Genomic DNA, 144,179 nt, shown 5'->3' with positions numbered 1-144,179 from the left:
CCAAAAGACTCAATATCCTCACCTGTCTGGCATAAGTAGTATTGACTATGGGGAAAATCTTTAAGCATTACTATACACTAACTTCATACCATTTAAACAGTGGAAAAAGTATCAAAAAAACAATAACAAGTTTGCTTGAACCCAGCACGAATCCCATGTGCTTTAATGTCTGAAGCCACTTAGCCACCTCAGTATTCTTTCCGACACAGGGCTTGATCGAAAGATAATGCAGTGATGAGAACAATATGTTCCTGTGGCTTACTCCGCCACGAACCATGGAACTCCACCTCAGAGTCTCTTTGACTCAATGTTTCCAATGTTGTCTCTCTTCCCCCTTCCTTGCTTTCATTTTTCTTCTCCACATAAGTGCCAAAATGGTATTCGCTTTTCTTTTGATATGGAGTCATCTTACATAAAATGATACATTTTTGTGGTCCTGAGAGCATTAAAGACGAATCCGATGAAATATTCATAAAGGCTAAGGCTGGTTCCTATATGTTCAAGTTAAGCATGGATTCTGACAAGAGGTAAGAGAACATCAAAAGTGTCACCGAAACAGGTTGGGGAGGGAGAGTGCGTACTAACATTTGGATTTGATATGTGTAAACAGCAAAACAAAGGCTTATGACAATCTCCTTTTCCCCCCCATTGTTTCAATCTGACAGGGGGCAAATTCAGTGCTTTAATTCAAGTCAGTCTCCTAAACCCTTCAGCTCATTGACTTTGATGCCCGTTGCAGGCGATCTCACACTCTGCCTTTCCGGAAGGAGCTGCTGACACCTGCGGCTACTCATGGGTCACAGAGAAGTCCTCCGTGCCGTAGATGAAACCGAATAGGAGATGACGTTTTGCAGCAGCCTCACAGACTTCACTGGGGCCGCAAAAACATCCAGCTGCGGGGCCCTTTGATACCCTCTCTCCCTTCCCATCTCTTTGACGAAGAAGTCAGAGGACTGGTGTTAGCCTAATCAACCAACTCACAGTATAGGGACTGCCCAATCCCTTCCCAACCATAATGCAGCATCACTGCACATCAAGAGGCCCTGCACAAGTGATTACACTAGGGAGAGTAGGGTTGGGTGAGATTTTTCTGTCTCTGATGTCAATGAAGTAAATTGCAACCAAGTAAAGATTTATTTTTTATGATTGCATCAACAAGGCTGAGTCTTGTTCACTATTCTCATAAAAATGTAAATGCCATTTTCCACTGCAACATTATCAGTCTGACTGAAGTATTTTCCAATTTTGCCCACTGGGTATTGATGGCCAAATCTTTCGGTTTGGAAAATGCCGAAAAGAGCTGGCTAAAGAAGCTGCCCTGTTTCCTCATTGCAAGAGGATATGCACTGTGTCAAGTTCCTGTGCCTGGTTTGTCAGTACACTCACACCCTAACCAATACTTCCCATTAGGGTCTCGGGCAGCCTTTCAACACAGGTACAGCACTGTGCAGATCTAGTAAATAGGGCTCCCAAAACCACGCTCAAATATCACCCTTGTGGATCATTATCCCGAAGACTAGACACATTCCACAGTTTTCTGTTTCAGAATGACAGCAACGCTAACTGCTCCGAGACCTCAGCCGTGACCCTTTCCGTCAAATCGCGCATTTCCTGGTCCCCAGAGAACGAGATCGAGTGCCTCACAGCTTTACTCCCTCGAGGACTGGAGGTGAAGTAAACAGAACAGCCTGCTCCAGTTTGGACACCTACACCGGAGCTGGCTACTGAATGTGTGTTTTGGAGCTATCCTTGGACCATATGGACAGCTGGGAGACAAAGTGGGTTAACGAACTAACCGCTGTTGCAGATCTAGCTGGGAGAAAGGGAGTAGTGATGAAGTGGTTTAAGTCCTTTGGAAAAGGACTTAAACCAAAACTTTCTGTGTAACTAAAACACATTATAAAACTCTGAAAAAACTCTTATTCCTCACAGTGTGCAGAGTAGTGACATTTTCCCTCCAAAAACAAGCTACAAAACCTTTGAAGTTGTTTTATCACCAGGGAGGTAAATTAAGTTTAGGTTGTGGATCAAAGCTGATGAAAATGTCAGAGTATGATGCAAAACATGACTGCTTTGACACCATACATATGGAAACTCTATACCAGTATATTTTAAAGATAGAAATACATAATTGTGGATCCCAACCTCTATCGCAAGAACCCCACATGGATGTAGAATGTATTTTGTGTAAATATTTGAACTCGCAGAAGCACCCTGCACCGATTCGAGTGCAAAAACCTGCCGTCCGATGGGCAGGGGCTGACCATTCAATATTGCGGTTCTCTTAAAGGGTGCCACAGGCTCAATCAGCTTAGGCTTATCTGTAAGTAATATAACACTGATTTCCTATGGTGCAATAACATTAAATCGGCCCAGATTCTCACAAACATGTACCGCTTGTAAAATAAAGAGCTGATATGGGTCATTCAATGTTTCCGTTGGGTTCAAAGACACCAAATTGACTATATTTTGTGTAACAGGCAGTGTTGCGAATATGGATGACAGCCAAGAACCAACAGAGCCAGAGAAAGAGGAACAAAACAAATGTGGCTCAGGGGAAGGAGAGGGAAACCCCTCAATCAGGCCGCACCTCTGGTCCACGTGCCCAAGAAAACAAAACGGCTGCGTATGGCCAAGAGGCCGAGCACGGACAGAATCTACCTTATGTTTACACAGGTGGGCTTACACTCAATAGCCATACATCTGGCAGAGGGAAGCCCAGTCTGGTAAGAGAAAGATACGAGACTAAAAAGAGGAGGGAATGAGGGAAAGGGATGGAGGAGAGGTGATAAAGGATCCTCAGTCCTCCCTGTTATGTTGGGACAGGCATAGGCTAAAAAATGAAAGGAGAAGCTGCCAGATATCGGGGGTTCATGGTAAATTGTAAAAACACTGACGGATCAGGGTTGAGGTTGATAAGCTCAAATTCTCTTCCTGAACTTTCTATGATAGAATCAGAATGTCTCTCCCATTTGGTAATGGTTTTTGCCCATCCCCAAGTGGGACAGGCATTAAGGTCAACAAGAGATGAGTCACTTAACCGTAGAACTCAGGGCAATCAGGTGCATGAAAATGCAGAACATTTTCAAGCCGGACCAGATATCTTCCTCACTTTTATCATTCACAAAAGCCCTGCCTCCTTGTCTGTCAGTCTCTAGCAATTATTTATTTTCAGTCCTTCCCTGTCCTCATCAAAAGTTGTATGACTCAACTCAGCAATCACATGTGACTGATGTAAGACATATGCTGTTTAAACTGCCTGAACCTAAGCTTGTGTGGAATTCTCATTTTAAATTCAGTGGTGGAGACCAAATTCTGCAGGCTAAACACTGCCCTCTGAACAAAAACTGGTTGAATCAACATTGTTTCCACGCCATTTCAACAACAACAAAAATGCAATGGGGTGACATTGAATCAATGTGGAAAACTGATTGGATTTGAAAAAGTCATCAAAAGTTTTTTCCATACAACTTTTTACCTAAATCGAATGACATGGAGATATGTTTTGTTGATTTCAAGTTGAATAAACGTTAGTTGACAACTCAACCAAATGTAAACCAAAACTAGACATTGAAATGACATCTGTGCCCAGTGGGTAGCTTTTTGGGGGGGCGTCAAAACCTCAGTCACGTCCTTCTGTGTGAGCGTGTGTGCATTGGCTAAGGGGAAAAGGCTGTGTGACACTAAGATCCTGGCATGTGTTGGAGTGTGAGAAAGAGTAGTCTCTACAAGGAAAGGAACCACAAAGGAGAAGAACCTCCTGTAATTCAGCCTGTCAGGCTGCCATTGTGGTCTCCAATTATATGGGGGAGAGATTGTGGTCTCCAATTATATGGGGGAGAGATCCGTTCACATGGTCAATTACCAGATTCTCCCCTCTGTCATTTTTCACTGTCATCCTCCAACAGCAACAATAAGAACATAATAAGTATGAATTACAAGAACAATATATGCCATCCACCTGGGCTTTCCATTTTCTGTACTTTCCAATGAAAGAGTCATGTTGCTGTTGTATAGTTAACTCTGCGAAAAGGGTTGCCCTAAATGATCTAGATTTAACGAGCATAATACAATCAATCCATACTGTAGTCAAAAATATTTTTTTTCGAGACACCCAATGTAGGTGAACACATGAACATCATTTGAAGATAGAGTACTCATAATCAGAAAGGTCTTTTAACGGACCTCCGAACACCACACGAAAGCCATTTATTTGATTTGTAATGTCAGTGTCTTGATGAGGAAGTACTTATACCTGGGGGCAGAGAGCATATGAATTCACACAAAAGAGAGAGGGTGTTTGGGTTAACACTGTTTCTAATTAGCAGGTGGTTAGCCATGTTGCTCGGAGGAGTCTGTGATATTGATATCCTGTCTGATCATAAGCTTGTTATTGAAACATACACATAACAGTAACATGGCTTATGTGATTTGATTTTAGAATCAGTGTTGATTTTGTGGTAGTTCTATCATATGATCCTCTGGGCTTGTGATCGAGTCTGGAATGGTATTTGTTTATGTCATGGTGTCACGCCCTGACCTGAGAGAGATGTTTTGTTTCTCTATTTTGGTTAGGTCAGAGTGTGATTTGGGTGGGCTTTCGAGATTTGTAGTTCTTTGTTCTATTCTATGGTTTCTATTTCTATGTTGTCAGGTTCTAGATTTGTATTTCTATGTTGGATTTTGTTTGGGATGATCTCCAATTTGAGGCAGCTGGTCCTCGTTGTCTCTAATTGGAGATCATACTTAAGTAGGGGATTTTGCTACCTGGGTTTGTGGGAGATTGGTTTTGAGTTAGTGTATATTTCAACTCTGCGTCACGGTTTGTTGTTTTTGTTCATTCAGTTTATTGTGTATGTATTGCATAGTTTCACAGTGAAAATAAAATGTGGAACGACACACACGCTGCACTTTGGTCCGCTCCTTCCTACGACAACCGTGACACATGGGGTATAGTCCATAGCAAAATAACTTAAAAAGTTATCTAATAGCCATTATTCAACCAAAACGGATGTAAATGTCAACAAAGTATAAATTGTTACTGCATGCAATGACCTTTAAAACAAGGTAACAATAAATTGTATGTGAAGACTATGCCTTATGAAGTTAAAGGTAGACACAGCAGCATAACAGTTGGGCATCATCCTGCTTATTTACCAACAACTGAATTCTAATCTGCCAAGACTGCCAGTTTTGGCTGTTCATAGTTGTCACGTCCTGACCAGTAAAAGGGGTTATTTGTTATTGTAGTTTGGTCAGGACGTGGCAGGGAGTATTTGTTTTATGTGGTTCGGGCTGGTTGTGTTAGTAGTTGGGTGTTTGATTTATTATTCCGGGTTTTGGACACTGTTCTATGTTAATGTATTCTGTTTTGTGCTTGTCACCTGCCAGAACTTTTAGTGTCGTTTCAGTTAATTGTATACGTGTTTATTTTGTTTCTCCTTCTTATATATTAAAAAGAGAAGATGAGTATACAGTTCCCTGTTGCGTCTTGGTCCTCCACACACGACAATCGTTACAATAGTATACACTGTACATGAGACATGCCCACATTAGAAAGTGCCAATATACCCAGTGGACAAAACTGGTTGCAATGACATTATTATGACATCATGGTCAGGTTTTATACTGGCTGTATATAGAAGTTTTGTTAATATCTTTTAAGCAATCAGAAAAATACTTCTTTATCTAGTCTGGTTATCTGACCAGATAACAACCAAAATATGTTTTTCTCATGACGTCTTGATCGAATAATTAAAAAGATGTTACCAAGTTGGAACAAAGACCAGTTGATTGTAATCTGGTTATACAACGTCTTCTCAACCAGAAAACCAGTTTACCTTGCTGTATACGATGATGCTGAATATTGCTGAATTTAACACAAATATGATATCGTAAGAGCTGTCCAAAAAATGTCAATTTCACTCCCAGATCTTTTTCTGAACAGTATGTGAGCACACAACAGATTCAAAACAATCAAAACCAATGTATGCCACTTCCAAATCCCAAAAATCACTAATATCCATGTGAAATCTTTTCACTTCTTTCACCAAATTAATTCCCATGGATCATGTTATGCTTGTAATGCGCAATGATTTTCTACAATTCCTGCAGCGTGACTGTGGACAGGGCAAAACTCTGTGGTCAACTCAGAATAAGTCTAATTGAGCACAGAATGCTGTCCAAATGGTATGTCTCCTTTTGTCTCTACACATAAACCCTAGAAGGCCTCCCCAAACTCTACTCCTCATATCTGGCAAACTCACAGCAAAGCATCAATCTTTCAGAAAGAACGGGTTTCACACTCAATCATTCTCTGACACACACACACACACACACACACACACACACACACACACACACACACACACACACACACACACACACACACACACACACACACACACACACACACACACAACCAGTATTGAGCAGCCCCGTAAACACACACAGAAACACACAAACAGACATTTACTTTTTTCAGATCCTGGCTCAACTCAGTAGCCCATTTAAAAGATTGACTGTGCATGGGGGGTGAGGCGGTTTGTGGAGGTGAGATGAGGACAGGGTAGGAGAATGACCCAGATATGGTTCAGTACACTGTTTGAAGCTATAGCTCAATGTATCTCAACTGGAGTTTCCTCCTTCTCTTCGGAGGATAACCACATTGTGAAATTCTTAAAGTTTTCACATTCCTGTAAAAAAGGTGTGTTGATTACGTTTCCTGAGACCTGTTTCGCTAAGTTGGCTCTGAGTGAAACACTCATGCTTCGTTTCGCCTCAGCATTAGATGATCCTGCCAGCGTACAAGATATGTTATAAAGAAAACTAAGAGTCCGGTGCACAGATCCTCAATCGGAAATAACTAATTGTTGGAAATTGTACCAGATGTAAGATCAGATTTTGAATCAGATCTAGTGGCAATACATTTCTGTTGTATCTTTTGAAGTGCCATTAACAATGATTGAATAACGACTGAGGTTTTAAGAAATCTCCAGGATCAGTAGGAGAGCAACCAGAGGGCCTGGGAGGAGATCAGTAGTTGGCAGTCAAGTCGAGACCCACATCTGTTGCACAGCACAAAGTTTGATGGAAAATACCCGCAGCTATAGCGCTAAGGCTAAATGCTATACCAGGAGCGCCTAACGTTTAAGGCCATGGATCAATTCCCAAACCTAACTTTTATCGCACAGCCAGAGTGACGAACTGTAGTGTTGCCTAAACTGCTTCCCCAGCCTCTCTCTTTGAAGTGGAGTGTGTGCTTGTGGTGAAGGATTAAAGGATACGACTGTCTCAACAGATTGTTCGAGTTTAACTAAAAAGTTACTATGTGACAAGAATCTAACGTCATGAATGCATTTGGAATTTCACGACCTTACTGGTATATCGCCAAGACTGCTCTGCTGTCGCTTCCATTTGGAGTCTGGAAAAATCTTTCAATATCAGAATAGGAACACTAGAACAACCACTGATATCGAACTGGTGGTCCAGTGAAAATTGTTCCTCAGTTGCAGGATATATGGTGACTCACTGTGTAGTGTGTGGAATTGTGGCTTTTCATCTGTGTGTTTCTCTACCCAGACCCAGAGGAAAGGGTTAGGGTCAGAAGTAGAAGGTGACATCATTCTTTGATATCAATCAATGGACTGGCATGCCAATGCCCTTCTGATAAATCCATGGGGGACACCAACAAGAGAGCAAACTGGCACAGTGGAAGGAGGCACAATCAAGCTACCCAGGGCCCAGGAAACAAATAGCATGTGGCCAGAAAACCATGAAGCCAGATAACTCAATTTGATAATTAGAGCATGAATGTGCCCAAGCCCTCAGACTCCATTGGAAGTAAACTGTGTGCCTTGACCCTGTAAGGTCGAGACAGTGCTCATTTTCCCAATTTCTCTGTCCGGTATATATGAAAGCCCTCAATGCCTTCCCCAAGTTACGTCCTATGAACAGTACCATGGCTGATAAAAGGAAGAGGGGAGACTTGGCTCTGGCGGGGAGGCTGACCACACTTCTGTCAGTGTTTGCTCGGGCCCCCGTTTCACTTTTCTTGTCCGCATGGAAGAGCCTGTGACAGGGGAGCCTCTGTTCTCACTCTGAAAATAGACCCAGAACTTCCACTTCTTTTCTTGTCCTGTCCCGTCATTCCGGGGGCCTCTAATTGTTTCCCTCTCAATGGCTGTCCGCCTCAGTGCCCGTGCCACGGCATGGCTCTCCACCAAACTGAGCAGAGAGAGATGCTTATGATCAAATAATACGCAATAACAATGCAACATCTTTGCAGGATGCAACATTTTTTTTGCTGTAATATTTTACTTCATATCATTTCTGTTCTCTTTCATTGACAGTTGTGATTTCAATTGTGATCAAAGTAATTAAGTGTTATCTAACCATGCCAAACCATGTAGGTAATTGTGGTGTAAATACAGTACATGTTAATAAATAAATAACTCACCTGAAACATAATTTGGTAAATTATTTGCTGTAAGTAAAGACAAGCAATTTCAGAAGATTTAAAATGATATATATATCATTCATGAATAGATGGTTGGTAGATCTAGATGGCTGGGAAGGTAGGAGGGCTATGGTGCACCATGGTCAAAGGGGGAGAGCAGCCTTGGGCCTGGCAAGTAGCACAATGTCTGGTGGATTTCCCGTCCCCTCCATCTGTGGATTTTCTGTAGTAGGACTCAAGAGAAGAAGTTTGAGCTCCATTGACCAACAAAGTTGACCAACAAACAGGGCTCCGGGCAGCCGAGCGGAAATGGAGGGAAACTAGCCTCCCTGCGGACCTGGCAACTTTTCACTCCCTCCTCGCTACATTTTCTTCCTCTGTTTCTGCTGCTAAAGCTACTTTCTACCACTCTAAATTCCAAGCAAGTGCCTCTAAGCCTAGGAATCTCTTTGCCACCTTCGCCTCTCTCCTGAATCCTCCTCCCCTCCAACCTCCTCCCTCTCTGCTGATGACTTCGTCAACCATTTTGAAAAGAAGGTCAACGACATCCTATCCTCGTTTGTTAAGACAAACGACACCGCTGGTCCTGCTCACATTGCCCTACCCCATGCTTTGACCTCTTTCTCACCTCTCTCTCCAGATGAAATCCTGCGACTTGTGACGGCCGGCCGCCTAACTACGTGCCCGCTTGACCCTATCCCCTCCTCTCTTCTCCAGACCATTTCCGGAGACCCTCTCCCTTACATCACCTCGCTCATCAACTCATCCTTGACCGCTGGCTACTTCCCTTCCGTCTTCAAGAGAGCGAGAGTAGAACCCCTTCTCAAAAAACCTACACTCGATCCCTCCGATGTCAACAACTACAGACCAGTATCCCTTCTTTCTTTTCTCTCCAAAACACTTGAGCGTGCCGTCCTTGGCCAGCTCTCTTGCTATCTCTCTCAGAATGACCTTCTTGATCCAAATCAGTCAGGTTTCAAGACTAGTCATTCAACTGAGACTGCTATTCTCTGTGTCACGGAGGCTCTCTGCACTGCTAAAGCTAACTCTCGCTCCTCTGCTCTCATTCTTCTAGACCTATCTGCTGCCTTTGATACTATGAACCATCAGATCCTCCTCTCCACCCTCTCCGAGTTGGGCATCTCCGGCGCGGCTCACTCTTGGATTGCGTCCTACCTGACAGGTCGCTCCTACCAGGTGGCGTGGTGAGAATCCGTCTCCGCACCACGTGCTCTCACCACTGGTGTCCCCCAGGGCTCAGTTCTAGGCCCTCTCCTATTCTCGCTATCCACCAAGTCACTTGCCTCTGTCATATTCTAACATGGTCTCTCCTATCATTGCTACGCAGACGACACACAATTCAACTTCTCCTTTCCCCCTTCTGATAACCAGGTGGCGAATCGCATCTCTGCATGTCTGGCAGACATATCAGTGTGGATGACGGATCACCACCTCAAGCTGAACCTCGGCAAGACGGAGCTGCTCTTCCTCCCGGGGAAGGACTGCCCGTTCCACGATCTCGCCATCACGGTTGACAACTCCATTGTGTCCTCCTCCCAGCCTTGGCGTGACCCTGGACAACACCCTGTCGTTCTCCGCTAACATCAAGGTGGTGACCCGATCCTGTCAGTTCATGCTCTACAACATTCGTCGAGTACGACCCTGCCTTACACAGGAAGCGGCGCAGGTCCTAATCCAGGCACTTGTCATCTCCCGTCTGGATTACTGCAACTCGCTGTTGGCGGGGCTCCCTGCCTGTGCCATTAAACCCCTACAACTCATCCAGAACGCCACAGCCCATCTGGTGTTCAACCTTCCCAAGTTCTCTCACTTCACCCCACTCCTCCGCACACTCCACTGGCTTCCAGTTGAAGCTCGCATCTGCTACAAGACCATGGTGCTTGCCTACGGAGCTGTGAGGGGAACGGCACCTCCGTACCTTCGGGCTCTGATCAGTCCCTACACCCAAACAAGGGCACTGCGTTCATCCACCTCTGGCCTGCTGGCCCCCCTACCTCTGCGGAAGCACAGTTCCCACTCAGCCCAGTCAAAACTGTTCGCTGCTCTGGCACCCCAATGGTGGAACAAGCTCCCTCACGATGCCAGGACAGCAGAGTCAATCACCACCTTCCGGAGACACCTGAAACCCCACCTCCTTAAGGAATACCTGGGATAGGATAAAGTAATCATTCTAACCCCCCCCCCAAAAAAAGATATAGATGTACTATTGTAAAGTGGTTGTTCAACTGGATATCATAAGGTGAATGCACCAATTTGTAAGTCGCACTATAATAAGAGCATCTGCTAAATGACTTAAATGTAAATGTAAAGTGTTGGTCGAATGTGGTAGAAGTAATTCCCTCCATTCACCTCATCAAATAGCACCAGGCACTGCATTGGCATTCAGTCAAAATATGTAGCTGTGTCCACTTGAACTCAGAGGTACAGGAGAGGAAGATTGTGCATTGTCTGGTCAAAAAATGTTGTCTGTGTTGTGCCACTGAGTAAAAGTACATCCACTTGACGGGACCTGTGAGTAGGCGAGTTGGCCTCAGTCCCATGGGAGGCGGCAGGCAAACATGACGGGCTTCTAAGTACTCGGAGCTTGTGTAAGGTTCATCCCCCAGACCTCAAACATTAAGGACAGAGAGAGAGTGTGTGGTGAAGTCTGAAGATGAGGACAAGGAGAAATGGGAAACTATTTGGAATGTACCGAGAAACCCAGACACATTCTAACATCACTTTATCTGTAGGATCTGTAACTAAGTTATGATTACTTCACTGGCGTCGTACAATAATGTATTGAACAGTATGTACTCATCTGAACAGAACTGTGCTTTTTCTTCTATTATACATTGTTAACATTTCATCGAGACAATGTACTGAGGTGCACTGCTGCATTATCTTTCTTATTGTTAAAATATAGCCCAGTGGATTGGAGGCCAAAAACAAACAAAAAAAAACATCAAATGAAACCGTCAAGAGGCAAAATAAACACGGCCTTATTGTTAATGTTTTTTTTTTAATATAAATATCAAATATAGGTACATTACTATTCTAACGCAACAGCACTTCATAAGTCTCCATAAACTTTGTTGAAATCTGAGAACCAGTTATCAATAATGTCTCTACGTGGTTTGATCTTTATCCGCAGAATCAATCCTATAAAGCCAAACATCGATATTTAGAGGAGACACAAACACAATGTCTAAAAGACATATCAAGCTGTTTGACTTCAGTCGAAAGCACCCTCATTCCAGATAATTTTTTGAGATTATACCTCTTGTGATTTACACCTGTAGAACACAGCACTGCAAAAAGCTGGATGCAATGTTACAACAGCCAAACTAACAATTGCACACGATCAACATAATTTGATCAAACATTACCATTTCCCGTGGCCACCGTAACTTGTCCTGAACTTGAATCATCGCAATGATTTCCTTATTTTCTGCTCTTAATTTGTTTACATTTTAATTTTGGTCATTTGGGGATTTATATTTTAGTCTGTACTATGTAATATAATTTTGAAATATGAATAAATAAAAAAAATACAAAAAAAGAATCACTATGTCATGGTTAGTCCACCAGACACCACAGGCGGCCCGAAGATGGATTCCCTCAGAGTGACGTACATCCAGCTCTTCCCCATCAACATCTCCAACCAATCAGATTAACCAACAAATCAGAAGAAGGGAGTGATGCCAGCCAGGTCATTTGGAGAGGGAATGTGCCATCACACCTCCAAGTCTTCTCCCAGCCACTGGGTGGACATGCTTCAAGGGACAATTTTATGGCTCTGATTTCTCATATCCGTCCCTGTCGTTTCCCAAATGGTGGCTCGGGACCCACTGTTCATATTGGGTTAATACTTGGTCTTGGCTACAGAAAAGTGGTTTGATGTTTTGGAAGGTCACAGGAACATTTTAAAAACCTAAAATGTAGGTTTGTAACACACAAAAAGTCTGACTGAAACTTTACTTGTTTCTAAATCCTTATACATTCCTCATTGCAAGTTTTATCTCGTTCTTCTCTGGTGCATTGGTATGCACAAACCACAGGAAAAAAATTGTATGTATGTATATGTATGTGTATATGTATGCATGTTTATGTATATATATGTAGGTATGTGTATGTATGTACAGTGAGGGAAAAAGTATTTGATCCCCTGCTGATTTTGTACGTTTGCCCACTGACAAAGAAATTATCAGTCTATAATTTTAATGGTAGGTTTATTTGAACAGTGAGAGACAGAATAACAACAACAAAAAAATCCAGAAAAACACATGTCAAAAACGTTATAAAGTGATTTGCATTTTAATGAGGGAAATAAGTACTTGACCCCCTCTCAATCAGAAAGATTGCTGGCTCCCAGGTGTCTTTTATACAGGTAACGAGCGGAGATTAGGAGCACACTCTTAAAGGGAGTGCTCCTAATCTCAGTTTGTTACCTGTATAAAAGACACCTGTCCACAGAAGCAATCAATCAATCAGATTCCAAACTCTCCACCATGGCCAAGACCAAAGAGCTCTCCAAGGATGTCAGGGACAAGATTGTAGACCTACACAAGGCTGGAATGGGCTACAAGACCATCGCCAAGCAGCTTGGTGAGAAGGTGACAACAGTTGGTGCGATTATTCGCAAATGGAAAGAAACACAAAAAAACTGTCAATCTCCCTCGGCCTGGGGCTCCATGCAAGATCTCACCTCATGGAGTTGCAATGATCATGAGAACGTTGAGGAATTAGCCCAGAACTACATGGGAGGATCTTGTCAATGATCTCAAGGCAGATGGGACCATAGTCACCAAGAAAACAATTGATAACACACTACGCCGTGAACGACTGAAATCCTGCAGTGCCCGCAAGGTCCCCCTGCTCAAGAAAGCACATATATATGCCAGTCTGAAGTTTGCAAAAACATCTGAATGATTCAGAGGATAACTGGGTGAAAGTGTTGTGGTCAGATGAGACCAAAATGGAGCTCTTTGGTATCAACTCAACTCACCGTGTTTGGAGGAGGAGGAATGCTGCCTATGACCCCAAGAACACAATCCCCACCATCAAACATGGAGGTGGAAACATTATGCTTTAGGGGTGTTTTTCTGCTTAGGGGACAGGACAACTTCAGCGCATCAAAGGGATGATGGACAGGGCCATGTATCATCAAATCTTGGGTGAGAACCTCCTTCCCTCAGCCAGGGCATTGAAAATGGGTTATGGATGGGTATACCAGCATGACAATGACCCAAAACACACGGCCAAGGCAACAAAGGAGTGACTCAAGAAGAAGCACATTAAGGTCCTGGAGTGGCCTAGCCAGTCTCCAGACCTTAATCCCATAGAAAATCTGTGGAGAGAACTGAAGGTTAGAGTTGCCAAATGTCAGCCTCGAAACCTTAATGACTTGGAGAAGATCTGCAAAGAGGAGTGGGACAAAATCCCTCCTGAGATGTGTGCAAACCTGGTGGCCAACTACAAGAAACATCTGACCTCTGTGATTGCCAACAAGGGTTTTGCCACCAAGTCATGTTTTGCAGAGGGGTCAAATACTTATTTCCCTCATTAAAAGGCAAATAATTTCATAACATTTTTGACATGCGTTTTTCTGGATTTTTTGTTGTTATTCTGTCTCTCACTGTTCAAATAAACCTACCATTAAAATTATAGACTGATAATTTCTTTGTCAGTTTAATTGAATTCAGAAGTTTACACACACTTAGGTTGGAGTCATTAAAACTTGTTTTTCAACCACTCCACACATTTCTTGTTAACAAACTCTAGTTTTGCCAAGTTGGTTAGGACATCTACATTGTACATGACACAAGTCATTTTCCAACAATTGTTTACAGACAGATTATTTCACTTTTAATTCACTGTATCACAATTCCAGTGGATCAGAAGTTTACTTACACTAAGTTGACTGTGCTTTTAAACAGCTTGGAAAATTGCAGAAAATTAATTGGAGGTGTACCTGTGGATGTATTTCAAGGCCTACCTTCAAACTCAGTGCCTCTTTGCTTGACATCATGGGAAAATCAAAAGAAATTAGCCAAGAACTCAGAAAACAATTGTAGACCTCCACAAGTCTGGTTCATCCTTGGGAGCAATTACCAAACGCCTGAGGTACCACCATGGTACCACGCAGGCGTCATACCGCTCAGGATGGAGACGCGTACTGTACTTTGGTGCGAGAAGTGCAAATCAATCCCAGAACAACAGCAATTGACCTTGTTTTACTGTGGATATAGATACTTTCGTACCTGTTTCCTCCAGCATCTTCACAAGTCCTATATCGACATAACCTGAAAGGCTGCTCAGCAAGGAAGAAGCCACTGCTCCAAAACCGGCATTAAAATGCCAGACTACGGTTTGCAACTGCACATGGGGACAAAGATTGTACTTTTTGGAGAAATGTCCTCTGATCTGATGAAACATAAATAGAACTGTTTGGCCATAATGACCATCGTTATGCTTGGATGCTTTGGTGGTGGTAAATTGGAGATTTGAGATTTGTTAAAGGGATATTGAAGATGGAAGGCTATCACCCTACTTTACAATGCCATGCCATACCCTGTGGACAGAGCTTAATTGAAGCCAATTTCACCCTACAACAGGACAATGACCCAAAGCACCCAACTCCAAACTATGCAAGAACTATTTAGGGAAGAAGCAGTCAGCTGGAATTCTGTCTATAATGGAGTGTCCAGCAATGTCACCAGATCTCAACCCTATTGAGTTGTTTTGGGAGCAGCTTGATAAGAAGTGCCCATCAAGCCAATCCAATTTGGGGAGGTCCTTCAGGAAGCATGGGTTGAAATCTATTCAGATTACCTCAAAATTGACAATTACAATGACAATATTCTGCAAGGCTGTAGTTGCTGTAAATAGAGGATTCTTTGACGAAAGCAAAGTTTGAAGGACACAATTATTATTTAAATTAAAAATCATTATTTATGATCTTGTCAATGTCTTGACTATATTTCCTATTAATTTTGCAACTCATTTCTAAGTGACCCCAAACTTTTGAATGGTAGTGTATATTATTACCCCAAAAATATATGGGGGATTGGAAATGATGCAGACAATTACAATGATGGAAGTAACAATCTATCCGCAATAGTAAAGCTGATCCACCACCTAATTTAAAAATAATAATATAAATAAAACACTAAATAAAAAAAGTAAAAAAATGAATAGAATGAAACACAATTACTCGATATCCCAATGAGTCCCACCGCAATGACAGCGCTATTTGTACTTCTAACCTCTTTCAAACATTATGTGTTTGAGTTACATACTGTGTCTATTTATTTAACCATTAGTCAGTGTGATTAACGGGGGAAGAGCTAGAGTGGTGTTTGTTACACAAGAGTTTGTCACGTCTGTCTGAAGATGAAGGAGACCAAGGCGCAGTGTGTGTATCGTTCCACATTTTATTATAACTGTGAAACTATGCAAGACATATAAATAAACAAAAGAACAAACCATGACGAAGAGGTGCAACATACACTTACTCAAAATAATCTCCCACAAACCCTAGTGGGAAAAACAACAATTTAAATATGATCCCCAATTAGACATAACGATGACCAGCTGCCTCTAATTGGAGATCATCCCCCCAAAAAACATAGAAATACACAAACTAGAATCCCACATATAAATACATAAACTAGACAAAACCCCCAACATAGAAAAAAGAAACGAGAACCAACATAGACATAAAATAACTAGACAAAACCCCTGTCACACCCTGACCTTCTCTACCATAGAGAATAAAAGCTTTCTATGGTCAGGACATGATGGAGTTGTTAGAAGGTAAGTGGTTCTTCTACATAGATCATAGGAAATCCAAGGAGATAGTGTCTATAATACTGTAATAAGCTCACATAGTTGCTGTCACAAAGTCCACACAGTTGTCACTGACTAGTTGGATATTCATTTCCCACTGAGCAAACAATTTCTGTACTTACAGCATTCAGGTTTTTTCTTTGGCGAATCTTTTTTTTCTTGACATTTGTCAATAACAGTCATGAATGCAACTGTTTATGTCCAACAATGTTGTGTTTTACTTGCACCCCTGGTTGTCCTAAAAATAAAACTGCAAAACACGTCATTGTGAGGCTAAAAGAGCTGGATATGCAGATAAATGAAAGTCAGATAAAAATATATATTTTTAAATATTATAATAATTAAATTATGTTTTTTGTTGGGGTCTCGGGACTTATAGGGTTAATGACCCTCAACTAACTGTTAACATTAACATTTCTGCAGAAAAGTCAATGTCCCCTGGAAAGTTCCCTTTCTTACACACTTGATTTTGTCAAGAGTAGACTTGTGTTGTTTGGAGTGTTCAATCAGTCATAGAAAACAAACAGAGACAATCCTTCTCCTCAGACTCCTTTATCGGTTCATGACTGTAGAGGTCCTCATCCTTATCATAAACAAAACATTTTTACCCTATTGGCGAGCCGCAGTAGGGTGTAACCCCCTTTAATGGCAGTTCAGAGGTTCACCAGGACGGATGGACCGAACGTGATTGGTAGAGGTCAATGTTGCCATTCGATTAAGTGGGGGCATGGATGAGCAGGCCACAGATATGTTGTCCAGAGCTTGCTGGCAGTTATGACCGTCTCTGGCATCGACACCGTATCAGTCTTAATTGGATTCTGCATTCTTTCATGCTGCTCATGCCAAATTATGACCCTGGGAAAGTTTGCATCAGTGTCACACAAAATCTATAACTGTCGATGCACCATATATGCGTGGTCATACGATTATCGACAGCATGAACATCATCGTTACATTTAATGCAATAGTCTGCATTGCAAACTTTTGCTTTTACAATTACTTCTGTGATTCAAATGGTGAAAGGGGCTCTGATGGAAGAGAAAAAGCACTTCACTGAGCAGTTGCAACCATTCTGATTGCAGCTCCATTCAGAAAAAGCTATTACCGCAAGAGCACAGAGGACCTCTACGGACAGAAAGACAGAATACATCTAAATGCTGAGTGTATGTTTCAAAGAAAACAACCAGTTCAGTCACTTTACATTTACCAGCAGAATGAATTAAAATATGGGACACTGACCAGCAGTGGTCTAAAATGCTGAATAATTCTGGGAGAGGGATACTTTGATATACAGTGAGAGGAAAAAGTATTTGATCCCCTGCTGATTTTGTACGTTTGCCCACTGACAAAGAAATGATCAGTCTATAATTTTAATGGTAGGTTTATTTGAACAGTGAGACAGAATAACAACAAAAAAATCCAGAAAACCTCATGTCAAAAATGTTATAAATTGATTTGCATTTTAATGAGGGAAATAAGTATTTGACCCTCTGCAAAACATGACTTAGTACTTGGTGGCAAAACCCTTGCTGGCAATCACAAAGGTCAGACGTTTCTTGTAGTTGGCCACCAGGTTTACACACATCTCAGGAGGGATTTTGTCCCACTCGTCTTTGCAGATCTTCTCCAAGTCATTAAGGTTTCGAGACTGACGTTTGGCAACTCGAACCTTCAGCTCCCTCTACAGATTTTCTATGGAATTAAGGTCTGGAGACTGGCTAGGCCACTCCAGGACCTTAAATGATCAAGTCATCATCAAGCTTCAAGTGGTATTTATGTATTCATTTGTGACACTATCCTTGATATGATCCTGCTATTGTTTCATGCACCTGTATATATCCATCCAATGTTATGATTTGTTATAAGGGATATTATACAGGAACTATTATTAACTTCTTGAGGCTACCTGGGACGTTAGCGTGCCCCCCGTGGCGCACCCTATCAACAGCAGGTGCATTTCAAGAGCGGCAAATTTGAAACCAAATAAATGTACAAATTCACATTTCTCAAACATACAACTAACTTACAGCCTTTGAAAGATAAACATCTTCTTAATCTAACCACGTTTACCGATTTCAAAAAGGTTTTACGGGGAAAGCATAAAGTTAGGTTATGTTAGGAGAGTACATTGACAATAGCTGTGTGCAATGCATTGTCGATTCAAAGACATGCGTCACCAAAACCATACAATCAGCTAAAATTATGCACTAACCTTTTACAATCTCCATCAGATGACACTCCTAGGACATTATGTTAGACAATGCATGCATTTTTAGTTCTATCAAGTTCATATTTATATCTAAAAACAGTGTTTTACTATGGCGTTGATGTTCAGGAAATCGTTTCCCTCCAATACCGGCAGTCAAGTCATGACAACAAAATAATTAATTAATATTAGAAAACATTGCTAAAATATTATATTGTCATTCAAAGAATTATAGATTTACATCTCTTGAACGCAATGGACTTGTCAGATTTAAAATTAACCTTACTGGGGAATCACACTTTGCAATAATCTGAGCACTGCGCCAGAAAAATACGCATCGCGATACAGACTAACCGCCATGTTGGAGGAATCTAAAATACTATATAAATAATCCATTACCTTTGATTCTCTTCATCAGATGTCACTTCCAAAGAGTCCCAGGTCCATAACGAATGTAGTTTTGTTCAAAAAAGCTCATCATTTATGTCGAAAAACCTCCGTGTTGTAGCGCATGATCTCAGCCAGCCGGACTTCACTTCACTTCAAGAACGGAAAAAATATATTTCCGTTCGTTCAAACATGTCAAACGTTGTATCGCATAAATCATTAGGGCCTTTTTTAACCAGAACATGAATAAAATTCAAGGCGGACCATTGGGTTTTCTTTTAAAACGTTTCGGAATGAGAGTACCCACCATCAAATTGCGCGCCAGGTGTCTAATGGACCATCACGTTCCATGGCTCTTATTCGGTCAGATCTCACTGTAGAACACTCAAAACACTTTGTAAAGGCTGGGGACATCTTGTGGAAGCAATAGGAAGTGCCAGAATATTCCTCAGCCCCTTTGTTTTTCAATGGCATAGGCTCAAAGTCAATTCAACACATCAGGTATCCACTTCCTGTCAGAATCTGTCTCAGGGTTTTGCCTGCCAAATGAGTTCTGTTATACTCACAGACACCATTCAAACAGTTTTTGAAACTTTAGGGTGTTTTCTATCCATATATAATAAGTATATGCATATTGTAGTTACTGGGTAGGTGTAGGAGGCAGTTAAAAATGGGCACATATTTTTTAAAAAAATTCTCAATACTGCCCCCTATACCCTAACAGGTTAAATAAATAATTTACATTGAAATACAAATAGAGATGTAGTAGTCTCAGAGTTAACTATCCAAGGTCAGTTTTGCGTTTCACCTCCTGATGATTATGATGACTGACCGTGTTAGAATAAAAAAACAAAGCTTAATCATGCTCTCTCTCTATCCATCTGTCTCTCGTCTGCAGGTATGTTTTGATGTGAGAGAGGAAGCCAGATCCGTCATCGCCACCTCACCCGCTCTTAAACTTCTTATGGATACATGGGACGGTAGCGTCCCACCTGGCCAACATCCGGTGAAATGGCTGAGCGCCAAATTCAAATTAAATTACTATAAATATTAAACTTTGATGAAATCACAAGTGCAATACATCAAAATAAAGCAACATTTAACATTTACATTTAAGTCATTTAGCAGACGCTCTTATCCAGAGCGACTTACAAATTGGTGCATTCACCTTATGATATCCAGTGGAACAACCACTTTACAATTGTGCATCTAAATCTTTTAGGGGGGGGGTTAGAAGGATTACTTCATCCTATCCCAGGTATTCCTTAAAGAGGTGGGGTTTCAGGTGTCTCCGGAAGGTGGTGATTGACTCCGCTGTCCTGGCGTCGTGAGGGAGCTTGTTCCACCATTGGGGTGCCAGAGCAGCGAACAGTTTTGACTGGGCTGAGCGGGAACTGTGCTTCCTCAGAGGTAGGGAGACGAGCAGGCCAGAGGTGGATGAACGCAGTGCCCTTGTTTGGGTGTAGGGCCTGATCAGAGCCTGAAGGTACGGAGGTGCCGTTCCCCTCACAGCTCCGTAGGCAAGCACCATGGACTTGTAGCGGATGCGAGCTTCAACTGGAAGCCAGTGGAGAGAGCGGAGGAGCGGGTTGATGTGAGAGAACTTGGGAAGGTTGAACACCAGACGGGCTGCGGCGTTCTGGATGAGTTGTAGGGGTTTAATGGCACAGGCAGGGAGCCCAGCCAACAGCGAGTTGCAGTAATCCAGACGGGAGATGACAAGTGCCTGGACTAGGACCTGCGCCGCTGTCACGGTTGTTGTCGGTGAAGGAGGACCAAAACGTAGCAGGTATGTGCAGGCTCATCTTGACTTTTATTAACTATCAAAATGAACACCAAAATAACAAACAGAAATACGATCGACAAAAAAACAGTCTGGTAAGGCACAAGGCTAAACACAGAACAATCTCCCACAAAATACAAGACAAACACACCCAACTAATATAGGACTTCCAATCAAAGGCAACACCAAACAGCTGCCTTCAATTGGAAGTCCAACCCCAATTAACTCAACATAGAACCACACACACTAGACTAAACATAGAAATACATGAAAACCAAACAGTGCCCAAAAACCCCGGAATACTTATTCAAACACCCTTTTAACAAACACACCACCCTGAACCACATAAAACAAAAACCCTCTGCCACGTCCTGACCAAACTACAATACTAATTAACCCTTATACTGGCCAGGACGTGACAGCCGCTTCCTGTGTCAGGCAGGGTCGTACTCTGTGAATGTTGTAGAGCATGAACCTACAGGATCGGGTCACCGCCTTGATGTTAGTGGAGAACGACAGGGTGTTGTCCAGGGTCCCGCCAAGGTTCTTAGCACTCTGGGAGGAGGACACAAGGGAGTTGTCAACCGTGATGGTGAGATCATGGAACGGGCAGTCCTTCCCCGGGAGGAAGAGCAGCTCCGTCTTGCCGAGGTTCAGCTTGAGGTGGTGATCCGTCATCCACACTGATATGTCTGCCAGACATGCAGAGATGCGATTCGCCACCTGGTTATCAGAAGGGGGAAAGGAGAAGATTAATTGTGTGTCGTCTGCGTAGCAATGATAGGAGAGACCATGTGAGGATATGACAGAGCCAAGTGACTTGGTGTATAGTGAGAATAGGAGAGGGCCTAGAACAGAGCCCTGGGGGACACCAGTGGTGAGAGCACGTGGTGCGGAGACAGATTCTCGCCACGCCACCTGGTAGGAGCGACCTGTCAGGTAGGACGCAATCCAAGCGTGGGCCGCGCCGGAGATGCCCAGCTCGGAGAGGGTGGAGAGGAGGATCTGATGGTTCACAGTATAAAAGGCAGCAGATAGGTCTAGAAGGATGAGAGCAGAGGAGCGAGAGTTAGCTTTAGCAGTGCGGAGAGCCTCCATGACACAGAGAAGAGTAGTCTCAGTTGAATGCCCAGTCTTGAAACCTGACTGATTAGGATCAAGAAGGTCATTCTGAGAGAGATAGCAGGAGAGCTGGCCAAGGACGGCACGTTCAAGAGTTTTGGAGAGAAAAGAAAGAAGGGATACTGGTCTGTAGTTGTTGACATCGGAGGGATCGAGTGTAGGTTTTTTCAGAAGGGGTGCAACTCTCGCTCTCTTGAAGACGGAAGGGACGTAGCCAGCGGTCAAGGAGGAGTTGATGAGCGAGGTGAGGTAGGGGAGAAGGTCTCCGGAAACGGTCTGGAGAAGAGAGGAGGGGATAGGGTCAAGTGGGCAATTTGTTGGGCAGCCGGCCGTCACAAGACGCAAGATTTCATCTGGAGAGAGAGGGGAGAAATAGGTCAAAGCACAGGGTAGGGCAGTGTGAGCAGGACCAGCGGTGTCGTTTGACTTAGCAAACGAGGATCGGATGTCATCAACCTTCTTTTCAAAATGGTTGACTAAGTCATCCGCAGAGAGGGAGGAGGGGGGGAGGAGGATTCAGGAGGGAGGAGAAGGTAGCAAAGAGCTTCCTAGGGTTAGAGGCAGATGCTTGGAATTTAGAGTGGTAGAAAGTGGCTTTAGCAGCAGAGACAGAAGAGGAAAATGTAGAGAGGAGGGAGTGAAAGGATGCCAGGTCCGCAGGGAGGTGAGTTTTCCTCCATTTCCGCTCGGCTGCCCGGAGCCCTGTTCTGTGAGCTCGCAGGGAGTCGTCGAGCCACGGAGCAGGAGGGGAGGACCGAGCCGGCCTGGAGGATAGGGTACAGAGAAAATCAAAGGATGCAGAAAGGGAGGAGAGGAGGGTTGAGGAGGCAGAATCAGGAGATAGGTTGGAGAAGGTTTGAGCAGAGGGAAGAGATGATAGGATGGAAGAGGAGAGAGTTGCGGGAGAGAGAGAGCGAAGGTTGGGACGGCGCAATACCATCCGAGTAGGGGCAGAGTGAGAGGTGTTGGATGAGAGCGAGAGGGAAAAGGATACAAGGTAGTGGTCGGAGACTTGGAGGGGAGTTGCAATGAGATTAGTGGAAGAACAGCATCTAGTAAAGATGAGGTCAAGCATATTGCCTGCCTTGTGAGTAGGGGGGAAGGTGAGAGGGTGAGGTCAAAAGAGGAGAGGAGTGGAAAGAAGGAGGCAGAGAGGAATGAGTCAAAGGTAGACGTGGGGAGGTTAAAGTCACCCAGAACTGTGAGAGGTGAGCCATCCTCAGGAAAGGAACTTATCAAGGCGTCAAGCTCATTGATGAACTCTCCAAGGGAACCTGGAGGGCGATAAATGATAAGGATGTTAAGCTTGAAAGGGCTGGTAACTGTGACAGCATGGAATTCAAATGAGGAAATAGACAGATAGGTCAGGGGAGAAAGAAAGAATGTCCACTTGGGAGAGATGAGGATTCCAGTGCCACCACCCCGCTGGCTCGATGTTCTAGGGGTATGCGAGAACACGTGGGCAGACGAGGAGAGAGCAGTAGGAGTAGCAGTGTTATCTGTGGTAATCCATGTTTCCGTCAGCGCCAGGAAGTCTAGGGACTGGAGGGTAGCATAGGCTGAGATGAACTCAGCCTTGTTGGCCGCAGACCGGCAGTTCCAGAGGCTGCCGGAGACCTGGAACTCCACGTGGGTCGTGCGCGCTGGGACCACCAGGTTAGAGTGGCAGCGGCCACGCGGTGTGGAGCGTTTGTATGGCCTGTGCAGAGGGGAGAGAACAGGGATAGACAGACACATAGTTGACAAGCTACAGAAGAGGCTACGCTAATGCAAAGGAGATTGGAATGACAAGTGGACTACACGTCTCAAATGTTCAGAAAGTTAAGCTTACGTTGCGAAAATCTTATTGACTAAAATGACGAAAATGCTAGCTAACTAACACTAACACTACACTAATCTAGTCGTTCCGTTGTAATGTAATAGTTTCTACAGTGCTGCTAGTCGGTAGAGGTTGGCTATTATACAAAAGCAACTTTGTAGCTAGCTAACATAACACTAATCAAGACGTTCCTTTGTAATGTATTTAGTTTCTACAATGCTGCTCGTCGGTAATAGTTGGCTAGGTATGGAACAATGGCGTCGCGGGGGACGGAAATAGCTGGCTAGCTAACCTCGATAATTACTAAACTACACAATTATCAAGCTATGACAAAGACAACTATGTAGCTAGCTAGCTAACACTGCACTAGTCAAATCGTTCCGTTGTAATGTATTAGTATCTACAGCGCTGCTAGTCGGTAACAGTTGGCTAGCTAGCAAACCCACTAGCTAGCAGTGGGTTTGATAACTAGGTGTGTTGACTAAGTCTGGAGTCTGGACAAGGCGTCGCGTCGCGGCTGGTTAGCTAACCTCGATAATTACTCTAAACTACACAATTATCTTAGATACAAAGACAGCAAAGACAACTATGTAGCTAGCTAACTAACACTAACACTACACTAATCAAGTCGTTCCGTTGTAATGTAATAGTTTCTACAGTGCTGCTAGTCGGTAGAGGTTGGCTAGCTAGCAGTGTTGACTAGCTAGCAGCTAGCAGTGTTGACTACGTTAGGAGGACGAAAAAATAGCTAGCCACGATAATTACTCTAATTACTCTAAACTACACAATTATCTTTGATAGCTAAGAAAAATTGCTCAGATCAAACAAACCAAACCGTTGTAATGTAAAGAAGTGTAATATTACCTGTGGAGTGAAGCGAAGTGCGACTGCTCGCTCCGGACCGGAAGCTCAACTTGTTGTTAATCCAGCGAAGGTGTTTTCAAAAAGGTTTTACGGCCAAAGGAAACTATGCAATTATCTGAGGACAGCGTCCAGCACACAAATGCATAACAAATATTTTTCAACCAGGGAGTTGTGACACGAAAGTCAGAAATAGCGATATAATATATGCCTTACCTTTGAAGATCTTCTTCTGTTGGCACTCAAATGTCCCAGTTACGTTACAAACGGTCCATTTGTTCGATAAAGTGCTTCTTTATATCCATAAAAACTCAGTTTAGCTGGTGAGCTTCAGTCAATAATCCACTCGGTTTCCCTCCTTCAAAATGAATCCCAAAAGTTACCAATAATCTTATCCAAACAAGTCAATCAACATTTATAATCAATCCTTAGGTACCCTAATACACAAATAAACAATACAATTTAAGACGGAGAATCGTTATTGTCTTTACCGGAGATAAACATAAAGAACGCGCTCTGTCGGCCATGCGCTTTGAAACACTAAAGCCAAAATGGGAGCCACTTAGAAAAACTACAACTTGTCCCTCATTTCTCCAAAAACCAGCCTGAAACTCTTTCTAAAGATTGCTGACATCTAGTGGAAGCCCTAGGAACTGCAATCGGGGACAACTTTGCCCTATTATAAAAGTGCCAGGCATTGAAATCAGTGGTATGCTGAATATTTTTTTTTTATGGTTTGTCCTCGGGGTTTCGCCTGCCATTTCAGTTCTGTTGTACTCACAGACATTATTTTAACAGTTTTAGAAACTTTTGAGTGTTTTCTATAAAAATCTACCAATATGCATATCCTAGCTTCTGGGCCTGAGTAGCAGGCAGTTTACTTTGGGCACGCTTTTCATCCGGACGTCAAAATACCGTCCCCTATCCCAAAGAAGTTAAGGTAACCTTCAGGCCGACTGGGAGCACAAGGCAGGTTAGAAGACACCGCTAGAGACAATATGTAATTGTGATGAACTGAGAGAATATTAGGGTAGCACTGTAATTCATTAATCATATGCTGTCTTCCCTTGTCCTTTGTTTTACCTCTTTCCTTTTCTGTCTTCTACACCTCTCTCCCCACCTCTTTCTTCCTCATTTTTTGAATAATGCACACCATATGTTCACTGAAGTACAGATTGAATTTGTATTTATAATATAATATTACTTTAATAATATTTATAATACATACATTTATAGCACATGGATAATCAATAAAGCGTTTCACATTCTCCACTGGTTGAAATTAAGTATCTCATTGGAATACTACAGCTATCCTGTGTCCTCAGATTAATGCAGATGAAGGGAGTTAGATATGCATAGGAAGTGTAGTGTACTGTTTTTTATTTGTATATATGAATTACAAATCAGCCTTTACTTAAATCATGTTTCTAGTCTATTGCATAGTTAGAATGTGTAATCATTGATGTCCCAGGAGTAGGGGTGTATAATTGTAATACATACATGCAGACATAGCATCATTCAAAGAACGGAGTTTGATACACCTGATATTGGATATGACTGAAAAGAATGTCTCACAGCGATTCATACCTGAACCGCACCTTTATTTTCCAAGGAAGAGTACATGATCATTGAATATATTCAATGTACAGGCTACAATGTGGGGATCTCATGCATGGTAATAACTACAGTACATGTGTATATAGGACTTGCATCCTTGGCACAATAAAGTTATTCTTTTCTACTCTATCCATAGGCTTCATTAAATGCCATTCAGACTTGAAGTTGATACAACAACTATGAAAGCTGAGGTTCATAGATTGGTATGAATATTAGTTCAGAACCTAACATTTTAGGGTCCATACACAGATCGGCTACATACTGTAGCTAGCTACACATCCATAGGCATACAGTTATTTTTATCCTCCACTACACAATAAGAAAGTAAATAGTTAGCTAGCTATGTTACTTCAGCTGCATTGCAAGGCAAGCTTACACAATTGTACATTCAATTTGCAGTAAATGCTTTAGCTCGCTAGATTATTTACATCCACTGTTTCACAAGATGACATAGCTGAGGTTCATAGATAAGATCTGAACTAATGTTCATACCAAAAGTTTTACGGTCCATACACAGATTGGCTACGTACAGTAGCTGGCTACACATCCATAGGCATACAGTTATTTTTATCCTCCACTACACAATAAGCAAATAAATAGTTAGTTAGCTATGTTACTTCAGCTGATTCCTAACATCCACTGTTCCACAAGTCAACAGCCTGGTTTGCTGCTTTTCTCAGGAGTCCCTAAAACATTAAACAACACAAATTACAAATTCATACTCATGTCATAACACTAGCTAGCTAGCTGGCTAATGTTAGCTAGTCAGCTAACTTGCTACATAGCAAGTTTCGTAAAATAACTTAATGACAAAATATCCACAATCATTTGTCTCTACATTAACTAACATATTCCTCTCAATTGTAAATGTTTTGCTTGACTCGTTATGACCTTATAATTACTTACATTTGCTTCCACAGTAATTTTCTGTCAGCCATCTTTGCTGAAGAAAGTCACCAGGGACAGGTGGCTGGCATAAAATTCGTCATTGGAACCACTCGATTTGATTGGTCATGTAAAAACCTTCGGACCCAAATGCATAATGAGTGCTCTAACTGAGTGCCCCTTGCGGTGGTCTGGAGCAATGAAGCCATGACGCAGGGTACCACTAAGTCCATCGGTGTAAACTCTCAACTTTTAAAGGAGGAACCACTGTACATCATGATCGAAAAACAGATGCTTAAAAAATATAATTTAATACTTATTAGATATTTATATCTTATCATTCCAGAGCACACCTGTTTGCTCTTGACATTTACGTGCTATGAGATATTCAAGACTTTCTGGACACACATGCATCATTGGAATCAATAATAACGATCCAAAAAGCAGTGTGATGGTTTTACAACATTGAAATGAAATTGATTAGAAAATCCCTAATATTGCAACTGTGGCAATAACTCATGTTGAAGCAACCCGCTAAACTGTTGCATTTCAAACTTGTCTCAAAATGCAATATTTGGCTTCTTCAGAATGCCTCCCTAAAATGTTGCCACCACATTTTCCTGAGAATCATATCCAAAGCAGCCCATGAAAAAGTCTCAAATCAGTCTCACGGTGGAAGGTGAAAACTATGAGAACAGTAAATACAATTCCACGTCACTCCTTATCTGTTTTGATGTCTGAAGCCAAGGTTAACTACCTAGAGTGATTTTGTTTTACAACAGATGTTTGTTGGAGCTGCCAAATGTTTCCCAGGTGCCCCGAACAAATGCTATGAAAAATAACAAGTGATGACAAAGAAATGACGTCTGAAGTTTGTTCAAGGACAGCTCTCACGAACATTAGAGCTGAGAAGCCCATTTATGAACAACACTGTAGAATACACCGACACTAAATCATTGCTTACACATGATTTGTCAAAACATCCAAGTAAAAAAAAGCAATATGATTAAAAACTACTTTCACATTTAACTTAATTTCAGCAGACACCTGTTGCCTGCGTGTGTGCTTGTTTGTGTGTGACAGAGTGAGAGAGAGGAAGAGAAAGGTCCCAACCATTTCCCATTTTGGACTTCCAATCTGAAATCAGTTCTGATGAGCACTACAACGTTAATGATCTTGAGACCTTAAAGAACTCGTCATTGACTGGTTTCCCTCCCACCACTGGCCATGCCAGAGAGGTCAGCCAACTGTCCTCAGTGTTCACACAGGGCTTCATTAAGCCCCCTCCACCGTGACCATGACCATCCTGTGCGCCTATGCGTGTATGAGTGTTTGTTCTCTGCCCTTTCACTCCCTTCCCTCAGGGCCCATCTGATTTTGTTTGTCCTGTCCTGGGACCCAGCTGTAAGGGAAAGGGACACACACACACACACCATAAATCGATCCCGCTCCTGTCCTCCTCAAGGCAAGAGCCTCCCCTCCTTTGGGCCTCTCCCTGTCGAAACCTCTCAAAAAGATGCTTCCCACACACACCCTGGTTGCTTCGAGGGGACGAGGCGTTGATCAGGAAGTGCCTCTGTGGCTGAACTGGAGGAGAACCCATGGTATGGAGAGAAAAGGAGGGAAGCTGCCAATAGCGAGGGGAGTGACCCAGTTGAAGGCCTCCACCTGTAGCTCATGGCAAGGCCATCCCACACAGCTGTACAGGCCCCTGCCCCAGCCAGCAACCCTGGATCATTAAAGCAAAGCCTTCCTCCACTACGGGGGAGAGCTTCAAGTGTGTGTGAAAGCCATTATAGAGAGAAGGGGCATATCTCTGGGTCTTTTGATGCAGGAGTGAAAGCACTCGTAGGGCTTGCATGTGTGACTCCCACCCGAGGCCTTAGGTTTGACATTTACAGTACCGCTAAGACACACAAAGTCTACTTCCAGGGCACGGTTTCACCGTTTCCCCCCTGTCCCCCAGAGGGATTCTGGGATGTTTCAGGACCACTCAGACGTATAAATGTCCTCCCACAAGAAAGGGGTTATAAATTATATCCGTATCGGAGAGCCATCACAATATATCAGGAGTTGCTTTCAACTCATCTCCCAGACTCAATGTTTTCTTTTGGGGAAACAGACAGCTCCTCATAAACAAAGCCGACAGCTGACATTCAGATGCACTCGGACAAAGTGGAGAGCTGAGGAGAGGGGACAAACTTAATCATTTTGGTATCATTGCAATGTACTGTGGTCATTGTGTGAATTCCCAGTGTCCTTAATATGTAAAATAATATATACAGTACCAGTCAAAAGTTTGGACACACCTACTCATTCCAAGGTTTTTCTATATTTTTGCTATTTTCCACATTGTGGAATAATAGTGAAGACATCAAAACTATGAAATAACACATTATGACGAGAACAGCTCAAATAAGCAAAGAGAAACAACAGTCCATCATTACTTTAAGACATGAAGGTCAGTCAATTCGGAAAATTTCAAGAACTTTGAAAGTTTCTTCAAATGCAGTTGCAAAAACCATCAAGCACTATGATACTTGCTCTCATGAGGACCGCCACAGGAAAGGAAGACCCAGAGTTACCTCTGCCGCATAGGATAAGTTCATTAGAGTTACCAGCCTCAGAAATTGCAATCCAAATAAATGCTTCAGAGTTCAAGTAACAGACACATCTCAACATCAACTGTTCAGAGAAGACTGCGTGAATCAGGCCTTCATGGTCAAATTGCTGGAAAGAAACCACTACTAAAGGACACCAATAAGAAGAAGAGGATTGGGCTAAGAAACACGAGTAATGGGCATTAGACCGGTGGAAATATGTCCTTTGGTCTGATTAGTCCAAATTTTAAATGTTTGGTTCCAACCGCTGTGTCTTTGTGAGACGCAGAGTAGGTAAACGGATGATCTCCTCATGTGTGGTTCCCATCGTGAAGCATGGAGGAGGAGGTGTGATGGTGTGGGGGTGCTTTGCTGGTGACACTGTCAGTGATTTATTTTGCATTCAAGGCACACTTAACCAGCATGGCTACAACAGCATTCTGCAGTGATACGCCATCCCATCTAGTTTGAGTTAAGTGGGACTATCATTTTTTTTTCAACAGGACAATGACCCAACACACCTCCAGGTTGTGTAAGGGCTATTTGACCAAGAAGGAGAGTGATGGAGTGCTGCATCAGATGACCTGGCCTCCACAATCACTCGACCTCAACCAAATTGAGATGGTTTTGGATAAGTTGGACCACAGAGTGAATGAAAAGCAGCCAACAAGTGCTTAGCATATGTGGGAACTCCTTTAAGACTGTTGGAAAGCATTCCAGGTGAAGCTGATTGAGAGAATGCCAAGAGTATGCAAAGCTGTCATCAAGGCAAAGGGTGGCTACTTTGATGAATCTAAAATATGATTACTACATGATGTGTTCACTATTATTCTACAATTTAGAAAATAATAAAGAAAAACCCTTGAATGAGTAGGTGTGTCCAAACTTTTGACTGGTACTGTATATATAATAATATATTGTAATATTTGCAGATGCTTTTTCTTCTGTTTTCCTGTCTCAGTCGAGTTTGTTGCACCCATGTCTGGCCTGCCAAAACTGTAAACAAAGGCCTGCTCTGTGCTTTCAACTAAAAGCAAAGGGTCTCTCACATTGCAGACAGGGTGTTCCTGTAAACTACAAGAAGGCGGCAGCGAGAATTAAAGTTTCATCTCTTTTTTTATCTAGTGCAACATCAGACAATTTCAATCTTTTTACTGGAAGCAGCTGCTTGGGCTAATTGAGGATGACTACAGGGTGGATTCTATTGTGATTTTAATGCTTTCATTCATTTGCTCATCATCTCTTCCTCTCCTGGAAATCCTGAGGATATATATTCCATGGAGATGTCAGGCAAATGATCTTCTCAGGGCCGGTAAGAGTCTTCCACACAGTGACTCACAGAGAGCGGGAGAGAATGGAAGGCCGGTAGAGTGGACGGTCCCTGGGCTGCAATCTAATTGCCTCCAGCTTCCAGCCACTGGAGCCAGCAGTGTTAAAGCTCAAAGCCATCACTGCAAATTTTTGGAATCGCCATGCACTCATTCACATACTCTCAGAGACCCAAGGAATAACAGAGTGTGAAACAATGAAATATGAGATTAGCACTCCATGTTGTCAAAAACAATAAGCAAAACAATACCTTATAAAGCCAATTCAGTGTCAGTTTCTTGGGATACCTTTACAGAGTCTAACAAAACATGACAAGGTAGGATTTCTATTGCAAATGACTTCAACATATTCCCTTATTCTTATCACTATAATCCTTTGCTGATTGATTGGGGTCCTTATCTATATTTTTAAGTTCATCAAAAGTAACCTGATACAACAATATCAGTATCAGGTGAATTTTTTATTCAGTTCTTGGGAAAATCCTGTTTTGGGGAATTCCTGTTTAATTCACACCAGACCCTTTCCTGATGCTCTCACTGCTTCCCCCAAAATCTCCAATCACCCCAAGTCTGTGATCCATTCCTTCAAGTGGCCAATCATGTCCAACAACAACACCGAATGCGAAAAGCCAACACCCTCTGGAGCCGTGCCATTCAGATTATTTGCCTGAGATCTATTGACTGGAACACATTAAAAGTCATTTGATGTTTTTTTGTAATTGTTATTACCGTTTGGGTTTCATTGTTTTGGCTTCTTTTGCTGTAAGGTCTAACACTGATCTTGACAGCAAATATATCTGGTTGCTCAATGCATTGATGTCCATCAATAGTATGACCAAGCCTGTTAGTTTCAGCTGTTAGGATAATACCCTAATGACTCCTTGTGTTGTTCTCTACACTTATGAACCGAAACATATGAATGTCCATCTTTCACAGCCTCATGCAGTGCTACACCAGTTTTTGTTCCTCGAAAGGCTGAACTTTTTCTCTTGCTGTATCGTATTATTAGGTTACGAAAGCAGAGCGACGTGAGAAAGAGGTGAAGCCAGTCCATAGCACTTATACTGAACAAAAATATAAACGCAACATGCAAAACATTTGAAAGGTTTTACTGAGTTAAAAGTTCATAATGTCTAATGAAATCAGTCAATTGAATTAAATTCATTAGTTCCTAATTTATGGATTTCACATGACTAGGCAGGGGTGCAGCCATGGGTGGACCTTGGAGGGCATAGGCTCACCCACTTGGCAGCCAGGGGTGCCAGGCCAAGCCAATCAGAATGGGTTTTACCCCACAAAAGGGCTTTCTTAAAAGACATACATATTCTGTTTATATGTTTTGTTCAGTGTGTATCATAATGGTGAATAAGCAGTACATATTGAGTTACCGAGCACACGGGTCATACTAACTTAGCGGAGATTGAGAACCATAACAATGGCACAAAGCCCTTTGTCTATGGCTAAGACACAGAGTTGCATGGGCGCCGGATCAAAACAACTCATTTTTATTTTCACAGCTTCTTTCAAAACATAGCGGGCGGAAGCCCAAAAGCTCTGAAGTTATTACTCATGTGTGCTACTCAAATGAGGCATAAACTCTTCAAAACGGATCGCTGTATACTTGTCTCCCTCTGTAAATAGAGCCGACACAGCCCTGCAGGTGCCAAGACAATACTGACGTTGCATTAGAAAAGGTCAAGTATGGGAGCTTTCAAAACATTCAATGTAGGACCTATGGTGTCTCCCAAGGACTCTTTTGAGACTTAGCCAATTCCTCATCACTTTCATGGTATACTAGTGATACCGTTGATGTCACCTACCGCAGGGGAAAATCTGCACATTTGGATGTCTAGGGGCATACAATTATTTTGCTCGACCAAAAAAGAACACAAAGACTAAGAATGTAAACCATGTCCCTTCAATAAATACATTTTCAGTAAAATTACCTCTCAAAGATAGCTATCCAGGGTTGACAGGTCACACACAAAATGTCCCAGTCCAATGGCTACTCATACTCTAACTAGCCAGGAAAAGAGTTCAACTGTGTCCGAAATTGTAGTGGCAACCCGTAGTTGAATCTGAGATATTGCCTAGAACACCTGCACTCACTCACAGCTTGTTCTGGAGCTCTGAGAGAAGGAAAGAGTCTTTGAAAGGAATGTTAATGGTGTGCCCCTGTGACATTGCATTGGCACTACACAGCCTCCATCAAATCAGTTATAGAATTTTAGCAGTTTGACAATATCTCTCAATGTTAGCCTTGCTGCCTACATGCAACATACAGACATGCTACTGTATGGTAATGGTTGAACCTGAGCCATCTCCACGTGGGACCTACGGAAAATGACTAGGCAGGGGGCACAGAAGGCCGTGCCTAGGTCTGATGCAACCTGCAAAAGTCACTGCTCCTGGCAACATCTGTTTAAGCTCCACCACTTGGATGTCTTGTTGGGGTGGATTTGAAGGTCCGCCGGGCTCAGAATATCCCCTTGCTTATAAATGGTCGGTGGAAAAGACTGCCTTGAGACAACACCAAGGTCGGTAATTATCTGTTATTGTGTGCAGCTGTCTGGATAACCTAGCCTAGCGTTTGCTCAAGAAAAGACACGGGCAAGGGGAAATATAACCTTGTGCAAACTTTTGGCAAACATTCTGTATGTCAAGAAACGTTTCCCCTTTGAATCATGTGTTTATTTTCAACAAGTCATCATTTTTAGGAACTAAATACACCCTACATATGCTGAATAGAATATATTGAACATTGTGTGTCACCTTGCTTTATTTTCATATTTTATTAATTGCCCAGCAAAACAGATGGCTATTAGAGGGCCAGCGTATGTAGAATACAATATGAAAAACATACTCCCTAGACAGTTGGATATAAGACATATTGCTACAGTACAATGCAGCGTTGTCTGGATCTTTACTGCTAGGCTACACACGTCAATAGGAGATGGATGACTCGTGGTAACACAGTCCAGACAGAGCTGCTGAGAGGATAAATCAGACAAGGTTTACAGCCCAAATGAGTTGAGCCTCGTTAAAAAAGTCCTGGCAAAACAAAAAACATTCACCTACGTAAATTTAGAAGCATAATAATAAAAAAAAGCGAGACTCCCCATTTTGTCCACTTTCATCCATAAGAATACACCCATGTCCATCAAGCCGCAAATCTGGTAGCCATTTCAAGAACGTATAACATCTGGGCCTGCCACCAAGGAGCCAGTGCATAGGAAATATCAAATATTAATATTAATATGTCGAGGACCAGATCCAGTTGCGGGGCCTGGCAGGGAGTCGGTCGATAACCTGCTTTGCTTTGAAACACTGTGTCTTTGGTGGAAGCACCCAATATCCAGGCATAATACCATACCTAAACATACTGTCATATGTATGATTTATTGAGATGGAACATGAGCATTGTGATTTAGTGTCCATGCTACATTGGGAGCAAAAAGTTTGTGTGAACGCTATTGTTTAAAGGCCTAGTGCAGTCAAATATATAACACAGAAAAATCATGTTTTTGACTGCACTAGGCCTTTAAACAATGGCGTTCACACAAACTTTTTGCTCCCAATATATATCCACACTATGAGGTTGGAATAATACTGTGAAATTGTGAAGATGATGATGATGCCCTTTTAGTGTAACAGCTGTTTAAAAAGACTGCCTGAAATGTCAGCCTTTTTGGTGGGATGGAGTTTTCACATGCCTGGTGACAACACATGGTGGGAAATTAGTTAATAGACCAATAATAAAGAGAGTTCAAAACCTCTCTGCCAATAACAGCTAGTTTTCAGTTTTTCCCTCCCCACTCAAGACCGCTCTCAGACAGTCCGAGCAAAATTCTTGCTTGAGAAATTGCTCTTTGCTATGAAGCTATTTTGTTTATTTTTGACAATTTTAATTGAAAACAATTACAGTAAGGTACTTAATTGTTAACCAGAAATTATTTTATATTGAGATAAAAATGCCTGCATTGAACCCTTAACATTATGGTTGGAACGAGCACACTTAGAACTCCTAACTCACATTTTATGCTTTGGGTATCTCTCCAGCTAGTTCTAATGAGGAGCTAGATCATATTCTCTGTTCAAAGGTGAAGATGACCAAAGAGAAGATGTGACAACTGGGAAATCCACTGTGGTTCACATAGACCATAAGAGTTTGTTCATAGTTGACTTACAGTTTACAGTACATTCAGAAAGAGTTCAGACCCCTTGACATTTCCACGTTTTGTTACGTTACAGCCTTATTCTAAAATTGATTAAATTGTTCATCAATCTACACACGATACACAATAAGGACAAAGCATTATAAGTATTCAGACCCTTTATGGCAGCATTTACAACCTCGAGTCTTCTTGGGTATGAAGCTACAAGCTTGGCACAACTGTATTTGGGGAGTTTCTCCCATTCTTCTCTGCAGATCCTTTCAAGCTCTGTCTGGTTGAATGGGGAGCGTCGCTGCACAGCTATTTTCAGGTCTCTCCAGAGATGTTCGAATGTATTCAAGTCCGGGCTCTGGCTGGACCACTCAAGGACATTCAGAGACATGTCCCGAAGTCACTCCTGCGTTGTCTTGGCCGTGTGCTTAGGGTCATTGTCCTGTTGGAAAATGAACCTTCAACCCAGTCTGAGGTCCTGAGCACTCTGGAGCAGGTGTTCATCAAGGATCTCTCTGTACTCCGCTCAGTTAATATTTCCCTTGATCTTGACTCCCAGTCCCTGCCACTGAAAATCATCCCCACATCATGATGCTGCCACCACCGTGCTTCACCGTAAGGATGGTTCCAGGTTTCCTCCAGACGTGACGCTTGGCATTCAATCTCGGTTTCATCAGACAAGAGAATTTTGTTTCTCATGGTCTGAGAGTATTTAGGTGTCTTTTGGCAAACTCCAAGAGGGCTGTCATGTGCTTAGTATTGGCTTCCATCTGTCCACTCTACCATAAAGGCATGATTGGTGGACTGCTGCAGAGATGGTTGCCCTTCTGGAAAGGTCTCCTATCTCCACAGAGAAACTCTGGAGCTCTGTCAGAGTGACCACTAGGTTCTTGGTCACATCCCTGACCAAGGCCCTTCTCCCCTGATTGCTCAGTTTGGCGGGGCAGCCAGCTCTTGGAAGAGTCTAGGAAGACTCTTCCAAACTTCTCCCATTTAAGAATGATGGAGGCCACTGTGTTCTTGGGGACCCTTCAATGCTGCAGAAATGTTTTGGTACCCTTCCCCAAATCTGTGCCTCGACACAATCCTGTCTCGGAGCTCTAAGGACAATTCCTTCGACCACATGACTTGGATGTTGCCCGGACATGCACTGTCAACTGTGGGACCTTATATAGACAGGTGTGTGCCTTTCCAAATTGAGCACATGTGGACTCCAATCAAGTTGGGGAAACATCTCAAGGAAGATCAATGGAAACAGGATGCACATGAGCTCTATTTCGAAGTCTCATAGTAAAGGGTCTGAATACTTACGTAAATAAGGTATTTCTGTTTTTCTTTTTTAATACATTTGCAAACATTTTAACAAAAATGTTTTTGCTTTGTCATTATGACGTATTGTGTGTAGATTGATGAGGGAAAAACATTTTTTCATAAAATATTTCATAAAATATGGATCAAGTAAAGGGGTCTGAATACTCTCCTAATGCACTGTATATACACTGTACATCACCATAACCAAGCTGCATGTCTCCTTAGCTGGGCTTATGATATTGGAGCCAAACAGGAGGTGCTGAATGACAAAAATTTACAAAACGAAGAAGACAATCAAGAGTTCCATTTCGTTGATGCGTTCCTAGAAATCACTCTCGGGTTACTCAACAGAAAACTATCACTCCCCAGTGAGAGCAGCCTTTTACAATATCTTTTTCTATAAATGTTGCTCATATCATTCACATTGACAACTTGTTTATGGTTAAGGAGGAGGAAATCTTAGTGAGTGAGGTATGGGACTAAAGCTATGCCTGTTTGCAGGTGCTTACAGATTTGGTGACATAGCACAGTGATACTCGTAATATTAGTCCGGAGGCCAAATTGGTCCCCTTGTGACATAATTATTCCATAATTATGCTTCCCGTACAATTCAATCACTTCACAGAACAGCATGACACAAATCATCCTAAACAAAGCATGCTTTAATGGTTGTATATATTATAAATAATAGAGTATTTACTTTTGGCCTATAACCTCAATGTTTTTTTTGGTTCCCCACTTGCTCCATTAATCAAGTATCCGTCAAATAGCTAATTGTCTTGTAAAGGCCATATGAGGAAACATTTTTTTTTAATGTAACCTTTATTTAACTAGGAAAGTCAGTTAAGGATAAATTCTTATTTACAATGACAGCCTACCGGAGAAGAGTGGGTTAACTGCCTTGTTCAGGGGCAGAACGACAGATTTTTACCTTGTCAGCTCTAACCACTAGGCTACCTGCCGCCCCATATGCAAAATTCTGATGAGCCGATCAAATGCTGATCGATTTCCAACCATACAGTACTATATGATGGAAAGAATCTACAACATCAGCGCAACTACACGTAGACCTTTTGGAGGGAGAGGTTCCGGAGCTTTTGAAATGACTTCCAGATTGAGGTTTTCTCCTATTTTGATTACAAACGCAGTAAACATGCCATGGAAAGTATTTCACAGACCATTGAAAGCAGCTTATGTCATGTCATTCAGGGCCTAGAGGATCATGAATGTCAATGTCAGTTAGAAGAGGGTGTGTCTGCCTTCTGAGCATTGTTCTTCTCTACATTTCTTCCTTCTAGGGAGTTTTTCCTAGTCACTGTACTTCTCATTCTGCCTGCTATTTGGGGTCTAGGCTGGTTACTGTAAAGCACATTGTGGCAATTGCTGTTTTGAAAAAGGGCTTTATAAATACATGACTGATTAATTGTTTGATTATGCAATGCTTGTGGGCACTATGTTGGCCTACATTTCTGTGGACAGATCAAGAGGACAAAGGGAGTGTCTATTTCTGGTCCTGGGCTGCCTCAGGGGATGTAGAACTCATCACTTCAGTCAATTGTTTTGTGTCTGCCCAAGACTGTCCCTTCATCAACCCCTCAGGTCGCCTCCACCCCAAATCATCTGCATTCCTAATTTGAACATCTTCCACTCTCATTCCATCCACTCTCACCCACTCTCTCCTCCTCCTGTGTCTTCTCTTTGCATTCCCACTCTTCCACTCCATCTGTTTTCTTTTTTTGCCGTCTTTTTTATTCAATTGCTCTCTCTCCTTAACACTCCTCTCAAGGGTCACCTAATCGCTGTTCCTCACCCTTCCCCTTCTGACTGGGTCTTTCTGTATTCTGAGCGGATGGCTACCACTGATTTCACAAGTGAATCAGGATGTTGGCCTTTCCTCTGAGGGGGGAGTCAGTAATAGAGATATATATCTCTCTGGCTGTTATGTGGTCCAGATGCACTAATTGGTGTCATCGGTCAATCAGCAGGTGTAAGCACGCGGTGTGTCCCTTTGTAATGGTGCTGTGGTTCCGTTTCTATAGATTAGTCACAGACACACATACTGTATCCTTATCTCTTCCTCTAGCCTGCATTTCCGGCACATGTGTGCTCTCTGGCAAGGCATGGTAATACACAGCAGTCTGTAAAACTGGCACCATGGTTGATATCTTCAAAGCAGTCTTTGTTGTGGTGCTGAATGTTTTGGGGCATTGTCTGGGGGTTGTGGTCTCTGCGCCGGAACTAAGAGGCCTCTGGGCAGCCTGGGAAAGCCACAGCCCCGACCTTCTCGCTAAGGATGTCTAAAAAAAAAAAACTAGATGGAGACCCAGGCCAGTCGACGAGCAGCTTAGGTAACATTGTGACTCAAAGCACAAGGCACTATGACTTGAATGATGGTTCACAGCATGCACAGCCCTCTGAGAACATGTCAATGAGTCACAATGGATGTCTCCTGAATGACATTTCATTACTAGCCAGGTGGTGACAAACCTTTGTTTTATGTTTTATTTCGGGACCACGGTGGTGGTAGGAAGGTGTATGCCGGAGCAGGTGCTGATATCTCAAACATAGAAACAGCATGCAATTCTGTTGTGAACCTCAAACTGTTAGTATTTATGCTAATGCAAAAAATATGTCTAAGCGTCAGCCCCGCCCCCCAATTACACGTACAATCACATGAAAATGCCTAATGGACCTATGATGTCCTCCAGATTGGATTTTCCACAATCTTGATTTTTTTTTTATCGAATGTTCTAATATCTTCTCATAAACCGTATATCTGATTGACTCGAAACTCAGAACGTATCTTAAACATTACAGTCTAACCAGACACCTAGGTGTCTGGTTAGACTGTAAACTCTCCTTCCAGACTCACATTAAGCATCTCCAATCCAAAATTAAATCTAGAATCAGCTTCCTATTTCGCAATAAAGCATACTTCACTCATGCTGCCAAAAATACCCTCGTAAAACTGACCATCTTACCGATCCTCGACTTCGGCGATGTCATTTACAAAACAGCCTCTAACAGTCTACTCAACGAATTGGATGCATTCTATCACAGTGCCTGTCACGTCCTGACCAGTAATAGGGGTTATTTGTTATTATAGTTTGGTCAGGACGTGGCAGGGGGTGTTTGTTTTATGTGGTTTGGGCTATGTATTTAGGTAGAGGGGTGTTTGGTTTATGTGTCCGGGGTTTGTTAGTCTATGTTCTATGTTAGTATATTTTCTATGTTCTATCTAGTCTTTTGTATTTCTATGTGTAGTTAATTGGGGTTGGACCTTCAATTGGAGGCAGCTGGTTATTGTTGCCTCTGATTGAGGGTCCTATAATTAGGAGTTTGTTTTTCATGTTTTTTTTGTGGGAGATTGTGCTTGTTTAGCTGTGTGCCTGACAAGACTGTCCAGTTCGTTTGTGTTTTGTATACGTTTGTGTTTTCCTTCTTCACCAAATAAAAAGAAGATGAGTATGTATTTTCCCGCTGCGTCTTGGTCTCTACCCTACGACACCCGTGACAGTGCCATCCGTTTTGTCACCAAAGCCCCATATACTACCCACCACTGCGACCTGTATGCTCTCGTTGGCTGGCCCTCGCGTCGTACTCGAATAATGAATCCAAGCTTTACTGTACTTTTCACACCATTTGTTGATAACAAAATCTGAAAATACTCTGGATACATTCAGTAACCTGAAAATAATATTCCTGGAAAATGTGGGGTAGGTGTAACGTAAGACAAAATAATGTTTGAGAGGACTAACTCCACACCTCTCCAAAGTGTGCACAGTTCCTAAGCATTTTCAATGCTCATTTATGACTCAAAGAAGAGTCTTCAACTAAAAGTTTTATTTTTGCTTAGCGGTGCCATTGTGGAACAAGAGCAAGCACACTTGTAGTTGTTTTGAACGCAGCCCTACAATCTACCATCAGACAATTAATGTTGTTGTTTAGGCAATTGTTACACAATTGAAGAAGGAAACATGCTTAGGATTAGGATGTCTGGGTAACCAGCAATAGATCAGCTATGTGTCTGGTCTGACTTGGGCCTACCCCAGAGAGCAAAAATATCCCCAGCTGCTTGTTCCCGAAAGGGAAGGTAGAGCTGACAAATGCTGACTGCGTGTACCAAACGAAGGGTAGAAATGGGACAAGGAAAAAACACCATAGCGTAGTGCACTTGCAGAAAAAACATGACTTTCACATGTGATAAAGTGATCGTTTGTGAAGTTAATGTGATAACATGTGACGGCATGTAAAATCAACATGTGATAATATAAAACTACAAGTGAAAACAACATCTCATGGGAAATAAATGTGACAACATGGGAATGGAAGATTTATACATGTAAAACTGCAAATTAAACTTTTTTTCTAACGGAATGAAATGATATGGGGGTTTTAAAGTAAGGAACCTCCAACCAGAAGTAAGAAAGAGTGTACTGACTGTCATCTAGCTCGATAAAAATAGTTTTCTGTCAATAGAGCTGAGTTACCAAAAAAATATCCTGAAAAATATGGTTGGTAATGGAGCCGAGAAAACCTTTCCCTTGTTTATCGTTATGAGAACAGGGGATTGTGTCAGGTCTTTTCTCTGCCTTTTCTCTGGCAGCTCCTGGTGGTAGTACTGAGGAGGTGCACACATGAGCCTGTTTTTACTGTGTTGCTTGTGTTGCTTTTACTGTGTTGATTGTTAGAAGCGATCAATCCCGTAAGGCAAGGGAAGGGGGGCCATGGAGAATGACAAATGGCAATCTGTCATCCTGATCTGTATGTCAGAAGAGACCGAAAAGAGAGCAGACATGCAGACTTTCTTCGCTGGCTAGAACCTGAAAATGTGCCGAGGGGAGTGTCCAAGGAGGGATGGAACTTGTGGTTAATAGAGCACATCCTCTATCTTCTCATGTGGGAAATCTCATGAAAGTGCGCTGCTACACAGGGAATATTTTTAAACACCCACCTCTGTCGCTTGAGACGGAGAGGGGAAGGGACGACTTACGTAAAACCAGAGAGAGAGGGTAGGGCAAGGAAGGATTTGCACACTATCCTCCACTGCCGCTTAGGGTTGTTCCCTAGGTTGATATGGTTAGCTTGCTTTACAGCTAGCTAGCCAGGTTAGCTTAAGCCTTGCAGTGTGATCTAGCCCCTTTGTTAGTGTGATTAGCAAGCTTTACAGCTAGCTAGCCAATTTAGCTAAAGCCTTGCGGCATGGGCTAACTTAGTTAGCTAAAGCCTTGCGGCCTGGGCTAACTAAGTTTCAGTAGCTAGCCGTATGACCGGAGACTGAGGAGTAGAAAATAAATTATACTTGAAACAAAATTTTGCTTTCAGTCAGTACTCAACACTATCGACAAGAGCCGAGGTCCTACATTCGGCAGCGTTAACCTCACGGTTCACCTGAAAACAGTTCAGTAGGAAGAAAGGAATCTATTTGTGCTGAGTGCCTCAGTGAGTGTTGTCTATTCTGCAAGGAAGAGAGGTGAGAATGACCAGTTGGCAGGCCAGTGGCTCCTTATATGGAGGAGAGGGGCTCACTTCATTTGCCATTTAACATTTTTTAACTAGCCAAGTCAGTTAAGAACAAATTATTATTTACAATGACAGCCTACCCCAGCCAAACCCAGACAATACTGGGGCAACTTCACACTGTCCTATGGGACTGCTAATCACAGCCAGATGCAATGCAGCCTGGATTTGAACCAGGTACTTCAGTGACCCCTTTTGCACTGAAATGCAGTGTCTTAGACCACTGCACCACCCGGGAGCACCAAGCTGTTTGACCTGTCTGTCTATCTCCAACAGATGCTGTGTGATTGGATACTTAGAGCCAGTGTTACGTGAGTCCTATCCCATATGTGAGACATTGAAACGACTATTTGAAATACAACCATTTTGAAGATCTCTCATAATATCAGACACTTCAAACTGGTTTTGTGGTGCGATATCAAGCAGCAAGCTAGTGCCTGTTAATGTTCACTCCTTCTGACACCTACCAAATTTACATCTGCGATAATAATAGATGGAATATCCTTGCTTTTCCAATCAAAAGCTTTTTGTGTATATCAATCCAAGTGTTTAGAACCCACAACCCATGGACATTACGGGAATGAAATGAAAGACGCCCTACCTGCCCTACCTGCTGTGCTCGCCTCTTGACAGAGGCGAGCACAGCAGGAAGTATCTGTTCTTAATTGACTTAACTGTATTGATTAATGTTCAATACCAAAGAGGGGATGAGTCTCATATTAAACTGAAAAAATATTCTATATGTGTAGGGAAGTATTTAAACACTTGCTTAGGTCCAAGCATTATAAATGCTAAAACAAGGCACTGTGGGGACTGACCTATGGTTCGGAGAACACCTGCTCAATGCTGTTGATGGGGCCGCAGGGCACGCCTGTCCTTTCGAACGTCCTCAGTCACACGTCCATCGCCTCTTCCAAGAACCTGGGAGTGGGAAAGGAATAATAAAGGAGGGTTGTAGTTTGAAGGGACCACAAAGTGAAGCTTTCAAGGAGTTGGAGGCCACAGCTGGAGCTGATCCAGAGACACAACAACTGCTGCAAAAATGTGAGACATATGTGGTCATATGTAGGCCCTGAGCTTAGCCTCCTGCCTTGGCCCCAAGCACAGAATATCCTAAGATAGCAAGAGAGTAAGACACTCTCTCTCTTGCACTCTCTCTTTTGGTCTTTACCCACAACCCCGAGCAGACTTTCCCTCACTAACACACACACACAGACACACACACAAAAGCATGTGTGCACAAACACAGATGCATTGGCATACACACATGGATGTTGGGATAGACACTCGCAGAGCCCCTTCATCCACTGCCAAACGCACTTGAACAATCTGCATTTTGTGCAGACAAAGAAAAATATGCTCCCAAAACCAATGCACTGCTGCCCAATAAGGCCTAGCAGCTGACAACTGCTTTGCGTGACATGATTTCATTCCAGCTGGCGACGAGGATGTCCCATGTGGGACGCAACGATAGGCTGCATGTATTTCACATACTGTTCAGACACAGTCACGTAACGAGCCACCCTCCTCCAGTGGTGTTTGATAGCATCCACTTCGCTGAACGCCTCTGATCCCATCACACCCCTTGACCCATTCGAGAGCCTACAGTCAACTGGGCCCAGGGCCCAACTAGGGCTTTTCATCACAAAGCGACTGGGAAGGGAGGGCAGATGAAAACCTCTGTGTGCGTGGTCTCCGTGTCTTGTTGCCTTTCCGTATGCCACGTCTGTTACAGCCTCTCTGGACAAGCTGAGGACTTGCAGACTTACCGAAGATGACATGAATATGGCATGTTTGCCATGACTCAGACATTTTTTGACTATGTTTACTGTGAAGGACAAGGCATCACCTCTGGGAGAAGATGTGAAGCAGCTCTTGCAGGTGCTGCACTCTGTGTGTTTCTCTTGTACTTGGGTTCCTCTGACAGATGATTCAGGCCCAGCACCTGGGAATACAAAGTCAATACCAAGTCAATTGGGAAGGACTCTGGGTGACAGTTCAGTGATACAATAATACTTGTTAAATTCTGCTAACCCTAGTAGCAAACTTTGTTAGGAAAGATTAACTAGAACAATTACAAGACTTTGATGAACTCTGGGAGGATGTCAATGTGTGTGTGGGTGGTCATGCTAATTACTTTGCCCGCAGTCACAACCAAGTATCCATCCTTGGATCTGAAATTCTAAAAACAAGGGAATAGTTTAATGAAATAGACAGTGGATAACATATTGTCTGGTGTTTGTGATCATGACTTCTCTGTAAATTACTGGTGAAATTCTACCCCTAACACCCCTACTCTTACGATAAGTGCCATGGGATCTTTAATGACCTCAGAGAGTCAGGAAAACCGTTTAACATCCCATCCAAAAAACAGCATCCTACACAGGGCAGTGGGATATTTTTTAGACCAGAGGAAAGAGTACCTCCTACTGGCCCTCCAACACCACTTCCAGCAGCATCTGGTCTCCCATCCAGGGACTGACCAGGACCAACCCTGCTTAGCTTCAGAAGCAAGCCAGCAGTGGTATGCAGGGTGGTATGCTGCTGGAAGCACCTTTAACTGCCTTTACAGCTGTGAATAATATTATTCAAACCTCTGATTTAAAAAAATATATATTTCTCTCCATCTGCCAGATGCATGAGCCTTAGGCTGTAGCCTGAACCTATTAATTTATTTAATAACGGACACTCCTTACCTATTTTGTGTCTAGCTGTTTTAAAAAAAAACTTTGCCTATATTCCCATCGCTCTCCATTCGTTAGGCTATGAAAATGACTTTGGGCTATAGGCTACACTTTCATTGTTTTATGCATGGCTTTCTCCCAATCAAACAATGAATCTAACAGAGATCCATCTCCAAAAGTTGTTTGAATAGCCTAAAAACATAAGGTAGCCGGGGTCTAATAATGACAGAGAACCAACAATAGGCCTATCAATAGACTATAGAAAAATCGAATGACAAGTTTAATCTTATTAAGAAATGAATTATCTGTGCGTGATGCGAAAATCCCTCCATGTGAGGTTGAAAACCAAACGGCCAATTACATATCCTCCTACACTCTTAGAAAATGTGTAATTTTTTGACACACAAATGTGTTATTAGGGATGATTTCTTTAGATTTTTTTAACACTATCGACATGAGCCAAAGTCCTACCTTGTGTCATATGAAACAAATACTGTACATGCAAAATATTCTTCATGAAAGATTTCAAACTTGTCAGATATTCAGTCCAGGGAAACCAACCCAAACAATGTTGTACAAGAGATACAAGAGAACAGACTGTGGTTGGATATGGTAGCCATTTACTCAAAAGAAATGACCTCTACCATAGACCAGTTAAACTAGTACAACACTTCCACTCACAGGTGGCCAAAAATAACTAACTTAAAGCCACGTCCCCACTAAGCCATGCCTCCAATATAATATCCTGGTGTGCCAAGTTACTACCATGTTTGTATTTGTTAGTGACAGAGATATGGTTGTTCAACATGTACATTTTCAGTCCTGTGGCTATCACCAGGCAAATGTTATCATTAAAATGAATCTCTTTATGACAGTACATATCTCGTGATTTATTTTGAGGCCTCTTTTTAGCCTTAAACTGTAGGGTTGCACAATTCCATTAACGTTCCCAAAATTCCCAGAAATCCTGATAGAAGGTTTCCAGATGTCCTGCTTATTCCCTCCTATTTACTGGAAGTTTCCAAATGTAATTTCTGGAAATCCTGGGAAATGTGGAAAAATTTCCAGAACTTTGCAACCCTACCCACAAGTCACATTACACATGAAGTTTAATTAATATTGTAATCCAGCCACTAATCATGTTTCCATCCAGTGTTTATGTGAGTAAATTCATACCGTATTAAAACAAATCATGGCAGCTACAATTTTATAAATGCTGACAGATAATTTGTTAGTTCAACATTATGAGATCTTTTAATGTTGGTAAAATGAATTATGCGAGGAATGGTGATGGAAACACCTTAATGTGCAAATATTGATATAATAATCATCATATTTGTCACGTCCTGACCAGTATTAGGGATTATTTGTAATTGTAGTTTGGTCAGGACGTGGCAGAGGGTATTTTGTTTATGTGGTTCGGGGTGGTGGTTTATTTAGTAGGGTGTTTGGTTAGTTAGTTCCGGGTTATGTTCTTTCTGGTTAGTTGTATATCTATGTCTAGTTAATTGGGGTTGGACTCTCAATTGGAGGCAGGTGTTTTCTAGTTGCCTCTGAGAGTCCTATATATGGGTATGTGTTTGGTTTAGTGTTTGTGGGAGATTGTTTCTTGTTTTGCTGTGTGTGCATGACAAGACTGTCTAGTCCGTTTGTGTTTTTGTATACGTGTTTATTTTGTTTTTTCCTTCTTTGTCTGTAATAAAGAAGATGAGTATACACTTCCCTGCTGCATTTTGGTCCTCTCCTTACGACAACCGTGACAATATTAAAGTAAACTAAGAGTCACACAATGATATGGCTCTGGAAACCATGCAGTTAATGCTTGATTGCCATTTGACAAATACAAATATTCTCGCACTTATCCTTAATAATCACATAATTCACATGAAAATCTGCTGCCAATTGGATAGTATTAGGATATCCAACAGTTAGAATTTGTATTCACCGGTCAACCTGCATTCAGAATGATTGCCAGATTTAGTAACATTGTGAGACTACCTAACCCATTTAAACTAGAACAACCATTTCAGTAATGGGTGCAAAAAATGTAACTGTTTGGAATAGTTTAGATAAATATAAACTCAGCAAAAAAAAAAACTCACTGTCAACTGCATTTATTTTCAGCAAACTTAACATGTGTACATATTTGTATGAACATAAGATTCAACAACAGACAAACTCAACAAGTTCCACAGACATGTGACTAACAGAAATGGAATAATGTGTCCCTGAACAAAGGGGGGGTCAAAATCAAAGTAACAGTCAGTATCTGGTGTGGCCACCAGCTGCATTAAGTACTACAGTGCATCTCCTCCTCATGGACTGCACCAGATTTGCCAGTTCTTGCTGTGAGAGGTTACCCCACTCTTCCACCAAGGCACCTGCAAGTTCCCGGACATTTCTGGGGGGAATGGCCCTAGACATCACACTCCGATCCAACAGGTCCCAGACGTGCTCAATGGGATTGAGATCCAGGCTCGTCGCTGGCCATGGCAGAACACTGACATTTCTGTCTTGCAGGAAATCACGCACAGAACAAGCAGTATGGCTGGTGGCATTGTCATGCTGGAGGGTCATGTCAGGATGAGCCTGCAGGAAGGGTACCACAGGAGGGAGGAGGATGTCTTCCCCATAATGCACAGCATTGAGATTGCTTGCAATGACAACAAGCTCAGTCCGATGATGCTGTGACACACCGCCCCAGACGATGACGGACCCTCCACCTCCAAATCAATCCCGCTCCAGAGTTCAGGCCTCGGTGTAATGCTCATTCCTTCGACGATAAATGCGAATCCGACCATCACCCCTGGTGAGACAAAACCGCGACTCCTCAGTGAGAGCACTTTTGCCAGTCCTGTTTGATCCAGTGACGGTGGGTTTGTGCCCATAGGCGACGTTGTTGCCGGTGATGTATGGTGAGGACCTGCCTTACAACAGGCCTACAAGCCCTCAGTACAGCTTCTCTCAGACTATTGCGGACAGTCTGAGCACTGATGGAGAGATTGTGCGTTCCTGGTGTAACTTGGGCAGTTGTTGTTGCCATCCTGTACCTGTCTCGCAGGTGTGATGTTCGGAGGTAACAATCCTGTGCAGGTGTTGTTACATGTGGTCTGCCACTGCGAGGACGATCAGCTGCCCGTCCTGTCTCCCTGTAGCACTGTCTTAGGCATCTCACAGTACAGACATTGCAATTTATTGCCCTGGCCACATCTGCAGTCCTCATGCCTCCTGGCAGCATGCCCAAGGCACATTCACGCAGATGAGCAGGACCCTGGGCATCTTTCTTTTTTTGTGTTTTTCAGAGTCAGTAGAAAGGCCTCTATAGTGTCCTAAGTTTTCATAACTGTGACAATGGCCTACCGTCTGTAAGCTGTTAGTGTCTTAACGACCGTTCCACAAGTGCATGTTCATTAATTGTTTATGGTTCATTGAACAAGCATGGGAAACAGTGTTTAAACCCTTTACAATTAAGATCTGTGACGTTATTTGGATTTTTACAAATTATCTTTGAACGAGAGGGTCCTTAAAAAGGGGTTTCTTTTTTTGCTGTGTTTGATATTTATCTTTCTGTAGCATAAGATTGAGTTAAAAACGTATATATATACACATGCATATATACACACACCTGCAGTAGAGCATGCTGGGAAATATGATAATAGAACAAATTTGCCTAACTAGACTATCTTCTTGAAAACTTGTCTGAGATTATATTTTGCATTGTATGTTTTATAAATCAGGGCTAAAATGTTGTCATTTCCACTCAGCATTAGCCTCAAATGGTCACCTCGTCCAGATAGAGAAAATGTAACTTATTTCTTGTTTGGTATTCCTCCAGTTGAGGCTCACTCCAGGCTGTCAGTTGATGGCCAGGGTGTGGGGCCATGGCATAGACGCAAGAAGACTTTGGATCCGCAATGTGATTGGTCAATAATCTAACACATCTAGAGTGTGTTGGATGGTTTTCAGTAGTGATGTTACGTTTGATACCGGAGCTCCGAGGCATGCTTCGTCATCGCTAAGCAGCTAACTTCGAAGCATGCTTCACCATAAGGATGGTGCCAGGTTTCCTCCAGACATGCCACAGAGAAATTTTAGAGATCTATCAGAGTGACCATCGGGTTCTTGGTCACAGCCCTGACCAAGGCCCTGTCCCCAGATTGCGCAATTTGGCCTGGCAGCCAGCTCTAGGAAGAGTCTAATGGGGTATTGCATGTAGAATGTTGAGGATTTTTGTCATTATTGAGTATTGCCTGTAGATTACTGAGGATTTTTATTTATTTAATCAATTTTAGAAATAAGGCTGTAATGTAACAAAATGTGAAAAGTCAAGTGGTCTGAATACTTTCTGAATTGTATTCATATTTACAGATGACATACAAGGTTGTTATTAAGGAACATGAACATTTTACAGAAGGCATTTCTGCCAAAAAAATGCATTTTAATAAATAAAAAAAGATTACGTTCAAATGGCTTCCGTATAGTGACCCGCAAATTATGCCTGGTTTCCTGAAACGGGTCACATATATATACTGAAATAAAAGAACTCTGAAATGTTCCATACATACAAAAAGCTTATTTGTCTTGTGCACAAATTTGTTTGTATCACTGTTTGTGAGCATTTATCCATTGCCAAGATAATCCATCCACCTGACAGGTGTGGCATATCAAGAAGCTGATTAAACAGCATGATCATTACGCAGGTGCACCTTGTGCTGGGGACAATAAAAGGCCAATCTAAAATATGCAGTTGTCACATAACACAATGCCACAGTTGTCACAAGTTTTGAAGGAGCTTGCAATTGGCATGCTGACTGGAGGAATGTCTACCAGAGGTGTTGCCAGAGAATTGAATGTTAATTTTCTTACCATAATCCGCTTTAAATGTTGTTAAGAGTATTTGGCAGTATGTCCAACCAGCCTCACAACCACAGACCACGTGTAACTACGCCATCCCAGGACCTCCACATCTGGCTTCTTTACCTGCGGGATCATCTGAGGGGGACTCATGACAGACTGCTTGGAGTTCTCAGACCATGAGAATCAAGATTATCTGGTCTGATGAAACCAACATTCAACCCTTTAGCCTGAATGCCAAGCGTCACATCTGGACGAAACCTGGCACCCTCCCTATGGTGAAGCATGGTGGTGGCAGCATCATGCTGTGGGGATTTCTTCAGTGGCAGGGACTGGGAGACTAGTCCGGATCGAGGCAAAGATGATTGGAGCAAAGTGCAGAGAGATTTTTTATGAAAACCTGCTCCAGATAGCTCAGAACCTCAGACTGGGGCGAAGGTTCACCTTCCAACAGGACAACGACCCTAAGCACACAGCCAAGACAATGCAGGAGTGGCTTTGGGACAAGTCTGTGAATGCCCTTGAGTGGCCCAGCCAGAGCCCGGACTTGAACCCAATCGAACATCTCTGGAGAGACCTGAAAATAGCTGTGCAGCAGCGCTCCCCATCAAACCTGACAGAGCTTGAGAGGATCTGCAGAGAAGAATAGGAGAAACTCCCCATGTAAAGGTGTGCCAAGCTTGTACTTTCATACCCAAGAATACTCAGGGCTGTAATTGCTGCATTAGGGGATTCTACAAAGTACTGAGTAAAGGGTCTGAATACTTATGTAAATATCATATTTCAGTTTTTATTTTAATAAATTAGCAAACATTTCAAAAAAAAAATATATATTTTGTCATTATGGGGTATTGTGTATAGATTGATACGGGGAAAAAACTATTTAATCAATTTTAGAATTAGGCTGTAACCTTAGACAATGTGGAAAAAGTCTAGGGGTCTGAATACTTTTCGAAGGCACTGTTCTGTATGTGTTGACTGAATATACACAAGTGATGTTTGCTAAATTCACAAATTGATGGCGAAGCCATGAAGCCTCAACTACTAAGCACAGATAAAATAAGGTTTCACATATTTTCAAGACCTGAGCTATTTAATGTATGGGTTTTATTTATTACATTATCTTGTGGATTGTTAACGAACAGATAACAACAATAGAAAGAATAATCTGGTTGCATTGAGAGCCAGGCAGAGAATGGAGTGAAAGTGCACTGTACTGTAAGTACTCAACAATGCTGTCGGCCAAGTGTAAATGGTTTAGCAGCCTTTCCAATGAATTGGAATACCAAATAAGCCATCCACCCTTGACGGACTATCAGCAGGACAATAGACTCTTGCCGAATTTAGGGTATTTAAATGTATTAATGGATGTTTGCGAGGCATGTCAGTTCACCCATCTCTTTACATAGCCCACTAACATGCACTGTTATCTAACCACATCTGGATGGATCAATAACACATTACTGTGGGAATAAATATCACTGAATGACAGAAATATTGGAATAAAGTAGGCTAATGCAATTGAAGGCAACAAATTGTTACTTACTGAAACACCCAAAGTCATCCAATTGTTATAAGATTTGAAGCAATTGCCTATCCGCATGTGGTCAACTATTTCAGCTCCGTTTCGCACTGCTTTGAGACAAACATGGGGACTGGTCTTGATAAATGAAACAGATTTTTATTTTCACTGAATCTCTGTTTGGGTATTGGTCAGCCTACAATTAGAGTGTGGAAATGTTAGGATTATTTTGCTCGTCAGTCGCATAGTAGCCTAGGCCTACTCCCGACTGGTCACATTGTACAGTGCCATATTTTACTAACGGAAACCCTGAGGCATACATAAGCTACTGTAAAATGCATTTTTGTTGTTCTTGGAATAGAAACACCATAAAATTAATCAGTTTAATTAAGCAACATTTATAACAGTATAGACAGCACAACAAATACAATAATAATTTACAATCCCATATAGTCTGTTTTAAAGTCTTTAGTACAGACAATATTAAAAACAGTCAAATGCATTCGTGAATTGAATCGCTTTAGCAGTTTATTAATTGTTTAATTATTCAAGGCTCCCTTTGTTATTTTGTTTTATAACTAAAATGCTTGACTGTATTTAAAGACATGGATGACTTTTATTCTGTGTGATAACATGCACAAATTAATGAATGATTTATATGCTGTATATTGAAGTAGGCCTTTATGCCAATAAGTAAATTATACTAAAACAGCTACAGTAAACAGACTCTTAGGCCGGCATGGATGTCGATTATGGCAGCCCCCCGCACCTCTCTGATTCAGAGGGCTTGGGTTAGATGCGGATGACACATTTCAGTTGAATGCGTTCAGTTGTACAACTGACCACGTATCCCCCCCTTTCCTTTTTACAGCTCCATGTCATTTCAATAACTTAGCTTCTCAAATATGCCCTCTGGTGGTCGAACTAGCATTAATGGCAACAATGGCTGACAGTAAATACAGTGATGTCATGCACTCCAACGTGCCATACCATTCTGCAGCATCTCGCAAGCTGTGCTGCTGTATGACGCAACTTTTAAAGGAAGAACCACTGTAAGTAACTAGCTAGCAAACCTAAAAACAGTTTGGATGAAACGTCAATAGCCCTATGTAAGTCAAAAGCTGAAACTTCAAAAAAGTTAATCCCTTTAAGTAAGTCTGGTTGTCTGGTCATTTGGCACTGAATACTTTGGCAGCTGTGACTAGATATGGTGACAGTATCTAAACAATAATGTATGGTCCTTGCTATCCGGGATGCTTGTTACCCCACTGAAGTTGAAATTTTAAATGATTAAGGTAAGGGTTAAGGTTAGGGTAGGAAAGTCCGAAGGATCCCTGATAGCACTAACCAATAAGGTATGGAGGTTTGGAGCTGAGCTGGGCCAAGAAGGCCACATGGCTTGGGAAGATCATCCTGCTCGCTTTGGGTCCAGGTCATCTTTGACTGACCCAAAATCAGCCTGAGAAGAAACCTCAGAAGCAATCTCAGTCTCTGGCAAAGGATGGGGCACAATCGTTTAAACATTTTTTCAGGACACTAACGATATGAAAAACTTCTTCAAGACTTAAATTACTTTGATTGGCCCTAGAGTCATGAAACATTGAAATGAATAGAAAATAACTGCAATTTACTGTAGATACAAGGTTTGTCCAGGACAATTTGTGTGCCACAGCTTGCCACTTACAATATAACAACATACGGGAATGTTCTGCATTAATTATCTGGTGTAAGGTGCAAATCAAAACTCAAATGATGATATAATCTTGACGATATAATCTTGACGCACATTCAAAACAGTATGGGTGTGGATGCGGAAGTAAAGCAGAAAGGGTCATCCCTTTCACATTGTATTGTTAACTTTTGCAGAGGCAGAGCACCAGACCAACAATAAGGCTACAGAAACTATTTCCTATGAGGGGCCCTTCTGAGTTCTCCCACTTCTGTGGAACCAGTTCAATGCCTCCTCGTCCTCAAACGTCACAAGTCAATAATACACACAGCTACGGGCAAAGAGTTAAAAACATGAGGACAGGCCAAGAACCCGTCTCCTTGATCCTAAAACTGGATACCCTGTTAAGCAGGCCTCCTTCCCTCATGTGTGGACCGGGGCTGGCCGCACTGCACATAAAACACAGCTCAACCATAATCCAAATCAAAGCCACTCTTTTATTCCAGACCCATGGAAGAATTACATTGTGGGTAGAATGTACACATAGGGACTGCTGCTACAACGGCCAAATATCCATCCTCTGGCCTTAATATCCCGTTCAGACAATGAGACCTAACCCAGTGAATTTACATTCTTCATCCTACCTAAAACAGATGTGCAGGGACATAAACTAAACATGTATATAAGCACTGACATTCAGAGAGAAGAATAAAGTTCAATTAAATTCGCAAACCGGCAATATATGCATATAAGGCATTCACAGAAGCATTTCAAAACACACACACATCGAAACAGATCCATAGAATGTACGTTTTAAACATAGATAGTCACAACCATCAGGCCTATTCCCAAACACACCACCTTGATAGAAATGTTCCAGATTGTATTGTTCTATCCCAGTACGGAGGCAAAACGGTTAAGGGGTTTAAATGTTTTTTATGCTTATGGCAAACATGGAAATGGTCAGTCCCATAGTAGACCTACTTGCAGCGAGTAAAACACATAACTTCTAATTCTAACTGTTGCAGACATCAAATTACATGTAAATATCAGATGGAAAACCAACATATTAGTTATCTGATAAACCTAAAATCGTTCTCTTCGCAGATAAGCCTTCTTTTGTGCACACAGGCACAGGGCCTTATTTAATTGAACTCCAATACCATAACTATTGGATATCTAAACATATGATCTCATTTATACGCAATAAATACACAGCAGACACAATTTGGCACATAATGTCATTTTCTGGTTGCAAATGGGTTTTCTAGTTGAGAAGACATATGACCAGATTCCAACCAACTGGTCTCTGCTACAACCAGGTAAAGACATCTTTTTCACAATGAGATCAAGACAACAAGGAAAGACATATTTTGGTTGTTTGAGAGAGGTTTAAGACTTCTTCTTCTGGTTGTCCAACCTTGCCACAACTTTATAAATCACCCCGAAATGATGCCATTGCAACACATTTCGCGCTCCTGTGTGGGTGTATGTACGCCACAAAATTAAACTTTTCTTTCTAAAAATGCAAAAACATATTTGTTTTCTACATTGATAGTGCATTCGGAAACTATTCAGACCCGTTGACTTTTTCCACATTTGGTTACGTTACAGCCTTATTCTAAAATGTATTAAATTGTTTGTTTTTTTCATCATCAATCTACACACAGGTTTTTTTACATTTTTGCAAGTAATAAAATAAATGTTTTTAAATATCACATTTACATAAGTATTCAGACCCTTTACTCAGTTCTTTGTTGTAGCACCTTTGTAAACGATTATACCCTCAAGTCTTCTTGGGTATGACGCTGCAATTTTCTCCCATTCTTCTCTGCAGAAACTCAAGCTCTGTCAGGTTGGAGGGGGAGCGTTGCTGCACAGCTATTTTCAGGTCTTTCCAGAGATTTAGCTGGGCTCTAGCTGGGCCACTCAAGAACATTCTTGTCCCGAAGCCACTTGTCCCGAAGCCACTCGTGCATTGTTTTGGCTGTGTGCTTCGGGTCGTTGTCCTGTTGGAAGGTGAACCGTCGCCCCAGTCTGCAGTCTTGAGCGCGCTGGAACAAGTTTTCAAGGATCTCTCTGTACTTTGCTCCGTTCATCTTTCCCTTGATCCTGACTAGTCTCCCAGACCCTGCAGCTAAAAAATATCCCCAGAGAATGATGCTGCCACCACCATGCTCCACCATAGGGATGGTGCCAGGTTTCCTCCAGACATGCCGTTTGGCATTCAGCCCAAAGAGTTTCATCTCGGTTTCATCAGACTACAGAATCTTGTTTCTCATGGTCTGAGAGTCATTAGGTGCTTTTTGGCAAACTCCAAGAGGGCTGTCATGTACTGAGTAGTGGCTTCCTTCTGTCCACTCTACCATAAAGGCCGGATTGGTGGAGTGCTGCAGAGATGGTTGTCCTTCTGGAAGGTTCTCCCTATTCCACAGAGGAACTCTGGAGCTCTGTGAGAGTCACCATCCGGTTCTTGGTCACTTCCCTGACCAAAGCCCTTTTCCCCCCTGATTGCTCAGTTTGGCCGGTCGGCCAGCTCTGGGAAGAGTCTTGGTGGCTACAAACTTCTACCATTTAAGAATAATGGAGGCCATTGTGTTTTTGGGGAACTTCAATGCTGCAGCCATTTTTTGGTACCCTTCCCCAGATCTGTGCGTCGACACAATCCTGTCTCGGAGCTCTATGGACAATTCCTTTGACCTCATGCCTTGGTTTCTGCTCCGACATGCACTGTCAAATGTGGGACCTTATATGGACAGGTGTGTGCCTATCCAAGTCATGTCCAATCAATTGAATTTACCACAGGTGGACTCCCATCAAGTTGTTCAAACATCTCAAGGATGAGATCAATTTCAAGTCGCATAGCAAAGGGTCTGAATACTTATGTGAATAAGGTATTTCTGTATTTTCAATACATTAACAAACATTTCTAAACACCTGTTTTTGTTTTGTCATTGAGTATTGTGTGTAGATTGATCAGTAAAAAAAAAAAAAGGGCATAACAAAATGTTAGTCACGAGGTCTGAATACTTTCCGAATCCACTGTAATTAATTCTTACGGTTCTTAACCATTTCGCCTTGCTCTCACACATGGACACAGTCAAACACAGGAGATGTGTGTCATAAAGAGGCACTGATTATCTGCTCTATTTAGGCAAGACCTGACCTCTAGTGTCAGTATTCATGTACTATCACTACAGGCCTTAAATCCAGAAAAAGTATCCAGACTAGTGGCAGGGGATGGACCAACTCTCCACCCATCTATCTGCAGTTAATCTCCCCAAGAGTAATCACATCAGTAAAAAGGAAACCATAAGAAACACAAATGAAAGCTGAACTGGCATTTCTGGAAATTATATTTGCATGAATCCATCTCCAACTTATTGGCTCCCGAGTGGTGCAGTGCTCTAAGGCACTGCATCTCAGTGCTAGAGTTGTCACTACAGACCCTGGTTAGATTTCAGGCTGTATCAAAACCGGCCGTGATTGGGGGTCCCATATGGAGCACAATTGGCCCAGTGTCGTTTGGCTGGGGCAGGCCGTCATTGTAAATAAGAATTTGTTCTTAACTGACTTGCCTACTGTAGTTAAGTAAGTATGTCATTATAACACATTTTAACTGGAACTTTACCACTAAAACAACTCACAGTGTAACCCAGAGTGCTCAACAAGCAGATGGAACACACAAAACAACTCTAGGAAAATAAAATAGAAATATATGAACTTAAGACTGATGTTAATGAATCATGCCTGCTTTATGTGAATCCTGGTGACAAATGTTAGTCCACCCAATAACACAAATACACCCCTCATGTCAATGTACAATTGAAATGCCAAAATGTATTTGGCTGAGGAAAAAAAAGGTTGAAAACTCATATTTATTGCCCCTATGCTAAATGTATAAGGAGCAATCCATGTTGCAAATAGGCCTACAGTAACTGGGAATCAGGGGAAAAACTACACCTCAAGCAAAATAGCCATGTTGTAACACAAAAATACTGCAAGGCCCAAAAGTCCCACTAAGATTTTGTGATTGAACTCTATACTCAATGTTACACAAATATATATATTTTTTATATGACACCTCTGCCTAATTTATCCAACGGTAGTCTCTCTGATTGGTCTACCAATTTTGTTTCATGATATTGTCTAATAGCCTTCAACAACATAAAACACTACAAAATTCTATTTTTATACGATTCTATCATGAGAGATTTTTGGGTGATTGCATAAATCTCTATAACGAGGTGCCGTGTAAAAGATCATTATTGAGATCAAAATGGAGTGCTCCTTTCCTCCCCGGGTCTTTGCTTATTAAAAAAGTAGCATGAGAGATTTGTGTTCACTCAAGCCCCCTCTGCAAGCACCCTGAACCAAGGCCAAGCTCCCTCTGGGACTTACTGAAATGGTTCGCTCTCCTTTATTTGAACTCAGACACTTGCCAGCGCTAACAGCTCTTACTGGGAGAGTTACTGACGTATTCCACTGTAATTCTGTCAGGCCTACAAGTCCAAGTCTCAGGAGGGATTAGTTGACAAAAAGTCAAGGCACGGTGGTGGGGCTATTTCGAGCTCAAAAACAAAATAATAAATCTTGATTCAGTGAGCTATATTCTCAGGCTAATGTCAAAATATGGTGGTGAACTAAGGAAGCTTCTTCTTTGAGAGATATTTTATATGAGGATCAAACATCAGAACAACAAGCAATAGTGGCAGTAAAGTATACTAACCAAGTGTCATGGCTGCCACGGTTGTTTATCGAATTAAGGAGTGGGCATTTATCAGCAGCAGGAATATAAAGGAGTACCGTAATTGAGTCACAATAAACATTATAATTGCTAGTTGCCTGTTTATGGCTCTAAACACAAAAGTGCACATACAGATGTTGGATCTTAGATGTAATCACTCTTTCGTTGCTGAGAAGTTTTCTGCAAACTTTGCATTAGCAAACCAGCTCATGCTGTCAACAGACTTTTAAACCACTGTTGAGCCTGCCAGGCCAAGTGTCTGCAACTTCATATTAACATTTAAGTGGGTGCAATGTATGTTAAGCACAATACATGTGACAGATATTGGATTGTATGAATAAGATAAATGAACTGTTAATTACAACGAGGGAGGTAAATCCGACTATTTCCATGTGAGGTTGCTATTTTAGTAGTCTATGGAGGGAAGATTACTTTCGACATAATTAGGATAATTCCCTATTACTGCATAATTGGCCTGAACACTGCATTACGTCAATTGTGTTCTAGTTAAGACAGCGAAATGTGGAATGTCTTTTGGCATACACTGAGATAGTTGCTGTATACAAAGAAGTTCACTTTTCGAGCCCTCCAGGCCCACAGTTATCGGCTTTACAGGACCCAGAGCTGAATGAGCTAGAGCCAGCAAAAAAAAGATCATGCACTTCACAGAAATATGGGAGCGATTGGGACCCATCTTTCTAGTTCCCCCCCCAAAACCAGAGGGCAATTAAAACAAGTCAGGCCCTGCGTTACTGTAAATCTCCCCCTTTCCTGAATCCCCGTCTGCTCGTGCTAACTAGAGCTACAATCCGAGCAGAACAGCTGTTTACTGTCTCGTGTTTTCAGACCTTGCCAGGGGCTCGCGCCACCGCTTTTGAGGTCGTCTGGGAAAATATGACCATGCTGTCCTGGATGCCCAGCCACTGACCCATATGTCGCTAGTTCTAGGAGAAGTGGGGCTTCGGGACAGGGTCACAGTCAGACGCTAGCCAGGATCACTGACGGCTACTGGACGACTCACCTCTCTCACTCTCCTGCTGAGATGAGGACTGAGGCCCTACTCTTTAAGACACCTTTCCCCGCTGCGCCTGACCTCCCAGAGTCTTCCCTTATCCCCCTTAGTCATTAAAAGAAAGAGGAATCAAACAGGCGCCACACTGTGCACATCTGCTCAACAGAAGCACTCAGTAACACTACAGCCTTGTCACGACACCTACGGAAGGTGGCGCCCCTCCTCGCCCGGGCGGCGCTCAGCGGTCGTTGTCGCCGGCCTACTAGCTACCATCGATTTATGTTTCACGTTCTGTTAGTTAGGCACCTGTTTTGTGTTAGTTGTTAGTGGGGAAGGGTATTTAAGCTAGCTAGTTAGGTTTGTTGTTTGTGAGGGATTGTTCGTTTGTCAGGGTGTGTTTTTGTTATGAGGTTCTGTATTTTGGAGTTACGCTATTCGTTTTGGGCTGCATCCCTGGTTACGTTCTTTTAAGGGTGGTGCGTTTCTTTCTGCACACCTTGCACTCCATACCTTTTGCATATTTTCCGTGTGGATATTTTATTAAATTCATTCACGGAATCATTCTGTCTCCTGCGCCTGACTCTCCTGAATCCACAAGCCACCTGTTGTGACAAGCCTGGCCCCCACCTCAATGTATGAAGGACATAAAGGGAATTGTTTTGTTCACACACCCTGATACGAAGGATATACTAACTCGGTCAAAAACAGAAAGAGAGAAAAACCTATCCCCACTACTAGAAATGGGTTTATTACCACCATGGGGGCCACTTGTAGGGTAAGCTATGTCAGCAGTAGATTGATTTGATTAAAATCTAGAAGTGTGGAAAACGTTGGCTAGTAGATTTCGAAGTTAAGGTTTAAATAAGGTTTTGTATGCTACAACAAAGTTGAATTCCAACCAATGGAATCGTCCCAAAATGCCACCCATCTGGCACTCCAGACAGGCTCAGTCAGACTCAAATTATTTAGCAGAAAGCAAACAAAAGCAGATATTCTCACTTTTCCACCTTAGGGGAGATTGGGGTAAGTTCAGCCAAAGGTGTAAGTTGAGCCACCCTTGTTAAATATTAAAGCCCCCTCTCCTACCTTACCTGCCTACCCACTACTTAACTAACTAGCACCACCTGGTGCACTAACCAAAATACAGGGGATGGTCCATCCAGGTCTTTCCTAGTGTGCATAGACAAACTACTACGGGTAATGTATGCCCGCGGGCCTCTTGCCTAAGCACTCCCTAGGTGCCTTCCCCTTCCCCCTGGGAACAAATGAAACAGAATTACACAAATGTAAGTTCAATAATCAAAACACTGCATCCTATTGACACACACAACCAATCAGCTCCCTCAGCAACAACGAACACAGTACATACCAAAATTCTTAGAAACAACCAACATGCTATAACCCTCAGCCATTAGCCTCCTCTCTCAGCAATCATCTCTCTCTCTGAGCAACAGAACACTGGCTTATATAGCTGGAGAAGGAGTTGTTAATTGGAAACAGCTGCGTCCTGACGAGGAGGCGGGGTCAGCTCTCCAATCAGTAATGGGGCCGACCAATGAGCTGCTTGGAGAATTTCAGGAAGCCATTTCCTGAAACACACTCACAAATACACAAACGACAACACAGAAACTGGGGAACGTAACACGCCCACCCCAAAAAGTTGCAAACATACAGTTTGCAATAACAAAACCTAAAGCATCCCCAGTTACTAAACCTGTGATAGAGCGTCGGCAACCACATTTGCCGAGCCCTTCACATAGGCTATCTGTACATTATATCCTTGTACAATCAGAGCCCACCGCATAAGGCGGCGGTTCTGATTGTACATTTGCTTCAAGAAGACCGTGAAGATTATGGTCCGTGAAGACCATTACAGGCAAGGCACTGGAGCCCACATATACCTCAAAGAACTGTAAGGCTAGCAATAAAGCCAGCGTTGTGGAGTACCTTGACTGACACGAGTTGAACTTACGGGAGAAGAAACTGACGGGCCGATCCACTCCATCTTCATCTTCCTGCAAGAGAACTGCACCCACCCCCACTATACTAGCGTCTACCTCCAACTTAAAAGGTTTGTCAAAGTTGGGGGCGGCAAGCACTGGGGCACTACAAAGTAGCGCTTTAGCGGACTCAAAAGCATAGTTACAGTCCTGGGACCACTTAAATGGTACCTTCGGACTAAGCAGAGATGAAAGGGGAGCTACTACCGTCGAGAAATTCTTACAGAACGCACGATAGTAACCTACCATCCCCAGGTATCTGCGCAACTGGCGGCGAGTCGTGGGAGCAGGAAAAGCAACAATTGCTTCCACTTCGCCAGTTACTGGGCGCACTTAACCTCGTCCCACTTGTTTCCCTAAGTAAGTCACAGTAGCCTTCCCAAACTCACACTTGGCCAAATTGAGGGTTAAAGAAGCATTCTCCAACCGCTGAAACACACTTTTCAAGGTGGCGAGATGATCAGACCAAGTAGACGAATGAATCAACACATCGTCAAGATAAGCAGTACAATTCGGCACATCGGCGAACACAATGTTAACCTGTTCGGGGATAGGGGGCAGTATTTGCACGGCCGCATAAAAAACATACCCGATTTAATCTGGTTACTACTCCTGCCCAGTAACTAGAATATGCATATAATTGTTTGATTTGTATAGAAAACACCCTAAAGTCTCTAAAACTGTTTGAATGGTGTCTGTGAGTATAACAGAACTCATTTGGCAGGCCAAAACCTGAGAAGATTTCAAACAGGAAGCGCTCTCTCTGACTATTTCTTGGCCTTCTTGATCATCTCTAACCAAAACAGGGGATCTCTGGCATAACGTGACATTTTCTAATGCTCCCATAGGCTCTCAGAAGGCGCCAGAACGATGAATGGTGACTTTGCAGGCCATGGCTGAAAAACATTAGCGCATTTGGATAGTGGTCGATCTGAGGACAATGTGACTGAGCCGCGTGCACGAGGCGACACCGTGTTTTTATTTTTTCATCTTTGAACTAAAACAGGGTTTCCCGGTCGGAATATTATCGCTTTTTTACGAGAAAAATTGCATATAAATTGATTTTAAACAGCGTTTGACATGCTTCGAAGTACGGTAATGGAATATTTTGAATTTTTTTGTCACGAAACGCGTCGGGCGCGTCACCCTTCTTTACCCTTCGGATAGTGTCTTGAACGCACGAACAAAACGCCGCTATTTCGGATATAACTATGGATTATTTTCAACCAAACCAACATTTGTTATTGAAGTAGAAGCCCTGGGAGTGCATTCTGACGAAGAACAGCAAAGGTAATCCAATTTTTCTTATAGTAAATCTTAGTTTGGTGAGTGACACACTTGGTGGGTGTCAAAATAGCTAGCCTGTGATGCCGGGCTATCTACTCAGAATATTGCAAAATGTGCTTTCACCGAAAAGCTATTTTAAAATCGGACATAGCGATTGCATAAAGGAGTTCTGTATCTATTATTCTTAAAATAATTGTTATGTTTTTTGTGAACGTTTATCATGAGTAATTTAGTAAATTCACCGGAAGTGTTCGGTGGGAATGCTAGTCACATGCTAGTCACATGCTAATGTAAAAAGCTGGTTTTTGATATAAATATGAACTTGATTGAACAAAACATGCATGTATTGTGTAACATAATGTCCTAGGTGTGTCATCTGATGAAGATCATCAAAGGTTAGTGCTGCATTTAGCTGTGGTTTTGGTTTTTGTGACATTATATGCTAGCTTGAAAAAGGGGTGTCTGATTAATTCTGGCTGGGTACTCTGCTGACATAATCTAATGTTTTGCTTTCGTTGTAAAGCCTTTTTGAAATCGGACAGTGTGGTTAGATTAACGAGAGTCTTGTCTTTAAAATGGTGTAAAATAGTCATATGTTTGAGAAATTGAAGTAATAGCATTTCTAAGGTATTTGATAATTGCGCCACGGGATTCCACCTAGCCCATAGAGGTTAACTAGGCGCTGAAAAGTTGCAGGTGCATTACACATTCCAAAGGGCATCACAATGTATTGTACGAAGTTATCTGGCGTAACGAAAGCCGAGATGTCAGAAGCTCAAGAGGTCAGAGGCACCTGCCAATAATCTTTTAGCAAATCTAACTTACTAACGTAAGCATCAGAGCCAACACATTTTTAGGGGCGCTACTGGGTGTAGGAGAAAATAAATGCTCCTTCAAAACTTTCAGCGGACCCCATGGGGTGTGTCCAAACACAAGGTCAGCAGGGCTGAACCCTAAGGACTCTTGTATTGTTTCCCTAATAGCAAATAGGACAAAGGGCACCCCCTCATCCCAATCGGTACTGGTATCCATGCAATACTTGCGTAGCATTGCCTTTAGCATCTGATGCCAGCGTTCGAGAGCCCCTTGACTCTCCGGATGATACGGACTGGAGACCTGATGGGAAATACACAGCGTCTTTAACACATTAGAGAACAGCTTTGACATAAAGTTGGATCCCTGATCAGTTTGGATTACTTTAGGGAGTCCAAATGTAGAGAAGAACTTCACTAGTGCCTTCACCACAGTCTTAGCCGTTATTGTACGGAGAGGAATAGCCCCTGGGTATCGAGTAGCACTGCACATTATTGTTTGTAAGAACTGGTTACCTGACCTGGTTTTCGGCAATGGACCTACACAATCAATTATCACTTTTTCAAACGGTTCCCCCACCACAGGAATCGGGCAGAGCGGCGCACGAGGAACTGTTTGATTCGCTTTCCCAGTGAGTTGACATACGTGGCATGTTCTACAAAATTGGACAACGTCAGACTTCAAACCTGGCCAAAAAAAGTGTTGAAGGACTTGGTTATAAGTCTTCGTGATCCCTAAGTGTCCGGACCATGCCTGGTCATGGGCGAGTGACAACACCTGCTGTCGGAATGGTGTAGGAACAACCACTTGACACACTTCACTCCAGACACTTATGTTGCCATGAGCTGCTCATTTACGCATCAAAACTCCTGCATCCATAAAGTAGGCAGTCTCCTTAGTTTTAGCTTCCTCAGTGAAAATTACCGAAGCAAAACACTTGCGACGACTGATGTCTCCCTTTTGACATTCAATCACCTTCTTGCGGGTGACAGACAAAAGAATGTCATGTAATTGGTGCGCGATTTCGCTTTCCCCTACCTTAGTTTTTACGGGGGTAAAAACTGTCGGCATTGCAGAAGGAATACTCGGTGCATTGTCTTCTACCTCAACCTTCTCAAAAATGGAACTAGCCAAATCCACCACATCTCCTAGCTTGCGGGATTGTGCCCTCGTTAACACACAAGCTGGAAAAACATGTGGAAATGCTTGAACCAATTTCTCATCTGTAGTTCTGATTTCTGGGTTGTCTACTACCTCTAACACGTTACCACCAGCGATATCATTCCCTAGTAACAATGTGACTCCTTTAACTGGCAGTGTAGACACTACACCAACACGGAAACGTCCTGATACCAAGTCTGACACTAAGTGGACCCAGTGTAATGGTACAGGTACTGTTTTTGTTTCTATCCCCTGTAATATGACATGTGAGCCACAATACGTTTCAGGAGACCAGGGTAAAGCATCAGTAGCAATTACTGACTGTGCAGCCCCGGTGTCTCGTAAGATTCGTATAGGCTTTTGATCAGCTTGTTCTCCAGTTAAGGAAACACAACCGGCAGATATAAACAGAGCATAGACAGGATCCGGTTTCTCAAATGCTGAATCAATATCTCGGTCCAACGGACGAGCCATAGACTTTACTAAACCCACACTTTTCATTTTTGGGGACGGTGACAGGGACTGTTTCGGTTTATTTTTCAAAACCGGGCAGTCCGCAATCACATGACCCTTTTGGTGACAGTAAAAACATTCACGGATTTCATGAAAATACTTAGGGTTGTCAAAGGAAAAGCGACCTGAACGAGGCACTGATGATGTAATCGTTCGGTCTTCAAAACGAGGTGCACCAAAGACAGTCTTGTGTGTCAAAGTGTACTCATCTGCAAACACTGCTGCCTGGGCCAATGTCACCGCTTTCTGTTCATTCAAATGAACTACAATTCTATCAGGGAGGTTGCTTTTAAAATCCTCCAAGAGAATCAACTCCCGAATATCAGCAAAGGTGTTAGCTTTGCTGGCTGAACACCAGCGATTAAACAGAGACCCTTTGTCCCTTGCAAACTCAGCAAAAGTACGGTGAGATGTTTTTTTGCGGTTCCTGAAGCGCTGTCTTTAAGCTTCAGGCACCAACTCATAAGCTCGCAACACGGTAGTTTTTACTGTATCATACTGTAAACTGTCTTCCAGGGAGAGAGCAGCTACTACTTCCTGGGCTTTCCCAGACAATTTACATTGTAACAGGAGCGGCCAAACCTCGGGTGGCCAATGTAGCGCAGCGGCCACACCCTCAAAGCAGAGAAATAGGAATCAACTTCCGACTCTCGGAATGGAGGGACTAACGCTATATTTTCACTTACATCAAAGTGGGCTTAATGATGAGCAGTTTGTGGAGTCGCATTGAAGCCAGCGTCTAGCTCCAGTTTCTCACCTCCTTTTCCTTTTCAATTTCCATTTTCCTAATTTCAAGTTCAAACTTCATCTGTCTCTCTTTATCTTTTTGCTCCATTTCTAACCGGGTCAGCCTCACCTTCAGCCTAGCGGTCCCGCCTGAACGACCTGAAGCAGAAGATAAAGGATCGAATCGAGGCAATGTAAAGGGGGTACGAGCAACCCTTTCCTCCGCCCTGTCCTCCGACTTGGCATCGGAAGGTCTACCCGTCTCCTCTCCTGAAACCTCCCTCTCATCATCTTGCAACGAGAGAATTCATTCTCTCATTAAACCCTGCCTGACTACCACCAAAATCTCAGCCTTTAGGGCTTTCTCAGGGATAACAAATCCATAATGGTCAGCTACAGCTAAAAAGGTCTGCTTTCCGAAACCTCACCAAAGAATCAATAGAGGGCACTTCAAAAAACTTGGAGATGGCTGTGGCAGCCATCTTGTACACAGAAGTCCACTGAACACACACAAACTAAACAAGTCATCCAAACTCACAACCTACCATCACACCTCAATCACCAATCACAGAGAGCTCAGTGCAGCAGGGTCCGGTGGGTTTAATGAAATCCCGGATGAGCCCCCATTATGTTACGCATGCCTCTAGAAAGGGGGAACGTAACAGGAAACATACACAAAATGTATCATTTTACCAAATATTTAAGAAGAGGTCATCATTTCATTGAGTCTTTGAAGGAAGAAACCACATGGTAAAAGTGGTAAGCAAGTTAGGTCCAGAAAATTGATTTTCACCAAGTCAAATGAATGTGTAGTGTTGGAGGTTTCATGATGCTTGTATATAAGCCAAGGTACAGTAGGTCAGTTTAAGGTTGTTCTATACATCAGTTGGGGTCTCTATAAGCTTCAATATGAGGTCCTAAACCTAGCATGGAAGTGCATCCTTGTAGCTGTGTGGGCTAACATAACATTATTGAATGAGGAAAGATGAGCCAAAGGTTGAGCCAATGGCAAATTGAGCAAATATATGTGTGTTAATGCAAGGCATTATCGCTGGGATATGAAGTAACAACAGGGCCTGGCTTATGTTAAAAGTGTAAAAAATAAGTACAAATTGTTTGTTAGGTCTTAAGCCTGATTTAAAATATGCTTAAGACAAATAAAATAAAAACAATTTGATTGTGAGTGTGTTGAATTGTGTTTGGGAAATAAAGATGGACAAGGCAGTGGCAATATTATATTCAATACAGAAATGTGTAGACGGCTTACCCCGTCCAGCGGCTCAACTTAAGCCATCCCCGGGGTAAGTTGTGCCAAGAGACCACTTTTTTATGTTATGAGTATGTTGTTTTCAAAACTGTAATGTTTACATGAATTCTGATTATACACAACAACCTGAAATATACACTGCTCAAAAAAATAAAGGGAACACTAAAATAACACATCCTAGATCTGAATGAATGAAATAATCTTATGAAATACTTTTTTCTTTACATAGTTGAATGTGCTGACAACAAAATCACACAAAAATAATCAATGGAAATCCAATTTATCAACCCATGGAGGTCTGGATTTGGAGTCACACTCAAAATTAAAGTGGAAAACCACATTACAGGCTGATCCAACTTTGATGTAATGTCCTTAAAACAAGTCAAAATGAGGCTCGGTAGTGTGTGTGTGGCCTCCACGTGCCTGTATGACCTCCCTACAACGCCTGGGCATGCTCCTGATGAGGTGGCGGATGGTCTCCTGAGGGATCTCCTCCCAGACCTGGACTAAAGCATCCGCCAACTCCTGGACAGTCTGTGGTGCAACGTGGCGTTGGTGGATGGAGCGAGACATGATGTCCCAGATGTGCTCAATTGGATTCAGGTCTGGGGAATGGGCGGGCCAGTCCATAGCATCAATGCCTTCCTCTTGCAGGAACTGCTGACAAACTCCAGCCACATGAAGTCTAGCATTGTCTTGCATTAGGAGGAACCCAGGGCCAACCGCACCAGCATATGGTCTCACAAGGGGTCTGAGGATCTCATCTCGGTACCTAATGGCAGTCAGGCTACCTCTGGCGAGCACATGGAGGGCTGTGCGGCCCCCCAAAGAAATGCCACCTCACACCATGACTGACCCACCGCCAAACCGGTCATGCTGGAGGATGTTGCAGGCAGCAGAAGGTTCTCCACGGCGTCTCCAGACTCTGTCACGTCTGCCGCATGTGCTCAGTGTGAACCTGCTTTCATCTGTGAAGAGCACAGGGCGCCAGTGGCGAATTTGCCAATCTTGGTGTTCTCTGGCAAATGCCAAACGTCCTACACAGTGTTGGGCTGTAAGCACAACCCCCACCTGTGGACGTCGGGCCCTCATACCACCCTCATGGAGTCTGTTTCTGACCGTTTGAGCAGACACATGCACATTTGTGGCCTGCTGGAGGTAATTTTGCAGGGCTCTGGCAGTGCTCCTCCTGCTCCTCCTTGCACAAAGGCGGAGGTAGCGGTCCTGCTGCTGGGTTGTTGCCCTCCTACGGCCTCCTCCACGTGTCCTGATGTACTGGCCTGCCTCCTGGTAGCGCCTCCATGCTCTGGACACTACGCTGACAGACACAGCAAACCTTTTTGCCACAGCTTGCATTGATGTGCCATCCTGGATGAGCTGCACTACCTGAGCCACTTGTGTGGGTTGTAGACTCCGTCTCATGCTACCACTAGATTGAATTCACCGCCAGCATTCAAAAGTGACCAAAACATCAGCCAGGAAGCATAGGAACTGAGAAGTGGTCTGTGGTCCCCACCTGCAGAACCACTCCTTTATTGGGGGTGTCTTGCTAATTGCCTTTAATTTCCACCTGTTGTCTATTCCATTTGCACAACAGCATGTGAAATTTATTGTCAATCAGTGTTGCTTCCTAAGTGGACAGTTTGATTTCACAGAAGTGCGATTGACTTGGCATTACATTGTGTTGTTTAAGTGTTCCCTTTCTTTTTTTGAGCAGTATATGTAGATGTCTTTGTTAGAAATAATACTTCAATTTCCCTTAACGGATGATGCTGACTGTATTACCCCACTCTCCCCTACCAAAGTTGATAAACCAAGGACAAAAACACATCTGTAAATTATACGAATGTTAGGCACATGAAGAGGGTTCGAACAGGAACACAATTCAGTAAACAGCAGTGAAGGATGAATTGCCTTGAGTGAAAGAATATTGTTCTAACTTATCTATGTTCAAAGTGTAATGTTGGGAAATCCCTGATCTGCATTGCTACAGAACAAAATGTGTTTTATTGATCAAACAAATCCAAAACGTGCATTCTTTCAGTGGAAAATAATGACAATTTGGATAGAGCAGGGCCCTCTGCTTGACTGAAAAGTTATGGTGGTTAGAATCCAACTGAGACTGACAGTAGTTCCAGCTAGAAGGAACTTTGCCTTAGTGGCATGACACACATTATAGCCTTCAAAATTATACTGAACAAAAATATAAACGCAACATTCAAAAATGTCATTGATTTTACTGAGTCACAGTTCATATAAGGAAATCATTCAATTTAAATAAATTCATTAGGCCACTAAGGCAGACATGGGTGGGCCTCCTCCACTGGGGAGCCAGGCCCACCCACTGGGGAGCCAGGCCCAGACAGAAATAGTTTTTCCACCAAAAAAGGCTTTATTACAGACAGAAATAGTCCTCAGTTTCATCAGCTGTTCGAGTGGCTGGTCTCAGACTGTAAATCAAATGGAATAGTAAAACATAAATAAAAATTGTCCTGTTTGGAATGCTGGTGAGCTAAGTTTTCAACTCTGCTCACAAACACTTTCTCCCAGCCAAACAATTGTGCAATTTTCAGTGGGGGTTAATCAAATTCAACAATTACACAATAAAAATGATCTTCCATGGTAGGTACCCAATAATTGAAATTGTAGAAGTGTATGAAAAGTATTCCTGCACACCAAATTTTACCTCTGCACATTTATTGTTAACGTTTTGGTTAGAGACCAAGACCAGTCCAAGACCGGTGTCTAATATGCTTGGAAAGTGGAGACATCATAGAATGTAAAAGAAATAGCTGGAGACACCTTGCAGTATTCGAGACACTGTCATGCTTGCTAGCAAAGACATTTGCAGTGGCTAATTAACTGTAAATCCGTAAACACGGGCACCCTCATAGATATCATCCTCACCAACCTGCCCTCTAAATACACTTCTACTGTCTTCAACCAGGATCTCAGCGATCACTGCCTCATTGCCTGCATCCGTAATGGGTCCGCGGTCAAACGGCCACCCCCATCACTGTGAAACGCTCCCTAAAACACTTCAGAGAGAAGGCCTTTCTAATCAACCTGGCCCGGGTATCCTGGAAGGATATTGACTTCATTCCGTCAGTAAAGGATGCCTGGTTATTCTTGAAAAGTGCTTTCCTCACCATCTTAAATAAGCATGCCCCATTCCAATTTTTTTTAACTAAGAACAGATATAGCCCTTGGCTAACTCCAGACTTGACTGCCCTTGACCAGCACAAAAACATCCTGTGGCGTATTGCATTAGCGTCGAATAGCCCCCACGATATGCAACTTTTCAGGGAAGTTAGGAACCAATATACACAGGCAGTTAGGAAGCAAAGGGTAGCTTTTTCAAACAAAAATTTGCATCCTGTAGCACAAACTCCAAAAAGTTCTGGGACACTGTAAAGTCCATGGAGAATAAGAGCACCTCCTCCCAGCTCCCCACTACACAGAGGCTAGGAAACACTGTCATCACCGATAAATCTACAATAATCGAGAATTTCAATAAGCATTTTTCTACGGTTGGACTTGCTTTCCACCTGGCTACCCCTACTCCGGTCAGCAGCTCTGTACCCCCCAGAGCAACTTGCCCAAGCCTCCCCAATCCAGATAGCTGATGGTTTCCTTAAAGAGCTGCAAAATCTGGACCCCTACAAATCAGCTGGGCTGGACAATCTGGACCCTCTCTTTCTAAAATAATCTGCTGCAATTGTTGCAACCCCTATTACTAGCCTGTTCAAACTATCTTTTGTATTGTCTGAGATCCCTAAAGACTGGAAAGCTGCCGTGGTCATCCCCCTCTTCAAAGGGGGAGACACTCTTGACCCAAACTGTTACAGACCTATATCTGTCCTAACCTTCCTTTCTAGAGTCTTCAAAAGCCAAGTTAACAAACAGATCACCGACCATTTCGAATCCCACCGTACCTTCTCCGCTAAGCAGTCTGATTTGCGAGCTGGTCATGGGTGCACCTCAGCCACGCTCATGATCCTAAACAATATCATAACAGCCATCTATAAAAGACAATACTGTGCAGCCGTCTTCATCGACCTGGCCAAGGCTTTCAACTCTGTCAGTCACCGCATTCTTATCGGCAGACTCAGCAGCCTTGGTTTTTCAAATGACTGCTTCGGCTGGTTCACCAACTACTTCTCAGACAGAGTTCAGTGTGTCAAATCGAAGGGCCTGTTGTCCGCACCTCTTGCAGTCTCTATGGGGTGCCACAGGGTTCAATTCTCGGGCTGACTCTTTTCTCTGTATACATCAATGTCGTCACTCTTGCTGCTGTTGATTCGCTGATCCACCACTACGCAGACGACACCATTCTGTACACTTCTGGCCCTTCTTTGGACACTGTATTAACAAACCTCTAGACGAGCTTCAATGCCATACGACACTCATTTAGTGGCCTCCAACTGCTCTTAAATGCAATTAAAACTATATGCATGCTCTTCAACCGATCGCTGCCTGCACCGCCCGCCCGTATAGCATCACTACTCTGGACGGTTCTGACTTAGAATATGTGGACAACTACAAATACCTAGGTGTCTGGTTAGACTGTAAACTCTACTTCCAGACTCACATTAAGCATCTCCAATCCAAAATTAAATTTAGAATCGGCTTCCTATTTCACAACAAAGCATCCTTCACTCATGCTGCCAAACATACCCTCGTAAAACTGACTATCCTACCGATCCTTGACTTTGGCGATGTCATTTACAAAATAGCCTCCAACACTCTACTCAGCAAATTGGATGCAGTCTATCACAGTGCCATCCATTTTGTCACCAAAGCCCCATATACTACCCACCACTGCGACCTGTATGCTCTCGTTGGCTGCCCCTCGCCTCATTTTCTTCGCCAAACCACTGGCTCTAGGTCATCTATAAGTCTTTACAAGGTAAAGCCTCGCCTTATCTCAGCTCACTGGTCACCATAACAGCAGCCACACGTAGCACGCGCTCCATCAGGTATATTTCACTGGTCATCTCCAAAGCCCACTCCCACTTTGGCCACCTTTCCTTCAAGTTCTCTGCTGCAAATGACTGGAACGAATTGCAACAATCACTGAAGCTGGAGTCTTAGATCTCCCTCACTAACTTTAAGCATCAGCTGTCAGAGCAGCTCATAGATCATTGCACCTGTACAAAGCCCATCTGTAAATATCCCACCCAACTACTTCATCCCCCATATTGTTATTTATTTTTTAGCTCCTTTACACCCAGTATCTCTACCCGCACATTCATCTTCTGCACATCTGTCATTGCTGTGTTTAATATCTAAATTGTAATTATTTCGCCACTGAGGCCTATTTATTGCCTTACCTCCTTAATCTTACTACATTTGAATATACTGTATATAGTTTTTTCTATTGTGTTATTGACTGTACGTTTGTTTATCCCATGTGTAACTGTGTTGTTTGTGTCGCACTGCTTGCTCTATCTTGGCCAGGTTGCAGTTGTAAATGCGAACTTGTTCTCTACTGGCCTACCTGGTTAAATAAAGGTGAAATAAAAGAAATAAGTGAATTGTTTCACCTCACAGATAGGTAAGATGCTTAGCTAGCCAGCTAAAATTGTTTACAGTAAGTTATAGGTCTGCACGATAAGGCCAAAAATCTATTTCTGATTTTTTTTAACCAAATGTTGCTATTGCGATTTGACTTGTGAAATACAGTAGATCAAAACTTTGTTGAACTCATAGAAATAGAATGATTTATATTATGAAGGAAAGTAGGAAAGCAGCACTGTTCTTGTTTGTAAAAATCTGTTAACTGCAATTTACCTAACAGAACAGCATGCACATTTATAGTGAATCTAACAGCGAGGAGGAGCTTGGTGTGTGTGGGAAGGAGAGAGGGAGAGAAGACAAACAGAGTGTAACTATAAAAAACAAACATTACACCCAGCTGAGTGACGTTTCAAAATATTGCATGAGATATGGATCTCTTGTGATATGGATATTGCACACTTAGATGTGAATTTGATTCATTCTACAGCTTTACTAAGTTAGTGTAGAAGCTATTGCTATCTGTCTCCAAAAATGGTGGGTGTCTCCAGTTGTGTTGACATTTTACCATTTTGTTTCCATGCGTATCCACTTTCTAAGCATATTGGAATCCTTTGCAACCGATTAAGCAACCGACCTCAAAGACCCAGGATAAAGCCATTAGACTGGAGGGGCTTCATGAATGAAGGAAACCTGGATGTGAGGAAAGCATGCTAGTTGCACTGCACCTGATATTCTCATGGGCTGTTCCCCATCTCCTGGCCTCCTTCCCAGAGTTGAGGTAATTTGTAGCAATGTGTGTGAAACAAGCCACCTGAGAGAGTAAGAGAGTGAGATAATTTTTATTGTTATTTTCACTTTTGTATATTATCTATCTCACTTGCTTTGGCAATGTTAACATACGGTATGTTTCCCATGCCAATAAAGCCCCTCGAATTGAGAAAGAGAGGGAGGGGTGGGGGGGTTTAAATCTATAACCTGTCAGCAAGCTCATTACACCCTGCTTTATAGTGAGTCCAGTTAACTTACACAGCACTTAGATGTGAAAGGAAGCAACAGCTCCACCTCATCTTGCAACATGCTTCACTTTTCTTTATCGCTCACTAAATAGCACCTGTCCAGTTGTAGGACCACTTAAGGTATCAAATTAATTTACCTAAAAATAATTTGATGAAATTTGATTGAATTTGGCCTTACTGCTATTAGCCTATAGAAACGCATTGAATACAAGTTTTATACATGAATAAACAGATAGTCCCCCCCCAAAAAATCAAAAGGAAGTTTGTTCTGAAGTGTCTGTCCTATATCTGAGCGATAAGAAAGACCAGAAAACTATTTTCTTCCATGTATTTAACCCCTTAATTAGGCACTAAACTGTCTTAGCTTAACTAGGTCTTTCCTTGTAGCACAGGACAATATTCAAGAGAAATTGCCAAGAAACTGAAGATCTCGTACAACGCTGTGTACTACTCCCTTCACTGAACAGAGCAAATTGGCTCTAACCAGAATAGAAAGAGCAGTGGGAGGCTCGGGTCCACAACTGAGCAAGAGGACAAATACATTAGAGTGTCTAGTTTGAGAAACAGACGCTTCACAAGTCCTCAACTGGTAGCTTCATTAAATAGTACCCACAAAACACCAGTCTCAAGGTCAACAGTGAAGAGGTGACTCTGGGATGCTGGCCATCTAGGCAGAGTTGCAAAGAAAAAGCTATATCTCAGTCTGGCCAATACAATGAAAAGATTAAGATGGGCAAAAGAACACAAACACTGGACAGAGGAACTCTGCCTAGAAGGCCAGCATCCCAGAGTCGCCTCTTCACTGTTGATGTTGAGACTGGTGTTTAACTGTTGAGCACGAGGTGATTTAATCCTCTAACCGCTAGAGAGTGTCCGAAGTTAGGGGGTGTTCGATCTTGGGGGGAAATTAGCTAGGTAAACAATGAACCATAATCCCAACTCATGACGTTACTACCCTGCATGAATCTGCAGGTAGCTAACCAACCAGGTTCAATGTTAACTAGCTAACATTAGGCTATAACTAGCCAAGCAAATGGCTCCGAGATATGAATAATAAGATCATACAAGTAACCCCCCCCAAATTAAAAAAAAGAAAAGATTACGTTCAAGTGGCTCTCATGTGAAGTAGTGACCCGCTACATACGCCTAGTTTCCTGAAACGGGTCACATACAGTCCCACAGTTGACAGTGCATGTCAGACCAAAAAACAAACCATGAGGTTGAAGGAAATGATTTTCATCAAGCTGTCTGCTCAAGAGGAAGCTTCTTACTGTAACTAGTGCTTGTAATCTGGTTCAGGTTATTACCTACCAGGGTGTTTACGAACACTACAGGAACAAGATTATCCACATGTATCGATCACATTTTTACTAATGCTGTAGAACTTTGTTCTAAAGCTGTATCCGTACCCATTGGATGCAGTGATCACAATATAGTGGCTATATCCAGGAAAGCCAAAGTACCAACAGCTGGGCCTAAAATAGTGTATAAGAGATCATACTAAATACTTTGCTCTGACTCTTATGTGGATGATGTTAAAAAATATTTGTTGGTTTAATGTGATTAATCAGAAGCATCCAGAAGCTGCACTTGATTAATTTATGAAATTGCTTCTTCCAATTATTGATAAACATGCACCTATTAAGAAACTGACTGTTAGAACTGTAAGGCTCCATGGATTGACGAGTAATTGAAAAACTGCATGGTTGAAAGAGATGGGGCAAAAGGAGTGGCTAATAAGTGTAGATGTACATCTGACTTACTGCAAATTGAGAAACGATGTGACTAAACAAGACAAAAAGAAGAAGAAACTGTATTATGAAGCCAAAATCAATGATATAAGGAATGTTGGGGGAAAAAAACAATGGAGTACGGTGAATTAAATTATGGGCAGAAAGACAAATTCAACTCCATCTTTCAGCAAATCAGATGGCTTATTCATCACAAAACCATTTGATGTTGCCAATTATTTTAATGGTTTTTTCATTGGCAAAGTGGGCAAACTCAGGCAGGAAATGCCAACAACAAACAGTGAGCAATTGTATTCATGCATAAAAAACTAATAATAAAAGAAAAGCATTGCAAGTTTGAATTTTGTAAAGTTAGTGTGGGAGAGGTGGAAAAATGTTTGTTATCGATCAATAATGACAAACCTCCTGGCATTGACAACTTAGATGGAACACTACTAAGGATGGTAGCTGACTATAGCCACTCCTATTTGTTATATTTTTTTATCTGAGCCTAGAGGGAAGTCTTTGTCCTCAGGCCTTGAGGAAAGCCAAAGTAATTCCACTACCCAAGAGTGGTAAATCGGCCTTTACTGATTATAACAGCAGACCTACAGTGCCTTGCAAATGTATTCACACCTTTTGGCATTTTTCCTATTTTGTTGCATTACAACCTGTCATTTAAATGGATTTTTATTTGTATTTGATGTGATGGACATACATAAAATAGTCCAAATTGGTGAAGTGAAATTTAAAAAATAACTTAAAAAAAATATATATGGAAAAGTGGTGCGTGCATATGTATTCACCCCCTTTGCTATGAAGCCCCTAAATAAGATCTGGTGCAACCAATTACCTTCAGAAGTCACATTAATTAAATAAAGTCCACCTGTGTGCAATCTACAGTGGGGAGAACAAGTATTTGATACACTGCCGATTTTGCAGGTTGTCCTACTTACAAAGTATGTAGAGGTCTGTAATTTTTATCATAGGTACACTTCAACTGTGAGAGACGGAATCTAAAACAAAAATCCAGAAAATCACATTGTATGATTTTTAAGTAAATAATTTGCATTTTATTGCATGACATAAATATTTGATACATCAGAAAAGCAGAACTTAATATTTGGTACAGAAACCTTTGTTTGCAATTACAGAGATCACATGTTTCCTGTAGTTCTTGACCAGGTTTGCACACACTGCAGCAGGGATTTTGGCCCACTCCTCCATTCAGACCTTCTCCAGATCCTTCAGGTTTCGGGGCTGTCGCTGGGCAATACGGATTTTCAGCTCCCTCCAAAGATTTTCTATTTGGTTCGGGTCTGGAGACTGGATAGGCCACTCCAGGACCTTGAGATGCTTCTTACGGAGCCACTGCTTAGTTGCCCTGGCTGTGTGTTTCAGATCGTTGTCATGCTGGAAGACCCATCCACGACCCATCTTCAATGCTCTTACTGAGGGAAGGAGGTTGTTGGCCAAGATCTCACGATACATGGCCCCATCCATCCTCCCCTCAATGCGGTGCAGTCGTCCTGTCCCCTTTGCAGAAAAGCATCCCCAAAGAATGATGTTTCCACCTCCATGCTTCACGGTTGGGATGGTGTTCTTGGGGTTGTACTCATCCTTCTTCTTCCTCCAAACACGGCGAGTGGAGTTTAGACCAAAAAGCTCTATTTTTGTCTCATCGGGGGGGGGGGGGGGGGAGAACACGGCAATGGCTGAGTAGATGATCTTTCCCTCCACCCTATAGGCAGAGCCCTTCTTGGATCCGCTTTTGACATTCGATACACGGGAGAGGAGCATGGCCTAACTGCATGGGCTCTGGAAGACTCGGACGGGAGGACAGAATCATGGAAAGAGAAGAAGGTTTCGGGTTCCTGGGTGGCAGAGTTCTTCGGCGACGAGGTGGTTGATAGAGATGGACATACAAATGTATTTACTTAAATCCTGAAGGTCACCTCTACAGACGAGCTCCGCCGGAAGTACCCTGTTGAGCCCTCTTTGGTAGACGGAAAGTAAAGCAGCCTCATTCCATCCACTCCTTGCATCCATGGTGCGGAACTCCAGGGCACTCGTCAGCTGAATTGCATTGTTGAAGTTCTGTGAGGAGGTCTCCTATAGGACGACCGGAGGGAGAGTGATTGCATAACTCTTTGAAGAGGGTGTGGAAAGGGGTCTCGGATCTGAGTTCTGTGCTGTTGGCAGTCTATATGGCGGTGGCCCATTCCAGGGCTTTGCCTGTGAGTAAAGACACAACAAAATCCACTCTGCTCTTGTCGGTGGCGAAGTTAGTGTGGTTGTGCTCAATGTATTTGCTGCATTGCATCAGAAATCCCTGACATTTCTCAGGTGATGCATCATATTTTCCAGGCATGGGTATGAATGAAGGAGGGATAGGGGTTACGATACCTGGCATTGGAGGAGTAGGGATAGGCTGGCGGAAAAGATGGCAAATTGACTCTATATGCTGCTCTTGCTGGGTTAGGTTCCGCTGTAGCTCCGCTGAATCCATTACATTTTTAGGTGAGGTATTCTGTAATGAATACTCATGGAGAAAAAGGTGTAGATTCACACGCAGAGCATGGCAAATGTTTATTAAGCCTTCGCAGAAGGCAGGAATTGTGGTCACAGGCAGGGAATGGTCAAACACAGGTAGGCAGTGAAAAACAAACAATACCTCACAACCATACAAACAGAAATAACTAAATAGGGAGCTGGTGAGAAACCAACACAGGTGAAATCAATGAAGAAAAATGAAAGACAGGGCTTCATTCCAGAACACAAAGAAACAGGGCTACGTTCAAGAACACAAAGAAAATGAACACAAGGTTGACTAAGAAAAGAAAAGCAGAACCTTACAGATAGCCTACATTTGTTTGATCAATAGGACTGTAAAGTTCCCAAATGTAAGATGACTCCCATGGTATTTAGCTACATATTTGCAGACATCCATTCAAGTGTATTATGTGGCTTTTGCGAATGCGTTCTAATGATATAACGTCACGTTGTTGCAACTGCCTGTAAACACACAGTCCGGTTCAAAGTGAATGATGGCAGGCCCTTGTGGCAAATGGCTTGTTTGTTGTAGGCCTACTGTGGCGCTGATTGGCTATGGCGCACCTGTCTGCATAGATTCCGGTCCTCGACGAGACAGTTGTTTTTATTAGGTTTTGTTTACGGCAGTGTCTATTAATTGTCCGAACGCACGGTTACGTTCCCACTCTATATTGCTATTGAATTATCACAAATGCCTTAGTATTCGTCATTCTAAGAATTTATAAGAATTCATGAAAACATGAAAATGACCATATGCTCGCAAAACAAAAGTGCATTCATTCTTCCTGGAGGGTATATTTGAACATATTTTTAAATAAGATTTCCTGTTGCTATAAAGCTGTCAGTTCCACTTTCAGAAGAGCTCCTCCTTTAATTGCCATTTTTTATTATTTGTTTATTATATGTGAACAGTTTAGTTATTTTAGTGCATTGCTGCACTTCTAGAGGAATTGGAAGATACTTTTCTTCTGTGGAAATTGTTTGGAGAGATTTTGTGAGATTGAGCGACTTGGTTCTTGCAGGGCTAATCGGCTGAATCATCAGGCAACACAAGGAAGGAATGGGTTTTGGGAACTATAAACCCAACAAGGACAACAAGAATAATTAGGTCATAGAAAAACAAACACGAAACCAAGAGAGGGAGAAAGAGGAAGGATTTATGAGGGATTATTGGAAGATAGTAGAGGCCTTGATGGTGAAACAAGCATTTATCTATAAGGTGTTGTTCAATTGTAAAAAACATTTAATATCTTCATTTATAATATTCATAAAAGTGCATTTATCTATAGGTGCATTATTTAAATAAGTAAGTGCTTTCATCAAGAGGCACAGGCACATAATTATATAGCAGAGTGCAATGTTTAAAGATATGAAGATGTATGCATTCTCTAAGCATTGTTTCAGAGAACTTGTCATCACATATCTTGAAAATATTACAAGTGAGTCAGGAAAAATATACATACATAAGTTATTAAGATAATCATCGGAGACTCTGAGGGCAGATTTCATCCTAAAAGCGAACAAGGAAATAAAAGGAGACCTGTTCTACACAGATGATCCTAATGCTTGGCACACAGCTCTTCACAAGACCAACAATGAACTTAAAATGTCAGAAAACAAAACACCCCCAAATTTAACATTAATATTTATATTAATGGCACTGTGATGGTTCAAGGTTCAATTTGTCCACTATTTCGACCAAGTATAAACTTGTTGCTGTACTGAAAACATCTCTACTGTCACTACCTACAACAGCCTCCCCTCCCTCTGTGCCCCAGTGTTCCTCTCCCTCCCTACACATGTAGCAGACACAGCCCTGAAGATGCCTCTCTCACATGTGACACCTGCAGTACCACAGCATCCTATAGAAGAGGATATCATCCTGGTGCATCAGCATAGGGAGGACATCCGGGAGCTGCAGTGTGTAATGAAAAATGTTGAGGAGGACAACCAGGCTCTCAGGATGGAAGTGTGCAGACTTCGAGAGGAACTGTCCAACACAGTCAACACTAGCAGGACCTGCAGAAGAAGATACATGAGCTAAGGCAGGAATTTCTCAGCCACCACCACCCACTCTACAAAGAGTCCCACAAAAACACAGGACCAGGCCAACAGCTGAATCAGAACCCGCCAACTAACCCAACTGACCCCCTCCATCCCTATCTCACTTACTGTAGTTACAATGGCTTGCGAAAGTATTCACCCCACTTGGCATTTTTCCTATTTTGTTGCCTTACAACCTAGAATTAAAATTGAGGGGGGTTTTTTGGGGGGGGGGGGGGGGGGGTTGTATCATTTGATTTACACAACATGCCTACCACTTTGAAGATGCAAAATATTTTTTTATTGTGAAACAAACAAGAAATAAGACAAAAAAAAACAGAAAACTTGAGCGTGCATAACTATTCACCACCAAGAGTCAATACTTTGTGGAGCCACCTTTTGTAGCAATTACAACTGCAAGTATCTTGGGGTATGTCTCTACAAGCTTGACACATCTAGCCACTCGGATTTTTGCCCATTCTTCAAGGCAAAACTGCTCCAGCTCCTTCAAGTTGGATGGGTTCCGCTGGTGTACAGCACTCTTTAAGTCATACCACAGACTCTCAATTGGATTGAGGTCTGGGCTTTGTCAAGGCCATTCCAAGACATTTAAATGTTTCCCCTTAAACCATTCAAGTGTTGCTTTAGCAGTATGCTTAGGGTCATTGTCCTGCTGGAAGGTGAACCTCCGTCCCAGTCTCAAATCTCTGGAAGACTGAAATATGTATCCACTGAAGAATTTCCCTGTATTTAGTGCCATCCATCATTCCTTCAATTCTGACCAGTTTCCCAGTCCCTGCCTATGAAAAACATCCCCACAGCATGATGCTGCCACCACCACGCTTCACTGTGGAGTTTTTATTTTATCTTTATTTATACAGGTTTTTTCCTCATTGAGATAATATTATTTTCCAAGAGAGACCTGGTCCAATAGCAGCAGGGTGAACAACATTTCAGACAAAACAACTTACATACACTAACACAACATTAAGCAAAACTGTAAACACACATACAGTACAACAATGACATATTACATTAAAAACAAACATCTTGACTAAAAACAGCTGGCCTAAAAACAATTACACTCTACTTACTATTATATATATGTATCGATCAAGTGTTTAAACTCCACCAACAAAACTAGATCATCACATTTTCAAATGTTCAGGAGAGAATTCCAGGACCACGGTGCTAAGTAACTAAAACTATTTCTACCATGACCTGTTCTAATTTTTGGTACTGTTAGAAGCAAATCAGAATGGGACCGTAATTGATATTTATTTACTGACCTGACTAAAAAAGAACAGAGATAAAATGGCATTTTACCCCATATGGCCTTATAAATCAGTGTATACCAGTGTTTAAGCCTACGGAAGGTCAATGACGACCAGCCAACAGCGTTGTAGAGATCACAATGATGTGTTAGACGTTTCTGATTTGTAATGAACCTGAGGGCTGCATGATACACTGAATCAAGTGCTCTCAGGGTAGTGGCTGAGGCCTGCATATATATAACATCACTAAAATATAAACCGACAGTAATGTACATCGTACCAGCTCCTCCCTGGCCTCAAAAGAAAAACAAGCCTTATGCAGGTAATAAAATCCTATTTTCAGCTTGAGCTTCCTTATCAAGTTCTCTACATGCACAGTGAAGCTCAGCTTATCATCATCAACACACACACCCAAATATTTGTACACTTTACTTGCTCTATATTATGTCCAGCCAATATAGCAATGACATGATTTGTAACATGCCTGGCATTTGAAAATTCCATGCATTTTGTTTTACCCGAATTTAGAATCAGCTTTAAATCATACAGATGCTGTTGTATGATGTTAAATGCGCTTTGGGCATTTTCAAAAGCTAAAAATAAACTACTACCACTTGAATAAACAGGAGTATCATCTGCATAAAAATGAACATCCGCTGTTTCAATAAGATCCCCAATGTTGTTGATATACAAAATGAACAACAGTGGGCCCAAAATAGAACCTTGCGGAACACCTGAGCACACCTCTGGATTTACAACCATCCGCCATTACACATTGTCTACGATTTGATAGGTAATTTATAAACCAATCTAGAGCATGACCAGTAATTGCACAACATTTTAACCTTTGCACTAACACAGCATGGTCCACGGTGTCAAAAGCCTTCGACAAATCAATAAAAACAGACACACAATGTAACTTCTTATCAAGAGCACAGTGGATGTCATTTAAAACCTTCAATGTTGCTGAAACAGTGCTGTGGCCAGACCTAAAACCTGATTGCATTCCATTTAAGATGTTGTTTTCTTGGAAGTAGGTCTTTAGCTGCCTACTAACTAAGGACTCCAGTACCTTTGATAGTACAGACAATTTTGATATGGGTCGATAGTTGTCAAGTAGAAAGGGATCGCCACCTTTCAGGAGAGGCAGTACAAAAGCAGATTTCCATAACTTGGGGATTTCCGTAACATCAAGCGTAAGGTTAAAAATACATGTTAAGGGGGAGCAATGATGTCTGCGGCTAGGTGTAGGAGGCGGGGGTCTAGTTCATCAGGGACAGGGGATTTGTTTTAATCAATTGCTTTCAGGGCTTTACACACTTCTGAAACAGAGAAGGATGAAAAGGAGAACCTGGTGGATTGCACAGGGCTGTCAGGTAAATTTATAGGGGGCTCAATTATACCTTTGACCTTTTCAAATAAACTGCCTTTATCTAAAAAAAAAAAATGCTGGTTCAAGGCTTTCAGAATGGAGGTTCTCTCATTTACAATCTGTGTGTCGACCAACAATTGTTTAGGAAGCTGTGTATCTTTTCTGCACTCCAAACCTTTCACTACTTGCCAAAATTTGGATGGATTATTTAAATTTTGTGAAGTAGATTTCAGGTAGTGGTCTGCTTTCAATTTACGTATCATAGCCACACCCATATTTCGAAGATGTTTAAAAGCCATCCGATCATCTGCCAAACCAGTCCCTCTTGCTTTAGCCCACATAGCATTTCGTTCCCTTATGATTTTTGTAAGTTCCTTAGTAAACCAAGGGTTCTCTCTGCCCTTAATCCTGAATTTTTAAAAAGGGGCATGCCTATTGCATACATCCTGGAAGTAAGAAAAGGCGTTTATCATCAGGGATTAACATCAGGGATTAATTCCATTCTATTCCATTCAATGCCAGATACATCATGTAAAAAACCTTGAATATCAAACCGCTTCCAGTTTCTTTTCGTAATAACACGTGGAGATTTCTTTGGAATTTTGCCATCTCTCACACAGGCAATAGCACAGTGATTACTTATGTCATTTGCAAAAGTACCAGAAGCATTAAAACGATGACGAGTATTGGTTAAGATCAAATCAATCAAAGAGGATTTCAGAGGATATTTTATATTCAACCTAATTACACTGTTGACAATCTGAGTGAGATTGTAGTTATTGCACAGAATTTTAAGTTGATCAGAGCTAAATGTTAGCCAGTCCTGATTCAGACCACCCATCAGGACAAACTCAGAATTGACATTCTGTGATAACAATTTGAAAATACAATCCAGAGAGCCAACAGTAGCAGATGGAGGTCTATAACAGCAAGATACAACAATACTTAAAGATGAGTCAAGGTTTAGGTTCAAAGACAGATATTCAAATTGCTTAGGTTTAGTAACAGAAGTCAGAACAACCACCGAGAACTTGTCTTTTACATATACAGCAACACCACCACCCTTAGATTTACGATCTGTACAAAAAACATTGTAACCATTTATGTCAATATTTTTGTCTCTAATAGATTTTTTTAAGCCTGGTTTCAGAAAGAATAAATACATCCGCGTCGGCAGTTTTTATCCATATATTCACAAAATCAAGCTTCGGCAGAAGACTTCTTACATTCATATGCAAAACTTCAGGCCACTGACTACTTAATTCGGCAGGGGTAAGAATGTCAGGACCTGGATTAGACTGGACATTTCCAGACAAAAGAAGCAGCAAGATAAGGGCAAGTCTAGATCGAGGGTTACAACATTTGAAGTTACAGACAGCACTTGAACGAGAATCCATAATCACCAGTCTTTAACGCCACGTATTTCAAGAGATGTGTGAAGTCCAGAGACATGGTTAAGTACCAAGAGAACAGTCCTGACATTTAAGCGCAAGAGTCTGATTTCTCCCATATTGTTTGGGTGTCACAGCTGTCTTCAGGAAAGGACCAAAATGCAGCAGAGTTAGTGTTCGTCATCTTGAATTTAATAGAAAGAACACTATAACAAAATCAAACTGAGAAAACTGACAGCCAACAGTCCTGTCAGGTGCAACCACACTAAACAAGAAACAATTACCCACACCCCAAAGAAAAACACACACTCCTATATAGGACTCCCAATCAAAGGCAACTCAACACACCTGCCTTCAATTGGGAATCCTAATCACCAACACAACCATTCACACACACAAAAACCCTGCCACATCCTGACCAAAACTAATCCATTTGCTCCCTCTGCTGGTCAGGATGTGACATTGGGAGAAATGTGCATAGTTCTCATGTGCATTTCCGGAGCAAGCTTGGGGTTTCTCACAATACTCGAGGGAGAAACAATCATATATTTCCTCATTCACAGTGCAACGGGCTTTAAATGTATCGCCAACATTGTAAAAGCAAAGAGTAGACACCAGCAAAATGAACAGCAGCATCATGTTTGTTAAATGCCCTAAAAGTCACTAATCAAATAGTTCAACCGCTGATCAAAAAAAGGTCAGCGATGTATGCGTATGATGTAGACGAGCAACGGTCCGGGGAGAGAGAGAGAAAGTGGCAAGGGCACCTGTACAATAATGGGAGAGACAGACCAGGGCAGGCGGTGAGCAGGCAGGCAGACAGGCAGAGAGCTCTAGTCAACAGCGCTCATGGATCCTTGGTTGGCAGGATGTTCTAGGGGTGATGAGAGGTGTTGGGTTTGCGCCAGAAATAGTGTTTTCCTTGATGGCCAAAAAGCTACATTTTAGTCTCATCTGACCAGAGTACCTTCTTCCAAATGTCTGGGGAGCCTCCAACATGCCTTTTGGCAAACACCAAACGTGTTTGCTTGTTTTTTTCTTTAAGCAATGGCTTTGTTCTGACCACTCTTCCGTAAAGCCAAGCTCTGTGGCGTGTACGGCTTAAAGTGGTCCTATGGACAGATACGCCAATCTCCGCTGTGGAGTTTTGCAGCTCCTTCATGGTTATCTTTGGTCTCTTTGTTGCCTCTCTCATTAATTCCCTCCTTGCCTGGTCTGTGAGTTTTGGTGGGCGGCACTCTCTTGGCAGGTTTGTTGTGGTGGCATATTCTTTACATTTTTTAATAATGGATTTAATGGTGCTTTGTGGGATGTTCAAAGTTTCGGGATATTTTTTTAGAACCCAACCCTGATCTGTACTTTTCCACAACTTTGTCACTGACCTGTTTGGCAAGCTCCTTGGTCTTCCAGGTGGCGCATTGCTTAGTTGTGTTGCAGACTCTGGGGCCTTTTAGAACAGGTGTATATATACTGAGATCATGTGACAGATCATTTGACACTTAGATTGCACACAGGTGGACTTTATTTAAATAATTATGTGACTTCTGAAGGTAATTGGTTGCACCAGATCTTGTTTAGGGCAAAGGGGTGAATACTTATGCACGCACCACTTTTCCATTAAAAAAAAATTCTACTTTTTTTAAATTTCACTTCACCAATTGAAACTATTTTGTGTATGTCCATTACATGACATCCAAATAAAAATCCATTTCAATTACAGGTTGTAATGCAACAAAATAGGAAAAATGCCAAGGGGGATGAATACTTTTGGCACTTTACTCACATCAATCCAGCCATCCTCTACAGACCTGACGAGAAACCAGACATTATATTAACGATGGACTCCAATGGAAAGCTTATATTAGAAAATAAACTTTTCCCAAATAAGAAGTTGTCAAAGTCATGGTACCCCACAACAGAGAGAGCTATGGAGCTCTTGACTGTGGCCCAACTTGGCTCTCCAAGCCATATCATAATTCACATAGGGACCAATGAACTGCATGCCCAACAGGAGAGGGTGGCCATATCTCTAAGCTGAGAGATAGAGAGGGGCTACACCATCTTCCCTTTTGCAAAGATTGTAATATATATACTGCTCCAGAGGAGAGATTTCCACCCTACCTCCAGCCAGAGAGTAAATTCCAGCTACCAACTCCCTGAGACAAATTTACATTTACATTTACGTCATTTAGCAGATGCTCTTATCCAGAGCGACTTACAAGTTGGTGCATTCACCTTATGATATCCAGTGGAACAACCACTTTACAATAGTACATCTATATCTTTTGTTTTTTTTTGGGGGGGGGTCGAAGGATGACTTTATCCTATCCCAGGTATTCCTTAAAGAGGTGGGGTTTCAGACGCTCTTTTAGACCTGCATCCGGTAGCCCTTCACAGTTACTGGAGAACAGCCAGCAACACTCCTCCCCACACCTCCTCCCCACACCACTTCTCTCCCAGGAACTGCATGCAGATACTCTAAGCTATGCCCAAGCCGTACACAATAAAAGAGGCCTCACGCAGAGTTTGGAGCATTGCAGGCCACACTGCCCTCCACACCACCCTCTTCAATTCCCCCTAAAACCTCCCTACCATGCTACCAGACCAGGCCCACCTCAGCACAGCTTTACCAGACTCAGCACACCTCAGCATAGCTCAACCAGACCCGGTCCATCACAGCAAAGCTCTACTAGACCCGGCCTGCCTCAGCACAGCACTACCAGACCTGGCTCATCACAGCAGAGCTCAACTAGACCCGGTCTATCACAGCACAGCTCTACCAGACCCAGCCCGCCTCAGCACAGCTCTACCAGACTAGGCCCACCTCAACTCAGCCCAGCTCCACACAGCACCGACCACTACCCTAGGGTCTGGCAAAACACTGTTGTGGGTAGCGCACCACATGATGCAGTCCACACCATATATCAGTCACATCATCAGCCTACATATGCTGAGAGTTTGGGGCTTCACCAGCCACACTTCCCCCACACCACCCTCCTCAATTCCCCTGACAACCTCCCTCCTATGCTAGTTTTGGTTAACCTCCCTACTCTCATCCCCAGGACTAGCATGGGACAGTTCTGCCCCCATGGCAGCCCAAATCCAGAAACAGGAGCCACACCAAGACCTCCTGTGCACACCCACAATGGAGCATTGGCAGCCACCATGGTCCTCTGCAGCAGCCCCAATCCTTTCGCGGGAGCTCCATCCGGGTGGACTGAGCTCTGCTCCAGTTCTTGCCCCAGCCCCTGCATCCAGCGACTTGAGGGAGGCCTGTCAAATGTTCATTCTGCTCTGCTTTCACGTGGTTGGCCAAGGACCTTGGCAAAGTCTCAGCTCACTCAATAAATAGCTGCAGATGACCCTATGCCTGTTAGCTCTTATGGGAATGAGCTTGTATGGCCTACCACTTGGCGGCTTAGCCTTTGTTGCTCCTAGACATTTCCACTTCACAATAACAGCACTTACAGTTGACAAAGGCAGCTTTAGCAGGGCAGATATTTGACAAACTGACTTGTTGGAAAGGGGGCATCCTGTGATGGTGCAACATTGAATGTCACTGAGCTCTTCAGTAAGGCCATTCTATTACCAATGTTTGTCTATGGAGATTGCATGGCGGTGTGCTCGATTTTATACACCTGTCAGCAACGGGTGTGGCTGAAATAGCCGAATCCACTAATTTCAAGGGGTGTCCACATACACTATATATACAAAAGTATCTCAATTAAGAAAGCTAAATCAAGCTACCTTTTAAGCTCTATCTCTGACTATCTCTGATCTTTCAAAATTTTGGAAAACAGTAAATGCACTAAAGCGTAGACATTCCTCTTCTCCCCTGGTTAAACAAGTTCTGTCTGACTCTGGCATCATAACTAAGGTGAATAGGATAAGCAATGCTTTTTATCATAATTTTATCATCTCAGCAGGATTTTTATTTGAGTGAAACAGTGGTGTAGTTGACCCTGGTCAGTCAATTCACTGCTCTGCCAGCCTCTAGCTGACTCGGAGGTTAACCCATCAACTTCTAGTGAATCTTTGTTTTTATTTCAATAATTTACTCTCGGTGATGTGCTAGATGCCTTGCTTAAGATAGATTTCTTTAAATCCTAGTACTAGTACAAGCACATTTTCAGCACCACGCTGCGTTCTAAAATGTTCTCTCATGTATTTATTTCCCTTTGCTACTACTGGTATGTAATTTACATTGGGAGCTAGTTGCAGGTGGAAATGTAACTTACTATTAGCTAATGACTGTATTGGACGTTCGGAATCAGGCAACCCATCTCCAAGGAATGGGGTGGCAGTTATCCTAGTGGTTAGAGTATTGGGCCAGTAACTGAAAGGTTGCTAGATCAAATCCCCGAGCTGACAATGTAAAAATCTATTCTGCCCCCGAACAAGGCAGTTAACCCAATATTCTTAGGCCATCATTGTAAATAAGAATTTGTTCTAAACTGACTTGCCTAGTTAAATAAAGGTATAAAGGAAAGTATGTGGTTTATATTAGTCTGATAATTTTGCATCTGGCAACTCTTTTTGCCAAAGTACTGGGAAGAAATGCTCATCTGGATTGGCCATCTCATGCCTTTATGCTCTTGTTTGTATCCAGCCACCATCAAATTGCTCTGGGGTTAGATAACTGTGGCCACAATAGATCAGGGAGTAATGCATACTGGGATATGGTGGGGAGGGGTACTTGGGGTGAACATATTCATCTCAGGCAGCCCAGGGGTCGACCACAGCGACCATGATCTAAAAGCCTCAGATGTGACATTATGCACTGACCACAAGCCACACATAACACCACCCCAAGATATTAGGGGACAGGGACACAAATATGCCACAACTCTCTGTCTATTGGAAGAATAACAGTACATCAAAATACCACAGGGAGAGAAATGAGCATAGGCATTGCCTTGTCCGATTCCTGAAAGCATTTAGGAATGTACGAGGGTTGGAAAAGAAATTGTTGCAAGAAAGAATTCCCTGAATCACAACAAAGGGATATAAACAATTGTGTAATTTGAGCTACCTCCCAAAACCACATCCTATGTGCGAAATGGTATCATCCAAGGGCCACAGAGTCTAAGACTGGGCAGTAAACCATATTTCAATATATACGGGTATTGATGCTGTGGTGGCTAATTTCTGCATTACCAAATGAGGAGAGTTACAAACTTCACACACCAGTCAGAGTTATACTTAAACTACATCTTTGATAATTAAGAGCTTTGTATTAGCAATGACTTTCAATGATGCGCTATCTCTAATGAACCATTGAAAGTGACAACTCAAAAGTACAAAGATCTTTTATAGCCAAGATACACCCCTCTCAACCTACATGACGAACCACAGATCTTAGGAACAGTTCACAAAGAAAGACTTTTACTTGAGAGAGGAGTATCCCATAGCAAGATAGCATTCACTATAAATTATTGTTCAGTTTGGTCCCTAAGACAAGGTTCTAATCTCGTTCCTGGTACGGTATAGAATTAGCTCATGTTCTCTGGAATGCTCTTTAGGTTTTATCACCCAAAGACATCATAAATCTCTTCCGTCAGTGTTATCTCATAGAGGCCCTCCTCAGTAAAACACACACAGAATAGTTAACAGAATACTCTATTCTGTCGAATAAAACAACCATTATAATGCAATACAAGCATTATAACAGAATCTTGCAATTTTCCACGACAATGCACAGACCAGTTTAGATTTTTACTAACGATATTTCAATGTTTGGTTTGTTAAAATGTAATATAAATGTAATAACTGAGTGATGAAACTCAAAAAAGTATGACAATCATCTGTTCTTACTGCCAGTAAGAGACTACTAACAGCTTAGAGCTGCTAATTTGCTAGCAAGAGCTTGTTCACATGTACTTTTGTGCCATGAATAGTTCCTTTGAGGCAGTGCTGGTGCCAAAAGCACCTTAGAAATTGGTATGAAGGCCCTTGTGGTGAAAGTAAGAACTGTCATTGAATCCACTGAAAATGCATGGTAATAAAGCAGAATAATTATACAGATAAAAGAAAAGTGACTTTTTCACAAAATAGAGGCATACAAAGACAAAACAAATGTGGTACAGTGTGGAAATGATAACAAATGAGCGAAGGAAATTCAGAAATGGATGAAAATGCTGGAAAAACTGTTTTGTTGAAGTTTGATTGAAAAGTTTAAACAATCAGAAGAGAGAAAGTCCCTTTAAAACCACTTAGAATTATATTTATACCCCTTACTCCACATTTTGTTGTGGTACAACCAGAATTCATAATGGATTAAATATATTTAATCCATTTACACACAATGCCCCATAATGACAAACTGACAACATGTTTTTAGGCATTTTTTTTAAATGTATTGAAAATTAAATACAGAACTATCTAATTTACATACGTTTTCTGTGACGTTACTATGAAGGATCAGGAGACAGGGGCAGGAATGCGTAATATAGGTTTTTATTTAGCCCAAATTACGGCGTGCCGTGTAAAGGCAAGGGGACGAAGACCAAACAAACACATAACAAAATACAGGGTAGAAACCCAAAACAAAAGAGCGAGGAGTACCTTGAATAAATAACACAAGTGCACAATGATTAACACACGGGACGAGACCTGTAATCATCTGCGCAATCCACAATGGCACAAAAGCCAAAACACACAGCACAGGTACTCACACGCACCAACGGACATTGTAACAATAATCAAAAGCACCATGGTGAACAAAGGGCACATATATACAAATACAATCAGTGGGAATAAGGGACAGTTGTGCGCAATGAAAGTTCCAGAGGCATCCGTGACAGTACCCCCCCTGACGCGCTGCACTAGCAGCGCAACGACTCCGGTCTCGAGGACAATCACTGGAACGCAGTGCGGGTCGATCAGGACCCGATGCAGCTGCCAAAGTTGCGTTGTCATCGGACGGGCCAGTTGTCGCTGCCAAAGTTGAGGCGGTGTCAGACGGACCAGTAGCAGTGGCGTCGGACAGACCGGTTATGGCGACGTTGGACGGGCCAGTTGTGGATGCTGAAGTTGCTTAGTCGGACGGACCCGTTGTGGCGACGTCGGACGACCCAGTTGCAGCTGCTGAAGTTGCGGCGGTGCTGGACAGACCAGTAGCAGCGTCGTCGGATGGGTCATTCCTGCTGTCTCCCTCAATGGTCGATTATTCTGTCACGTTGGTATGAAGGATCGGGAGACAGACGCAGGAATGTGTAATATGGGTTTTTAGTAAGCCCAAATTACGGCGTGCCGTGTAAAGTCACGGGGACGAATACCAAACAAACAAAATACAGGGTAGAAACCCAAAACAAAAGAGCAAGAGTACCTCAAATAAAATAACACAAGCGCACAATGATTAACACACGGGACGAGACCCGGAATCATCTGCGCAATTCACAATGACACAAAAGCCAAAACACACAGCACAGGTACTCACACGCACCAATGGACATTGTAACAATAATCGACAGCACCGTACAGTGGTTCCTCCTTTAAAAGTTGCATCATACTGCGGCACACCCTGCGTGCTGTTGCAGCATTCTGTGGCACGTCACTTATTCACGTCACTCATCTTTGAGAAGCATTTGATACTATTCCATATTGGCATTACCAGAGAATTTAAAACCTTTTTTGTAATGGCATAGTATATGGGATTGATTTGAATAAATTTTGCTTAATTAATTTGATTAATACTTTGGTGTTTCCATTTAGAGAAAAATTGTCAGTTTGTAAATTCAGACCGTTTCGCTCTTGGAGCGCACACTGGACGTTCAGGCCGAGGAGTAGAGTTGATTTGAGCGTTCTGGCCTTACAATGACAGTCAAGCACCCAAGCTAATGTTGGCTAGCTACTTCCAGACACAAATGAGACCACTCTAACCATTTTACTCACCGTAGCAGAGCTGGTAAGGCAGTTTTTGTGTTAACCAGGGCGTTGGTGACTGTAAATGTGCTGCTGGAAACAATGTAATTCCGCTTTTTTTCCAACGTTTACTGAAAACGGCCATATTCAACGGGTGTTGAGCGCTCGTAAAGTAATTACTCTGTGCTCTGGTACACTCAGACAGAGGAGAGTGCTTTGAAATAGGTGTAGATAGTAGGCTGGACACCTCTTTTCTGATAAAAACTAGTTCATTGCATCCGCCGTGGAGCCCAGTTTCATAATATGACCATATTTCCCAGCTGTTTGCCATCATTTTGAAGTAATCGTGAAAAAACAGGCCTTATTTTTGTGCATTTTTCACCCTGCCAGCTACTATTAGTTCTATTGAGCACCGTGGCACCAACTCGCCTTCCGAATGTTCTATTCCCAGCTTATTGTTCAACGTCACAATGTCTGCTTCGCTATTGTTGGCAATGAGACCTGCTCACGTTGTTTTATAGTTAAAATTTAAACAACAAAATGTAAACAACAAACAAAAAAATATTGGAACTCTTCGGTCTTCAAATCGTGACCTATGGGATAAATATAGGCATGTCTCTATTTCGCCAAATATCTCGCAATGTGTATATATATTTTTTTTTTCAAGTCGGGTGTAACCGGTGTGAAATGCCAGCTAGTTAGCGGGGTGCGGGCTAATAGCGTTTCAATCGGTGACATCAAAAGCTGCTGCTGTTGTTTATGTGTGCAGAGGGTCCCTGGTTCGAGCCCAGGTTGTTCGAGGAGAGGGACGGAAGCAAAACTGTTACACGGGCACCATTTTAATCAGGAGAATCTCCTCTTTGTAATTATGTAAGTCTGGGCAGCGAGTTCGTTTGTCATCGATAGGTAGACCAGAAATATTCAGAAGTATTTATTTTTTCCCTACTTTTTCATTACACAGACATAAGCACAGTTGACACCATCGAGGTGCGGATGTTTACTTTCTACACAAGTTGTTTTTTTCCAGTTTCGACCGATGAAAAGATTGTTGTGGTAAATAAAGAGATACATTTTTAATGGAATTCTAAGCATCACTCCAGTCAAAACAGGCTCTGCGAACGTTCGATTCCATTAATTTCCTATGGGCTCGCGCTAGTGTTCCAGTTTAGCCAACGTTCTGAAGCCGTTTTTCAGCCTTGGGTGAATTTTGATTCGCTCTATTGTCCAGCCTTTAGTTAGCCAGAGTGAATTTAGGAAGGCACCCGAATGTCTATTGAGAAAGCCAACGACTATAACATTTATATAAGCTAAGAATGACGAGAATAATCAAGTCAATAAATGTTGGGTAGTTAGATAGCCTATAGTAAATATACTGGCAAGTTTGATGTATAACTACTAACATTAGGTAGCTAGCTAACATACTGCTGTAATGATATGCTATGTGGTTCGTAAGGACAGCTAACAAATTGTCAGCCAACATAACGTGTAAGGTAACTTATATGAAAAGTCATTACTTTATTACATTGAGTAGCAAGCTACACCTTGGTCGTTAGGGCAAATCTAGTCTGTGACAGGAGGGGGGGCTCACACCTAGCTCGGATATTAGACTATTCTTTAGTAAAGGTTGAATAGTCAATTGTTCAGCTATTTTCCCTCCTCCCCAACTTGCAATACATTTCTGTTCCCATCTCATTCCTTTCCCTCTTCCACGTGTCATCATTCTGCTCCTGAGTGGCTTGCTTGTGGGCGTACTGGCAGGATATGGCAGCATCTTCGGTTGTGCGTCAAGAATTCTCCATACAGTAGCACGTTTGTATGAAGATGTGGTTATTCACAGGCAAATTGTTATATGCTATGGAGGTACATTTGTGTCTTTTTGTCGAGAGAAAAAACTTTTTTATTTTCAATCAAAAATAATTGTTCTGAAAGGAACTTGTTTCCGCCCCAAGGAAGTCAAAGCGGACACCTACGAAGATGACATCTCAGGTAAGCAGCATTGGGCTATATTGACGTATCCTAAAAATGACATCTGCTGCTTTAGATTGAACAGTTATATTTCAGTTATTGCTTTCATATCTATAAAAAAATAAGCTGTTTTCTTTACTTTCAGAGAGCGAGCTGACCAAGGGGTCGAAAATGTAGATATTGCCAGATGTTCACTGTCTGAGGAACAGGCCTTGGAAGCTTTATTGCTGGCAAAAGTGTCCATAACCAGAGGTAAATAAACTGTTCTGTGTTCTTTTTCTCCATCTCTGCCTGTCTTGTTGTACATGGAACCTGTCTCACATGCATGAATTAAAAAACCCTTGAGATGTCAGCTGCTAATTTTCAGATTTACACCACATACAGACAGAGATGTAGTAGTCCCAGAGTTAATGATCCAAGGTCAATTTTGTATTTCACCTCCTGATTTAAGATGAATGACCGTGTTAGAATAAAAAAACAAGGCTTAATCATGCTGTCTCTCTATCCATTTGTCACTCGTCTGCAGGTATGTTTTCATGTGTGAGAGGAAGCCAGTCCCGTCATCGCCACCTCACCTGCTCTTAGAATAACCTTCGGGATAACTGGGGGCCCAAGGCTGGTTAGGAGACACCGCAATTGTGATGAACTGAGAGAATATTAGGGTAGCACTGTAATTCATTAATCATATGCTCTCTGCCGCTGTTCTTACCTCTTTCCCTTTCTGTCTTCTACACCTCTCTCCCCACCTCGTCTTTCTTCCTCGTTTTATTATGCACACCATATGTACATTGAAGTACAGATTGAACTTGTACTTATAATATTACAATTATCATAACTCTAATGCATTTATGTATTTATAACACCTGGACAATGAACTTCTTTCAATGAAGCATTTCACATTCTCCACATTCTTCTAACCGAAAGGTTGCAAGATCGTAATCCCTGAGCTGACAAGGTAAAAATCTGTCGTTCTGCCCCTGAACAAGGCAGTGCACTGTTTCTAGACCTTCATTGAAAATAAGAATTCGTTCTTAAACTGACTTGCCTAGTTAAACAAAGGTAAAAAAAACTATCCTGTGTCATCAGATTAATGCAGATGATGGGATTTAGATATGCATTTTTTTTCTTCTGTATATATAAATTACAAATCAATCATGTTTGTAGTCAATTGCATAGATGTGTAATCATTGATGTCCTGGGAGCAGGAGTGGTAAACACTGTTGAAGTGAATAATTGTAATACATACATGCAGACACAGCATCTTTCAAATATTTCTCAGAGATTCATACCTTTATTTGCCAAGAAAGACTACATGATCAGTGAATATATACAATGTACAGGCCACAATGTGGGAATCTCATGTGTGGGAATAACTACAGTACATGTGTATATAGGACTTGCATCCTTGGAACAATAAAGTTATTATATTCTACTCTATCCATAGGCTTCATTAATGTCATTCAGACATGAAGTTGATACAACAACTATTATAGCTGAGGTTCATAGATTGGTATGAATATTAGTTCAGAACCTAACATTTTAGGGTCCATACTGTCACGCCCTGACCAGGTGAACTCGGGTATTTTGGGTCAGGGTGTGTCATGTTGGGTATTTTTCCTTGGTTTGTTTTATGTTTACGTTTTAGCCTTGTGTTGGCTCTAGGTGGGTTATTTCTATGTTGGGTTCTGTCGAGTCCCAATCAGAGACAGCTGTCGCTACTTGTTTCTGATTGGGATCACATTTAAGTTGCTGTTTTCCCCACGCTGTTTGTGGGGTGTTGTCTCTTTGTTTTTGAGCAAGTAACGTATCGGCATTTTCTTGATTTTGTGTACGTGTTTAATTCAGTGTAAAGAATAAACATGTGTTCGCTCCCAGCTGCGTTTTGGTCCGCTTCCTCGTCACCAGGCGACGAACGTTACACATACACAGATCGGCTACATACTGTCGCTAGCGACACATCCATAGGCATACAGTTATTTTTATCCTTCGCTACACAATAAGAAAGTAAATAGTTAGCTAGCTATGTTACTTCAGCTGCATTGCAAGGCAAGCTTACACAATTGTACATTCAATTTGCAGTAAATGCTTTAGCTAGCTAGATTATTTACATCCACTGATTCACAAGATGACAGCCTGGTTTGCTGGTTTTCTCAGGTATCCCTAAAACATTAAACAACACGGATTACAAATTCATTCTCCTAACACTATGCGATTTTTGTAAATTAACTTTGTGACAAAAAAATATGTATAAACGTTTGTCTCTACATTAACTAACATATTCCTCTCAATTGTACATTTTTAGCTTGATTCGTTATGATGTTATAACAACTTACATCTGGTTCCACTGTAATGTTTTTTCAGCCATCTTTGTTGGAAAATGCCACAAGACAATGGTGGCTCGCGTCACTCGAAATGATTGGTCATATAAAAACCTTCGGATCCAAATGAGTGCTCTAACTCCCCCTTGTGGTGGTCTGGAGCAATGGAGCTGTGGCGCTGGATACCTTTAAGTCCCAAGGTGCAAGCGCGTAACTTTCAAAGGAGGAACCACTGTATATACTGTACAAATACAATCAGTGGGAATAGGGGCCAAGTGTGCGCAATGAAAGTTCCAGAGGGATCCGTGACATATTCACACCCCTGAGTCAATACTTTGTAGAAGCCCCTTTGGCAGTGATTACAGATGTAAGTATGTATGGGTACCTCTAATAGCTTTGCACACCTTGATTGTATAATAGCATTTGCCTTGTGTTTTAGGTTATTGTCCTGCTGAAAGGTGAGTTAGGCTCCCAGTGTCTGTTGGAAAGCAGACTGAACCATGTTTTCCTCTAGGGTTTTGCCTGTGCTTATAGCTGTATTTCATTTCTTTTATCCTAAAAACAGTCCTAGTCTTTGCCGACGACAAGAATACCCATGACATGATGCAGCCACCACCATGCTTGAACATTTGAAGAGTAGTACTCTATGATGTGTTGTGTTGGATTTGTCCCAAACATAACACTTTGTATTATAGACAAAAAAATAAGAATTGTTTGCCCATTTTTTAAAAAGTAATTAAGTGCCTTGTTGCAAACAGGATGCATGTTTTGGAATACTTTTTTAAATTCTATACAGGCTTCCTTCTTTTCACTCTGTCATTTAGGTTAGTAAGGTGGAGTAACTAACATGTTGTTGCTCCATTCTCATATCACAACAACTCAATTCTATAACTGTTTTAAAATCACCATTGGCCCGGTGAAATCCCTGAGCAGTTTCTTTCCTCTCCGGCAACTGAGTTAGGAAGTATGCCTGTAATTTGTAGTGACTGGGTGTATTGATACGCTATCCAAAGCCTTGTTAATAACTTCACCTTGTTCAAAGGGATATTCAGCATCTGCTTTTTTATTTGTACACATGTACCAATCGTGCCCTTCTTTGTGAGGCATTTAAAAACCTCCCTGGTCTTTGTGCTTGATTCTGTGCTTGAAATTCACTACACGATTGAGGGACCTTAAAGATAATTCTAAGTGTGGGGTACAGAGATGGAGTAGTCATTCAAGAATCATGTTAAACACTATTATTGAACATACAATGAGTCCATGCAACTTATTATGTGTTAAGTTAAGCAGAATTTTACCACTGAACTTATTTAGGCTTGCCATAAATCAAATCAATCTTTATTTGTCACATGTGTCGAATAAAAGAAGTGTAGACCTTAGCTTACTTACAAGCCCTTAACCTCTTATGGCTAGGGGCAGTATTTTCACGGCCTGATAAAAAACGTACCCGATTTAATCTTATTATTACTCCTGCCCAGAAACTAGAATATGCATATAATTATTAGCTTTGGATAGAAAACACTCCAAAGTTTCTAAAACTGTTTGAATGGTGTCTGTGAGTATAACAAAACTCATTTGGCAGGCCAAAACCTGAGAAGATTCCAAACAGGAAGCGCTCTCTCTGACCATTTCATGGCCTTATTGATCATCTCTAACAAAAACAGGGGATCTCTTGCATGACGTGACACTTCCTACGGCTCCCATAGGCTCTCAGAACCCGGGAAAAAGCTGAATGACATAATTCCAGGCCCTGGCTGAAAAGCATTAGCGCATTTGCTAAGTGGTCTATCAGTGGACAATGGAACTCAGGCTCGTGCACGAGACGACCCCATGTTTTTATTCTTTCGTCTTTGAACGGATACAACGACTCCCGGTCGGAATATTATCGCTTTTTTACGAGAAAAATAGCATAAAAATAGATTTTAAACAGTGGTTGACATGCTTCGAAGTACTGTAATGGAATATTTAGAATTTTTTTGTCATGAAATGCGTCGTGCTCGTAACCCTTCTTTCCCATTTGGATAGTGTCTTGAACGCACGAACAAAACGCCGCTATTTGGATATAACTATGGATTATTTTGAACCAAACCAACATTTGTTATTGAAGTAGAACTCCTGGGAGTGCATTCTGATGAAAACAGCAAAGGTAATAACATTTTTCTTATAGTAAATCTGACTTTGGTGAGTGCTAAACTTGGTGGGTGTCTAAATAGGCTAGCCCGTGATGGCTGGGCTATCTAGTCAGAATATTGCAAAATGTGCTTTCACCGAAAAGCTATTTTAAAATCGGACATGGCGATTCCATAAAGAAGTTCTGTATCTATAATTCTTAAAATAATTGTTACGTTTTTTGTGAACGTTTACCGTGAGTAATTTAGTAAATTCACTGGAAGTTTTCGGTGGGTATGCTAGTTCTGAATGTCACATGCTAATGTAAAAAAGCTCTTTTTTGATATAAATATGAACTTGATTGGACAAAACATGCATGCATTGTATAACACAATGTCCTAGTGTTGTCATCTGATGAAGATCATCAAAGGTTAGTGCTGCATTTAGCTGTGGTTTTGTTTTTTGTGACATTATATGCTAGCTTGAAAATGGGTGTCTGATTATTTCTGGCTGGGTACTCTGCTGACATAATCTAATGTTTTGCTTTCGCTGTAAAGCCTTTTTGAAATCGGACAGTGTGGTTAGATAAAGGAGAGTCTTGTCTTTAAAATGGTGTAAAATAGTCATATGTTTGAAAAATTGAAGTTTTCGGATTTTAGAGGAGTTTGTATTTCACGCAACGCCCATCATTGGATATTGGAGCAGGTGTTCCGCTAGCGGAATGTCTTAACCAACAGTACAGTTCAAGAAGAGTTAAGTAAATATTTACCAGATAAACTAAAGTAAAAAATTCTAAAAAGTAACACAATAACATAACAATAACGAGGCTATATACAGGGGATACCGTTACCGAGTCAGTGTGCAGGGGTACAGGTTGGAGGTCATTTGTACATGTAGGTAGGGTTGAAGTGACTATGCATAGATAATAAACAGCGAGTATCAGCAGTGTACAAAACTAATGGAGGGGGGTCAATGTAATAGTCCGGTGGACATTTGAATAATTGTTCAGCAGTCTTATAGCTTGGGGGTAGAAGCTATTAAGGAGCCTTTTGGTCCTAGACTTGACTTGGCACTCCGGTACCTCTTGCCGTGTAATAGACTTGGGTGACTGGAGTCTCTGACAATTTTATGGGCTTTCCTCTGACACCGCTTACTATATACAGTGCCTTGCAAAAGTATTCATTCCCTTTGGCGTTTTTCCTATTTTGTTGCATTACAACCTGTAATTTAAATTTAATTTTATTTGGATTTCATGTAATGGACATACACAAAATAGCCCAAATTGGTGAAATTAAATGAAAAAATAACTTGTCTCAAAGAATTCTGAAAACTAAAAAATGGAAAAGTAGTTATGTATTCACCCCCTTTGCTATGAAGCCCCTAAAATAGATATTGTGCAACTAATTACCTTCAGAAGTCACATAACTAGTTTACGGGATAGGCGTCCCGCTAGTGGGAGACCTGTGGACAACTTCCGGTGAAGTTGGAGGGTGGCAATTCAAATAAATAATCATAACATTTATGGATATTAAACATTTAGGTACATACAAGTGTCTTATATCAGATAAAATCATAAATTCTTGTTAATCTAACTTCACTGTCCGATTTACAGTAGGCTTTACAGCAGAAGCATGCCATGCGATTGTTTGAGGACAGCACTCCACATAAAAATATTTTTCCACCGTCACAGGTTCCATAAATTCACAAACAGCGATTAAATATTCACTTACTTTTTGAAAATCTTCCTCTGATTCGTCATCCAAAGGGTCCCAGCTACAGCATGTAGTGTCATTTTGTTAGATAAAATCTTTCTTTATATCCCAAAAAGTCAGTTTAGTTGGCGCCATCGATTTGAGTAATCCACTCATTCAACAGGCAGAGAAAGGAATCCAAAAAGCTTCCGCTAAACTTTGTTAAAACAAGTCAAAATACATTTCAATTTAATCCTCAGATACCCTGAAATGTAATTAAACTCTAATATTTCATACATCAATAGGAAAGCGATATTAGCAGGTGCGCCTCATCGAGCGTATCCCTGATGTAAAACTCAATATTCTTACTCGTTTGGGAAGAAACAAGCCTGAAACCTTGAACAAAGACTACTCTCACCCAGTGGAAGCCATAGGAATTGCATACTGGGAGCTGGTTGAATGTATTTCCCTAAAAGTTTCATTGGAAGAGCAAGGGATCAAAAAAAAAAATTCAGGATGGTTTTTCTTTGGATTTTCTCCTGCCATATATATTACTCTCCTACATTATTTTAACATTTCTACAAACTTCAGAGTGTCTTCTTTCCAACAGTACCAATTATATGCATATCCTGGCTTCAGGGCCTGAGCAACAGGCAGTTTACTTTGGGCACGTCAGTCAAACAGGAAGTGGAGAAAAATAGACCCTAGCCTGAAGAAGTTTTTAAATAAAGTCCACCTGTGTGCAATCTAAGTGTCACATGATCTGTCACATGATCTCAGTATATATACACCTGCTTTGAAAGGCCCCAGAGTCTGCAACACAACTAAGCAAGGCGCACCACCAAGCAGACCAATTAGCTCTCCAAACAGGTCAGGGACAAAGTTGTGGAGAAGTACAGAAGAACAGATGGGTTATTAAAAAATATCCCAAACTTTGAACATCCCACAGAGCACAATTTAAATCCATTATTAAAAAATGGAAAGAATATGGCACCACAACAAACCTGCCAAGAGAGGGCCACCCACCAACACTCACAGACCAGGCAAGAAGGGCATTAATAAGAGAGAGATTAAGAGACCAAAGATAACCATAAAGGAGCTGCAAAGCTCCACAGCGGAGATTGACGTATGTGTCCAGCCATACACTCCACAGAGCTGGGCTTTACGGAAGAGTGGCCAGGGAAAAAAAGCCATTGCTTATTAAAGAAAAAAATAAGCAAACATGTTTGGTTATCGCCAAAAGCCATCTGGGAGATTCCCCAAACCTATGGAAATGTACTCTGGTCAGAAGAGACTAAAATGTAGCTTTTTGGCCATCAAGGAAAACGCTATGTCTGACGCAAACCCAACACCTCTCATAACCCCGAGAACACCATCTCCACAGTGAAGCATGGTGGTGGCAACATCATGCTGTGGGTATGTTTTTCATCGGCAGGGACTGGGAAACTGATCAGAATTGAAGGAATGATAGATGGCGCTAAATACAGGGAAATTCTTGAGGTAAACCTGTTTCAGTCTTCCAGAGATTTGACACAGGGATGGGGGTTCACCCTCTAGTAGGACAATAACCCTAAGCATACTGCTAAAGCAACACTCAAGTGGTTTAAGGGGGAAAATGTAAATGTCCTGGAAAGGCCTTGTCAAAGCCCAGACCTCAATCCAATTGAGAATCTGTGGTATGACTTAGATTGCTGTACACCAGTGTAACCCATCCAACTTGAAAGAGCTGGAGCAGTTTTGCCTTGAATGGGTAAATATCCCAGTGGCTAGATGTGCCAAGCTTATAGAGACATACCCCAAGAGACTTGCAGCTGTAATTGCTGTTAAATGTGGCTCTACAAAGTATTGACTTGGGGGGGTGAATAGTTAAGCACCCTCAAGTTCTCTTTTTTGTCTTATTTCTTGTTTGTTTGACAATAAAAAAAAATGTACATCTTCAAAGTGGTAGGCATGTTGCTCACATCGGCTACCGAGAGCATTATATCACTGTCATCCAGAATAGCTAGTGCTCTCATGCATGCTTCAGTGTTGCAAGCCTCGAAGCGAGCATATAAGGCATTTAGCTCGTCTGGTAGGCTTGCGTCACTGGGCAGGTCGTGTCTGGATTTCCCTTTGTAGTCCGTAATAGTTTTCAAGCCCTACCACATCCGACGAGCGTCAGAGCCAGTGCAATAGGATTCAATTTTAATCCTGTATTGACACTTTCCTTGTTTGATGGTTCGTCTGAGGGCATAGCGGGATCTCTTACAAGCGTCCAGATTAGTGTCCCGCTCCATGAAAGTGGCAGCTCTAGCCTTTAGCTCGATGCGGATGTTGCCTGTAATCCATGGCTTCTGGTTGGGGTACGTACGGTCACTGTGGAACCACGTTGTCGATGCACTTATTGATGAAGCCGATGAATGAGGTGGTATACTCCTCAATGCCATTGGATGAATCCTGGAACATATTCCAGTCTGTGTTAGCAAAACAGCGTAGCATCCGCGTCATCTGACCACTTCTGTATTGAGCGAGTCACTAGTACTTCCTGCTTTAGTTTTTGCTTGTAAGCAGGAATCAGGAGGATAGTATTATGGTCAGATTTGCCAAATGGAGGGCGGGGAAGAGCTTTGTATGCATCTCTGTGTGTGGAGTAAAGGGGGTCTAGATTTTTTTTTCCCTCTGGTTGCACATGTGACATGCTGGTAAAAATTTGGTCAAACTGATTTAAGTTTGCCTGCATTAAAGTCCCCGGCCACTAGGAGCGCTGCTTCTGGGTGAGCATTTTCTTGTTTGCTTATGGCCTTACAGAGTTGAAAGAGTGCGGTCTTAGTGCCAGCATCAGTCTGTGGTGGTAAATAGACTGCTACGAATAATATAGATGAGAACTCTCTTGGTAGATAGTGTGGTCTACATCATAAGGTATTCTACCTCAGGCGAGCAATACCTTGAGACTTCTTTAATATTAGACATCGCGCTCCAGCTGTTATTGACAAAAAGACACACACCCCCACCCCTCGTCGTACCAGACAGCTTCTCTGTTCTGCCAGTGCATTGAAAATCCCTCCATCTTTATATTATCCGTGTTGTCGGTCAGCCACGACTCGGTAAAAATAAGATATTACAGTTCTTAATGTCCCGTTGGTAGGCTAATCGTAATCGTATGTCATCAATTGTATTTTCAAATGATTGCATGTTAGCAAGTAGAATTGATGGTAATGGCAGTTTACTTGCTTGCCTATGGATTCTCAAAAGGCAGCCCGATCTGCGTGCTCTTTTCCTCCATCTTTTCTTCACGCAAATGACAGGGATCTGGGGAGAGCAGTATATCTTTCTCGTCGGAATCGTTAAAGGAAAAAGTTTCTTCCAGTTCGTGATGAGTAATCCCAGTTCTGATTTCCAGAAGTTATTTTAGGTCATAAGAGACAGTATCAGCAAAATGATGCACAAAATATGTTACAAACAACACAAAAAAAACTAACAAAATACGGGCATGTAAAACGTCAGCACTCCTCTTCGGCGCCATCTAACAATGCTTATTGACACAAGACATTTCAATTTAAAACAATGTCTACAAACAAAGTTCCACTTTGACATTATGCAATATTGTGTGTAAATGATATAAAAATGATATTTTTATAAAGCAGAAATATTTTATAAAAGAATACTATACATTTTAATGACCTGTTACACAAATGAGGGATACTGCAGTTTTTATACCTTGGGTAGATCATACATTTGCTCTAGCATCTGATCGTTTCAAAGCTTTCCAACATACATTTATTAACATAATGTGATACGTGCCTTCCATGTTTATACCCCATCTCTTACCTCTGAGAAGTGTATATGTGGAAAACCTACCGTTGATGTAGAGATATAGGACTTAACAGTTTCTGGCCAAGTAATGTTTGGCACAGAACAAGGGCATCAGATCTGGTGTGATAAAGGGATGAATTAGGGTCGGTTCATATAAAGAGATTTGAAGGACCCCTTAAGTTTGTATTTTTGTTCAATCCATCTCTAATCAGCAGATAATATTTGTTGAGCTTTACTTTTCCCTTGACGTGCCACGATAAGACAATAGAAATGTTACACTAGAATGTTTCAGACGTTTGTGGGAGGAAAAGGGATCTTTCTTAAAGATGAAGGGATGTGGCTCCTGCACTCTTTCAGGAGGACATTTATTTGTGGAGCTTTAGTGAATCTCAAATGTCCTCTTTACCTCAAAGTGCAAGTGAGGCTGCTCGCATTAGAAGGATTGGGGTCCTTAAGTTCAGTGGGGCCTCCTGAGTTCAGGAACCATTGTCATCTAAATGTGTGTTGTAACGATGCCCTGAGGCAATGGCAAGCCAGTTGAATAATTAGTTCAATGACTGCCTGTCAGTTAGGCCTAAATTGAATCCAACCTTCTTGTGGAATTTTAAAAAAGAACCACGTTCTATTTAAACAAGGCCTGCGTGTTAGACACATTACTCTGCATGCCTTATCAATTTACCCAAGTGGGGCTTCATTGTCACATGGGTCCTATATTACGATGTAAGCGAAACGAAGAGCATGACATAAACCATTCTCCAAAAGCAACAGTGCCATCCCTACGATTAATACGCAGCCAAAGAGCCTAACATGATCCAGCTTTGAACTCGCCCTGTCTGAGGGAACATGGCAACATGATGTCAGGAGAGACGCAAGTGCCGGGCCGATATGTAAACGTGCCCGTTCTTCGCACTCCATTGATTTCAATGGAATTACGTTCTTGGCGCCGCAACTGTCTGGTCTCCGCTCTTAAAAGGAGACAGAATCACTATTGATGTCTCGTGTATGCAGCGTGTATTCAAGTCTCAGGCACTGTGGCGACTGGGTCTAATGGAGTGTGCTCCTAAAAGCAAAACCAAGTTCTGCTCAGCAACTATAAGAACAGAAAGCTTGTTGGCGCTAAAACACACAGTTGACCAATGGTTGGTCATGGCCAATTCTTACTGATTAGCTGCATAAGAGTTGACTGTGGGAAATAGGTCATTCATTTTCTATAAAAAATGAAATATTATGGATTTATTAACTACAACAACAACAAAAAACAATTCTTACAAAATATGGCATACACCATAATTTCATAACTTAAAAGTTTACCTGAAGGTTAAGAACAACCAACAGTTTGGCATATAGAAAGTGTTGAGGTCAGACTGATCTCTTAAACATCCAAGGAAATAAAGCAATGGGGTCAGATGGTAAACACTTATAAAAAGCATTTCTTACTCACGGAGAGATTATTTCTCTATGTTCTCAAGTATCACTTTTTTATTTGGTCTTGAGGATTGTATGGCTCAAATTATACGCTTAGTGGGAATGGATTCTTTCCACCATGAGAAACCGACAGTTCAATTGGAAACATTGTTGTCTTAGTTCTAAGAGGACATCCAGTACAATAACACCATACAAAAGTAAACCACTGATGTCAGAAATATTCATTGGGCTTGCGCTCTTGAACAGATTAACGTAAACATAGTTCATGCTATAGCTCCGAAAGCTAGCATTTTGGGACTGATCATTTAACACAGCGTTGTTTTGAGCACCTTCACATTTCCAGGGGAAAAGGATAAATTACAATTAAGGGACCGGATTCAAGTGGAAAGCAGGTTACAGTTGCTGTGGGTGGAAAGCAGGTTGCAGTCGATGTGAACACCTCCCCCTGTCCTGTGTCTCTGCAGCAGGGCTGCCATAATGGCCCCGTTGGTGTAGAGTCCTGTGGCCAGGTCAGTCATTACAACACCCGGCCTGACTGGGTCCCCATCCTGGACAACAAAGCAGGTAAAAAAAGAAGGAAACTTAAGACATTTTTGACAACTTCACCAACATCATTAACTGTTTATTTCAAGTCCAGCAATCATTAGTATAATTCAGAGTCAACTGTTCTGCCTGCGGCTACGGAACCCTGACCTGTTCACCGGACGTGCTTGTTGCACCCTCGACAACTACAATGATTATTATTATTTGACCATGCTGGTCATTTATGAACATTTTAACATCTTGACCATGTTCTGTTATAATATCCACCCGGCACAGCCAGAAGAGGACTGGCCACCCCTCATAGTCTGGTTCCTCTCTAGGTTTCTTCCTAGGTTTTTGGCCTTTCTAGGGAGTTTTTCCTAGGGAGTTTTTCCTAGCCACCGTGCCTCTTTCACATGCATTGCTTGCTGTTTGGGGTTTTAGGCTGGGTTTCTGTACAGCACTTTGAGATTTCAGCTGATATACGAAGGGCTATATGAATAAATTTGATTTGATTTGAAAATATGATATATTATATGCATTTAGCAGACACATTTATACAAAGAAACTTACAGTAGTGCATAAACATTTTCGTATGGGTGAACCCAGCGGGAATCAAACCCAAAACCCTCCTAACTGAGCCCCACAGGACCACACAGGTCCAATTAATGAGAGAACATAGACAATTCACATCCTTAGAAGATTTATTTGTGGTATTTATATGGATTACTTCGTGATTCAGAAATGAAAAGATGATTGTTTAACACATGGCTTGAGAAGTTTGATGTAGAAGGCCCTAATCATCAGTGTAATAATGAATTGTGATCTCATGTGTACATTTTGGCACAAACGCCGTATCTTCATTAACCTGTGAAAATGTGTATCTTGGGGAGAGAAAACATACTAACCTCAGGGCCAGTGATGTGCATCATGCCAGAGACAGCAGAGGCGATGGAGTCATACCCTGGTCGCTGGGATAGTGGCCGTGTGTGTGTGTGTGTGTGTGTGTGTGTGTGTGTGAGAATATAAGTCAGAAGCACACTAACATGTAATGGGGATATTCACTCTGTAGTCTCTGCACAAAACATTTCCGTCTCTATACCATGGTAACAGAAAATGTACTCCAACATGAGTAACACAAACCATCCAACCCCTCTGTACTATGCAATAGCAGCATGACATTAACCCACAAAACCATTGACCACAGCTGCAACTGTTGTGCATGTCAACACTGGGCCAATTGAATAATAACAAGTTACTTTTTGCTTACAAGGTCCCACCTCATGCAGAAAGAGTTATTTTAAGGAATAAATTGAAAACATATGTTCCATAACTCTGCACTAACTAACTAAAACAGAGAAAATGAATACTGGTTTGATTGAGCCCAAAATGAGGACATTGCAGCAGAAACTCAGAAGTGTTAACGTCTACTAAGCTATAGCCACTGCAGCCCAATCAAAATAAGCACTCCAGGGGGAAAAAAAATCTAACTATATTTCACATTTCAAATTAGCTTGGGTAACTTCAACACAACAAGAATGGAATTTTCCTAGAAACCTCAACACTTTCAGTACGGAGGGCCCTACTAATAGGGCACATGTTGACAATTACTTGCGTTCTCAGACGGCACTTAAAATCAGCTTTCATTTGCTGCAAAGAAATTAAACCCTAATGATAACATTTCAAACGTTTAATCCTTCTGTGGAGCGAGGACCCTCGTCCCTCTGTACCTCAAATATTCTAAAATCCTCCCTTGGTGCCTGAGTGCATCTGCTTTCCATTCCTGCTCAAAACTTCCATTCCACAAATTCTCTGGTAACTTTACGTGTTAAAGAAGGTTGTTTAGTTCCAAGTTAATAAGTCTTGGTGGTGTGCGTCTCTCCAATATGCCTTCCTTATACATCTAGAAGCAATACCAGACAGGTTCTTTAAAGCAGTGTGAAATCAAAACCACCTTCCCAGGCTGGTGTGTACAAATAGCCATACAGGCTCACTTTTTATCCTTCCTCACCTTGTGCGGAAACGGATTTAAAAACTCAGAAAGTTAAAAAAGTGGACTGTGGCTAACTGAAACAGAGTTTATTGGTCTCATGCACAGGATACAGGGTGTGAACAGTACAGTGACATGCTTACTTGCAAGCTCTCCTCACCAGTGCAATGCACATATACAGTATATTTATTTTTTGAGGATATCCAATTGGTAGTTACAGTCTTGTCCCAACTCCCATATGGTCTCAGGAGAGGTGACGGTCAAGAGCCATGCGTCTTCCGAAACACAACCCCGCCAAGCCTCACTGCTTCTTGACACAACGGTTGCTTAACCCGGAAGCCAGCCACACCAATGTGTCAGAGAAAACATCGTACACCTGGCTACCGTGTCAGCGTGCACTGCGCCTGGACCCCCACAGGAGTTGCTAGAGAGTGATGGGACAAGGACAACCCGGCCGGCCAAACCCTCCCCTAACCTGGACGACGCTGGGCCAATTGTGTGCCGCCCCGAGGGTCTCCCGGTCGCGACCAGCTGCGACACAGCCTGGGATCAAACCAGGCTCTGAGGTGATGCAGCTAGCACTGTGATGCAGTGCCTTAGACCGCTGCACCACTCGGGAGGCCGCAATACATTTGTAAAAAAAATACACAATCAGTAAAAAAGTAGAACTCAGTGTTGAATGAGCTGCAGATAATGACAACGACTGGATTATTCAACCCATGAGAATGATGGAGCCTTTAGAAAAGTGATCTATTTATGCCCCATCTGTTAAAATATTTCTAGGTGTGTGACTGCCAATATGCGCCCACCACTAGGATCTGAAAAATTGCTCCATGCATTATTGCTTAGTAAAAAACATGGGGTCAGAATAAAATGTCTACTCCAAATTACCTCAAGATCACTGAATTTGCCCGCAACTCCAAGGCAATTAACCAATAAGCAAATATAAATCACATCACATTCTTGTGAGGCCAACTGCACACAAATCAAGCAGCCTCATTACTTGAGCTAAAATGTCTTTCAAACTGTCACAGGCATATCAATGGTTTCCTTTCCCACTTGTTTGCAGCATAAAGCTAAAATAAATCTAAAATAGCGTTGGATTAAAGGTATATTTTCCTAGAAGTGTGTCCTGGAGCTTACCTTTCTTAATAGCTAGGTGGTCAGCTGAGACTAAAGATGAGGGAACTTAAAAAATGATGTAATTGAACCCCTGTATATGTCACACCCTGACCATAGAGATCCTTATTATTCTCTATGTTTGGTTAGGTCAGGGTGTGACTCAGGTGGGAAAATCTATGTTTTCTGTTTCTTTGTTTTTGGGCGAGTGTGGTTCCCAATCAGAGGCAGCTGTCTATCGTTGTCTCTGATGGGGAATCATACTTAGGCAGCCTGTTTTCCACCTGTGTTTGTGGGAGGGTATATTCTGTTTAGCGTCTATGCCTGACGGAACTGTTCACTTTCATTTTGTTACTTTTAGTTATTCTTGTTTGAGTGTTTCTTGTAATAAATTATCTTGAACACTTACCACGCTGCGCTTTGGCCCACTTCTCCTGCTAACGACGTGCGTTACAGAACCTTCCACCAAAAACGGACCAAGCAGCGTGGCCAGAATAGTTGGACATGGGAGGAGATCCTGGACGGCAAAGGGCCCAGGACGCAGATTGGTGAGTGTCGCCATCCAAGGGAGGAGATAAGAGGCAGCAAAGGAGGAACGGCAACGCTACGAGGAATTAGCACGGCAACACGGAAGCCCGAGAGGCAGCTCCTAAAAAAAATTGGGGGGGCGCAGACGGGGAGAATGGCAGAGTCAGGGTTGAGACCTGAGCCAACTCCCTGTGCTTACCGTGGGGAGCGTGTGACCAGTCAGGCACCGTGTTATGCGGTGATGCGCACCATATCTCCAGTGCGCATTCACAGCCCGGTGCACTCGTTGCCGGCTCCCCGCATTTGCCGGGCTAAAGTGAGCATTCAGCCAGGACGGATTGTGCCAGCCCTACGCTCCAGACCTCCAATGCGCCTCCACGGCCCAGTATATCCTGCGCCAGCTCTACACACTGTGTCGCCAGTGCGCCTTCACAGCCCAGTTCGTCCTGTGCCAGCGCCCCGCACTTGCCGGGCTAAAGTGAGCAACCAGCTACGACGGGTTGTGCCAGCCCTATGCTCCAGACCTCCAGTGCGCCTCCACGGCCCAATATATCCTGTGCCAGCTCGGCGCACCTGGTCTCCAGTGCGTCTCTCCAGCCTGGTACGCCCTGTGCCTGCTCCACGCACCCGGCCTCCAGTGCGTCTCCACAGTCCGGTGAGACCTGTTCCGGCTCCATGTACGAAGTCTCCAGCGACGGTCCACAGTCCAGAGCCTTCAGCGACGGTCCGCAGTCCGGAGCCTCCAGCGACGGTCGGTAGTCCGGAGCCTCTGGCGATGGTCAGCAGTCCGGAGCTCTGGCGACAGTCGGCAGTTCGGAGCCTCCGGCGATGATTTATGGTACGGTTCCTCCGGCAACGATCCAGGGTCCGGAGCCTCCAGTTGAGGGGGAGCTGCGTCCCGCACCGGAGCCTCCACCAAGAGGAGATGCCCACCCAGACCCTCCCCTATAGGTTCAGGTTTGCGGCCAGAGTCCGCACCTTTGGGGGGGGGTACTGTCACGCCCTGACCATAGAGATCCTTATTATTCTCTGTTTGGTTAGGTCAGGGTGGGACTCAGGTGGGGAAGTCTATGTTTTCTGTTTCTTTGTTGTTGGGCCGAGTGTGGTTCCCAATCAGAGGCAGCTGTCTATCATTGTCTGATTGGGAATCATACTTAGGCAGCATGTTTTCAACCTGTGTTTGTGGGAAGTTATTTTCTGTTTAGCGTCTATGCCTGACGGAACTGTTCGCTTTCGTTTTGTTACTTTTGGTTATTCTTGTTTGAGTGTTTCTTGTAATAAATTATCATGAACACTTACCACGCTGCGCTTTGGTCCACTTCTCCTGCTAATGACGAGCGTTACAGTATATGAATAAAAAGGTTGAAAAGGTTATTCTATAAATATCAGGACATAAAACAACTAAAATGGTTTATGAGGCAAAGACCACATGAAGCAAATCAAAGCACATTAGTTACAGATTCACACAAGGAAGCTGTCAAAATCCAGCAAAATCTCAGCATCAGCGTTGTAAATCTTTCCAATTTCACAGTAGTGTTTACCATCCACAATTTACTAAGGCCTCGTGGGCAATGCCTCTTGCATTTTAAAAGAAAGCAAGGTTGGGAATTTAGCAACCTAACTTTATTTAGACATGAGATGCCTCTCAAAACTTAAAAAGATGCACACCCTTGAAGAATTCGATTTTTTTTTTTTTTAAATCAGGCTGGTATTTATTTATTGAATTTATATATTCATATATACACAGGGTATTAATATTGAGACCCAGGTCTCTTTTTCAAGTGAGCCCTGTAAACAACATAACAAAATGCATATAAATAAAGAAAACCCTGTTAATTAATTGATTGATATTTTAGCATCACTGGTTTCTTCACTCTGGCGGTTGAAGAAACTAGGAATTCAGGTGTATACACAAGCATTTTCACTAGGGTGTTAGGCACCCTCTAGTGACCATTTATGAGAACTTTAGGCCTGTGCTTTGGACAGGGGTAGATAGCGTAGGCACCAGGAAAAAGTCAAGCGATGGCGTGGCCAATGTTCCCTCTAAAAAATGCGCGTGCGCCGCACACCTCACCCAGGAATGCCGCGTAGAAGAAATGCCATGCCCTGCAGAGACGCAAGAGATTGAACTTCATTGAGTTCGCCCCATTAGTTTGCACTATATAGCTCAATGTTTTTTCTGTGATCTAATCAACATTATATCAGCCCCTTTTCAATGCAACAAACCAAAACAAATCTAACTTTGCAGATTGAGTCTGATTTTGTTGTAGGCAGAGCCAGATCACAACAGAGTAGAATTCAATTTGCGGGTGCTGTCAACAAGCATTCTTTCAATCACCCGCGAGTGAACGCGCTTTTCAGATCAATTTAGATCAGAGCGCAGAGCAGGCACGTGTTCACATTTGTTGATATTCTTTGCTATAGTATGCGAGTTATTAGTACAGTTATAGATAAGTATAGGTCAGCTATTGCGAGTTACTGCTTCCTACAAGTGCACAGAATGTGTAAGCTACATTTCAAGCTGTCTTTGAAAAGCCAGTCAGGTAAAAAGCTTAGGTCTTAATTAAAGGGGCAATGTTGTATTTTGAGACAGACTTGAACATATAAATAAGCCAATAGTCAGACCGGTAGGCTACATTGTCGAATTCTCTGTATGGTAATAATAATTATTTATATTTTGTAAAGTGGTTTATTGCATCATACAATGCAATTCACTGTCACGCATTTCGCCCATTGTGTTACAATTATTAATTAACATCAAGCCCTTTATAATGTAAAAAACATTTTAAAAGTCTCATGTAATGTAGGCCTGCATTGAACACCACAAATAGGCTACATCATAGCAATCAAAAGCTACTATTTCCATGTGAAAATGTTATGGGATTTGCTCCATTGGTTTTGTTTGTAGGCCTACATTATGCTCAAATCGCCTATTGGCTACTGTCTAAAACTGTAAGTGTACAGCCTCAGTGTTCACTGTAAATGTACGCCGGAAGTTGCACACATTTCTCACATTGTTCAAGTTTCCGCTCACAAGACCTACAATTTGATCAGTGCCCCAACAAATTTGAGGGAACATTGGGCAAGAATAATTGATTTATTAGTAAATATAGCTCAAAAGAGGGGCTATAGAATGGGCATACAGTATATTTTATTATTGCAAGCCACAATTTGCTTTACATAGAAAATGGAAATGGCAGTTTCCTGAATTGAACATGGTTAGGATTATGTTGGAGATGTCATTGTTCATGGCAAGGTGGATAATGAGAGTTAACCATGAAGTCAAGAAAAACGGATCTGTTTTAATGCAAAGGCCCATGACAACATATAGTAATATCAAAGCAATATCAATAGCAATATCACATCAACACAGACAGGTATGCCAAGGTGACACGATATCACTTCACAGGAATCAGTGACGTGGGCTTTTGGACGGAGTGTGACACGATTACAGAATTTACAGCTTGCCAACACGTGAAACCAATCTCGGAGGGCCAGCGTGGGAACATGAGCCATCCATTACAGATCAGTGTGGCAACGGAGTAATTTTTGTATAAATCCCCACTTCCTTTACAAGTGAATAATGCAGACAGTAAACTGAAATGTGCCTTTTCACAAGTCCCGAAATTAACTGAAACATGGATGGAAAAGATTGACAACATGCATAGCCAAACAAAACTGTCTCAGTAAAATGGAGGAGAAATTGTCTCCCAGTCATTACATCTCCTTCATTAAAGATTTGCAAGCCATAAATGTCACGGTTGTCGTCTTCGTCTTCTGACGATAGTGCGAAATTGTCATCAGAAAAGGTAGACCAATACGCAGCAGGTATGCTCATTTTGACTTTTATTTAACTATCAAAAGAACACTCCAAAACAACAAAACACGAAAACGAACGAACAACAAAACAGTCTGGCAAAGCCTAGGCTCAACACAGCACAATCACCCACAAATCCCAAACACAAACACACCCTACTATATGAGACTCTCAATCAAAGGCAGATAGACAACACCTGCCTTCAACTGAGAGTCCCAACCCCAATTAACCAAACATAGACATACATTCACTAGACTCCCCATAGAAATACCTAAACATAAACCAACACCCGGAATTACTAAAACAAACACCCTTTTAACAAAACACACCACCCTGAACCACATAAAACAAATACCCTCTGTCACGCCCTGACCAAACTACAAAACAATTAACCTTATATACTGGCCAGGACGTGACAATAAAATACAGCTCTCCGCCACCATACACAGGTACTTTGACAGAGTTGGGGTCAATTTCCCTTACATACTTTAAATTCAGGGAGTGAAAATGGAATCCGAATCAAAACAAATTCACTTTACATTAAGTTCCCCCTATTACACATTAATAACTGTAGTAACATAGCATACATATGTATTACTATGTAATTACATCGTAATAGGATTGTAGCTGTACTGGTAGTTACACAACTGGAACAAGGACTGGGTTCGATCCGGGGCTGTGTTGCAGCCGGCCGCAACCGGGAGACTCATGAGGAGGCGCACAATTGGCTGAGCGTCATCCGGGTTAGGGGAGGGTTTGGCTGGCCAGAATGTCCTTGTCCCATTGCTTTCTTGTGGCGGATGCACGTTGACTTCAGTCACCGGTTGAATGTGTTTCTTCCGACACATTGGTGTGGCTGGCGTCGTTAAGCGAGCAGTGTGTCAAGAAGCAGTGCAGCTTGGCAGGGTCGTGTTTGGAGGACGTATGGCTCTCAACCTTGGTCTCTCCCGAGTCCGTACGGGAGTTGCAGCGATGGGACAAGACTGTAACTACTATCAATTGGATATCACAAAGTTGGGGATATCACAAAAAAATTTTTACAAATAAAAAAACGTGAAAGTCACCTGTAACTCAAACCAAGGTTCCACTACCATGTAATATCAGGGTTAATAACTAGAAATAAGGCCTGTCCTTAACTCCCAGTAATGTTCAATTAGTTTATTTCTGTGTTATAACCTGGCTAGGTAACACCATGGGCCAAGGTAGACACAGCAAAGTGACGTTGACACAAGCAGTACTGCAGATATTGAGATAGGCAAGTTGCAAGACTTCTCTCGCACACAGTATCTGAGCACATGCACAGGTTCGCTTCACACTGTCACAGTGTGGTAGCCACGGGACCAAAAGCCTTGTGCTTCACGCTTTTAGTACTTGCGAACATTGACCCACTATGCTGTTTACTTTCTGCATTAAACTTTACAGCTCATGTAAAGTGTTGATCCCATATTTCATGAGCTGTATGTTCCAAATGCACAAAAAGCTTTTTTCGCTCAAATTTTGTGAAATTTGTTTTCATCCCTGTTAATGAACATTTCACCTTTGCCAAGATAATCCATCCACCTGACAGGTGAGGCATATCAAGAAGCTGATTAAACAGCATGATAATTACAGAAGTGCACCTTGTGCTGGGGACAATAAAAGGCCTCTTTTCAATGTGCAGTTTTGTCAGACAACACAATGCCACAGATCTCTCAAGTTTTGAGGGAGCGTTCATTTGGCATGCTGACTGCATGAATGTCCACCAGACCTGTTGCCAGAAAATAATCTTCCTCCGATGTCTTTTTATAAATTTGGCAGTACGTCCAACTGGCCTCACAACTGCAGACCACATGTAACCACGCCAGCTAGGACCTCCATATCCGGCTTCTTTACCTGCGGGATCGTCTGAGGGGGGAGGGGTGTTGAAGAATATTTTTGTCTGTAATAAAGCCTTTCTGTGAGGAAAAACTCATTCTGATTGGCTGGGCTTGGCTCCCCAGTAGGTGAGTCTGGCTGCCAAGTGGGTGGGCCCCCTAGGCCTGTCTGCACCTCTGCTCAGTCACATGAAATCCATAGATTAGGGCCTAATTCATTTCTTTCAAATGACTGATTTCCTTGTTTGATCTGTACATTTTTCTTGAGCGGATGGTCAAGGGACCTGCACATAATTACAAATAATTTGTAGACTGAGAATTGACCACAAGAAGCCCAAACAGATATACAGTAATTTTGGAGTAAAACATAATCATTTTAAACATTACGTTTGTATACGATCACCCTCTATGGAAAGATGACTCTCAAAAACACAATGTTGTTCTCTGTTTTGCTGTATGACCCCCACAAGCATCACGGGACTTGTCTGAAGTCGGTTTGGTTTGAGTTATTAACATGGTAATTCACAGGTATTTTCTATTTATTAAGGATCCCCTTTAGCTGCTTCCAAGGCAGCAGCTACTCTTCCTGGGGTCCAGCAACATTAAGGCAGTTATATACAGTTAAAAATATTACATGACATTACATTCATAACACTTTTCACAACACATTGAGTGTGTTCCCTGAGGCAACTACTCTCTATTACATATCTACAATACAACATCCATGTGTACGTGTGTGTAGAGTGCTTGTCTTATCATGTGTATGTGTGTCTGTGCTTATGTGTATGTCTCTTCACAGTCCCCTCTGTTCCATAAGGTGTATTTTTATCTGTTTTTAAATCTGATTATACTGCTTGCATCAGTTACCTGATGTGGAATAGAGTTCCATCTAGTCATGGCTCTATGTAGTACTGTGCGCCTCCCATAGTCTGTTTTTGACTTGGGGATCGTGAAGAGACCATTGGTGACATGTCTTGTGGGGTATGCATGGGTGTCCGAGCTGTGTGCTAGTAGTTTAATTAAAACAGACACCTTGTTGCATTCAGCATGTCAACACTTCTTACAAAAACAAGTAGTGATGAAGTCAATCTCTTTACAGGCATATTATAAATGTTAGCTCTCCATGTACATTTAAGGGCCAGCCGTGCTGCCCTGTTCTGAGCCAATTGTAATTTTCCGAGGTCCCTCTGTGGCACCTGACCATACGACTAAACAGTAGTCCAAGTGTGACAGAACTAGAGCCTGTAGGACCTGCTTTGTTGATAGTGTTGATAGTGAAGGCAGAGCAGCACTTTAGTATGGACAGACTTCTCCCCATCTTAGCTACTGTTGTATCAACATGTTTTGACCATGACAGTTTACACTCCAGGGTTACTCCATGTAGTTTTTCACCTCAACTTGCTAAATTTCCACATTATTCATTTCAAGATTTAGTTGAGGTTTAGGGTTTAATGAATCATTTATCCCAAATACAATGCTTTTAGTATTTGAAATATTTAGGACCAACTTATTCCTTGCCCCCCATTCTGAAACTAACAGCAACTCTTTGTTAAGTGTTGCAGTGATTTCACTCGCTTTAGTAGCTGACGTGTATAGTGTTGAATCATCCGCATACATAGACAGACTGGCTTTACTCAAGGCCAGTGGCATGTCATTGGTAAAGTTTGAAAAAAGTAAAAATATTCCATTACCGTACTTCGAAGCATGTCAAACGCTGTTTAAAATCAATTTTTATGCTATTTTTCTCGTAAAAAAGCGATACTATTCCGACCGGGAGTCGTTGTTTTCATTCAAAGAGAGAGAAAGTAAACATGGTGTCGGCTCGTGCACGTGCCTCCAGTCTCATTGTCCTCAGATCGACCATTATCCAAATGCGCTAATGTTTTTCAGCCAGGGCCTGCAAAGCCACCATTCATCGTTCTGGCGCCTTCTGAGAGCCTATGGGAGCGTTAGAAAATGTCACGTTATGCCAGAGATCCCCTGTTTTGTTTAGAGATGATCAAGAAGGCCAATAAATAGTCAGAGAGAGCGCTTCCTGTTTGGAATCTTCTCAGGTTATGGCCTGCCAAATGAGTTCTGTTATACTCACAGACACCATTCAAACAGTTTTAGAAACTTTAGGGTGTTTTCTATCCAAATCAAACAATTATATGCATATTCTAGTTACTGGGCAGGAGTAGTAACCAGATTAAATCGGGTACGTTTTTTATCCGGCCGTGCAAATACTGCCCCCTATCCCCAACAGGATAATGTGCTTCTACTTGAGCGACTCCTTTGTTGCCTTGGCTGTGTATTTTGGGTCATTGTCATGCTGGAATACCCATCCATGACCCATTTTCAATGCCCAGGCTGAGGGAAGGAGGTTCTCACCCAAGATTTGACGGTACATGGCCCCGTCCATCGTCCCGTTGATGCGGTGAAGTTGTCCTGTCCCCTTAGCAGAAAAACACCCCCAAAGCATAATGTTTCCACCTCCATGTTTGACGGTGGAGATGGTGTTCTTGGGGTCATTGGCAGCATTCCTCCTCCTCCAAACACGGCGAGCTGAGTTGATGTCAAATAGCTCCATTTTGGTCTCATCTGACCACAACACTTTCACCAGTTGTCCTCTGAGTCATTCAGTGTTCATTGGCAAACTTCAGACGGGCATGTTTATGTATTCTTGAGCAGTGGGACATTGCGGGCGCTGCAGGATTTCAGTCCTTCACGGCGTAGTGTGTTACCAATTGTTTTCTTGGTGACTATGGTCCCAGCTGCCTTGGAATCATTGACAAGATCCTCCCGTGTAGTTCTGGGCTGATTCCTCACCATTCTCATGATCATTGCAACTCCATGAGTTGAGATCTTGCATAGAGCCCCAGGCCGAGGGATATTGACAGTTCTTTTGTGTTTCTTCCATTTGCGAATAATCTCACCAAATGTTGTCACCTTCTCACCAAGCTGCTTGGCGATGGTCTTGTAGCCCATTCCAGCCTTGTGTAGGTCTACAATCTTGTCACTGACATCCTTGGAGAGCTCTTTGGTCTTGGCCATGGTGGAGAGTTTGGAATCTGATTGATTTATTGCTTCTGTGGACAAGTGTTTTCACGGGCGTCGTTGAAGAGAGAAGGGGACCAAGGCGCAGCGGGTTGCGTGCTCATCATTATTTTATTTTAATTTAATTAAAATGAACACGAAAACAAGAAACAAAGAATGACAGACCGACAGTTTCACAGGCTATATTAACAGCAGTGCAAAATACAACTACCCACAATGAGACAGGTGAAAACAAGCTCCCTAAGTGTGACTCCCAATCAGGAACAACGATGTACAGCTGTTCCTGATTGAGAGCCACACCAGGCCAACAAAGAAATACAAAACCTAGAAAACCTAGAAACCCAAAACAAGAACATACACCAAAAACCCCGGAACACATTAATACACTACCCCTCTACATACACATAACCCCTGAACCATATAAAACAAATACCCTCTGCCACGTCCTGACCAAACTACCATAACCAATAACTCTTATACTGGTCAGGACGTGACAAGTGTCTTTTTTACAGGTAACAAGCTGTGGTTAGGAGCTCTCCCTTTAAGAGTGTGCTCCTAATCTCAGCTCATTACCTGTATAAAAGACAACTGGGAGACAGAAATCTTTCTGATTGAGAGAGGGTCAAATACTTATTTCCCTCATTAAAATGCAAATCAATTTATAACATTTTTGACATGCGTTTTTCTGGATATTTTTGTTGTTATTCTGTCTCTCACTGTTGAAATAAACCTACCATTAAAATTATAAACTGATCCTTTCTTTGTCAATGGGCAAACGTACAAAATCAGCAGGGGATCAAATACTTTTTTCCCCCACTGTACACACATATACACTACTGTTCAAAAGTTTGGGGTCGCTTAGAAATGTAAGTTTTTTTAAAGAAAAGCCCATTTTTGTCCATTAAAATAACATCTTATTCATCAGATATACAGTGTAGACATTTTTATTGTTGTAAATGCCTATTGTAGCTGGAAACTGCAGATTTTTATGGAACATCTACATAGGCGTACTGAGGCCCATTATCAGCAGCCATCACTCCTGTGTTCCAATGGCACGTTGTGTTAGCTAATCCAAGTTTATCATTTTAAAAGCCTAATTGATCATTATAAAACCCTTTTGCAATTATGTTAGCACAGCTGAAAACTGTTGTTCTAATTAAAGAAGCAATAAAACTGGCCTTCTTTAGACTAGTTGAGTATCTGGAGCATCAGCATTTGTGGGTTTGATTACAGGCTCAAAATGGCTAGAAAGAAAAAACTTTCTGCTGAAACTCGTCAATCTATTCTTGTTCTGAGAAATTAAGGCTATTACATGCGAGAAATTGCCAATAAACTTTAGATCTCATACAATGCTGTGTACTACTCCCTTCACAGAACAGTGCAAACTGGCTCTAACCAGAATAGAAAGAGGAGTGGGAGGCCCCGATGCACAACATAGCAAGAGGTCAAGTACATTTAGAGTGTCTAGTTTGAGAAACAGATGCCTCACAAGTCCTCAACTGGCAGCTTCATTAAATTGTATCCGCAAAACACTAGTCTCAACGTCAACAGTGAAGAGGCGATTCTGGGATGCTGGCCTTCTAGGCATCCTGGAGTCGCCTCTTCACTGATGACGTTAAGACTGGTGTTTTGCACAAATTATGGATCCGCCCCTTTTATTCAATTTTCGCCTAAAATGACATACCCAAATCTAACTGCCTGTAGCTCAGGCCCTGACGCAAGGATATACATTTTCTTGGTGCCATTTAAAAGGAAACACTTGGAAGTTTGTGGAAATGTGAAAGGAATGTAGGAGAATATAACACAATAGATCTGGTAAAAGATAATACAAAGAAAAAACATCAGTTGTTTTGTACGTTTTTTCTACCATCATCTTTGAAATGCAAGAGAAAGGCCATAAGGTATTATTCCAGCCCAGGTGCAATATAGATTTTGGCCACGAGATGGCAGTAGTGTATGTACAAAGTCTTAGACTGATCCAATGAACCATTGCATTTCTGTTCAAAATGTTGTATCAAGACTGCCCAAATGTGCCTCATTTGTTTGTTAACCTGTTATGGATAGGGGGCAGTATTTTCACGGCCGGATAAAAAACGTACCCGATTTAATCAGATTATTACTCCTGCCCAGAAACTAGAATATGCATATAATTATTAGCTTTGAATAGAAAACACTCCAAAGTTTCTACAACTGTTTGAATGGTGTCTGTGAGTATAACAAAACTCATTTGGCAGGCCAAAACCTGAGAAGATTCCAAACAGGAAGTGCCCTCTCTGACCATTTCTTGGCCTTCTACACACTCTTTATTGAAAACTGAGGATCTCTGCTGTAACGTGACACTTCCTACGGCTCCCATAGGCTCTCAGAAGGCGCAAAACGCTGAATGATGCCTTTGCAGGCCCAGGCTGAAAAACAGTAGCGCATTTGGATAGTGGTCGATCTGAGAACGATGAGACTGAGGCGCGTGCACGAGGCGACACCATGTTTTAATTTTTTCGTCTTTGAACAAAAACAGGGTTTCCCGGTCGGAATATTATCGCTTTCTTATGAGAAAATCGCATAAAAATTGATTTTAAACAGCGGTTGACATGCTTCGAAGTACGGTAATGGAATATTTAGAAATTTTTCGTCACGAAACGCGTCGAGCGCGTAACCCTTCGTCACCCTTCGGATAGTGTCTTGAACGCACAACAAAACGCCGCTATTTGGATATAACTATGGATTATTTGGAACCAAACCAACATTTGTTATTGAAGTAGAAGTCCCGGGAGTGCATTCTGACGAAGAACAGCAAAGGTAATCCAATTTTTCTAATAGTAAATCTGAGTTTGGTGAGGGTCAAACTTGGTGGGTGTCAAAATAGCTAGCCTGTGATGGCGAGCTATCTACTAAGAACATTGCAAAATGTGCTTTCACCGAAAAGCTATTTTAAAATCGGACACCTCGATTGCATAAAGGAGGTCTGTATCTATAATTCTTAAAATAATTGTTGTGTTTTTTGTGAACGTTTATCGTGAGTAATTTAGTAAATTCCCCGGAATTGTTCGGTGGGAATGCTAGTTCTGAACGTCACATGCTAATATAAAAAGCTGGTTTTTGATATAAATATGATTTGATTGAACAAGACATGCATGTATTGTATAATATAATGTCCTAGGCGTGTCATCTGATGAAGATCATCAAAGGTTAGTGCTGCATTTAGCTGTGGTTTTGTTTTTTGTGACATTATATGCTAGCTTGAAAAATGGGTGTCTGATTATTTCTGGCTGGGTACTCTGCTGACATAATCTAATGTTTTGCTTTCGCTGTAAAGCCTTTTTGAAATCGGACAGTGTCGTTAGATAAAGGAGAGTCTTGTCTTTAAAAAGGTGTAAAATAGTCATATGTTTGAAAAATGGAAGTTTTGGGATTTTTGAGGAATTTGTAATTTGCGCCATGCCTATCATTGGATATTGGAGCAGGTGTTCCGCTAGCGGAATGTCTAGATGTAAGAGGTTAACATTTCAGGTTCAAAATTGTGTACTCTCCTCAAACAATAGCATGGTATTCTTTCACTGTAATAGCTACTGTATATTGGACAGTGCAGTTAGATTAACAAGAATTTAAGCTTTCTGCCAATATCAGATATGTCTATGTCCTGGGAAATGTCTTGTTAGTTCAACCTCATGCTAATCGCATTAGCCTACGTTAGCTCAACCATCCCGTGGAAGGGACACCGATCCCGAAGAAGTTTTAAACTTACTGCACTATCAGAAGCCACCACTAGGGGGAATCCCATGCCTAGCAAAAAATGATTTCAAGTGCAAAATGACAGTCTTCGCTGTTGTACTGGACAAGAGTGCAATTTCAGGGTAATTTGACAAGTAGTCGATAGTCAGCAAATAGTCCTTACCATTGCAGTGAAACAAGTCAACTCCTACTTTCTCCCAGAATGAGGTGGGTACCATTCCCATAACCATGGGCTCCTTGGGCTGTCTATAATGGAATTTGAGACGTGTCACATTTTCCCACCATTTGCTCAACATCAGAATTTATATTCGGCCAATAAAGGGACTCTCTGGCCACTCTCTTACATTTCTCAGTTCCCAGATGTCCTTCATGCACTCTCTGTAGCATCTCCTTATGCATTGAAGTAGGTATCTGTTAGGCGGGGCGGAGTAGGTGAACACAAGTGCAGACTCAGACATGGACACAGTGATAAGGTAACTAAGGTATTTATTGAAAAGCGGGAGAGAGATGGGGTGCAGGCAAGGGGAAGCTCGAGCAGGTAGCAGGAAACCAGGAACTGAGGCTGAGGCAAGAGGAGTAGGGGCAGGGTAAGCAGGTCCGGAGCGGAATCCAAGGAAGCAGTAGAGCGGGGGTCCAGGGCAGGGAAGCAGGACTTGTGACAGGGACCAGAGTCAGAGCAGACGGAATGCGCAGAGGCTACGATCTGGCAGTGTGGAAGGGCAGGGCTGAGTATTTGTAGAGGTCTTGATTATAGAACAGGTTGCAACTACTCTGCCTCCAGCACACCTGTCTCCACTCACACAATCACATACACCCACACAGAGAGAGGGGGAGAGAGCACTGGGGGAGTGGAGGCAGGTTAGGGAGAAGTAGAGGGTGTGGCAGGAGCAGATGTAACAGTATCACCATTTTGTTGTTCTTCAACAGCACAACATTGACCACTGACAGCTCTGGACTTAGTGGGAAGTACGCATACAAGAGCCTTTTTGCCAGCCATTTTCCAGATGATGGATCACCTTGCAAAGAATAGGATCTGTTGTGGTCTCTTCAGCTATTCTCCTTAGTTGCTGTTCAGAAACAGGAAGTGACTCCATGACCATATCCACATCATCCATAAACTCCTGACTGAGGCTGATTTGGGCCACCACTGATGGAGCATTTGAGAGGGCATCTGCTAACACTAAATTTGACCCAGGCACATAGGTTAGAACAAAATCATAGCATTGCAACCTTATCATCATCCTTTGAAGATGAGGAGGCATGTCATTCAGTTTTTTTTAGAGAGATTGGAATAAGGGGTTTATGGTCTGTTTCTAGGATCACCTTTGGTGAGCCATAAATCGTCTCTCAATGCCTAGGTTTACCCCTACTGTAATCGCACCCTACCATACCCTTGTCTGTACACTATGCTCTGAATCTATCCTACCACGCCCAGAAATCTGCTTCTTTTATTCTCTGTTCCCAAACCACTAGACAACCAGTTCTCATAGCCTTTAGCGGTACCCTCATCCTACTCCTCCTCTGTTCCTCTGGTGATGTAGAGGTTAACCCAGGCCCTGTGTGTCCCCAGGCACTCTCATTTGTTGACTTCTGCACCCGTAAAAGACTTGGATTCATGCATGTTAACATCAGAAGCCTCCTCCCTAAGTTTGCTTTATTCACTGCTTTAGCACACTCTGCCAACCCTGATGTCCTAGCCGTGTCTGAATCCTGGCTTAGGAAGGCCACCAGAAATTCTGAAATTTCCATCCCCAATTACAACCTTTTCCATCAAGACAGAACTGCTAAAGGGGCTGGAATTGCAATCTACTGTAGAGATAGCCTGCACAGTTCTGTTATACTATCCAGGTCTCCGCCCAAACAGTTCGAGCTTCTACTTTTAAAGATCCATCTCTCCAGAAATAAGGCCCTCACTGTTGCCGCTTGTTATAGACCCCCCTCAGCTTCCAGCTGTGCCCTGGACACCATATGTGAATTGATTGCCCCCCATCTATCGTCAGAGTTCGTACTGCTAGGTGACCTAAATTGGGAGGGAGGGTTTGGCCGGCAGGGATATCCTTGTCTCATCGTGCACTAGCGACTCCTGTTGCGGGCTGGGCGCAGGGCACGCTGACCAGGTTGCCAGGTGTACGGTGTTTCCTCCGACACATTGGTGCGGCTGGCTTCCGGGTTGGATGTGCATTGTGTCAAGAAGCAGTGCGGCTTGGTTGGGTTGTGTTTCAGAGGACGCATGGCTCTCGACCTTTGCCTCTCCCGAGTCCGTACGGGAGTTGCAGTGATGAGACAAGACTGTAACTACTACCAATTGGATACCACGAAATTGGGGAGAAAAAAGGGGGTATAATTATTTTAAAAAATTATAAATTAAAAAGTGCTTTCCTCACCATCTCACCATCTCACGCCTTTCAAAAAATGTATAACTAAGAACAGGTATAGCCCTTGGTTCACTCCAGACCTGACTGCCCTTGACCAGCACAAAACACCCTGTGGCATACTGCACTAGCTTCGAATAGTCCCCGCGATATGCAACTTTTCAGTGAAGTCAGGAACCAATACACACAGTCAGTTAGGAAAGTGAAGGCTAGCTTTTTCAAACAGAAATTTGCATCCTGCAGCACTAATTCCAAAAAGTTTTGGGACACTGTAAAGTCCATGGAGAATAAGAGTACCTCCTCCCAGCTGCTCACTGCACTGAGACTAAGAAACACTGTCACCACTGATAAATCCACGATAATCGAGAATTTCAACAAGCATTTCTCTACGGCTGGCCATGCTTTCCACCTGGCTACCCCAACCCCAGCCAACAGCTCTGCACCCCCCGCAGCAACTGGCCCAAGCCCCCCCATTTCTCCTTCACCCAAATCCAGACAGCTGATATTCTGAAAGAGCTGCAAAATCTGGATCCCTACAAATCAGCTGGGCTAGACAATTTGGACCTCTCTTCCTAAAATTATCTGCCGCCATTGTTGCAAACCTTATTACTCGTCTATTCAACCTCTGTTTCGTATCGTCTGAGATTCCTAAAGATTGGAAAGCGGCCATGGTCATCCCCTTCTTCAAAAGTGAGACACTCTAGACCCAAACTGTTACAGACCTATATCCATCCTGCCCTGCCTTTCCAAAGTCTTTGAAAGCCAAGTGAACAAACAGATCACCGACCATTTCGAATCCCTCCGTACCTTCTCCGCTATGCAATCTGGTTTCCGAGCTGGTCACGGGTGCACCTCAGCCACGCTTAAGGTCCTAAACAATATCATAACCGCCATCGATAAAAGACAATGCTGTGCAGCCGTCGTCATCGACCTGGCCTAGGCTTTCGACTCTGTCAATGACTGTATTTTTATTGGCAGACTCAACAGCCTTGGTTTTTCTAATGACTGCCTCGCCTGGTTCACTAACTACTTCTCAGATAGAGTTCAGTGTGTCAAATTGGAGGGCCTGTTGTCCGGACCTGTGGGAGTCTCTATGGGGGTGCCACAGGGTTCAATTCTCCAGCCGACTCTTTTCTCTGTATATATCAATCAAGTCGCCAACATACCCTCGTAAAACTGACTATCCTACTGATCCTTGACTTCGGCGATGTCATTTACAAAATAGCCTCCAACACTCTACTCAGCAAATTGGATGCAGTCTATCGCAGTGCAATCCATTTTGTCACCAAAGCCCCATATACTACCCACCACTGTGGCCTGTATGCTCTCGTTGGCTGGTCCTCGCTACCCCTCGCCAAACCCACTGGCTCCAGGTCATCTATAAGTCTTTGCTAGGTAAAACTCTTTCTTGTCTCAGCTCACTGGTCAACATAGAAACACCCACGCACACCATCAGGTATATTTCACTGGTCATCCACAAAGCCAACACCTCTTTGGCCACCTTTCCTTCCAGTTCTCTGCTGCCAATGACTGGAACAAATTGCAAAAATCACTGAAGTTGGAGACTTATATCTCCCTCCTTAACTTTAAGCGTCAGCTGTCAGAGCAGCACACTGCCTCAGTGCTAACAGTATAACTCTGGTTCATATCCGCATGATTACTGCATACAATAGCTGTAGAATCAGCAGAGGCATTCAGGGCAGTTGGAGGGACATAAATTAGGTTTCTTACATTGTGTCTTCCAACGCTCCTGGGATAATGTACATTTGCTGATGCATTATGACAACTCAGCGACACAATGGTAGGGATTAGCTGAGCTGGGCTTGGGTCAGTGACAAGTCATTGTCTCAACACAGCCTTATAATGATGTGAAACGATCCAGGAACACAAATGACTTGGGTTGATCCCATCCTCCTTATAAAACAAGCTTTGTTTCCAGAAGGTGTCAAAATTGTCAGTAAATGTTACCCCACAGAGCTGCAACAGATTACTTTCAAATGTATAATAACAAAACAGTCACATAGTGGAAAAAGAAAAGTGCATATGCTGATGTTATTACACATGTGGAATAACCTTCAGCAAGTTGATGTGTAATTACACAGTCCTTGTTCCAATTGTATAATAACTGACACCGCTACAACCCTATTACCTTGTAATTACATAGTAACTATTTTACTACAGTTACTACTGTGTAGTTACTTAGTAATAGGGGCAACAATGTAAAGTGTTGCCAGGTTTTCTGAAGCTAAGTATTTCATACATGTAGATCGCATACATTGAGTTACAGAAGGGTGTATGTTGTGTCCAATTTAATGGTGGAGTTATTTGAAAGCTGTGTGTGGGCGAATGAGGACAGAGCCAGAAGTAGGTACCTGATATGGAGCAATACACCAGTCTAGGGGCTGCTTTGTGTACATGGTCGTAGTCAAGGCCCATCTGATCAAGTTTTCTAGATAGATAATTTTCCACAAGGACACCACACATCGCTGCAAGCTGAGGAATGGGGCCCTTTTCATCTATTTCTACTGTGCTGTTTATTTTCATCCAAATCTTTATTCAAAATGTCAATGCACACACATCATTGGGAGAAACTAAAGAGTCCCTAAAGGAACCAAGATAATCTTAAAGGTAGGATGATCGGGAAGGTGCTATTTCCCAGAATGGTACATTCTCTTTCAATTCCACACACAGTGAATGAATGGACTGTAACAGGCTACTTTTCTTTTCTCCACTTTAAATGTGTATACATGAAATCATGCTAGAATTACCATCACATTCCATTCCACTCTTAGGGTCTTTGAAATGTACAGCAATGCTCTACAAATAAAATCCAGACAAAAAAAACACATTGTTAAACTTAAACAACTGTTATATATTGATGACGTGATACACAACTTAGTGTATTTGTCTAGTTGTCCTAAGATTTTTATGGCAAAATTCTAATACATTGGATGATGCAAATGGTAAAGTAAAGCAAACAATTGCAGCGTGTTATAATACAGGACAGACAGTGCTACTTGTACCAGTAACTGATGTGAGCTAGTGAGCTGTGTGCTCTAGTAGTCATCATGCAGTGATGTCACCCACCCAGAGATCAGAAGTCAATTGTCACTCACAAAATACAAGGCTATTTATTATCTTGGTCCGTCAGTTAGCACAGTTGACTTTGAGTCAGTAATGATATGTAACTGTGTAGAGTGACAGGTTCGCGACCTGTGTCAAGAAGTTTGGGATGGAACTCACTCTTTATATATGCAGAGAATATGTATATTTTTGTTTCTGTTGACACTGAGAAAATAAGCATTCTCATCACCAACAAACGGGGATCTCCATGATCTAGGGTCATCCTCAGCATCTTCCAGAAATTATCACTAATCAGACTATTCAAATACTGGATTCAAATACTTTCGCTTGATCGAGGTTGCCTGGTACAATGGTACCAACAGAATAATCGCTTCAAAACTGAATTGAACACCGGTCTGCTGGATATCAGTATAATTACATTATTAAGATTTCTGTGAAATATTGGCCAATGGTCACCATTGCCCATGCTGAGGAAAGTTGAAAATCCTTCTCTAACTTAAAATGCATCCTTCCTCCCCATGGTCACAGGAACAATTTTCAAATAAGTAGTTCATTGGGCTTTTACTAGTGCTGTATTAGCAGACTGATATGGCCTTCTGTAGTGCAGCCCACAAATAAATACAGAGCTGCAATATATCTCAGTTTATTGCATAAATCGTGCATGCATTGGTGTAAAATAATTCTGTCCAGTTAAATGAATTGCATTGTAGACTAATTCAAGTGGAGGCTATGACACAACGTAAATGGAGAAGGCGGCTAAAACGTGTTCAGCGACAGAACAAAATAGCGGCATGAAGTCTCCAGGTGAATGGGGGAGTTATCCATGGTGCTGTCATTCAAGGTCCTTTATTTACCCTTTTCGTAATTAAATTCCATGAAAAACGATAGAATTACAAACCAAATAAATATGGAGATTACAGCAGCCTAGAGGTAGGTAAATTGTGGTTTCTTCCCTGGCTTCTCTCTGGCGAACGATAAAGAACTCTAGGCTACAAATGTGCACTGCAGAGGCCCGTTGGAGGCTTGACAACTTCAGAACAAAAATAATTTCACGATGTCTGCCGACTCGCTGTTGCACAGTGGAACCCAGAACAATATGTGAAGAGAATGACACCGTTCTGCCTAGGACACCCAAACCAGAGGGGCCACAGCAAAGCCCAAGAGCCTGAACCCCTCTGGAAGTTCCTTTAGGCCTGCATTGGATATTTATAAACACAACATGTAGTGTTGGTCCCATGTTTCATGAGCTGGAAAATAAGATCCCAGAAATGTTCCATACGCACAAAAACCTTATTTCTCTTAAATTGCACAAATTTGTTTACATCCCAGCTAGTGAGCATTTCTCCTTTGCCAAAGATAATCATTCCACCTGACAGCATGATCAGTACACTGGTGCACCTTGTGCTGGGGACAATAAAAGGCCACTCTAAAATGTGCAGTTTTGTCACTCAACATAACGCCACAGAAGTTTTGAGGGAGTGTGCAATTGGCATGCTAACTGCAGGAATGTCCACCAGAGCTTTTGCCAGATAATTTAATGTTCATTTCTCTACCATTTGTCGCCTCCAACGTCGGCTTCTTCACCTGCGGGATTGTCTGAGACAAGCCACCCGGACAGCTGATGAAGCTGAGAAGTATTTCTGTATGTAATAAAGCCCTTTTGTGGGGAAAAACTCATTCTGGTTTGCTGGGCCTGGCTCCCAGGCCCACGCATAGTTGCGCCCCTGCCCAGTCATGTGAAATCCATAGATTAGTGCATAAATTATTTGTCAATTTACTGATTTCCTTATGTGAACTGTAATTTAGTAAAATCATTGAAATTGTTGCATGTTGCGTTTTAGATTTTTGTTCAGTATATATTAATTGATAGTTCACCCCTTTTCTTTTATTCTGTAATAGGGCAAATTTTAACCATGTGCTCAAGTTAATCAATTCAAAGCTGTTCTTTAAGAGCCACAAAGATATGTTGTCTATACGCCTAATAGTCCTACTTATCACTTATTATTATTATAAAAAATTGAAGATGAACACTTCTCACAATGGTGCTTGTTTAGTAAAGTTGGATCAAAGCTGAATCAATGTCACACAAGATCACATAACGATTCATTTGCATTTTACAGAACCAAATATAATAGCATAGCATAGTAGGCCTATAAAGTTCCTGTTACACCAAAAACACCTTCTAATTTCTAATACGATTTTAGGATGGTTAGCTGAACCTGAATAGTAAAATATATATATATATATATAATGCACCAAAACTAGGATATATGCAGGATCATTTCTGCTCTAACTCGCTCACGAAACAGTGAAACGGATTTAATACGAAACTGATTGAGATCAATCAAATGTTTGGCATGCAGATGCAGTTCCACGGGTATAATGAATAATTATAATTTAGGATTGACAGTGATGATGGCGTATAGCTATGCTTAAATTGGTGTTTGAGGGTATTAAAAATATAACATTTTCTTGATACAATATGTGTGGGTAAAGGCAGACTTTGCAATTGGAGGATACATTTTATGCATATTTTATAACAGGGATCTGCAGAGCAGTGGAGGCTGCTGAGGGGACAATGGTATATAATAATGGCTGGAACGGAGCCAATGGAATGGCATCAAACCATGTGTTTGAAGTATTTGATGCCATTCCACCAATTCCACTCCAGCCATTACCATGAGCCCGTTCTCCCCAATTAAACTGACACCAACTTCCTGGCCGGAGAGCTACTATTCTGTAGGTTTTCATTCCAACCCTAATCTTGTGCACCTGATTATAATAATGGCCTAGTTTTAGGGTTTGGCCGGGGAAGGCCATCATTGTAAATAAGAATTTGTTTTTAACTGACTTGCCTAGTTAAATAAATAAAATATAAGATGAATGGGATTAGTTACAACTGGGGTTGGAGTGAAACCCTACAGGACGGTAGTGCTCCAGGAACAGGGTTGGAGAGCCTTGTAATGATAAGCTATTGAATAGGGTACATCTGTCGGTACAAGCCTTGATTGAGGAAATAATGATGTAAGTTTACGTTTATCTTTTGCGCTCCGTCATCTAAAAAAATAGCACTACACCACTGCAAGTAAGATCTGTGGTATGTCTAGCCGGTGGTGTTTGTATCAGTGGTGGAAAAAGTACTCACTTGTCATACTTGAGTAAAAGTAAAGATACCTTAATAGAAAATGACTCAACTAAAAGTGAGTCAGCCAGTAAAATACTACTTGAGTAAAAGTCTAAAAGCATTTGGTTTTAAATGTACTTAAGTATCAAAGTAAATCGAATTGCTAAAATGTACATAGGTATCAAGTATGAACCATTTAAAATTCCTTATATTAAGCAAACCAGATGGCACAATCTTCTTTTTTTTCTTTACAGATAGCCAGGGGTACACTCCAACACTCAGACACCAAGAATTTGTGTTTAGTGAGTCCACCAGATCAGAGGCAGTAGGGATGACCAAAGATGTTCTCTTAATAAGTGTGTGAGTTGGACCATTTTCCTGTCAAAATGTAATGAGTACTTTTGGGTGTCAGGGAAAATGTATGGAGTACAAAGTATATTATTTTCTTTAAGAATGTAATGAAGTAAAAGTTGGCAAAAATATATATAATTAGTAAAGTAGAGATACCCCAAAAAACATCTTAAGTAGTACTTTAAAGTATTTTTACTTCAGTAATTTACACCACTGGTCTGTATGCTGCATTTGTTCCCCGCTGGCTTCATCCATCTGAGCAGAAGTCTGTGGGGTGAAATTTGTCACGCCGATTGCAGCACCCCACCCCCAAACTACTTTCCGCGACTACGTTCCTCCCTCCTTTCTTTGAGGTAGTCGCTGATCTGACATAACATGATTGATGAAAACAATGAAGTGGAAGCCTTGCTCACACCTATCAAATTATGTTAGATTAGTGATTACTTCAAGGAAGGGTGCATTGTCAATGTAAGCGCATTCAAACAGGGCATTTAGACTGTTAACAAACCTTCAAATAGGTTCACATTCGTTTTACACAGCAGTGACACCATGTGGCTGCTGATGGCCAGAGCCACTGACAACTTCAAAAAATACTGTATTCTATAGGATTGTGTCACGTTGCAAGTGAGCCCCCTTTGTTTTTCCCCGACAACAATTTAGCTTTTTCCAAAAACACACAGAATGTCTGGTCTCTCGACTTTGATAAGCTCAGCACCCAGGCCTCCCAGTATAATTGTGGCAAATGGGCCAGCCAGGACCCTGCAAAAGAAGACAATAGGCTTGATCTTTATTTATCTATTATACTGAGATAATGGACATTTGTCACCCATCCCAACTACATACAGTAGCATGCACACACAACAACAACCAGTTTCTGGCCCACAAAGGAACACCAATAAATGACAGTGGTTAATTAAATGAGGAATGAAAGAGTAGGCCAATATGTGAATATTATGTGAATTTACCTTGTGAGGTCTAGGACTTTAATGCCCTCCAGTGGTCAAACATTCTCTCCTGTGTCAGACAAACAGAGTTGTTAGACTAGTAGCTGACTCGTGGTGGCTATTCTGCTTAACACATGTCCATTGGGGTGGGGGCAGGGTAAAATGTCCTTTGAGGTGGTAAATATTAGCCACAATTGGGAGCCACAGTCAGTAATACCAACATACATTTATCTGTCACTTTAGTGTTAGTTTTCATCAATTTGTAGCTTACATTTTACATCATTCCACTCCATTCTGTTTACCTTTCTTTTCTCTGTCACAAATGTAGTTGTTCCTGAGGGTGTCACGCCCTGACCTGAGAGAGACGTTTTGTTTCTCTATTTTGGTTAGGTCAGGGTGTGATTTGGGTGGGCATTCGAGATTTGTAGTTCTTTGTTCTATTCTATGTTTTCTATTTCTATGTTGTCAGGTTTTAGTTTTCTATTTCTATATTGGGGTTCTGTTTGGGATGATCTCCAATTATAGGCAGCTGGTCCTCGTTGTCTCTAATTGGAGATCATACTTAAGTAGGGTTTTTTTCTTCCTAGGTTTGTGGGAGATTGTTTTTGAGTAGTGTATGTTGAGTAGTGTATGTTTCACCTCTGCGTCAAGGATTGTTGTTTTGTTCTTTAGTTTATGTTTGTGCATTGCATAGTTTCAAATCAAATCAAATCAAATTTATTTATATAGCCCTTCGTACATCAGCTGAAATCTCAAAGTGCTGTACAGAAACCCAGCCTAAAACCCCAAACAGCAAGCAATGCATGTGAAAGAAGCACGGTGGCTGGGAAAAACTCCCTAGGAAAAACTCCTGAGAAAGGCCAAAAACCTAGGAAGAAACCTAGAGAGGAACCAGGCTATGAGGGGTGGCCAGTCCTCTTCTGGCTGTGCCGGGTGGATATTATAACAGAACATGGTCAAGATGTTAAAATGTTCGTAAATGACCAGCATGGTCAAATAATAATAATCATAGTAATTGTCGAGGGTGCAACAAGCACGTCCGGTGAACAGGTCAGGGTTCCGTAGCCGCAGGCAGAACAGTTGAAACTGGAGCAGCAGCATGGCCAGGTGGACTGGGGACAGCAAGGAGTCATCATGCCAGGTAGTCCTAGGGCTCAGGTCCTCCGAGAGAAAGAAAGAAAGAAAGAAAGAAAGAGAGAATTAGAGAGAGCATATTTACATTCACACAGGACACTGGATAAGACAAGAGAATACTCCAGATGTAACAGACTGACCCTAGCCCCCCGACACAAACTACTGCAGCATAAATACTGGAGGCTGAGACAGGAGGGATCAGAAGACACTGTGGCCCCATCCGATGATACCCCCGGACAGGGCCAAACAGGCAGGATATAACCCCACCCACTTTGCCAAAGCACAGCCCCCACACCACTAGAGGGATATCTACAACCACCAACTTACCGTCCGAAGACAAGGCCGAGTATAGCCCACAAAGACGTCCGCCACGGCACAACCCAAGGGGGGGGGCGCCAACCCAGACAGGAAGACCACGTCAGTGGCTCAACCTACTCAAGTGACGCACCCCTCCCATGGACGGCATGGAAGAACACCAGTAAGTCAGTGACTCAGCCCCTGTAAAAGGGTTAGAGGCAGAGAATCCCAGTGGGAAGAGGGGAACCGACAAGGCAGAGACAGCAAGGGCGGTTCGTTGCTCCAGCCTTTCCGTTCACCTTCACACTCCTGGGCCAGACTATACTTAATCATAGGACCTACTGAAGAGATAAGTCTTCAGTAAAGACTTAAAGGTTGAGACTGAGTCTGCGTCTCTCACATGGGTAGGCAGACCATTCCATAAAAATGGAGCTCTATAGGAGAAAGCCCTACCTCCAGCCGTTTGCTTAGAAATTCTAGGGACAATTAGGAGGCCTGCGTCTTGTGACCGTAGCGTACGTGTAGGTATGTACGGCAGGACCAAATCGGAAAGATAGGTAGGAGCAAGCCCATGTAATGCTTTGTAGGTTAGCAGTAAAACCTTGAAATCAGCCCTTGCCTTAACAGGAAGCCAGTGTAGGGAAGCTAGCACTGGAGTAATATGATCAAATTTTTTGGTTCTAGTCAGGATTCTAGCAGCCGTATTTAGCACTAACTGAAGTTTGTTTAGTGCTTTATCCGGGTAGCCGGAAAGTAGAGCATTGCAGTAGTCGAGCCTAGAAGTAACAAAAGCATGGATTAATTTTTCTGCGTCATTTTTGGACAGAAAGTTTCTGATTTTTGCAATGTTACGTAGATGGAAAAAAGCTGTCCTTGAAGCAGTCTTGATATGTTCTTCAAAAGAGAGATCAGGGTCCAGAGTAACGCCGAGGTCCTTCACAGTTTTATTTGAGACGACTGTACAACCATCCAGATTAATTGTCAGATTCAACAGAAGATCTCTTTGTTTCTTGGGACCTAGGACAAGCATCTGTTTTGTCCGAGTTTAAAAGTAGAAAATTTGCAGCCATCCACTTCCTTATGTCTGAAACACAGGCTTCTAGCGAGGGCAATTTTGGGGCTTCACCATGTTTCATTGAAATGTACAGCTGTGTGTCGTCCGCATAGCAGTGAAATTTAACATTATGTTTTCGAATGACATCCCCAAGAGGTAAAATATATAGTGAAAACAATAGTGGTCCTAGAACGGAACCTTGAGGAACACCGAAATGTACAATTGATTTGTCAGAGGACGAACCATTCACAGAGACAAACTGATATCTTTCCGACAGATAAGATCTAAACCAGGCCAGAACTTGTCCATGTAGACCAATTTGGGTTTCCAATCTCTCCAAAAGAATGTGGTGATCGATGGTATCAAAAGCGGCACTAAGATCTAGGAGCACGAGGACAGATGCAGAGCCTCGGTCTGACGTCATTAAAAGGTCATTTACCACCTTCACAAGTGCAGTCTCAGTGCTATGATGGGGTCTAAAACCAGACTGAAGCGTTTCGTATACATTGTTTGTCTTCAGGAAGGCAGTGAGTTGCTGCGCAACAACTTTTTCTAAAATTTTTGAGAGGAATGGAAGATTCGATATAGGCCGATAGTTTTTTATAATTTCTGGGTCAAGATTCGGCTTTTTCAAGAGAGGCTTTATTACTGCCACTTTTAGTGAGCTTGGTACACATCCGGTGGATAGAGAGCCGTTTATTATGTTCAACATAGGAGGGCCAAGCACAGGAAGCAGCTCTTTCAGTAGTTTAGTTGGAATAGGGTCCAGTATGCAGCTTGAGGGTTTGGAGGCCATGATTATTTTCATCATTGTGTCAAGAGATATAGTACTAAAACACTTTAGTATCTCCCTTGAGCCAAGGTCCTGGCAGAGTTGTGCAGACTCTGGACAATGAAGCCCTGGAGGAATACCCAGATTTAAAGAGGAGTCTGTAATTTGCTTTCTAATGATCATGATCTTTTCCTCAAAAAAGTTCATAAATTTATTACTGCTGAAGTGAAAGCCATCCTCCATTTGCGAATGCTGCTTTTTAGTTAGCTTTGCGACAGTGTCAAAAAGAAATTTCGGATTGTTCTTATTTTCCTCAATTAAGTTGGAAAAATAGGATGATCGTGCAGCAGTGAGGGCTCTTCGATACTGCACGGTACTGTCTTTCCAAGCTAGTCGGAAGACTTCCAGTTTAGTGTGGCGCCATTTCCGTTCCAATTTTCTGGAAGCTTGCTTCAGAGCTCGTGTATTTTCTGTATACCAGGGAGCTAGTTTCTTATGACAGATGTTTTTAATTTTTAGGGGTGCAACTGCATCTAGGGTATTGCGCAAGGTTGAATTGAGTTCCTCGGTTAGGTGGTTAACTGATTCTTGTCCTCTGACGTCCTTGGGTAGGCAGAGGGAGTCTGGAAGGGCATCAAGGAATCTTTGGGTTGTCTGAGAATTTATAGCACGACTTTTAATCTTCCTTGGTTGGGGTCTGAGCAGATTATTTGTTGCAATTGTAAACGCAATAAAATGGTGGTCCCATAATCCAGGATTATGAGGAAAAACATTAAGATCCACAACATTTATTCCATGGGACAAAACTAGGTCCAGAGTATGACTGTGGCAGTGAGTAGGTCCAGAGACATGTTGGACAAAACCCACTGAGTCGATGATGGCTCCGAAAGCCTTTTGGAGTGGGTCTGTGGACTTTTCCATGTGAATGTTAAAGTCACCAAAAATTAGAATATTATCTGCTATGACTACAAGATCCGATAGGAATTCAGGGAACTCAGTAAGGAACACTGCATATGGCCCAGGAGGCCTGTAAACAGTAGCTATAAAAAGTGATTGAGTAGGCTGCATAGATTTCATGACTAGAAGCTCAAAAGACGAAAACGTCATTGTTTTTTTTTTGTAAATTGAAATTTGCTATCGTAAATGTTAGCAACACCTCCGCCTTTGCCGGATGCACGGGGGGTTTGGTCACTAGTGTAACCAGGGGGTGAGGCCTCATTTAACACAGTAAATTCATCAGGCTTAAGCCATGCTTCAGTCAGGCCAATCACATCAAGATTATGATCAGTGATTAGTTCATTGACTATAACTGCCTTGGAAGTGAGGGATCTAACATTAAGTAACCCAATTTTGAGATGTGAAGTATCACAATCTCTTTCAATAATGGCAGGAATGGAGGAGGTCTTTATACTAGTAAGATTGCTGAAGCGAACACCGCCATTTTTAATTTTGCCCAACCAAGATCGAGGCACAGACACGGTCTCAATGGGGAAAGCTGAGCTGACTACGCTAACTGTGCTAGTGGCAGACTCCACTAAGCTGGCAGGCTGGCTAACAGCCTGCTGCCTGGCCTGCACCCTATTTCATTGTGGAGCTAGAGGAGTTAGAGCCCTGTCTATGTTCGTAGATAAGATGAGAGCACCCCTCCAGCTAGGATGGAGTCCGTCACTCCTCAGCAGGCCAGGCTTGGTCCTGTTTGTGGGTGAATCCCAGAAAGAGGGCCAGTTATCTACAAATTCTATCTTTTGGGAGGGGCAGAAAACAGTTTTCATCCAGCGATTGAGTTGTGAGACTCTGCTGTAGAGCTCATCACTCCCCCTAACTGGGAGGGGGCCAGAGACAATTACTCGATGCCGACACATCTTTCTAGCTGATTTACACGCTGAAGCTATATTGCGCTTGGTGACCTCTGACTGTTTCATCCTAACATCGTTGGTGCCGACGTGGATAACAATATCTCTATACTCTCTACACTCGCCAGTTTTAGCTTTAGCCAGCACCGTCTTTAGATTAGCCTTAACGTCGGTAGCCCTGCCCCCTGGTAAACAGTGTATGATCGCTGGATGATTAGTTTTAAGTCTAATACTGCGGGTAATGGAGTCGCCAATGACTAGGGTTTTCAATTTGTCAGAGCTAATGGTGGGAGCCGTCGGCGTCTCAGACCCCACAACGGGAGGAGCAGAGACCAGAGAAGTCTCGGCCTCCGACTCCGACTCGCTTAACGGGGAGAACCGGTTGAAAGTTTCTGTTGGCTGAATAAGCGACACCGGTTGAGCATTCCTACAGCGTTTCCCTCCAGAAGCCATGAGAAAGATGTCCGGCTGCGGGGACCGTGCGAGGGGGTTTATACTAACGTTACTATCTGTACTTGCTGGTGGCACAGACGCTGTTTCATCCTTTCCTACACTGAAATGACCCTTGCCTAACGATTGCGTCTGAAGCTGGGCTTGCAGCACAGCTATCCTTGCCGTAAGGCGATCGTTCTCCTGTATATTATGAGTACAACGACTGCAATTAGAAGGCATCATGTTAATGTTACTTAGCTTCGGCTGTTTGAAGTCCTGACGAACCATGTCCAGATAAAACCTCCGGGGTAGGAAAGTTGAATGAAAAAAAAGTTGAGTGAGGGAAAAAGTAAAAATATACGGTAATGAAAAAGTAAAAACCGTCAGGTAGCAAAGTAAAAACGGCAACAAAAACGCACAACAGCGTAAACAAGTCTGCAAGTTGTGACCGGAAACAGGAAACAGGAAACTCATGAAAGACAACAGTAAATAAAATGTGGAACGACACACACGCTGCACTTTGGTCCGCTTCTCCTTCCTACGACAACCGTGACAGAGGGTCACTAGAATTAATGGGTCATATTATGCTAACGTTGTGCAATAATTTGGGACATGTAGCCTATTTGAAACATTATGGAACTCAAACCGCACTTAGTAGGTTAAACCTGGAGCCTGGCGCACGGTTCACGAAGACCTGACCGTTGTCATACAGTTCTATGATTAGGGAAGATTTATTAAAGGACTATTGTTCAAACCTTATTGTAAACTTTATTCCACCTTCCAATATTTAATGGATGGAACTTGAAAATGATCACTTTTAGGATGAATAAAACCACTGTATTGTTGATTAATCACTATATTTTGTGTGTATGGTACTGTCACAGTTCTTCCATGGCCTGCATACTCACCTGACATGTGACCCATTGAGCTTGTTGGGGATGCTCTGGATCGACATGTATGACAGCGTGTTCCAGTTCCCACCAATATCCAGCAACTTCGCACAGCCATTGAAGAGGAGTGGGACAATATTCCACAGGCCACAATCAACAGCATGAAGCAAATGGTGGTCACACCAGATACTGACTGGTTTTCTGACCCACGCCCCTACCTTTTTTAAAAGTTATCTGTGACCAACAGATGCATATCTGTATTCCCAGTCATGTGAAATCCATAGATTAAACCCTAATGATTTTTTTCAAATTGACTTATTTCCTTTTATGAAATGTAACTCAGTTAAATCTTTGAAATTGTCGCATGTTGCGCTCATATTTTTTGACACATATTTTTATGTTGGACAAAAAAAGTCAAATACACAAATAATTACTGCCATTTTATACTACTTCTATAATAAAAATATAAATATATATACACTAAAGGTCAAAAGTTTTAGAACATCTACTCATTCAAGGATTTTTCTATATTTTTACTATTTTCTACATTGTAGAATAATAGTGAAGACATCAAAACTATGAAATAACATGTATGGAATCATGTAGTAACCAAAAAAAGTGATAAAGAAATGAAAATATATTTTATATTTGAGATTCTTCAAATAGCCACTCTTTTCCTTGATGACAGCTTTGCACACTCTTGGCATTATCTCAACCAACTTCATGAGTTAGTCACCTGGAATGCATTTAATTTAACTTCCCTAGGGTAGGGGGCAGTATTTTGACGTCTGGATGAAGAAGGTGCCCAGAGTAAACTGCCTGCTACTCAGTCCCAGAAGCTAATATATGCATATCATTAGTAGATTTGGATAGAAAACACTCTGAAGTTTCTAAAACTGTTTGAATGATATCTGTGAGTATAACAGAACTCATATGGCAGGCAAAAACCTGAGAAAAAATCCAACAAGAAAGTGTGGAAATCTGAGGTTTGTAGTTTTTCAAGTGATTCCCTATCCAGTATACAGTGTCAATGGGGTCATTTTGCAATTCCTAAGGCTTCCACTAAATGTCAACAGTCTTTAGAACGTTGTGTTATGCTTCTACTGTGAATGGGGAGAGAATAGGAGCATATGGAGTCAGATGACTGAGAAAATGACTTGAGCTCAATCGCGTGCTTTCATGTCAGAGTTAGCTGTGTTCCTTTTCTTTTTTGAAGACAAAGGAATCGTCCGGTTGGAATATTATGGAAGATTTATGATAAAAACATCTTAAAGATTGATTCTATACACCGTTTGACATGTTTCTACAAACTGTAGTATACCTTTTTTGACTTTTTGTCTGGACATAGTAAGCGCGTGCCTTGCATTTGGAATAGTGAACCTAAACGCACAAACAAAATGGAGGTATTTGGATATAAAGATGAACTTTATCGAACAAAACAAACATTTATTCTGGAACTGGGACTCCTGGGAGTGCATTCCGATGAAGATCATCAAAGGTAAGTGAATATTTATAATGTAATTTTTGTCATTTCTGTTGACTCCAAAATGGCGGGTATGGCTTGTTTTGATATCTGAGCGCTGTACTCAGATTACTGCAAATTTTGTTTTCGCCGTAAAGCTTTTTTGAAATCTGACACAGCGGTTGCATTAAGGAGAAGTGTATCTATAATTTTTGAATAACAGTTGAATATTTTATCAACGTTTATGATGAGTATTTCTGTAAATTGATGTGCTCATTCACCGGAAGTTTTGGGAGGCAACCCATTTCTGAACATTACCAGCCAATGTAAAATGGGGTTTTGGATATAAATATGAACTTTATCGAGCAAAACATACATGTATTGTGTAACATGAAGTCCTATGAGTGCCATCTGATGAAGATCATCAAAGGTTAGTGATTCATTTTAGCTGTATTTCTGTTTTTTTGTGACGCCTCTCCTTGCTTGGAAAATGGCTGTGTGGTTTTTGTTGTCTCGGCGCTGTCCTAACATAATCTAATGTTATGCTTTCGCCGTAAAGCCTTTTTGAAATCGGACATGGTGGTTGGATTAAGGAGAAGTGTATCTTTAAAATGGGATATAATATTTGTATGTTTGAGAAATTTGAATTATGAGATTTTTGTTGTTTTGAATTTGGCGCACTGCTATTTCACTGGCTGTTGAATAGTGTGTCCCGCAGGTCCCACATACCCCAGAGAGGGGTAGCGTCCCACATACCCCGGAGAGGTTAACAGGTGTGCCTTCTTAAAAGTTAATTTGTGGAATTTCTTTCCTTATTAATGCATTTGAGCCATTCAGTTGTGTTGTGATTTGGTAAAAGACCAAGTCCATATTATGGCAAGAACAGCTCAAATAAGGAAAGAGAAATGAAGGTCCATCATTACTTTAAGACATGAAGGTCAGTCAATACAAAACATTTCAATAACTTTTACAATTTCTTCAAGTACAGTCGCAAAAACCATCAAGCGCTATGATGAAACTGGCTCTCATGAGGACCGCCACCGGAAAGGAAGACCCAGAGTTACCTCTGCTGCAGAGGATCCCAGAGATGCCTCTGCTGCAGAGGATCCCAGAGTTGCCTCTGCTGCAGAGGATCCCAGAGTTGCCTCTGCTGCAGAGGATCCCAGAGTTGCCTCTGCTGCAGAGGATCCCAGAGTTGCCTCTGCTGCAGAGGATCCCAGAGTTGCCTCTGCTGCAGAGGATCCCAGAGTTGCCTCTGCTGCAGAGGATAAGTTCATTAGAGTTACCAGCCTCAGAAATTGCAGCCCAAATAAATGTTTCACAGAGTTCAAGTAACAGACACATCTCAACATCAACTGTTCAGAGGAGACCTTCATGATCGAATTGCTGCAAAGAAACCACTACTAAAGGACACCAATAAGAAGAAGAGACTTGCTTGGGCCAAAAAAACATGAGCAATGGACATTAGACCGGTGGAAATGTGTCCTTTGGTCTGGAGTCCAAATTGGAGATTTTTGATTCCAACCACTGTGTCTTTGTGAGATGCGGTGTGGGTAAACGGATGATCTCTGCATGTGTATTTCCCACCGTAAAGCAGGGAGGAGGAGGTGTTATGGTGTGGGGGTGCTTTGCTGGTGACACTGTCTGTGATTTTATTACACTTAACCAGGATGGCTACCACAGCATTTTTCAGCGATACACCATTCCATCTGGTTTGGGCTTAGTGGGACTATCATTTGTTTTTCAACAGGACAATGACCCAACACACCGCCAGACTGTGTAAGGACTGTTTTACCAAGAAGGAGAGTAATGGAGTGCTGCATCAGATGACCTAGCCTCCACAATCCCCCGACCTCAACCACATTGAGATGGTTTGGGATGAGTCCGACCGCAGATTGAAGGAAAAGCAGCACATGTGTGAACTAAATACATTTGATTGATTGATTGATGTGGGAACTCCTTCAACATTGTTGGAAAAGCATTACAGATGAAGCTGGTTGAGAGAATGCCAAGAGTGTGCAAAGCTGTCATCAAGTTAAAGGGTGGCTATTTGAATAATCTAATTTGTTTAACACTTTTCTGGTTACTACACGATTCCATATGTGTTATTTCATAGTTTTGATACTTTCACTATTATTCTACAATGTAGAAAATAGTAAAAAATAAAGAAAAACCCTTGAATGAGTTGATGTTCTAAAACCTTTGACTGGTAGTGTGTATTATTAATTACAATGTCTCACATTTTGACACTTGGGAATCCTGAAATGACCTGTCAGTGAAGGGAGGACTTTTATTTTGAAACATGAGTGGAGAGGAAACTCCACGTGAAGGTGGAAATTAGCTCATTGGCTCTGGATCTTACTCTGATCTCAAGTTCAATGGCAGGCAGATGTAGTAGGGAGGTTTTGGGTGGAAGATTCAGTAGGAAATGGATTGAGGAGATGGATATTTGGGAAGGCGGAGTGGGATCAGTTTCAGGAGTTGAGTGGACAGGAGCTGTCTCAGGTTGATCTCAATACAGATATAGAAACAATGAATGATGGAGTAACAGGAGCAATAGTAGGGGCGGGTGATTCCTATGGGTACATGGGGGAGAAAGAGTAATACAGTTCCCTCGTGGACTGAAGAGTGTAGAGAAGCAGTGAAGAGAAGGGCTTTTAGAAAGATGAGAAGGTCCCATATTTACCAGCACCTGATTCACTATAAACAAGCACAAGCAGTAGTAAGGAAGATCATTAGGACAGCTAAGAGGGAGTGTTGGCACCGGTTCTGTGGAAACATAGGCAGGAACACTCCTGTGGGAGAAGTATGGGGGATGATTAAGAGGATGAGTGGGGTCAGATGAGATTGTGCTGAAAAGTGGGGAGACTATCGCAGTGAGAGGTATAGAGTAGGCAGAGATGTTAGCCCAGGCATTTGTGAAGGTGCATAGCACATATAATCTGAAAGAAGAGGGGTGGCATGGGAGAGAGAGGGTCAGAGGAGAAGATCTGGGGGTCCTGGAACAGATAGAGATGGTGGGGGATCCATCGAATGCCCATTTTACGTTTGCTGAGATGAAGTGAACATTAGCTAAAGCTTGGGTAACATCTCCTGGGAAGTATGAGATGTATTACATCGTGATGGCTCATCTCAGTGACACTGCAATGGAGAATGTATTGGGCCTGTACAATAAGGTGTGGCAGGAAGGTCAACTGCCTGGAAGTTGGAAGCAGGCTGTAGTGGTGCTGATAGGGAAACCAGGGAACGACCCTACTAGTCCTTCAAGGCCGAAAGCCTTGACATCTCATGTATGTAAACTTATGGAAAGGATGATAAAGTAAAGGCTGACTCTCTTTCTGGAGAGTAGAGGACTAATGTCACCATATCAAAGTGGTTTCAGGAAGGCCAGGGGAACGATGGAGGGAAAGGGAGCGATTGTTTTTAGATTTGAGGGGTAATGGGGTTGAAGAGCCAAGATTAAGTGAACTGCTGGGGAAATCTTTAGGTGATGTAGTATTAATTATGTATTTAGTTTTCTTAGGGAGACGAGAATATTGGGTAGGATTTCGATTTTCCTTGTCTTTGGTCCAAACTCCAGTCCATTTGGTGGCGGTAAAGCACCTTAAGGTTGGTTGCCAAATGCCATATAAAATCCACAGAAGAAGAAGAAGAAGAAGAAGAAGGACACCAGTGTTAGAGTAGTACAAAAAGTATATGCTGAAGCAGTGAAGACAGTGGTAGAGGAGGATGGGTACAGGGTGAGGGATACTGAGAGGAATCCTGTCAGTAGCAGAGCCAAGGGAGAGTGACGGGAATAATATATGCTTCAGTAAGGTGGGCTTTTTAACATTCATAGCCATGGTTATCAATTGTACTGCAGAAATGGATCGGAAGTCACAGAAAATAGTGGTTGTGGTGGCAGTGGCAGAGAAGTACTTGGGATTGTGAGGATTTACTGCAGAACAGTTGCAGGGGGTGTGGAGTGGTAGTATTCTGTCCTCTCAGACCGTTGGTCTAGAGTAAGATTAGACAGGGTTACATAGCGTAATGGGTTGGTGTTTTTTTAGAGGGCTAATAGTTGGCATGGCAATTTTCCTCCCCAATTTTTGTATTACTGTATCAATAAATTAATGTAGGTAGGCCGTGAATGGCCTCACATACCAGTACAGTAGGTGGCGGTGTATGCTCCTAAAAGTTGGATGCGATCCGCCAACCAAATCCTAAAGAAGAAGAAGAAGAAAATGAGCTTGACTTCTTCCACGAGAACCCACACCTAACTGTCACAACGCTACCGGTGCAGCCCTTATAAAATGTACCATGGTACTACTATGGTACGTTCACCTATACCATGGTATAGTCTGAATCATGGAAATGCATCATGGTTTTAGCCTTGAAGTATGATGGTACTACTGTGGTACTGTCATTGTACCTAAATATTACCATGGTATTGCATAATTTATACCATGGTATAGATCTGAATCATGGAAATGTACCATGGTTTTAGCCTTGAAGTATAGTGGTACTGCCATAAACCTAAATAATACCAAGGTATTGCCTCATTTTTATGATGGTATAGATGTGGATCATGGAAATACCATGGTTTTAACCTACATTATACATTCTACCATGGTAACACACTATTATGACAAATGGAACCCAAAAAAAGTATATGGTACCATCTTTACTAATTGTGAGTTACCATAGTACAATGGAAGTATAATGCATTAAATAAACCCCCCCCCCCCCACCCCCAAGGTCAAAAGAGTTTGGTTGGTATTATATTTATGAATTTATATTCCAGTTTCTGATAAAGGCAGAGGCAGGCTACTATTGTTGGCCTTAGTTTGTCTATAACATCAAAGAAATAGGCAAATAGATTCTGTGGAAAAGGATAATACTTTCTGTATGAATAGTTCAATTTTTTGCTCATGTTTGAGTTCCCTGTGTTACCAACCTGAAATGCGGGAAGATGTAAAATATATGATACCCTAATCTTTGACATTTTGTAATCATTTACAGTATTTATAGTCAAAGGGTGCTGTGCTTGTTTCTGTTCGCAGAGGGAGCCACTCTCTGTAGTGGTTGCTTCACACTCTATCACTCTACTGTACAGTGGCTCTCGCACTAGCCTGCCTAGTCAGTGAGCCAGTTGAATGAGAGAGCCAAGCCAACTGAAAACTGAAGAGAGAAGCACCAGATAAATGAAACATTTGAATAGTTATCATCATGGTGAGCGAGTTATAAAGCATATAATATGAAACACCAAGATAAGCGGAGTGTAATTATGTTATTGTTGTTATTTTTTGACGATGTTTTGATAGTTTAATTAATTTAGAAAAGACTGTTAGCGAAAGTTAGCTCCAGTCAAGCTAGCATGTCGTCATGGCAACCGGACCAATGACCTTCACACAGTGGGTGCTTTCGTAAATTCACTCTGGAGTGCCAGAGTGTTGTCAGATTGTCCATTGTTAAATTCAGAGCGTTTCGTTCTCGGAGCATTTAGAGCGCACACTGGACACTCTGGCTGAGGAGTAGGGTTGATCCTAGCGTTCTGACCTCACAACGGCAGTCAAGCACCCAAGCTAACTGGCTAAAGTTAGCTG

The 144,179-nt window shown here is 42.2% G+C and overlaps 1 pseudogene; it reads right to left on the bottom strand.

The window, feature by feature from the left end:
- Positions 1-59,938: 59,938 nt before the first annotated feature.
- Positions 59,939-137,166, bottom strand: LOC115162988 (succinate--hydroxymethylglutarate CoA-transferase-like; annotated as a pseudogene).
- Between the last annotated feature and the right edge of the window lie 7,013 nt (positions 137,167-144,179).

This window comes from Salmo trutta, chromosome 2, assembly GCF_901001165.1.
Source record: "Salmo trutta chromosome 2, fSalTru1.1, whole genome shotgun sequence".
NCBI lineage: Eukaryota > Metazoa > Chordata > Actinopteri > Salmoniformes > Salmonidae > Salmo > Salmo trutta.
This window is presented reverse-complemented; position numbering and strand designations above follow the sequence as displayed.